This window comes from Tursiops truncatus, chromosome 1 (assembly GCF_011762595.2).
Source record: "Tursiops truncatus isolate mTurTru1 chromosome 1, mTurTru1.mat.Y, whole genome shotgun sequence".
Taxonomy (NCBI): domain Eukaryota; kingdom Metazoa; phylum Chordata; class Mammalia; order Artiodactyla; family Delphinidae; genus Tursiops; species Tursiops truncatus.
In genome coordinates, this window is record NC_047034.1 from 105,105,528 (window position 1) to 105,249,706 (window position 144,179).

At 42.8% G+C, this 144,179-nt stretch overlaps 1 protein-coding gene across 8 annotated transcripts; it reads right to left on the reverse strand.

Moving 5' to 3' along the window:
- Positions 1-1,560: 1,560 nt before the first annotated feature.
- On the reverse strand, positions 1,561-116,977 carry LRRC8D (leucine rich repeat containing 8 VRAC subunit D). 8 transcript variants are annotated; one of them, XM_019919748.3, is made up of 3 exons: positions 116,388-116,977; positions 95,391-95,533; positions 1,561-4,487 (listed from the first exon to the last, which is right to left on the reverse strand). In XM_019919748.3, the coding sequence occupies exon 3, from the start codon at positions 4,483-4,485 to the stop codon at positions 1,918-1,920; it is 2,568 nt and encodes an 855-aa protein (XP_019775307.1). In that variant the 5' UTR covers positions 4,486-4,487; positions 95,391-95,533; positions 116,388-116,977; the 3' UTR covers positions 1,561-1,917. The 8 variants fall into 8 exon arrangements, with proteins under 8 accessions (XP_019775307.1, XP_019775309.1, XP_019775308.1 ...); XM_019919750.3 differs by lacking the exon at positions 116,388-116,977 and adding an exon at positions 115,946-116,365; XM_019919749.3 differs by lacking the exon at positions 116,388-116,977 and adding an exon at positions 115,510-115,749.
- Between the last annotated feature and the right edge of the window lie 27,202 nt (positions 116,978-144,179).

Here is a 144,179-nt window from a genome sequence, read left to right on the forward strand (position 1 = left end):
TAAGTGCAAAGCTTCCCCGAAGCTCCTCTTTAACCAAATGTGCCCCCTCCCAGCTGTTATTCATGCACAGATTCTGTACACCTTCTGTATTACAACTGTAATCAATCATTTGTATTATTTGCCTAATTGACATGATCTCCCACACTTTGTTATAAACCTCCATGCAGCCAGGGGCTGTGACTTATTCCAACAGTTAATCCCCAGTTCCTTGAACTTGCAAGGCACAAAGTAGGTGCATAATCAATACCAGCGAATAAATCAGTGAATGCTGAGAGAAATGGAAGACGTATACCTGGGAGAGAATGTGCTTACACCAAAAATCCGCCTCTGTCCTCCGATTTTCTAAACTTGGGCTTTTATAAGCTAGTCTTCTACCTCAAGTCTTTTAGGAGGAGAGGGAGTGGCCAGGATGCTGGGCTGGGGTCAGCTGCTAACTCAGCCACAGTGGCTGCAGCCTTTCCTATTAGCGATACTACTTCTCGAGGTATTTAGAAGCTCTATGGCAAGCAAAGATCACCACCGCTTCCAACAGGCCAGGAGCCCGAGATCAATCTTGGGGAGGAAAAGCAAGAATGTTGGGTCCATCTTTTCACATTCTCTGCAAAATCCTTCAAGCCACGCTAAGGCGTGACAAGAGACTATCCACTGTTTCACTAAATGAGTCCAGTCTTATATGGAGAGGACACTACTTTGTTACCCAGAGTGCTAGACAGTTCTCTTCTCTTGAAACAACACTCCTGTAGAATGGCCTATGAAATACCTGTCAACCAATACCCACACAGGTGGCATGGAATATTCTGATTTTCTGAGATGGGTTTAGCCACTTTGTAAGTTAGATAAAGAAGGAAAACTATCATCCAAAAAGTATATTCTGCCAGCATTTCCCCGGACATGACCCCTCCTAGCTGCAGACAAACACAGGAAGCACAGCCTGTCACTAAAATGAATAGAGATGTAGTCAGTTTTCCAACTCAATGAACTACAAATCCTATTTTTTCCCCCACAACAGTGGAAAGGGCAAGTAATTTAATGATACTTGCTCTGAATTTGTGTTATCTTCCAAATGGTGATATACTGGAAGGATGTTAGTCATCAAGCCATTACATTTTTATTTTGCCTGTAATTAAATTTATTTTAAAATAATATTTTCTATTTATTGGCAGCTCTATAGTAGTGATAGAAAAATGTATCATATAACCAGAACTCCAGACTATCGAAAGACAGCTATGAGTAAGGAGAGCATTCTTTTATTTTTCTTGTTATTTATTCTTAGAAAACAAACAAACAAACAAAACTCCCTCGACGACCTACACACTTTTACTGCATTCCAGGCCTTTCAGAGTGTAAAATCTATAAAATGGGATTCTCAGAAGCGGTAGCACCAGTTAAATATTATAAGAAGTGCTTATTTGAGGTGCTTGAAATTAAAACAAAAAAGAAATCAGTATTTCAGCGAATCTAAATTTACAAGAGTGGACCTGATGCGCCTTCAGAGGTCTGAGCTAAAGGACTATGGCACCAGTTAAGCAAAGTAAATCAAGACACCTCAAAAAAAGGTGGTATAGTAAGAAAATGTCAATTTAATCATTAACTTTAGCAGGCAAGCAATTTGTAAACATTCAGTAGCGGCAGCATCCAAGTTACAAACAATTTAAAAAGAAACCAAGATTAGTGATTATAATTTTTCCTTCCCTTTCCCCAAAAGAAAAAAGAAAAAGATTTGGAAGTGAATGACTTAACACACTACAAACGTTGAACATTCAGTTATGTCTTCTATCAGCCTTCTATGCATCCTCTCTCTTGTGTCTTTAAAGGTGTATCTACTCCTAAAATGCATTATCTTGCAATAACTGGTACAGGAGCGCTTGCAATCTAGGAAGTTGTTCCTGCACACGGATGTGCACATCTGATCTCAGTTTAAATCCCATTTGCAAAGGGAATATTTATGTCTTGATTCAATGCTTCTTTGACTTCGAGTGGCAGGGTGTCAAAAAGGTGATCTTCCACAACAAGCCCGCTTTTCTTGAGCAGGCGACACTGGCCCAGCTGGGCTGGCAGGCGGTCCAAGCAGTTCCCTTTCAGCTCCAGCTGGGTGAGCTGGGAGAGCTGACCGATCTTCTCTGGGAGGGAAGTGATGCAGTTCTGCCCCAGATTCAAAGTCCTCAACTTAATGCATTTAAACAACTGTTTTGGTAGAACGTCCACTTTGTTCCCCGTGATATGCAAATGCTGCAGGTTCTGAAGTAATCCTATTTCTATTGGGATCATGGAAATGTTGTTGTAGCTTACATCTAAGCATCTGAGTTTCTGTAAACTAAACACTGCCACAGGTAGGGATTCGAGCTTGTTGTTAGAGAAATAAAGTGACTCCAGGTTTTTGACGTGGGTGATGGAGGGTGGAATGGTAACGATTTTATTATGCCACAATTTTAAACAAGTCAGTCGTTTTAAATGCTGGAAACTGATGATTTCTTCAATTGTGCGTATGTTATTTGACTTTAAATCTAGTTCCTGCAAATTAGAGAGGCTGAAAATAGCATGTGGAATTCTCTCTAGCTCACAGTTCTGGAGTTCGAGCTCGGCGACATTCATCATCTTCTTAAGGCTGTTCAGTACCAAGAGTTTAGTGCCGTCATTATGAACGACTAACCTGGTGAGATGTGGAGCCACATCTGTAATGTTGGAGGGGACTTTGGTCAGATTGCTCTTCACGTGGAGAATCTTAAGGTGCCGCAACTCTCGGAGAGATTCAAGTCCTATCATCTTATTGTTTTCAGAGTTCAAGTTGCCTATCAAGTACAGCTCGCGAAGGTTTTTGAGCAGATACACCCAGGCGGGAATTTCTGCCACGTCGGTGAACTTCACGTGAAGGCATCTCAAGTGATCACGGAGAAAGCTAAAAGCAGTCTGTTCCACTTTTGCAGGGCAGTGGCAGAGGTGAAGCTCTTGGAGATTAGTCATCTGAGAAATCTTAGCAGGAATTTTAGCTTCTGGAATCAGCTCGAGTTTTAGCACATCCAGGTCTGTGAGGTCGAAGACAGCATCGGGCACACCTGAGAGCATAAACAGATGGAGCTCCTGCTTGTCCTGGGCGTTGCGTGACACGTGCTGCCTCAGTTTTTCAAATGTCCACTCGTGGTTCAAACTGATTTCCCTCAGTTTATTTTCACTGACTTCTGACAAGAACACCCCGAAACGCTTGGAATACAGCTGGTCATACTGGTCTACCATGTGTAGAAGGAACGCAAAATCATTTTTGACATCTGGAATGTCACTGAAACTGCTCTCTTCTCTGACTTTTTCAAAAGAATATTCCTTCAAAGGTATCCTGAATAACCAGAAGAGAGTGTAGAGGCAGATAAAACCATAAACGCAAATAATGGATATGTAACTGATGAGCAGTTTTTTCAGCATGTATGCCATGTTGTGGGTGCACTCAAACACCTCGTAACCTGTCAGGTGCTCGACTTTGGGCTTGCAGACGTGTTCAAAGCTGATCGCATTGACGAAGTTTGCAGTGTAGCAGAGGATAAAGATGAACTTGGCTGTTTTGATAACTGTTTGGACCACGTAGAGTTTATAGATCAAGTCACTGTCTTCCACGTGAGCACGGAACTTCCTCACTTTCTCAAACAGGGCTTTGGCCTGTTCCCCGTCCTTTTTGTCCAGGATGGTCATGCTGGGGACTTCAATCACGGGCTTTTCAGCTGAGAATTTGAGGCCAGTTTTGCTGATCATTGGGGTGCTGGCGCTGGGGCTCCCTTCATCACTGCTGGTAGATACGTGCTTTGGTAGAGTCTGGGCACCTGTTATTCTCTGCTTGTTTTCCTCCGAGTCTTCGCATGCTGTCTCAGACAACGCTTTAGTAGTCCAAGGAGATTCAAAGCACTTTCCTAATATTGAAACGAAATGTTCTACTTTTGAGCATGTTTTGGGATATTTGAACCAAAAGTTGCTACTGACCATGAGAATAATAGTATGTATAAGAGCAAGGTACGGAAAGTACTTAGAATACCACGGAAGGGCCAGGTGGTAACACATCTGATTAATAAATACATATTGCTGAAAATCCAAGTTTGTTTTTCGGCCTGTTGGGTCTTTCTTTGCCTCCTGATTTGGAACCGTGGAATCTGTGTGAGGATATGTGGCTCTGAGAGGTATGTCAGGTGTCACAGCAGATGCGCCAAAGGAAATCTCATTCGTCATCCGCCCATCTTGGTCTTGGTCTGTGGCTGACTCCATCTTCGGGATGTTGGTGGTAACGTCGGCACTTCCTGGTGGTGTGTGTGCCTTTGAATTTACAGGAGATGGCAATACTGGCAAGCAGACCACCTGATCTTTGGTAAGTTGCATGGTTCCTGCAAAGATGGCTACCATCAACATAACGACAGCCAGGTAATCCATAAACACGTCCCACCATGGTTTCAGGATTCGGTAAGTTGGTTGAATGTCATTAAGTGAAGCAACTTCCGCAAGGGTAAACATTCCTAGAAAACAGGTGAACAAAAGACATTATGACACAGATGCAAGTGAAAACATTAAATGAGAAAATGCTTTCTTTTTCTAGTTTCTTCTTCCAGTTTCTCCAACCAGCCATTCTCCCTTGCGTCGTGCTCCTCCTATGCATCGTTTCCTCTACCTGGAATACTTCCTCCTCATTCCTTCATGAGGCTATCAGGTTTCTGCTGCCTTTCCCAGGAAGCCCTCCCTGATCCCTAGTCTGGGTGAGGTGCTTCTCTGATGTGCTCCCACAGGATTCTGTACCTCTATCCATCACAGCCCTCATCACACTGGCAGAACCAACTGTTCACTTGTCTGATCCCCCATAAGATTGTAAGTTCCACGGGGACAGGGATCATGTCCATTTTCCTTACTGCTATACAGTCAATGCCTGAAACACAGCTGACGCTCAACCAATGAAACACTGTACAGGTTCTTGATCATCACCTTTATCACCATCATCAACATCCAAATTCCTCAAGAACATTTATTCACGGTCTATATATTGTATTGGGCAGAAGAGCATTTTATTAAACTTAATTGCCACCACAAGCAACCTGGACCCAAGCAAGAATAAAAACTCGGGGGCTTCCCTGGTGGTGCAGTGGTTGAGAGTCCGCCTGCCGATGCGGGGGACACGGGTTCGTACCCCGGTCCGGGAAGATCCCACATGCCGCGGAGCGGCTGCGCCCGTGAGCCATGGCCGCTGAGCCTGCGCGTCCGAGCCTGTGCTCCGCAATGGGAGAGGCCACAACAGCGAGAGGCCCGCGTACCGCAAAAAAAAAAAAAAAAAAAAAAGAATAAAAACTCGAAGCCAGTCCTCAACATAAAAAGTTAAAGGACCACACAGCAAAGAAACTGGGATTCTTGTAACCAGGGACATTCTGCAGCTGTCATAGTGTCAATGGTAGTTTTCAAGCACATTGTACTTGGGACAGGTTTTGATTCCAGGAGAGAGAAGAAGAGGCTGATTACTTTCCTAGAGGAGGAAGAAAAGGTAAAAAAGGTGGGGGGCAGAGAACACAGCAGTAGGGTACCGTAATGTCACACTGACCCTGAATGGTCACCAGCTCGGCCCAGCATCTCCCTTCAAGGGCGGTAACACCCGAACAACCAACACCAGCACGCAACGACTCCAGCCTCAGATGGCTTTTCTCTTCCGGCACGCAGTTCACGCTGCCACTCCCCAACAAGGGTTTTGGGCCCCTGCCATTTCCTCCAGCCCATTTCCTTTTTCTTCTTTCTGTTGAACTCTGATGTATTCTTCAAGTCCCAGCTCAAGCACTACCTCTTTCTCAAGCTCCTACCATACTGTCTAAAAATAATCTATTTCCAGTGTTAGTCTCTTCAACTAGCTCTTGAGCTCCTCCTGGGTAGAGACTATGTCTTATTAACCTTTGTATCTACCGTGCCCTATTCTCTCCCCTTAGGAACAGAGAAGGCATTGAGTGATGATGATGATAATGATAGCAGCTATCATTTGTCATCTTCCCTCCATATACCAAGCACCATATCAGGAGCTTTGCATCTGATACAATCCCCTGCTTTTGTACACAGCACATTCCTGAAAATGAATGTATTAAAGTTGAGGTTTGGGGGCTGAGGGAATGGTTCTATTTCCAAAATGCTACACAATCTTATAATATCCACCAGAACTCCTAAAATTAAAAAGATAGGTAGGGCTTCCCGGGTGGCGCAGTGGTTGAGAGTCCGCCTGCCGATGCGGGGGACACGGGTTCGTGCCCCGGTCCGGGAAGATCCCACATGCCGTGGAGCGGCTGGGCCCATGAGCCATGGCCGCTGAGCCTGCGTGTCCGGAGTCTGTGCTCCGCAACGAGAGAAGCCACAACAGTGAGAGGCCCGCGTACCGCAAAAAAAAAAAAAAAAAAAAAGACAAGACAGGTAATACCATGGATGTGAGGTTGTGGAGCAATTAGAACACCTAAACACTGCAGCTGCAAGTGTGAATTCATAGAACTGTGTTGGCAAGTTTTTGCTTTAATATCTACCAAAACTGAATATATGCAAACTCTATTGCCCAGCAATCCCACTGCTAACTATATACCCATGAGAAATACACATACTCATCAAAAGACATGAACAAGAACATTCCCAGCAGCACTCTTTGCAACAGCCCTAAAATGGAAGCTATCCAAATGCCCATTAGCGCTAGAACGGGAAAATGAAATGTGGTATATTTACAAAGTGGAACATCAGGCAGCAACAAGAAGGAATGGTCTGGTTACAAGGGAATATTCAGTTCATAAAACGTGATCTGTACACTTAAGGCTATGTGCCTTTTTTGTATGCATGCTTCAACTTCAATATGGAGTTTCAAAAAGAAATGGTAAAAGAAGCTGTAGCAGAAACAGCTGCCCTAGGAATGTGCTGGGACACGAGACTGAGGCTTTGCCTCACCCCTGTCCCAAGGCACACCCAGGCTGGCTGGGGTCAAAGGCCAGGCGAACCCGTAACCTTCTCCGGCACCCTCCCCTTGCTGTCCATCTTGCCAGCTTGAGAGAAGGGCCTACTCTCCCTGGGGTACAATCTGCCACAGAAAAGAGGGTGCAGGGGTACGAATATACGATGTACAAAAGCTCTGGCTGGTAATAGTTGAACGTATACAGACAGAACACAAGTGGAACACTGCCTGAATTCCATCTAACCTTCACAACATTACTCTAAGTTGCCAAAGTGTTATTACCTCCCATTGACAAGTAAAGAAATAGGCTCATAGGAGTTAAGTTGTGGAAGTCAAATAATTAGCGGTGGAGTCTGGATTTAAAACCTCATTTAAGCCCAAACCACCTGTTCTTTCTACCAAATTCTATCATCTCTTTTCTTTACTTCTCATGTTTGCAGTGCTTTACAGTTTGCAAGCTACTTTTCCATAAAATATCTCAGTTGATTCTCACAATAACCCAGTGAACTAGGCATTACTATTGCCCAAGGATATGAGGAAACCTGAGGCACAAAAATCTTAAATGACCTTCCTGAGCCAATTAAGTGACAGAGCTAACAGAATCTTTCATCTTCAAACCTCCTTCTCTATCACGCTGTCATCCAATGACTGAGCTGTTGGCTAAGGCTTGGCCGTTGAAGGAAAGACCTTCTCACTGTTGTCCTTGGCTTTGAAGAGACAGAGGAGTGAAATTATGTAATCATCACCTTCTCTAAAACAACCTTTTATGACACTGACTCAGAATTCAAGAAAACCACAAGTCAGGCACCATGGAGGAGAAGATAGAAATGGCCCGTCAAGGAGCTCCCAGTCTAATGGGGGATGACAAGCAATAAGTGTGCTATTATGACGTGGTAAGAAAATTGCTGACCTGGTTAATGCAAGGTATAGGAGAGGCACAGGACAGGGAAAACTCACATTTGCCTTTGGTTAGTGGGAGGATTTCACAAAGATCTGGTTTTTCAGATGAGACTGGAAGGATGGGGACTGCCATGGGGTGGTGGGAATATAATTTTGGCAGAAGAAGTAGCAAGTCAATGACATAGACACATGGGAGAAATTATGTTATAGAAACTACAAATAACTCTAATGTCATTCTATTATTAGTCTAGTATGCCCCTCAATAGGTATCACATTTAATGGGTAAGCCAAGAGATGGAAACGAAGGCACAGATGGTTTAAATGCAGTTATAAGGAAGTGCCTGGGCCATAAGGCAGGAAACCAGTACTTTCCTGCAATGTCAGCCACCGACTAGCTCTTATCTCGAACATAGGACTTCAGTTAATGTGTCCGTTCTCCTATTTCACCTATCAAAAACTGGGTGCAGAACTGGGAGTGCTTCAACCACTAACTGAATTAAAGATGCAGTGGCACTTTGAAAATAAAAGTTGCTTTTCGTACATTGTGTATGTGTGTGTGTACAAAGGACGTTAAATACATATTCATATAATATAGTGTATTAAGTCTATTATGATCCTCAGGTGACTTTCTAATCTAAAAGTCAAGTCAATGAGAGAGGAGATCGTACCTAGTTATCTTGAGGCTTGATCTCCTTGAATCAGGACTCAGAATGGCTATAAATGGTTATTAGGGGATTTTTTTTTTTAACCCAAGGAAGGCACATTAATAAGTACTAATTGCGTACATGCTCTGGGCTCTCCTTTATATGTCTGTTGCAAAGAACTTAAAGAATTACATTATAAGGAAGTGGATTTCACATTCCAAGACTTCTCCATGGCACATATGAAAATCAGCTTAATATTCCTGTAAGCAAACATTTCTCATGGAAGCCGAGGAAGCTTTTTGTACTTGAACTGAAAGGGGAATGTTATTGGACTTTGGTTGGACAAAGATGAATCAGAAAATAAAAGAATGGAGCTATATTATTTTATGATATGTGATTCTGTTTCTTATCTTACTGTCATTAATAATGGAATAAACCAATAACCAATCGGTTCAGAACAACCCTGAACCTGACAACCTGTGAATATACTATAAAACACTGAACTGTACACCTTAAATGGGTGAATTGTATGGTATATGAACTATATCCCGGTAAAACTATTAAAATTTAGAAGCTAGACCTCAATCTTTGTTAATTTTATTGCCTAAACTGACTCTCAACTGAAATAGGAAAGTGAAAGTAGATAGGATTATAGCCTAATTGTAGATACTCATGCTAGACTATGTACATTCTAAGTTCAAACATATTTTTAGATGGCTGCTATGTTATTATGATTGAATTGAACTGGCTCTGGAGAAAAGTCTTTAGCATTTTACTTATCCTCTCTAAGCATCCATGCCTCACCTATAAAATCTTGATATCAACACCTCTCAGGGTCATGTGGGTCATGTATTGGAAACACCAGTTCAGGGTCTGACACAAAGTTAAGCCCCCAAAGATGTTCGCTAAATCTGAATGCAGAAAAAGAATTATTAAGGTGAAAGCAAGCCCATCTTAATCAGTCTTTAACTGAAAATGACTGGGCCAATTTCTTGAATTTTGAACTAGCATGTAGCACTATGTTCACAGAACTCATTCTGTAATAAACGATTGACAATAAAACTTTGCATTCAATTTCATTTATTCAAAAACATTTCAATTAAAATTTCTTATATTAGGAGGTGGCATATTATACTAGAAAGAGCACAACTTTGATGCCAAAGAGACCAGGATTCAAATCTTGCCCTTTCTTTCCTGTTTATTAGCAGTATAAACGTGGTAGTGTTTGCTGGAAAACTTACATTAATGAGATTATTATTAGCACACAGAAAAAGTCTAGCATTAAAACAGAAAAATATGATCACCTACTAAAACTTAAAAAACTTGTCCCATCTGCACTAGGTCTTCATGCCCCTATTAAAAGGAAGAAAGTCAATAGGCTTTGAAATGTCATTTAATGAAAAGAGTTTAATGTAAGAAGCAGCAAATAGCTTGATTAATCAATCTAATACATACACTTCCCACCTAGGTATGAGTTCCCTACCCAATCAAATACCAACTTTCATTTTCTTTTTACAGTGTTCTGTGAAAAAACAATCAGCCTTCTTGGTCAAACTGGGAAAATGGGAGAACACCCAAGAGACTGGTGAGGATCAAGTTCTCAAATCTTACACAGAAATAAGTAAAAGGAAAACAAACTAAAGTTCATAAAGAGGTAATAAGCTACACACTCACTACGAATAACCCTTCCTCAACACCCAACATACGCTAGTGCATGGATACACACACACCATACCCAATTCAGGTACCTAAAATTCATATGGTTAAAGAAAATAAATGCTTCACATATAGAATGAGAAGGAATGATTCAGTTTTTTTCCAACAGAGCTCTGTATTACAGGCATTAGATAAGTGTTAACAGTTATGGATTACAATTATACAAGATACTCTATAGTTGATATAATTCTGTATACAAATAAAACAATTAGTGTTACTCCCTCTTAAAGATTATGATAAGAAATTATACTTTTAAAAGTAGTTTTCTTCTAACACTACTTTGGTTTAGATACCTCAAAAATAACTGAAAAAAATATTTAAAGAAAAAAATTCCAGAGTTTTCAGGAAACTTCTTATATAAACCCTATCAAAATCAGATTCCACACTGGGCAAAACCCACCCATTTAACGCCTGAAAGTAGAGGACTATAAAAATTTCAGAACTTGTTAACTATAAAAAGAACTTTACACAAAGTAGACTTTAGTACCTGTTGGAGGTTTTTCTCTAGAGTACTGCTATTCACAGAGAAAATTTACTTCAAAGCTCAAAGCTGAGAAATGTAACTCTAAATACACTTTAGTAGACCTAACGCAAAATATCTTAGGAAATATAACAAATGAGTTAACACACCGTTGTGAACTTCTTTGCTTTTTCTTGTAGCTTTTAATTTTAAAAGTCAAGTCCCATGTTTGAGAGCTAGAAATGAGAGATTATTCAAGGAACAATACGGAAAAGCCTCTAAATCAATGGCTTCCACATTTTGTTCCACACAACATCAGAGTCTCTTCTACAAGTTATCACTAGCGTTCCCCTTAACCACAAACTCTGGCCAACAGAATTTCAGAGATGCTTCAGGACCTACAGGACTCTCGTAATATACCCTCTACTAGAAACTTCATTTTATTCAACAAATATTTATGGAGTATACTCTGTGTGCTGGATACAGATCCTAGAGATAAAAAGGGGAATAATAATAATAAAGTAGCTGTCCTGACTGAGAAAGCAGCCTGGAGTAAATACAAACAGAGAAAAGAGATAATGGGCAAATGGTTGACTAGCCCCTAAAAAGAGAGCCAGCAGCTAACGGATCTTAATAAGGGATCCAGAGAAAGCCATCCCAAGATCAGAACTAAGTGTCTGGTCAAACCTTTACAATCATAATTTCACCCAGTTTACTAGGCAGCCAGTGGGATTTCTAAGGGGAGCTTTATTTGCATTTCGGCTGCTTCTTTCCATCTGTAAGATAGAAACTTAGACCCAAAATGACCATTTTCCTTTTAAGGTCACTCACCTTCAATCTTGCTTCTCTAGAGTATGTCCGGCACATGCCTGAAACTGGGCTAAGGGAAGTGAACTAGGATGGAGCTCCCTGAAACCCTAGCAGCTTTCCATGGTCCTGGGAAGTCTGCCACATTCTCTTCCAGCTGTCTTTGGGACAGAATGCCCCTCTGATGACAAACCCATGGATATCTGCTCTGGATATGGACAGCTGGGAGCCCAGCGGGTTTTATTCCTGGCTTGGTAAAGACTGCTAGAAAGCATGCGAGTACCTTGACCCGGTGCTCTACTTACTAACTCTCAAAACACTTCTTGAAGTTAGGAAAAGATACTCAGACATTGATACAGTGTACCTTGGATAGGCAGCTTATTTAGTTAAAAAAAGCTACTTCGCAGTTTATTAGGGATCTTAGCCATCAGTACTAAAAACGTATGCAGAGTTAGACAATGGTTGCTCATGACCCTTCTGAACTGGGAGCTCCATCAGTCTGGCTAGTTCCCTTTCTCCCTCCACCTGGGTTTGAATCCCTAACCTAAAGGGAGGAGAGTTTCTTCCATCTGCATGTCCCCGGGGCATGGCAGAGGACAGGCACTTAATAAAGGTCTGTAACTGAATGAATCATGCAGCCCTGTAACAGCATTCTAGGAGAGGGCTCAGAAAACACTGAACCTGGGAGCCAAATGCTGCCACTATTAATTACAGTGACACATAAGGTCACTATTAATTATGCCAAAGTCAAAATGACCAGTTCTGACAGGCGTTCTTCACTGTCCAGATGGACAGTAGTACACAATCCTTTGGAACAGGTTATTCTGAAGGTAACTCATTCTGATAGACTATCTGCAGGCAGTTTGGCTCATAATTAAACATTTTACAGGAAAACAAAAAGACAAAGGTAAATTTGTCTTTAAAACCTTCAAAACCTTGACCAGGACAGAAGACTGAGATCTGATTCCTGATGGACAGCAGGTGACAAGCCAGTGTGAACTCTAGGGCAGAGGCAAATGAGCACCAATTAAACACACAGCCAGGTGATGTAAAAGGCCAGAGAGGAAGGAGAGCCAGAGAGGCAAACTCTTCATTATATGAGATAATGAAGCTGCCAGAGCCTCATGCCTTCCTTCTCCTTGTCCGCCGGGGAGTTTGCTGCCCTTCCCCCTGGGCAATGGATGCGGAAGTTCTGATTGCATCTAACTGTGCACATACACACACAGTTACTAGAGTTGATAAACACTTAAATCAGAAAACCGTGTCAAAGTGTTGAGCGAGTGCCCAGAACGGTAAGTGCTTAATAAGATTAGCCACTGTTATTATTCACTGTGTTCAATAAGCTGTTTTATAGAAAGAACCCTATACAAATACACCTTTACTACTAGTTGTGAAACGAAGTTTGTCTTTCATGATTACTGATATAAAGAGCCATGGAATCCAGATGTTCTCCACTTAGCTTTGGCTTTCAAGAAATTTGGCTAAATTTTATATATGTATTATAAACATTAACTCTTAGCCTGAGTCTTCATTTTTTTTTTTTTTTTTTTTTTTGCGGTACGCGGGCCTCTCACTGCTGTGGCCTCTCCCGTTGCGGAGCCCAGGCTCCGGACGCGCAGGCTCAGCGGCCATGGCTCACGGGCGCAGCCGCTCCGCGGCATGTGGGATCTTCCCGGACCGGGGCATGAACCCGTGTCCCCTGCAACGGCAGGCAGACTCTCAACCACTGCACCACCAGGGAAGCCCCTGAGTCATCATTTAATTATTCACTTACTCATCCCTTCATCCATGAAATATACACTGTATACTCAAGTATTAACATGATGCACATTCCTGGAGAAAACTTGGTGAGCAAATTCAGGCCTATTTCCTTTCTCACAGAGAGAAATGTTTCTGTAACTGGATATAGAAAACGGTCAACTGAGAAGAGCTACCAAGAAGAAGAACAGGCAGAGGCAGATTTGCTGTGCAGTGAAAACTCAAGCTTCCTTCCATAGGCCCCTTTCAAGGCCCTGCACCTACTTTTATGTCTCTAACTTGGTGTTCTTTTTCTTAAAGAGGGCTCTTCCCCCAATTTCAGATTCCAGAAAAGCCAGACCTTCCCTGCTTGCCTGGGATTATGAAGGCGGATAACACGGGACTTTCCGCCAGTCAGTAAGACTGAGGAGGAAATCAGGACTGACATGAGGGGTGAAGAAAGAGTGCACAATGGGCTGGACCAGAACGTCCAAAGGCCGTGTGGAGAGAGAGGGAGAGCAGAAAATACTGAGGAACTAAAAGAAGGTCAGTGACCTGGAGCTTGGGGAGTGAGAGGAACGGGTGGTAGGAGATGAGGCCGTGTGAACGTTTCTGATGGCATCAACCTAAGGGCAGTGGGAAGCCACTGATGTGTTTTTAGTGGAGGGGGGAGGTGGGTTAAGTCAGATTTGTGTCTCTGAAAAGATTACTGCAGGCCTAGTGTACAGGTCAGTGAGGGAAGATGTGAGATGAAGAAGGCAGCTACTGCACTGCTCTGGGCAAAGGACGGAGGGAAAGACTAGGCTGTGACTGATGGAGAACTAAGTGAGTAAAATGGGTGGATTTGTGAGCTAACAGGCCAAAGAAATAACAGCAGGACTCAATGGATTGGATGGGGAGGATGAAGGAGAGAAAGGTGTCAAGGTTGACTCCCAGATGTCTTTTAATTCTCTACTTACTGTTCCATACCCTTCTTCTTTTACATCCATTTACATGGTTTTATTGTAACTGAATCTTTTTTCATAAGCCCTTCAAATCCTTTTTTTCCCCTCATACATCTTCCAGAATCCTTTATTCTTTTCTTTTTCTTCAAGTCCTTTTAAAAAGCAGGTAGGTTATATATAATAAATGAAAAGAAATATAAGCCCTCACATACTTGGCCATGAAATCTATAAGCTTAGATAGTTTGAAAAACATTACTTTAGTGTTATCAACATACAGATGATTGACAGCTATCTTTTTGTAATACTTCTGGGGTGAAGCACAATTTTAAAACCCCAAGTAGTCTGCATTCATCTATATTTGGAGAACACATACATACAATGTATTTCACTGAACATTATGTGCAACATAATCAAAAGGGAGCCAGCATGTAACACCGTAAGAATCCTACCTGTGCTCAAAGCCTGTGATTATTCATGCTAATAAAATCTGGTTTCCGGGATAAACGATACAGAACAGTAAAAAAAAAAAAAAATAAAAACCCTTTCTTATACCTTTTAAGGGAGACGGGAAGGCAGCATAGTTTCATTCTTCACTGTGCTTTCTTTAGGTCAATATTAAGATGAGTTTACATTTTATAAGTAAACAATAGCCAAACAGTAGGGTAGCAATGAAGGTGGAGCAAAGGTATAAGGGGTAATAGTATGAGAACAAAACCAAATATTTTAAACGTGTACAAAGATAATCAAGAAATGGTGTCATTTATGCGCAGATAATCTAGAGTCTTTTTCTGAGCTAATAATTTAAAATGGAATTCAATTCTTAACAAGTTGGTAGCATAATGGATAAGAACGTGGCTTAAGGAGATAGCCTGCCTGAGATTTCATCCCATCTCCACCTCTTACCAATTCAACTGTAAAACAGGAACACAAATAATGTCTCACATCACTTGCTGTGTAAACTTGGGCCTTTGTTTTCCTTATCAGTGAAATGGGGATAAAATACCACTGTGACCAGATACCAAATCACCCAGTATAACGTTAAGCACATAGTAGGATGCTCCCACACTAAATACTCTCCAAAATTGGCCCTAGATGTCCAAAAAATTGGGGAAGGTGGGAGACCTTGAGGAAAACCCAGGATTGAAATGTGGTGGCAACAGGGAGGAAAAAGGACCATGAAGGCTTTGAGGGTGAAAAAAAAAATTAATGAAGAAAAGAGAGAAAAGAAAATCAAGAAAACTAAGAGAAGGAGGAGCTGACTTCAAGAGAATAAAGGTGTAAATCAAATACCGCAGAGATAAAGGACAATCAAAACTCTTAAAAATCATGAATGACCTTTGATAACATAATCTCTATTATAGTGTAATTCATTATCAACATTAGAAACCATCTTAGAGTTGACTAAAAATGACCCCAAAGGGTTAGCCTTTTAGAGGAATGCAAACAAGGCCTTATTTTAGAATTAGTCATGATAAATTGGCAAACTTGGTGGAATATCACTTTTGTTCTATTTCAAAGGAGTGTTTATTCATATTCAATTTGCTTAATCTTGTTTCTAAGGACTTAGCACCTATATGTGTAACTCTTGTGAAAATTACAAATGATCTTTAGAAAAGCAGGTCTGATAGGACGTTTAACTGGAAGACTTTCACTAGCTAACATGTGCATGGAATTCATGCTCTTCTCCTCTTCCCCAAATTATAACAAACTAACGGAGCTGTAACAGAGAGCCACAGTCATGATGTTATAATTTATAACATTTGCCCCATTTATAAAGAATTAGTGAAGCTATAAAATGGAACCACAATTGAGCAGTCCACAGTTTGTAAAAAATCCCTAAACCTTTTGAATTGGGAAGGTACATAATTTCTAACTTAGTATGCTGTAAGTTATCTCAGATGAGTTGCTTCTTTGAAGATTACATGAAGATCTTTGACTCTGGAGATTTCGGGATATTTACTTTCTGCTAAAGCACTGCATCTATTTAACTCTGAGAAAACGGCCCAAGGTGACATTTTTGAAAAAATGTGTTAACATGCTTGAGTGCCAATGGTGCCAATGTATTTATTTAAGTACCTACTATTCTAATTGTAGAGATCATTAATGGTGCTTCCCAGCCCAGTTCATGTCGTGGCCCACAGAGAAGAGGACATTTTTACACGCCTTTGGGTAAACTTAAGGGGGTGAACACAGTCAGGCCCGAGGCTTTCAGCTGATGAATGAACTAATATTTCAGCCATCTGGTACTCATTCCTAGAACACTCACTGGGAATTCCAGACTAAAGTATCAGATATTGGATGTAAACTAAGGTCTAAATCGTCTAAGTGACAGAATTTATCCTTCTGAGGTATGATCATTTTTGGAGCAATTAAATCTCATCTTCCTTTCTTTCTCATGAGAGCCAAAACAGTAAAAACAAATCATTATAACCAAGAAACAACTGGCTCATTTGTGTAAACTTTACATGCAACACATGAGAACATAATCATACTGCCTCCTGTCTTGATGGACCAGTCTCACTAGGTAGAGGCTGCCAATGTTAAGACGGAGAGTGGCTGTTCAATCGTTCATCGATTCATTCTCAAACACTATACATTGTGTTAGGTATTAGGGATTTGCAGTTGAAGATAACTTATCTTGCCCATCAGAGACTTCAGAAAACCTTTGTTGTCATGAAGCCGTCAAGTTCATACCATTTACAGTTTCAACAAATATTTGCTTTAGGTGATGTGATAGTTGCTGAGAATATACATAATGTAACAAGATAGATACAGTCCTTGTGCTCCCAGAGCTTAAAGATCTGCCCATGCCTACCTCAGGTATTCTTGAAAAGATGAAGCATGAACCACTACACCATTCTGCCCAGAATTATTTAGGGTAAACAGCCCTAAAAATGACATCAAAGTAAGTATCTGACTGTCAAGAAAACTGTGATAACTGAGACCAGGTATATGCAACATAAGTAGACATATAATTCACCTTCTGAACTGGAAAACTCTTGATAGTGACAAATGCTAAACAAGGTGAGATGCCAGGCTATGGTATAACTGGGACTCTCCCAGGAAAACCAGGAGTTGTTGTCACCCTAAGTATGGGCCACATGGGCTGGAAATATCTGATGCCCTTATGTAAGGCATGTATAAACAAGTCTAGATCTTTTTTAGACAAATAGTCTGTAGATACATCCTAACTTTGCTATTTCACACTGTAGTCAATTCAAAGTAGTTGATGTCTCATGATAGTCTATACTACTTTACGAATGGAGACTGACCTTTTATCACGGTAGCATGTTACATATTACAACTACTTTCTAGTAAGAAATGTAGAATTGAAAAAAAAAGGAAAAGAAATAGACACAAACCACCTAAACAGCATTTCTTACACTTTTCCCCAATAGGATATTGTAGAAAATGATAATATTTGTACTGTACAAAGTGGGAAAACGCTGAAGCTGCTCCCAGGTGGAGTGCTCTGCACTGGGGGCTGAGAGGATCTGTATTTCAGCAAACAGGTACTTATGCTGCTACGTGTGTGCCAAGCCACACCAGCTGAGAAACTGATCCAATATGCAACACATTGACAGGTGACGTTTACTTACACATCTGAGAGTGAAGAATACACGGTGGCAGGATGAATGCTAACACCACTGAGAAAGAATCTGTCAACATTACCTTTCAGAAAATGCTCTGAAGATGGTGACAAAATGCTACCCAAAGTTGTACTAAATGTGAAAATATAAATGGCGAGTGTAGAGGGAAATTCCACGCTATGAGCATTACTCTGTATATATGCTCATGTTTCGGGTGCCACCAATTTTTACCGCAGAGGCATTAGTTGAGGATGAGAGCTACAAACTGCCCTTTTTGTTCATATATTCTTAACCCTGAATAACATATATTTTTTTTTTTTGGAAGGGGAAGGAAAAACAGTAGAAGGTGTTGAATGAATCCTATAACTTACATATTGCGACGGCCGAAAACTTCCAGAGTAGGTCCAGATGAGTTTTTCAAAAAGATCACTCACTTTCTGCCAGTTTGACTTTTTCATCAACATAGTTCTTGCTTTCTGTGATAAAGACAACTAAGTATCTTCCAGAAACCATTCTCCCTTTCTACTTTTTGGTAACAGACACTCCGTTTAGCTGGGTGCACTGCGGCCAACTAGAGATAACATTTTGGAGCCTCATTGCAACCAGCGATGGCCACGTGACGAAGCTGGACAAACAGGCTGTGAGAAGAAGGGACTGTTCACTCCCTGGTAACCTCCACATAGACAAGGCTACTGGACTTGGCCTTCCTTTTCCCCTTTTCCTGCTGGCTAGAAAACAGGGAAGCAGGCACAAGCTCAGGGACCATGTGCTCATGGCAGAGCTGTCCTGCCAGCCCTTGACTGCTCACACCTGGGCTGTTATATGAGAAGGAAATATCTGTCTTATTTAAGCCATTCTACTAGAGGTCTCCGACAGAGCGATTTAGCAGGTGCCACAATTAATACATTTCAAATTACTAAAAAATGCCTCTTAAACAAAAGCATCTAGAAATAGAAAGGTCTGGATAGACTCACTGTGAGTACTCCTTTGTGGTTTCCCAGAACACAAAAGGGTGGGGGATTCTGCAGGAGTAGGGCTCAGGGAACGTGCAACCCTCTCAGATCTAAATTAGAAAGAGACTATAAGGAACCTCTGAAGGGTCTGAACAAAGCGAGTAATGAGATCAGCATTCCAGTTCAGAAAGAATTCTATCCAGAGTATGCAAGGGGGACCAGAGGGAGGAAAGACTGGAGGAAGGGAAATGAGAAGTTTTACTAGTCAAGATGATTTCCAGGTAAACGCAATTTTTCACCGTCAAGAACTAGAATTGGTATAATAAGTTTAAGTAGAGATGTCTAGTAGTCAGCAGACCTGCATCTCAGGACTACTGAGAAGGACCTGGGATGGAATTACATTTTACGACTAATCAGTATATGAAGAGTGAGACCACCCTAGGAGAGTCCACATAGAGAAAAAGGTCAAAGAACCCTGGAGATGACTAACATTTAGGACACAGGTAGAAGAAAAGGATTCAGCAAAGGAGAGGGAGAAGAAAGGGTCAGAGAAGGAAGAAGAGAACTCTGTCCTGGAAGCCAAAGGAGGCAAACACTTCAAGAAGAGACTGGAAGGCAGTAGCACTTATCACAAGCTAGTCAAGGAAGTTAAGGAGTAAAGAAAGTGGCTGCTGGGTCTGGCAGCTGAGAGTCCCCTGAGAATTTGGCCCAAGCTCTCTCCGGGAAGAAGTCAGGCCCACCGTGGGCAAGCAGTAAGTGGGAAAGGGAACGTTCGCTTCTCTTGGCTGGGGAGAAAAACAAAAGGCTGGGAAAACAGCTAGAAGAGGAGGCAGGTTTGATGGAAGGGTCTATTTTTTAGGATGAAAAGGAGCAAGGAGTTAGAAGTTAAAAATAACAGAGTGAGAAAGTACAGAGATGTTTTCATATGTCTGTTTCTCATTTCGAGCATAAAGTTAAACCATACACGGTAAACACATTTCTACTGGGAGCTCTCACCCAAGTAGGTATGCTGTTATGACTACATAAAGGTATCAAGATTAAAGGATTTGTAATTCTATGGAAATTCTTAAACAGAGTTTGGATATATATTGTTTGCTTTTCCCTTCAGCGAGCTGGTAAACATTAACCTTGCTAACCACCATATTATTTAGCCGGTCGTAAAACTTTAAAAGGTCCTTTTCAGAAAAAGTCTAAAGGAAAAAAAAAAGTGCCTTACAAAAATAATTCCAAAACTCATATAACTTTGAAAAGAAAACACAGCCCATGGACATATGACTGAGTAGCTCTGTATACGTTCAAGGATTCCAAACAGTGTCAGGCTTTCTCACCCACTGAAACTCCCTTTGAAGGTCAAGCATTGAAAGAACTCAAGTCAGATTACACTGAAAGGAAGAAGGTGGGAAAAGAAATATTTACTATTCCCTAAGGAGAGTGTCAGTGACCTAAAGCAGCTTCATTTTCTCCTCCTTTCCCTGGCCGCAGTATGCGGGGGGAAAAGACGAGGTGGGGAGACCATCTTTGGGTGGCAACCTCAGGCTGCATCTCACCAGGCAACACTGAGACTTCTGCAAACATACAGGAGGAGACAAGAACACCATCTCTACTGAGTGACCAAACACTCACACACTCAAGCTCATTAAATTGTCACATCCTCCCTGAGAAGTAGTATTACTGTTCTAGTTTTACTGAGAGAAAAACTGAGGTTTAGAAAGTTTGAGTTTGACCAAGAACATGTAGCTAAAATACTGTCGACCAGGATTCAAACCCAGATCTGACTGCCCCTACCAAGCCCATAACTGCCCCCTTCAGCTTATTTGAAATTCGAGATTAGCTCAAATTAAATTAAATCCCACCCCCACCAATTCACAAGTTATTAGAAGGAACTCTTAAGCGAAGGAGACAAAACCGTGGTGTTCAAAGGTTGCCTCACGACACAAGGAGCAAAGTCTGAAACGTGAAATTACAATTTACAGCCCGAGTGCCATTTAATAAGAGTATCACCTAATGTCTTTATTATCACCTCAGTTTTTAAAAGCACTTGCATGGATTCCAACTAATCTGATCCTTACAAACTACTGAGAGACAAAGAAATAGTGTCAACTTCGTTTTTTTGGCCAAAAAAACCATTGCAACAAGGAAATGGCATAGCTGAGATTAGAACTGGAGATTTCCATAGCACCAAGTATACTAGAATGGGCCTCTAATAAGTGTTAGAGTCTCACAATTTTACTTATCTTCAGATGTTAACAAAGTCAGACCAAATATCCAGTATAAGCTTGTCTTTAAGTCATGAAGATTTCCTTTTTATTCTGAATTCATTTAATATAAACTGTAACTGTAATTATAAAAGTGTAAAGAAGTCATTTGGCCAGGCAGTTCCTAAATGCAACATGTACTAATTACCCATTGTGAACAGAGTACTGCCATAGCTATGATTTCAGGACTATTAAAGGAGGGGCCAAGGGCTTAAATTAGAGGTAATATTCTTACTCAGTAAGGGGACTGGCTATATTTCCTACATTCTTAAAATTCTACTTTGCTGAATAAATTTCCTTTAGTGCTTCTGAAATGATGCCCCACTGGCACTCCTATACACATTCTCTTTCTCTTAAATTAGGCAATAAAAAAATTGACATTAGAGAAAATATTTCTACCTATTACTTTTAGTTATGGAGTCATTGGTTACACAATCAAATCCACCAAGTTTCAGCCTGGTAATCTATACCTAATGGCGACTTTCCATGAACTATGGCACGCGAGGAGGTAGTGTGTTTCTTAAATGACTCAGGTCTTTATTCACTAATAATATAACAACAAGCAGAAGAAAAACCAGACCTGAATTGCACAAGCATGATAGTAATACCACTGATATAAATTACAGGCCTCCTCTAAATGACTGTCACCAATCTCACACAGAAGTTCCTGCCCAGTAAAATCTGCGTTAATTGGTTTTCTTTCTGTTGTTGAAAAACAGACAGTGAGCCAGCTCAGGCAGCATCATGGGAATTTCAGACACACACACACACACACACACACACACACACACACACACACACACCCTTACACACACACACACACCCTTTAAAGCCCAAGTGAGTACATCTAGTTTTTAAGGAAATACTAACAAGGAACAGGTTGAGGGTATTTTCCACTGGTTTAAAAACAAAGCATTCTACCCGTTAAAAACAATAAATCTCAGAATTATAGAAACAGGAAGCAGCAGCTGGATTTATCATCCTTCATTTCCTGAGAGTGGTAGTAAGGAACTCCCCCTTGAGACTAAAGCAATGGCGGGGTTAGCCTCCTTCTGCTGGACCCACACGGCCCCCATGCTGCGGCTGCTTGCTCCAGGGCTGGCTGGCCACTTCAAAATCGCCTTGCTCACTGTACCTTACAAAGCTTTCTGTGCCCAGGCCCTACATTTTGAGAAGACAAAAAATGTGACTGGAACGTAAACACACATAGATAACTACCCTGATCCTAGAAGAGCCTAGCTCTCATCTCTCCTAGGCTCACTCCCGGAGGCTTTGGGGGGACACCACCACACTCTGAGTGGCTCTGAGCCTTGGGCCAGGGGCTATGTTGGAAAGAGTAACATAGTGGCTGGGTTCGGGCTTCCTCCAGCCACTTGTGATTGTAGCTGAAAGGACTTAGTCTCTCTCAGCCTCATTCTCTCACGTGTGAAATGGCAATGAGACTCCACCCACTTCACAGGGGTGGGATGAACAGTAAAGGAGACTATGAGTGTGAAAATACTTTGTAAATCACACAATAACAGACTAGAGGAACAGTGATATACATCCTTGCAGGAGGGGTTCTACCAGTTCGAAAGCTTTCACAAATATTATGGTTTCGTTTCATCCTCAAAATGATACATGGAGATAAAGGCGGCAGTGGAAGCGTCCTCATCAACACTATCATTGTTGTTTTAAAAATGAGCTAGTCTAGAGAAACACAATAGGAAAACTGTGTCCTAGCTCCGTAAGTGAGCATCCAAATCATCTGAAAACATTTCTGGCAGCACATGAGTGGTAAGTACTAGACGAGGAGTCACGAAAGCCGTTCACATTTCAGGTCGGCTACTCTTGGGCAAGTCCCTTAACCTCTCCAGGCAACATGATTCATCCATTTGTCACCAGACTAGTGGGAGACAAAAACAAATTAGACCTGGTTCCAGCAATTGAAGAACCCACTTGGAGGCAAGGGTGGGGGATGGAAAGAAGTGACAATATAAACAGATTAACTACAAAACAGTACTTACTTAAAATATAGAGTATGAACAAAGTGCCTCGGGAATCAAAAAGCAGGAAATGACTAACTTTGTCTGGGGGACTCATGGAAGAATTCCTCTCATTTGTAAATTGGGAAAAGAAGGAAATCAGACGACATATTTATCAATGTCCCTCTTGTGGCTAAAACTCTGAGAAAACTAGGCTTAGAGAGATTGTAAGCAACATTAATACACAGCACAACTCCTCTTATACATCCGCTCAGAGCCCACACATCAGTGAAAATAATTTAGGTGGCTTAAGTGCTCAATAACTGTATTCTAGAAAATCCTGAAAAATAAGATTTTTCAGAATATTACCCAAACACAAATCATACTTATAAGTCTGTGGAAGCTTGTGGGAGCTGCGTCTATAGTTAGCCCTACGTGTAGTAATTACGAAACTAGATCCTAGAGCTAGACTGCCTGGGTTAAACTCTTGACTTTACTAGTTATTAGCTGTGCTACTGGGTAAGTTACTTGATTTCAGTTTGCTTCAGTTTTCTCATTGATGAAATGGAAGTGGTGGTAGGAGTAGCGTGCTGGGAGGAGGAGGAAAAGGGAGAATAAAAATAATGATGATGGTGATGATGATGGTAATGGTAATGGTGATGGTGATGGTGATGATGGTGATGGTGATGATGATGGTGGTGAGATGGTGATGATGATGGTGATGGTGACGGTGATGATGGTGGTGATGGTGGTGATGGTGATGATGATGGTGGTGATGATGACGGTGATGACATTGATGATGGCAATGAAAACAGTGATGATGTCACCAGCCTCTTCACTGTTGTGAAGATTATATGAGCTAATACACACAAGTACTTAGAACAGTACTTGGCACAAAATAAGGGCTACTTGAGTTAGCTGCTGTTGTGATTTGCCAAAGTGTATTAATTAGCATTTTTGAATTGCTCCTCTAAAAATACTCTTAAGCCTGAAAGTTTCCAATTTGATTTCAATCCACAATTTTCATATTTTTAGAACTGTATGGAAAATTCAATGAATCAATGATGAAATGTAGGTTGTCTGCTTCAGAAACACACTTAAGCAGAATCCTGGAGAATGCAACATACTAAGTATGATTCTGAATGATATTTTGGAAATTACAGAAAAGCAGAAATAAAGGAGGAGGGAAGCCCATATTTCTACAAAATTTCCTGGTGGCGCAGTGGTTGAGAGTCCGCCTGCTGATGCAGGGGACACGGGTTCGTGCCCCGGTCTGGGAAGATCCCACATGCCGTGGAGCGGCTGGGCCCGTGAGCCATGGCCGCTGAGCCTGCATGTCCGGAGCCTGTGCTCCGCAACGGGAGAGGCCACAACAGTGAGAGGCCCGCGTACTGCAAAAAAAAAAACAAAAAAAACTCAGCAATCAAGGTAATATTAAAGATGCAAACTTAGCCACCCACTGAAAAATATAAGCATTTAAATAACAAAGTTATTTTTTTCTCATTGAGTTCCCACAGAATTTTAGGAAATTATTTGGGTTGTTAACAGTATTTTAGAATTATTATATAGTAACTGTCAGGTGAAATGGATTTTATCCAGGTAAAATTAAACTTCTGTAAATCAAACTGGATGTTTTCGCTGGCAGCATTAGCAACACTCACCAAACCAAAAGATTCTGCCTTTAATATTTAATATATTAAACATCATTCATCCATTGGCTCTCAACCAACATCAATACTTACTGACTCTTGAGGCTTGTGGTTTTTATCTTAGTCAATAATGCTTGGGTTCAGGCCTTAAAATTAATCATTAAAACTGGCTGCTGCAAAAAATGTTCACCAGAACCCCAAAAGCATAAAGAGAGGCAGTATATTTATCATGTCCTTACAATGTTCTGAAAAGCATAGGATAGTTTTTCTCTATACAAAACAGGTTTGCTCTGTTCTAACATATTCGCAGGACATGAAGCAAAGTAATCCAAACTATACTTTACTGAGATTTAAGTATGTGTCAGGCACACTGGGGGAGGGGTTTTACAAAAACAATTTCATTTAATTAAAACAACTCCCTGAGGCAAATTATTTCCCTAATTTTACAGTTTAAAAAAAAAAGCTGAGAAATGTTAGGTAACATCATCCTCATAAAGTTCATGAAGCCACAGAGTTAAAAACTGACAGACCAGGAGGCGAAACTAAACACACACACACTGTTTCGCAGGTTGTCCAGGTAATCATTTTAGAGAAATATAAGGAAGGAAGGCATTCAAATGATTCTTGATGAGGGTATTAGATTAGTCTATTTAATTCTACTAATCAGGAATGCAAATGATATGAAAAATAAACTTATAAGTGCTTTCTGGACATATGGTCAAAAATTTAGAAATAAACTTTACAGAAACAGAAATTTTAGGCACCCCAAAGGTCAAAAGGCCACTCTCTCTCATCTATCGAATCCTTATAATCCTAGAATTAATTAAAAACAAAAAGTATAGGGCTTCCCTGGTGGCGCAGTGGTTGAGAATCCGCCTGCCGATGCAGGGGACATGAGTTCGTGCCCCGGTCCGGGAAGATCCCACATGCCGCGGAGCGGCTAGGCCATTGAGCCATGGCCACTAAGCCTGCGCGTCCACAGGCTCTGCAACGGGAGAGGCCACAACAGTGAGAGGCCCGCGTACCGCAAAAAAAACCCCCAAAACAAAAAAACCCCAAAAAGTATAGTGATATTTTAATAATTTTATAGAAGTGGTTTTTTTTAAGATAGGATTCAACATTCAAATAATTTGTGCCATTTATTAAGTTTCTGGTATATCTGGCGCAATGATTTATAGCTCCAAGATTACCTGGGGGTCACGAACTATTCCAATTAGCAAGTTTCCAGACTGCCCTTTTACTGTTTTTGTAATAAAGTATTAAAATAATGCAGCTAGTCCATGTACCAGGAGAGCTGTTACTTTAGTCTCATACAAACAGTTAATCAATCCTTTTAAGACAGCTTTACTATAAATGTGACTAAAAACAACAGGTTGTTCCAGGAGAAATTATACTCAAAGTCGATCCAATTTTCCCCAAACAACTATTTCTTTGGGTACCTCAAATTCTATTTCTAGAAGAAATAGTAAAGTTCCAGTGGAACTCTTGTCTGACATTGACTAGCTATTGTATCCTAGCAATGGCAATTAAAATCTCTAGGTCTCCAGTTCCTTATGGGTAAAATGAAAGACTGCGTTACATTGTCCTTATTCTAAGATTCAGTTCACACTTAAAATCCAAACTCAATTACATCCTTCAATGAAAGCCATTTGCCTCCCACCCAATACGCCAAGGCTGAGTAAGCCACTCAGAGTAGCTGAGTCCCCATGCTACCTTATTTGCTGTCGTTCAGGTAATCGTTAGGATATCATTATTTGTTTACCCAACAGAATGCAAGTTATTCCAGAGGAAAGACTGTGTCTTATTGATCTTTCTATATCTGTCATTTAACAGTTAGATCCTAATTGCCTGGTATACAAAAGATATGTAGCAAATGTTTTTAAAATAAATTCTTTGAACCACCCTATCAAGTTGTCATTGGGTACTTTGTTTACACCTAGACCACATCCTGAAGATAGACCAAAGTTCCCTCCCATAAAGCATCTGCAGTTTAGAAACAGGGCAATCGCATGTGATGATGAATAATAATACAAGTTTAGTGCATTTTAACTCATAAGTTTGAGCTCTACAGGAAAAAACATTCTCTTGAAGTTTAAGATGTCTAAGATCTTTGATGCTTTAACATTTTGTGACCGCTTTGCAGGGCTTTGCCATTTTTCCTCTTCCATGTTAGGGGTATGAATCTGTATCATGCTTACTGATTCAACTCTTTGGGGGAAGAAGGGATCTCAAAAGGGGAAAGACTGAGCTTCCCTGGTGGCGCAGTGGTTGAGAGTCTGCCTGCTGATACAGGGGACACGGGTTCGTGCCCCGGTCCGGGAAGATCTCACATGCCGTGGAGCGGCTGGGCCCGTGAGCCATGGCCGCTGAGCCTGCGCGTCCGGAGCCTGCGCTCCGCAACGGGAGAGGCCACGACAGTGAGAGGCCCGGGTACCGCCAAAAAAAAAAAGGGGGGGGAAAGACTGATTCAGAAGTGGAAAAGCCTAAAATACGTGAAGACAAGCAAAAGAACAAAGTTTAGGAGAGGTTAATAAAATTTTTTTCATGGGGTGGTGTAAGTTAAGAGTGAGGCTACATCAGGCCAGGGCAGGGAAAAGAAAAGAAGTAAAGATAATGTATTTTTTGGCCTGAGACTGTTTAGCTTTCAAGTTCCCAGACAAAATTTCACGTAGTACTCGTCTGTTCTTTGGTATTTATTTTTCTTGTTCATGCACATCCTGGACGATTAGGACAAATGGGAGTGAAGGCTGCTGGCACTTGTGCATAAAGGCTCAGTGGAAGACAGGAAGTCCAGCACCTGAATGGTGGCCAAGAAGCCCCTTGGGACCCTTTGTGTTCCGAATGTGACCAATCACAGTAGCCTCTCTGCATGAGTAAATGCTGACAGGTTTATACGGAGGAGCTGGAGTTACCTATTCTTTTGTGTTTCTTCTAAAGTAACACCTGAATCAAGATGAGCTGGAGCACATATTATAAATTCAGATTCCTTCTGCTCCACCTGGACCTACCCTTTCTACAGGAGCCCCCATTGATCTGCAAAAGAGTCCTTGGCAGGCTGGAATGCAATGAGCAGTAAAGCAAACCAGTGAAGCTGCGGAGCCCTTGCCAGCCAGGCTGAGCCAAGATGACTCAGCAGGTTAGAGCCGTGACCCTTGCTTTCTGGAGTCATTATTCTGGTTCTTATCCAGTGGCTACTACAAATGCGCACGCATGGATTGGTCTTACACCAGAGCCCATCTGAGAACATCTCGGAGTGGCTACCACAGCTGGGCGCAATGCACGGGCAGGTTTTTCCGCAGAAAGCCAGCCCCAGGTCCTGGTTGACAGCGGGGTTTGGCTGAGGACACCAACAGAAAAATCCTGGTCTACCTTAAATTCTGTAAAACTCTGTTCTTTAAAAAGGGCACAGGGGCTTCCCTGGTGGCGCAGTGGTTGAGAGTCCGCCTGCCAATGCAGGAGACACGGGTTCGTGCCCCAGTCCGGGAAGATTCCACATGCCGCGGAGCGCCAAAAAAAAAAAAAAAACGGGCACAGAAGTTGGGGAAAGCAGAAAAGAACAGCTGGGTGTGATTGTGGGGTTCTGTTCAATTCAGTACTACAAATTCAATTTCAAAACTAGGAAATTAACCATGGTAATGATAATTAATAATAATAATGAATTTCCTTCAGTGATGATAGTGACTTCTTTTTTCTGTCCTTCAGCAGCTGCAATGCGCTTGCTTCTGTTTGAGCCCAGTGTCACCATGCAATATATACTCTGCATCCTGCTTCTATTTAGGGTAAAATTCACCTTTGGGCTAAGTTATATACACCACCAGATGTTTGGAAGGCAGTACTGTTTGTCACTTTATGAAGAGGAACTGTTCCTCTCATCATTTTTTAGTCAAATAAGGATTAATTTTTTTAAAGCCTCAAGTGGCACTTGAAAGAAGTCTCAGACGTTGGAAGGGGGCCAGTTAAAACGCCAAGGAAAAGTGTGGCAGCCACATAAAAGGTGCTCCTAGGGCTTCCCTGGTGGCGCAGTGGTTGAGAGTCTGCCTGCCGATGCAGGGGACACGGGTTCGTGCCCCGGTCCGGGAAGATCCCACATGCCGCGGAGCGGCTGGGCCCATGAGCCATGGCCGCTGAGCCTGCGCGTCCGGAGCCTGTGCTCCGCAACAGGAGAGGCCACAGCAGTGAGAGGCCCGCGTACCGCAAAAAAAGAAAAAAAGAAAAATTGTGCTCCAACTCCACATTTAAAGCTTTAGCAAGAGCAGTGAAGAAAGGCAAAGCAGAGCAATCTCGGGTTCAGTCACAGCTGGACAGATGTCATACCTCCCTTTCTTACTGAGTGTCCCTGGAGAGAAGGGCCAGGACCAATCTACCTTTGGATACCCCACTGCAGGTGTTATGAGAAGACTTTTATTTACTTTTCTCCACCTATCACCTGCAGAGAATTTCCCTCGATAACAGACCTGGCCTCTCTCTCCACCTCCTTCCTCTCTTTGGGATCTGCCTGCCTGCAAAAATGGTGAATGCTGGACTTTTCTCCTACTGGGGAGTAGGAGGTTTTCCCTGCTGGTTGCCAACTTCTGTTGTCCTGCTGTACCAGGGAAAGAGTGGGTAAATCTATCTAATTCAAGGATGAAATTTCAGAAGGCCTGCTTGGCTGCAGACCCAAAGCCACATTCTCCCAAAAGCATTTTCAGTAATAAAGATGGTATTTTGCTGTCCATCCGCCTGACTCCTTTATCTCTCTCAACTGCTTTTCAATTCAAGCTTGGAGGAGGGGTTATCTATGGGCCTCTTCAAATCTCAAGAGTGGGTGGATCTCCTTGTCTTGTGTATCTTACAGTTCTTAGCAACTATTTCTTGAAGCTATACGTGCAAAAAATGCGGTAAGAAGGAAACTAAATAATCTGTTTGGTCTTGTTTGTTCGTGGTCTTATTTGTTCGTGGGTCTTATTTGTTCGGGGTATGTGACCATACCCCATCCTACCAAATGCTGGGGAGGGTAGTCTAAAACGTGATATCCAATTTCTGTGTGAATTCTTAGAGGGAAACAATTCATCTAAAATATATTCAAAAGGGAAACAATCACACCCAAAATATTACTGATGACTTAGCACATGGAAATAGGTTTCTGACCTATGAGAAGCGTTAACCACCTGGAAAGTTTTTTCCAAATGTTTTGCAAGTCAAATGACACAGGTGAAAACTTAACCCTTAGGATGATTTCTTTGCAAATGCTGAAACAAACCTGAAGGGCACCGTGAAATGTCTTCACAAGTTCTTCCCCGTTTTTACAGCCAGATTATTTCACATTATCAATCTTTTATAAAAGGTTATTTAAAACCTCCAAAATGAAGTGTTTCCATGTAAAAGTTCATGTAGCTAGCGTTTGCCTGCATTTGAAAAAGCCAGCCATGGGCAGGAAACATTAACAGCGAGGATACTGAACAGCTAACAAAGTGACTTTAACATGTGTCATCATTTTAATTTATCCTGAGGCTACCCTGTGAGTAAGTGTTATTATCAACCTCAAATAGGGGAGAAAACTGTGTTCAAGAGGTTCAACTCCTTGCCCAAGATTCCTCGGCCAATTAACAGTGGTGGCACTAGGACTCAAACCTAGGTCTTGTGATGAAACAATGTAAGTGCTTTCCACGCAGTCTTGATTAGAACTGGGATGGGGGCGCTGCAGGAGTGGTAAACTGAGATCCAGGTAGAGCACGCCAGCAAAAACACAAAAGTAACCTGGAGCAGACAGAAGAGCAAGCTACCTTACCAAGTTCAGATTCCCCTTTTGTATCCCTGCAGAGTCCTTTTAAGGAAGCAAAGTGAGTGAATTCATTTCTTTTTATTTCCTTCCTTACTTCCTTCCCCTGGGCCGAACCCACAAAGACACAGCCCAGGAGCCAGCCCCGGGGGCAGCTGACATCTCTAAAAACAGTTTCACATCTGGTAAACTATACTGCTCCATTAACTCCAAAGAGAAGTTGAAGGTCCAACTTTCCTGAATTTCCAAGTGGTCAGATGGTCCTTTATAGCCACAATGCACAGCTGAGGCTGGGGACTCCTGAAGGAGCCCAGCTAAGGGTGAAAGGCCTTTGGCTTTCATGGAAGTATGGGGGTGCAAGGTAGAGAGATCTCTCCAGAGTGCTCAGAAAGATATCTCTACTATTAAGTTTTCATCCCGCCTCCTCACTTTAATTCTTTAGACTCTGCCTTCTCTGGTTTGTCCCTGGAGGAACAGCAAGTCTTGAGTCCTGAGTAGGGGGAAGTTGGGTGGTCTCAGGCTAAACTGGGAATTCCATAATGATCATTTTTCTTAGGGGTGAAAACAATGAATAATCGGATGCCCCAAACCACTAGAACCATTAAATAAAGTGACAAGTGGGTGTTAGATACTAGAATTATCAGGAGAATCTTAAAAGTACACGTACTTACGTTTTGGAAGAAATCAATTCAAAGCTAAATATAAAGTTTCTGCGCTCAACTCAAGGCATCAAATTAGCCTTAAGAACTCCATTCAAGGGAAGTAAAATAAACGACACCTTTTCACGAAGCGCGGGTATAACCACACTTAGGAACATCAGCAAACACTCCCCAAAATCAATGTGATAAAGAAGCAGAGGAAATAATGTTTAACTTTCCGAAGAAAACCCTCCTTCTGAAAACAAACCAATGAGCAATGCCAGAATCCTGAAAAGACACATCTCAATGTACGCAACTGTGCTTGCTTGTTCAGTCAGAGAGGTAAGACACCTAACACCACCCTTTTTGGCTAACAATGCCATTTCTCTCACTGGTGAGAACAGTGTCACCCAAGTGGAAATTACGCTTGGCAATGTGATACTGTGTACCTCACTGAAAAGGTGTCCATATCAAATGACTTTTATTTTGATCAAATACTGAGTGAAAAAAAAAGCGATGAGGAGAACCAAGAAGACGGCATTACGGATAAAAGATATCATCTAATATATTTAAGAGGAAGCGCTTTCTGGCATTTCCCCTTGTTTAACAATTCAAACAACTTGCCTCTTGATGGAAAGAAACTCAGAATGAGTTCCTCCTACTTTGTCCGCGCTGTCCCAAGCCCAGCACACCGCCCAGTTCCTCTTCCTCTGAACACATAGTACAATGTAATGGTTTAGAGCAGGGGCTCGGGAATCACACTGCTAGAGTAAGAATCCTGGCCCTGCCATCAGCTATAAGGCCCTTCAGGTGCGTTACTTAACATCCCTTCCTTTCCACATCAGTAAGACAGAAAAAAATAGCACTCATCTCAGAGGCTGTGATGAGGATTTAATGAATCCACACATGTGCTGCATTGAGCACAGTGCCTGGCACACAATCACTCAATACATTTAACTTGATAATGACAGTAACGATGACATGGGCTTAACCAGACTGTGGTGAAAATGAGGGACTGGGGACCACTCAGGGCCTATGCAAAAGCCAAATGTTCCCCTAAGCAACCACACAGAGTCTACCAGGAAAAAGACCTATCATTCTCTGGGCCCAGGGGACTCAGCTTGGCTATTCTTCTCAGTGGCTACAGCAGTTTATCTGAAGGGACAGGTCCAAAGGACCAAAGCCAGGGCAGAAGAGATATGGAGGGACAGAGACAGAGAGCCTGAGTCTGGGAGAAACCAGTTTGGGGCAGTTCTGAGAATGGGTAGCAACCAACAGTCCACAATCATGGGATTCAGAATTTAGAAATAAAGTTAACAGGCCATTCAGATGGGCATATTCTGTTATTATGAAAACTCTCCACCACTTTTCCTTCAAGGACCCTCTGGCAGGGAGTATCTTCCAAAAATTGCTCTGCCTCTGAATTTCTGTAGCACTCCTTCAAATATTTATGTGCACTTGTGGCATTTAATTATTCTGGAGAATAACCTGCGTCTCGATTTGATGGAGAACTTTGGAGGAGGGCATGCGTGTGTCTTATAGCTAGATGTCTCTTCTGGCCTATCTCTGTCCCAGAGCCTAACACCCACCATGGACATGTTTAACCAGAAAGTACACAACAAAATGGAAGACTCTGAGTAAGCCAGGGCTATAGAAATACATGCCACTGTACCAAAATAAGCACACATGGCCAGTACAGAGAAGAGGGCACAGAGCAAAGGAACGCGCTCGCCCCTACCTTTACGAGGCTTCAGTGAAAAGGCTGCGTCCAAGAAGTTTAGAGGTAGAAGATGAAGCCTTCAGCAATCCTAAGTACTGAACAGATTTAATTTAATTTTATTATTATTATTATTTTTGCGGTACGTGGGCCTCTTACTGTTGTGGCCTCTCCTGTCGCGGAGCACAGACTCTGGACACGCAGGCCCAGCGGCCATGGCCCACGGGCCCAGCCGCTCCGCGGCATGTGGGATCCCCCCCCGGACCGGAGCACGAACCCACGTCCCCCGCATCGGCAGGCGGACTCTCAACCACTGCGCCACCATGGAAGCCCTGAATAGATTTTAGTGTTCCTCCAAACAGAAATTAAATTAAAATAACAAACCGTAAAATAAGACTAAGGAAGTCCAGCAAAAGTCTGTGGGTTTTTTTTTTTTTCATGATTGTTTTGAATATCCAATTCTCTTGAAACCATTTTCTCATGGTGACTTTGAATTGCAGGTGCCCTAAACACACGCTTAGTCTATCTGGAAATCTAGTCCTACTTGGGCACCAAAGGATTCCCTCTAGGTACGGAGAGGCTGGCATGAAAGAATGGAGCCAGGCAGGGGCAGGTAGGTAGAGAGGGGAGACTGAAGGAGGCAAAGGCAAGGGGCAAAGATGGGGCGAGCTGGAGACCAGGCAGTGACAGAGTAAGGTTAGGGCCTTTGACTCCTGCCAGCTTAAACCTAGAGAGAACTTCAGAGATGATCTAAACCCAGCCTTCTCCTTTTACAGGGGAGAAACTATAACCCATGGATGGTGACTCACTCAAGGCCAAAACTGCTGGTTTGAGGCCAGGACTGAAATCTGGGTCTCGTGGTGCCTGCTGAGAGCTCTTTCTTCTCAGCACACCTCTGCTTCACACTCCCAGGGCATGCGGGATCAGGGCTCAGACAAACAGCGCAGAACTCAGGCAGCCATGAAAAAGCCCTTGCAGTCTCTCCTACCTCAGCACCATGTGTTGACAGAGTCAACAGAAGAGGCAGGAGAGATTAGGCCCCTGGTTACCACGTTGCTTTTGATGAAGCCATTTGGCCTTCTAATAGGATTCACCGGACTAGAAATGTATGGGGACAGTCTGTTTCTCAGCCAGAAGGAAGTCTGGCTGGATCAGGCTCAGGCTTGACAATTCATGGCATGAAAGCCTACAGCACAAGAAGTATGCACCCCTTACATTCCCGGCCCCCCTCCTGCCTCCATGGGCTGTGGTACATGAAAGGAAATCACCACTGGGCAGCTGGCTTTCTTGATTTCTTGACCCTGAAGAGAGCACAATTGTGGAGAATATACAGGGTGAGGATAAGACACATAACTAACTGTGACAACTACTTTAAGAACAGTCTTGAAGGGATGCCGCTGCAGTTTTGCTGACAGTAAAATCAGGGCAGACACAGGAAATTACCATGAGGCTCAAGAGAAGCTCCTGCGCAGTGTTCTGCGTGGTTCGTGGATGCCTGGTTTGCGGACCATCTCTGGTCCCTAATTCAGACCTCGTGAGCTATAAAGGCTTTCTTTATAAAAGAAGGTCCTCTGCGGGAGACTTTCTGTAAGTACCACTATGCTTCAATGCATACGTTGAGTGTTAAACATATACTACACCTGACCTGGACAAAGTGTTCTTTTTCATCATGGGGTTTTGGTGATGTACATAATCACTCAACCTCATTCCTGTTCCATATCCCAAATGCCTACACAAAATCAGGCAAATGAAGAGGAAAACAGGTGATGACCATTTTAACCTGTATCTCTTGCCTTTCTTCCTTTGAATCCTCTCCAATGCACCCTACTCAATAACAAGTCACTTCTCCCAAGGGAAGGGAAGCAAGCACTGAATAAAACACCTATCAACATTAGCATCACAACTTCCCTTTTCTGTGTTCTCACCTACAAGCCTTTGCTCACTCTGTTCCCTCTTTCTCCAATTCACCTTGTTAACCTCCACTCTGTCCTCCGTTAGCACCTGCGGGAGGCCTTTCCTGAAATCCCTATATCAATAACCCAGTCCTTCTAATCCTTCCTTGATGCTCCTAGAGTATCCTGTGCATTTCTGCCCCTCCACACTCTTTTAACTGTCACCTGGTTTTAAGCCTATCTCCTTCACTAAGCTATAAGGTTTCTCCGGGGCAGGAATCAAAACTTACTCAGGTCGGTTTCCCCAGGGACTAGTACAGCACCTGGCACACAGCAGGAGTGCAACAAATAAGAAGTTGTAAGGCATGATCACACACATTTTTTAAGTGGATTCTTAAAGGGACATTTAGGCAGGAACTATCACTCTCATTTTAGAGACAATGAGGCTCAGAGAGGTTTTAAGCCTCCCCAAGGCCACCCGTTTTTGATACCATCTGGCTCCCAGGCTAGATTTTCACTTGACCACATTATAATCAGTTAACAAGCTCCACATAGGAGATAAAACAGAAAGCACTGATGTTCTGATGTGGGCATATATGTAGTGACCTGCACGACAGGTCACAAAAAGTTTCAAATATGGGTAAAATCACTGTTCTGAAAGCAAGACCCCCAATCAGATTTGCAGATGGAGTTTACGCTAATTCTTTTCTCAAGGACCTTTCCATCCTAAAGCTCTGCAGAAATGTCTGGTGGACGCGACATTAGATACAAAGTTTCCACTGGTTAAAAGGTCATGAAACCAACTGTCTCTGGTTAAACTGCCAACACTGCCTTGGATGTCTTGAAAGAGCTAGACGTGGGACAGCGGCAGCTGTGGCCAAACTAGAAGCGACTGGGATGTGGCTGATTCACCATTAGGGCGCAGAGAAGCAACAACAGGCAGGATGGGCTTGGTTTGGGTCTTTGACCCTTCATGACCCTCTCAGCTCTTGAGGAAAGAGCTCTCCGCTGAGGAAAGCAGCTTTCAGCACTGCTGCCTCTAATAGGTATCTGATGCTGGGCCCTACCCCAGAGGCGCTGGCCCTAGGGTGTGGCCCTCATATCTGCATCTGGAGTGTTTAAACCTCCCTTGCAATTCTAGCATGCAGCCCAAGTTACGGTGACAGGCACAAGTGGAGCATCTTCTGGGTCCTTCCATTGCCATGTATCCATCAAAGTTTAAAACACTTAAGTGAACTGCTGCTCAGTACTCTGGGGGTAGTGAAACCACTTTTTAAGTTACTTAAAATGAACTTTTCTAGAGAGGGAAGCAGGACTTCCCTCTTACTATATCCTTGACTGAGAGATTTTCTAGCCTCTTCTACTCAGGCAGTTCCAATGACAGGAGGAAACTTGCTACCTTTAAAGGCAGTTTGGAATTGTATACTTAGAATATGTGAACGTTATAGTTTATATAACTATAAACTACATCTCAGTAAAGCTGTTTTGCGTGTGTGTGTGTGTGTTTAGGGCACTTTATTTTATTTTGGGAAGGAACAGTGCTTGTTACAAGAAAGTGCTTTTGGATTAACCTGGGTAATTAACCTCGCTTTATGGTACAATATATATCTACTGGCTCTAGCTTTGCTACTGGCGCCACTCAGATGTAGTCTGACTCCTCTTCCACTTGACTTTGGATTCAGAGACAGCAGTGTTCGAATTCATTTACTAGTTAAGTGACCCACAGCAAATGATCTCTCTCTAAGCTTCAATTTCCTGAACTACAGGAAGTGGGAGTATTTCTTTTGTGGCACTGGTGAGGATCAGAAAGCATCTAATGTCTGGATCACTGTAAGATGCTCAATGAAGAATTCTTTCCTTCCCTTCCCCATAAAAGTAGGTGCAGGTCTTCCCCCAAAGTTCTCCTTTTTTAAGCTGAACATCCATGAAGTTTAGCAATCCACAGATTTAGCAATCACAGATAGTGGTTCCTCGTCTGGGTGTGGTTTTTCCATTCTTCACCCTCCCAGCTCTCCTCCGCTGAACTCTTTAAGATTGACAATGTTTGCAGTGGCCTCGCTTCCCTAGCACCAGTGGATTCTGGTACAGTGTATGTGGGATACCGTCAACTGCTTACTGGCTCATGTTAAATGTTTTACAAGTTTTAGGAGCCCAAGATTTTCCCTCCCAATTAACAACTGCCTGTGGGCACTAAACCATATACAGAGGTTCAGTCACATTTCAGAGGCAATGAGTCATCTTTATTTAGCTCCTCAAGGGTAAGTATGAGAATTAGGTGGGAATTCCTTCTGTTATCCGCTGTGCCATCGGAGAGGTGGCCTCCTTTTATTACACCAGAACAGTGCCGTTCCTTTGCTGTAAGCCTCCAGGACCAGGCTCACACCATGCTGCTCCCTACTCCGTCTCTGATCTCTGTCACATTTGCCCCACCCTGTTTTAAATCTGTGATTCTGTCTTGGCAGCATAAAACTGCAGAAATCAAAGAGATGTGGCTAAGGCAGACAGGTTCCAATCATGGCGTTCTCTCTCAGACAAGCTATGTGACTTTGGGCATGCCATTTAATTCTCTGAATATTAGCACCCTCCTCTGTGAAGATGGGAACACAGTGCCTTTCTGCAGGGGTTATGAAAATTACATGATATGTTACAATAAAATGCACAGCCCACTGCCTAGTATATAACAGATACCCAAAAAGTTGAACAGTAATTATTATCATCACTGCCGTGGTATGGCAATTTCCCGTTCTTAGACTGGACTCTGCCCTGAGTGCTAATCTATTTGGTGAGGGTCCTGACCTCTCTGCTTAGTTCCTGTCCTCTCTTGGCCTCCAGGAGAGGTAAAACCTGATCCTCATACAGGAGCTTCCCCCACCCCTGCCCTTCCTCACAGGCTCTCTCTCTCCAAGCCCCAGTGTGTGGACTTCCTATCAGCACCTGCATAAAGCAAGCAGGGAACCAGGAGACCTGGATTTTAGGTCCTGCTTGGCCACTGGCCATGTGACCTTGAGCTAGCCACACAGACCTTTTAGATCTCTGTTTCCCCTTCTAATGATGGCATTAGACAACATGATCTAAGATTACATAGTTCAAACCTGTTCACATCAAAGTAAAAGATGGAAACTAAAATTAAGTGAAAGAGAGTATGAAGAGATACATCTTTACATAAAAGTTTCAAATCAACATATATGCTACATAGAAGATACATGTACTATATAAAAAATTTCTATATAATACACATATTTATATACAGTTTTCTGAGCTTGCTCAGGGCTAGCTCAAGTTGCCTTTGAAATTTAAGCAGATATTTGGGGTAAAATTACCTAGCTGTGAATTTTTCTAAGCTGTTTGCTTATAACGATAGCTTGAAGAAAACATACACGTCTGTCGAGTGGGTGAAGACAAAGAATTTAAAACTCCTGTCAAATAAGAGAAAATAAATGTAAATGCCATCTAACAGACTTCACTGTTTATTCTATGAATACAGTAGGCTCATCTTTTTGGAGTAGTAATGTAAAAGCCCTACACGTGCTCACAGTGTATTTATTTTTAGGTATATGTAATAATTTGGTTTCTCAAACATTTTTACTGTATTATCACACATGCAGTTATTAATTAACTAGCATGCCTATCTGTTCTCAGACAAGCTGGTGTAGGAATCAGTTAACGCTGTTCCCTGAAACACCAGCCTGCGTGCTCACTGAGGACGGGTGGGCAGAGGGGAGGACACATTCGGGTCCTGGGCTGACAGTGAAAGAACATGAGCCTGTAGCAGGGAATATAGCTGCTGCTTTTGTCAACTGCATGGTTCTTTCTGAGCTTGGCAGAACCTTCCCTAACATGTAACCCAGAGCTTCCTCGGCTATAATATAATACACGGAACACCTGGTATCCTGGGGAAAGGTAAAGAGACAAATATTTAAGTGGTTACTTGTGATTGCCTTGATGAAAATACACTTAAGTCACTCACATCCAAATAATGATTAAGTCCAAATTATTTTTCTCTAATTTAGCTTACTTAATATTGTACCGATGATGTACATGAACTTTTTGTTCCTGGTTTACCCTGTTTCTCAATTCACTTTCAGCCCATTTATGCCACCATCCTTAATTATATGAACTACCTCTGAACCCCAAAGAATATGACTCTGTTCAATTTACTGAAAGCATTTCACTTACATCTCTCTAAATTTCTATCTAAAAGAATGTTCAAGATAAGGCAACATCTGAGTTTCCTATGTTCTGAAAGTTAACACTTAGAGATAAACACGACTCAGACATTTTCTACTGCACACTCCACTCATCTTCTAAGCATTTCCCTTCATACTCTTGTGCCATCGGGGTCAAGAATGCTACACAGTTGGCTCACTCTGAGACAAAGAGCAGAAAAGTGAGAGATATCATGGAGATATGGAGCTCTCTGCTCCCAGCATATACTGCTCCGATGAGAGTTATGGGGGAAGGTTTAGCACATTTTAATCTTAAGCCCATTTGGAAAGAATCCATCAAAAACTCAAAACGCCAATTATCTGCAAATACCAAAACACAACACTCCAAACTAAGAAAGTACTCCAGACATACATCCAACAAAATTCTTATTTTCCATTATGCTCTACTGAAAAGACTTAAGAAGACAACTTATATCATCTGATTTACACCACGTCTGCAATCATCAAAAGATCTTCAGTCTAAAAACCAAGTGCATGTTTCCAGGCAGTATTTTACACTAGATATTAATGCATCCAAAACAGTAACTCATTACAGTACAATGGGTTTTCTATTTAGGAAATATCATTTTATCTACCCTGGGGAGAAATGAACACTTGGAAAGTAGGAGCATTCTTACCAACTCGAGCATCCATAATTTCCAACATTTTGTTGTGTTTTTGTTTTCAGATGATACTTTGTTCCTGGGGAAATGTGCAAATTCTCTTCTTGCAATTCTGTTCTAACTTTTTTTCTAGCTATCTGAGCAAACAAGGTCAAATTTTAAGTATAAAATTACAAGATTTCGGGCTTCCCTGGTGATGCAGTGGTTGAGAGTCTGCCTGCCGATGCAGGGCACATGGGTTCATGCCCTGGTCCGGGAGGATCCCACATGCCGTGGAGCGGCTGGGCCCGTGAGCCATGGCTGCTGAGCCTGCGCGTCCGGAGCCTGTGCTCCACAACTGGAGAGGCCACAACAGTGAGAGACCCGCGTACCACAAAAAAAAAAAAAAAAAAATTACACGATTTCTACAAAAAAAAAGCAGTAAATGTACCTGTCAAGTAACTGGAAATTATAACCTTGTTCTAGCTTATTGACTGCCCTTCTGTTCTTTGAGTACACCAAAGTCACACATGCCTCAGGACCTTTGCGCTTGCTCTTCCCTCTGAAGGACTGTTCCTCCTCCAGATGTTCTCATGGCTCCTTTCTTCTTATCATTTAGACCCTAGCTCAACTATCAGTTCTTCACTGAGGACTTTCCTGATTAGTTCCCATTTTACTTTACCATCTTCATAGATTTTATAGCTATTAGAAGTATGTTCTTGTTTACGTTTTTGTTTGCTTTTTTATCCATAAACCAGGAACTCATATTTGGTTCACACTACAGTCCTACAGTTAGAACAGTGTCTGTCATACAGTAGATGTTCAATGAATAAGTGAAAGAAAAAAATTAAATAGATGTCACTGAAAGGTTATAAAAGAACATGTAATTTTAAATCAGCTTTGTCTCATCAAACCTTACCTTTTCGTGCTGTAGTAAGGAACACCAAAGACAGTCTACCTTATTTTCAGAAAAGTCTTCCACTGCACCTAAAGAGTGCTAAAGAATGTCAGGGATGGTATCTCTGTGTAATTGGTCCTACCTTATCTGTTATCAATCATTTGGAAGGAGAAAAGTGCTTAGACTGCACAAAGCTGAAAAGATAGCAAATGCGGTAGAGAACAGAATTAGGTAACAGAAAGATCTCCATGGTTGAAAAGACAGGCTAAACAAACAAGATGATATTTAATAGGGATCAGCCCAAAGCCTTCAACTTCATTTAAAAATTCAAGAGTAGAGTGATGGAGTTCAGGACACCTGGCTTAACGGCAGCAGCACTCATAAAAAAAGGTCCAGTTTTCAATCACTGACTGTGAGCTTCATACGGGGCAACAACACGGCTTGGCTAACAAAGAGCCACTACAAGCATGTGAAACAGAGCAACGTAGCATGGCTAGGGAGGCTGAACCAGGGTTATAAAGGCCCTAAAACCAAGTTATTTCATTCAAATTTCTGAGCACCTATGATGTGACTGGCACGACACACAGAACTGGGGATGCAGGGATAAGAGACCAAAGGTCTAGTGTGGGAGAGAAAAAGCCCAGAATTAGCACAGAGGGTCGGAAGGATGATGGCAGAGGAGCAAATTGTTAAGTGACAGGAACAAAGAGAGCTATTCCGTCCACACAGACAGGCCGGAGAAGGTTCTGCAGAAAAGACAGCACTTGAGGACAAACTGTCTGATTCAGAGGGTATTTTGAAAAAGTGAAATCAAGAGCTTAGCACAGCACCAGCCACACAGCAGTCATAACAACAATGCTAGGCACGACGACTAACCCTACATAATAACTGTTGCGGGCGAGAATCACTGACGGATACTAAAGTATGCAAAAGGATCATGAGAAACAGGATATCTGCATGGTCTCAAAGTGTCTGTAAGATGCTTATTACACAAAGGGGAAAGTAGTAACTTTATAGTGGAGAAACCTGGTAGACACCACCCTTACTAAGAGATCAAAGTTAACATCCCGGGCTTCCCTGGTGGCGCAGTGGTTGAGAGTCCGCCTGCCGATGCAGGGGACACGGGTTTGTGCCCCGGTCCGGGAGGATCCCACATGCCGCGGAGCGGCTGGGCCCGTGAGCCATGGCCGCTGAGCCTGCGCGTCCGGAGCCTGTGCTCCACAACGGGAGAGGCCACAACAGTGAGAGGCCAGCGTGCCGCAAAAAAAAAGTTAACATCCCCAGTGATGAGACATATCAGCATCACGTACCCCCTGGTATGACGTGGACTGGGAAGAACACACCCCTTTTGTGATATTCTAGCCAGCAATGCATAACGCCAATGCAATCATGAGAAAATAGCTGAAAACCCAACTGAAGGACTGCGTACAAAATAACTAGCCAATACACTTGAAAAGTGCCAAGGTCATGAAAGAAAAACTGAGAATCTATCACAGAATGGGGGTGAGGAGTGCCATGTGGGATCTGGTGTTAGATCCTGAAACAGAAAAAGAAAATTAATAGAAAAACTGGCAACATTCAAATAAGCTCTGCAGGTTAATTGTACTGTATGAGTGTTAATTTCCTGGCTTCTACAATTGTTCAGTGTTCTGTAAGACATTGTTATTAGGGGAAGCTGGGTACAGGGTATTTGAGAACTTTCTGTATTACTTTTGCTTAAGTCTAAAAGTATTTCAAAATAAAATGTTAAGAAAAAGTGGATTTACCTGAGCCAGGAGCCAGAGATTCTGCCAGGAGATTAAAGGAGTGAGGAGAGGCTGCCTCAGACCTGAATTCTGAATATTGGGACTCCTAGGCCAAACTACGTCACAGGAAGATTGAACGGGATGATAGAGTGTACACAGAGCCTGGGGCTAGAAATAACAAAAAGTTGGCTCTGACCAGGAAAGTGTAGCGAGAACCACTCTGGATTAAAGTGGTATGTGAGGAAGAGTTGACTCAGCTCCAACATAAAGAACATCAATCAACACACGGTTTGTAATGGGGAGGCCCCAAGGCTCCTGGGGTGTGGCGTTCAAGAACTCTTGCAATGCTTTTGCAGTCCTGGTACCTTTCTCTTTCACTAAGTAAACCCTTTATTTTAAAATAGTTTTAGATTTACAGAAAAGTTGCGAGGCTATTAACAAGAGTTAGAATATACCTCACGCTTGGTTTCCCCTATTATTAATATCTTACATTAGTATTTCATTTGTCACAACTAATGAACCAACATCGGTATGTTATGATTCATTAAAGGTTATGATTTTTGCAGATTTCCTGCTTTTTACGTAATGTCCTTTTTCTGTTCCAGGATACCACATTAGATAGTCCTGTCTCCTTAGCCTCCTCTTGGTTGTACCTGTTGCTTAGACTTGCGTCGTTTTTGATGACCTTGACAGTTTTGAGGAGTACTGGTCTGGGATTTGTAGAATATCCCTCAATTGGGATTTGTGTCGCCTTTTTCTCATAATTAGACTGGAATTAAGGGTTTGGGGGAGGAACATCCCGGAGGTAAGGTGCCATCTTCATTGTGTCATATCAAGGAGAAATGCTACCACGACTTGTCACTGTGCTGTTATCAACTGTGACCAGCTGGCTGAGGCGCTATTTGTCAGTTCTCCCCCATTTCCATACCGTACTATTTGGTGGAAATCACTATGTAAACCCCACACTTGGGGAGTGGCAACTATGATCCACCTCCTTGAGGGTGAAGTATCTGCATAAATCATCTGTATATTTTCTGCACAGATGTCTCTGTTCTCCCTCATTTATATATTTATTCAATCATTTACTTATATCAGCACGGACTCATGAGTATTTATTTATAATCTGGGTTATAATTCATTACTAGTTTATTTTGTTGCTCAAATTGTTTTAGCTTTTACCACTGGAGCTGTTTCAGTTAACTCCTGTGCACCTTTGACAAACTTCCATCATTGTGGGGTTTTGTAAGCAACTCCCTCACTTTCCAGCACAATAAAATGCTCCAGGTTCATTTTGTTGACTCCCTGCCCCAGCCCTAGAATCAGCCATTCTACAAGGGGTTCTGGCTCCTTTTATTAGAGACAGATATTAGAAACCAAGATCTGGGTGCTAGGTGTGCTCATTGCTACTGGAGTGTTGTTGCTTCCAAGCCCTCCCAGCTGACAAACGTGTGTTTACTAACCCATGTATACATACTTATCTATAAATATCCCCATATATATACATTTATATGTATGTTTAGCTTAATAGTCTATTATATGAATCCATACTGATGTCTCCAACTGTAATCCGTTTCCACATGGATCATTCCTTCCCTTGCTTATCTGTCACCTCCCATTCCACAGTGAGAACCTGGCTCCTGCTACCCACTGTCCACTTACTTATTTAATTCCAGTATACATAGAGTGGTTTCAGATTCATTAACCTGTACCCTCACCCTCATAGGAAATTCTTCAACTAGAGTTGATAAAGTGCTTACGAGCAGCTCCTTTGCCTTCTGTCTTATTGTGTCCACTCATTTCCAAAGTGATGTAGGTCAGTAACCTTTCCATCTACTCCCTTCAGAGACCTCATTTCATACATTTGTAACACAGCCGGATTGTTCTGTCGTAGTCCGAATTCCATCCTGAGACCCTCCCCCCTTAAATGTCACGTATCCCTTGGGTTTCTTCTTTCTGTCTCCTCCTAAGGCATCAGGCCATTATCTCAGGGTATGGTCAGTCCACTCATCTCTAAGAATTCTCTCTCCCTCTTCACTTATGGCTCCTAATCTGTCATTAGCCAAAAAACTAAATAGATGAGTTTTATTAGCATTAGAAATAATGTAAGAATAAGCCAGTAATGAATGAGAGCCTGAGATGTTCATCTATGCCAATCTACGGGGAAGCCTCGAATGCCAGTGCACAGGGCTCTCTGTCCTATCCCTGTCCTGACCCACATTTTAAATCAGAAAAAGTTTCGATTGCACAAAACTGAAGAGGATAGCAAATGGGACAGAAAAAGAACTAGCAATAAAAACATACCAACAGTCTGAAAGGCCAAAACAAAGTAGGTTAGATTTAGCAGGGATCAAGTTAAATAATTTAATTCAAAAAATTCAAGAGCACGCATCAGGGTAAGAGAACTGGCTTAATAGCTACTGCATCTATGAGAAAGACTTCCATGTTTTCATAGATAGGGGGCTGAATATGAGCAAAGATGAGACTTGGCCACAAACATTACCAGAAGAACAATAATCAGGACAGGGGAGGGGATGGTCCCACTAATCTTTGCACTTGTCAGATCACATCTGCCATTCTGTGTCCTGTCAAACTGACACAACTATTAGGTGAACCAGGGTTGCAAAGGGTCTGGAAAAACTAACCCAACAGGCACTTAGTGAGCGCCATGATTTATTCAAGGTGTTATAAAAATGTGCTAGTATCCAGGGGTGATAACAATGAAAATAACCAGCTTATCATATCCCAAGCATTGATCTAACCACTTTTCCTATATTAAGTAATTTACCCAGATGACTTACTTTGCTTCTTGGTAACTTGTCCAGGTATCTGAGGCTTCCAGATTTCTGCCCACATGAACAATCTCCATATTCAACAGGTTGTGTTTAATCCCTTACTCTCTCATATTTTACTCCACGTTTCCCCTCATTTTTCTTCTTTAAAAAATTTTAAATAATTAAACACCAAATTGGTACACACCTGTCATTATTTGGCATAACCTTTTAAAAGTGACTTTTTGATTATAAAGTTAATAACACTCAACAAAGAGAAACTGGAGGATATAGACACAGAGAGAGGGAAGTAAAAGAAATGAAACACATCAGATAATTTTCTGACCATTGTATAGTCTGTGGTGTTCCCCTCCACTTTCTGCTATGAATACATGTGTGGTTTTCATTTTACACTGAAGTTATCATACTGCATATGCATATTTGTATTTGACCTGGTCAACCTGATAAAGCATTTTCCCCTTTTACTAAATGAGCTGTGTTACTGTCAATTTATGGGCTGTGAATATACCATATGTTCTGAGATAAAAACCAAGGAAAATGTTTCCTCCTCTGCCCCATTTAAAATCACTTATTACCAAGTGATTGCTTTAAGGTTTCTAAAAAGATGTCCTTGTCCTTGTAAATGAATGTCGCCTCTTAATTGTTACTGTGATTTAAGGAGCACTTATCTTATTGGATAAGGAGAAATTTTACTGAGTGAGCTAAACTACGAGAGCTACCAGATCCTTCCCCCACTCCTTACATCCGTAAGAAGAAACTTGGACAAAAAAGAAAATCCTAACTGTGGCTGCTATCTCTTAGGCAGTTACAAATTACTACCTGACCTGCACCTCTTGAGAAGGGTGCTTCCTGTCTTAAGGCATCTCCCTCACTCTTCACAGATTAAATGAATTGGCAAAAAGAGAAAATATCTTTGGATACTTAAGTTCCTATCACCTGCCATGGATGAGGCACTGGACTCCAGAAGAAGATGGGAAAAAAGAATTTCAAAGATCAATGAAATTCATCATGGATGAGGTGTGACGTGGGGACAGATTCTCTCAGTAATATCCCGCTCAGCCTCTCCTTACAGAGATAAAGGCAGTGAGGTAAAGTATCTCAACAAACCAGAATAATTTCAATTGTGAAGACTAAGCAAAATAGTATTTGTCTCTATGTCCAAGAAACATCTGGTTATGCGTAAAGAAAAATGATGGAAAGCAACCTGGGGAGTGACCTTACATGTTTCTTTGCCTGTTCTGCCTCCATAGCCTGTGGTCAGAAGCTATGGTTTGAGTTGCTGAGAGTCCCGGCAGAGACAGACACCCTGCACTGGACTCTGCACACAAGGTCTTCACTGATGCTTAAGCAGGATGTGTTTATTCCATCTAAGTGTTTATTCCACCTAAGTAAAGGGTTAAAGAGAGACAGTAAATACCAGCAATAGCAAGATAAGGATTCTCTGAGGAGTTTAGAAAAATGTTTCTTAGTGCACACAAACCAGAAACTTAGTGCCTTTTTGCCATTTCCAAATCCCCTAACTCAAAAACACCTTCCTCTGCAGTTTAATACTCTTGTACTATCCTTACTAGGATGTAGTGATGCCATTAGGAAGGCCCTGTATCCCAACACTGTCAGAAAATTAATTATCAAGGCAGAAATAAAACGGAAAGCTGAGGGATGTGTGTTAAGACATGAAATTCCTCACCATTTTTTAGATGAAAGGTGTGTTTCTGGGCCCTCACGTGTCTTTCATGACTAATGACACATGTACACATACAGGCATGTTTTAAAATACAGACAATGCCGTATGCAGCTTTTTAGGCAGGAGCCACGGCCTGAGCAAAGGCACAGCGGTAGGTCTGAGTTCACTGTATGTCTAAGGTTAAACTGGCTGGCCTGACTGCAGCAAAGAATTCATGCTGCATGGTCATACAGAATAAAGACAAATGTTAAGGTTTAGCTAGATTTCTGAGGACACTGAACTCCAAACAGAGTTTGGTTTTATTTCGTAGGCGACAGAGAGACAAGACAGTACAGATTCACAGTTAACATGCAACTGAGCTTTAGAAAGCATAGTCACACCATGATACATGAGGTACATGGTGAGGACATCATGGCTGGGGGTGGGGGAGACTGAGAGGCACCAGAGATTGGCTGGGAGGCTGTTGCCATCATTTAGCTGGAGAGGAGGTCAAGCAAGGTATCAACAGGACCCCAGGCAGAAAGAGCACATGGAATATCTCAAAAGGAGAAACGCAGGTGGGAACTGTTGACAGTCTGAATAGAGAGAACAAAGGTGAGGGACATTCAGTGACGCCAAGCTCTAACAGTATATGAGCTCAACAAGCGATCTTTGGTATTAATTATCAGTCTCCGCACCTCTGTGGTTCCGGCTGTGTCTACAAGTTTTATAAAGCTAATTTCTTTCCACTGTTATACCAACGCTGAGAGGAATTATCATTCTGATTTACCATGAGGAAGCTGGGATTTAGCGACATTCAGTAGTTTGGCATTTGAACCCATGTTTGTCTAACTCCATGGCTCTTATTCATACTATTGCTTCCCCTGTCAAGGCCTGAAAAAAAAAAACAGAAGCAGCCCGTTCTTCACCATAAATTCTTACCTAAATTCATACAGTCCCTTATATACCCAATACCTATCCTCGTTTTCTTTAGTTTACAGTAGAACATCATGTATATGATTCTGACATTTGGATGTGAATATACATGGCACTCGGGAGCTCTAATGTGCTGAACAGATGTTAGGTATTATTTTTATTATTATGTGGGTGTTTTCCTTCAGTGACTAATGTCAGGAAATAGAAATGGTTCCATTACACAGAGTCTACCTTGTCTACGGCCCACTCTAAAGATGAACTTATTAAGGCTTACTATGAGATCATTTTCCTTTATAGCAAGATATATAGAACAGACAAGAGTCTGTGTTCACGCGTTTGGGATTCTTGCAGAAAGGCCCGCCTGCAATTTTTGGTACACACTGTAGCACGACCAGCTGCTGTTCAGACAGCATGCTCTACTTTCTCCAACAATGACAAGGGAAAAATGGTTAGGATGAACACACTCTAAACTAGCTGGTGTGTTTTCCTAAAAACTTTACCTACAAAGTAGTAGTAATAATGAGTAAGCAAGCAATGGATCAAAGTAGCCACACGCTACCAGGCCCGGGTGCCCTTCTTGAACCTGATGCTGGCAGAGCGTGGCTGGCTGGGCTTTCAGAGAGCATCCAGGGTTTCTAAATTCCCTTACGTCTCCACTGACAGATTCATAGACTGCCAGTGCTGAACAGGATCTGAAGGGCTATTTGACAAAGGAGGTAGTTAAGGCCCCAAGAGATGAATGCTCAGCGTTCCGCATCTTCTGCCCAATCGTCAGTATTCCAATTGCAGCACTGGTGCAACAAGTCAGGTGTTGTAGAACATACAAGGGGCGGCGGGGGCGGGGTAGCATGAGCTCTTCTGGTTTTCCTCTCCTGTCCCCCTACCCAGCTGAAACCCCATGGTGAGCCATTTTAACAGTGGCCTCAAAGGCCCAGAATCCGCAGCCCCGGCCAGCTCCTCCAGGAGCACCCCTCTCCAGCAGGGGCTTTGCTGAGGGTGTCCAGCACCTGTGCTGACTAGGTCCCCAAAGGGCATGCTCTCCATCTCACTATCTCAGAGTGACCCTGCACCTCAGAAAACCTTCCCCTTCTCCTACTGGTCCTTTTCTCCTAAACTTCAGTCATGCTTGGGTCTCCCCACCTCCCCATTAAAAAAAATAAAACTCATATCTCAGTGAAACTAGGAAAAAAAACCCTATTTTGATCCTGTAACCCCTCCAATCTACCCATGACACTGCCATCAAAGGTAATTTCTGAAGGTACCCTCTGGAACAACCCTTTGAAGAACTCTGCTGCTTACCAGCCGAAGTCTAAACTCACCTGACTGGCGGTCAAAGCCCCTCCCTTTCTCACGTCTCCACATTTTCCCACATGCCCTGTGCTCATCGCCAAACAGAACTCCCTGTGGTTTCCTGGGCTTAATGAGTGGCTCGGGCCATTTCTGGTGCTTGGAATGTCTCGGGCCACCTCCTCTCTTCTCATGCGGAACTGCCATCTATTGTCTCAGGCCTGGTGCGAATGTCACTTTTTTCTGAAAGAACTATTATGGCAACAAGTTAATTTCTGTCTTGCAACACACACTTCGTTGTTCATTAATTCAACCAACATTTATTCAGCACTTGGGCACCAGGTACTCTGCTGGGAATACAAAGACACCTGGAGCCTGAGATACAAAGGACCAAATAGGGAAAAATTTAAATAGCGGTATAGGCTTCTGGAAGTAGGATACTGTGGCTTCTCTTCTCCTGAGTCGATGGTATACTGCCTGAGGGCAGGGGCTGAGCCCTTTTCTTCAGCATCTTCCTCATCACTGAGTGCCACGTGTGGACACACAGAACTCTCGAGCCACCTCAATTACAGAATAAACGTAAATGTACTGGTATTTGTCTCCTTACCCTTGAGCAGACTGACGTTAATTTTTTTACATTCCCAACAGCCAGCCCAGTGTCTGGCATCAGCAGTCACTCAGTAAGTCCGAGGGATAGATGAATGAAAGGAAAGAAGGAAGCAAGAAGCAAACCACCATGACAGCAAGAATGTCTGCCTTGCTGACCTTTGTGTCCCTGGGGCTCAGTACCCAGTTTGGCACATCATGGGAACATAACAAACGTTGAGCAGATAACCACAGCCACTGTCCTTGAAGGACTTGTCTTTCAACCAACTGTCAGGTTTCTAGTCTCTCCCAGCGCACAGCCGGAGGAAATGCTGTGGGCAGGCTTAGGACAAGAAACAAAAGTCCTGTTTCCAACTCCGATGGGAGTGAGGCCTTAGCCTCGCTTCACCCTCCTGGCAGAACTTAGGTACCCGACCCTCGCGAGACATCACTCCACCATCTAGGCAAGGCGTGGACTGAGACTCACGAACAGCTCATAGAAAGGCTTAAAGTGACCAAGGCCAATGCCATCATTTAGCTCACGGGCCAGGGGTACCCTCTGACTGGCCTTGCTGCTCTGGGCAAGGCTCATTGGGCCAATGACCAACTTTGCTCAGTTATCAATTTGGAAATGAAAAGCAGAAGCTAAAAATAAAGTTCAGTGAAAACTGTTCAAGGTTAATGGGATGGAAACCACAAAGAATTCAGGCTCGAGGGCAAGGCCCCTGGCTCTGGGAGATAGCACACAATCAGCAGGAGGCCGGTGGCCCTCGGTAACCTCGCCTGGCCCCTTCTCAGAACTGCTCTAGTGCTGGGGGCCTGCGGCACACAACCTGGTACTCCATTTGTCTTCACCCCACGTGCCTTCAAATTCTTTCTTGAATAAGGTGAGGTATAGATGCAGTTTTGTGTATATCAATTTTATTTCCCTGACAGGAATACCCTCAAGGGAAAATGTGGTGGTCTGGAGCTCTAAATACAAGTTGCCACTGTGTTTAGTTAACAACAACACAAGAAGTAGTCAGCATTTATAAATTGGGAGATTGCACAGCAAAATCCTATTTTTTTTAACTGAAAGGTCTAACAGCCTGGGATCCACACACCCGGGGCAATAACAACTAGAGCTGAACTGCCCCCTTTCAGAAGGACCACGTGCCTGCCCTTTCCCACAGTCACCACCCACTCCTTATTTTTTGATATTTTTACCTGCCTGGCCTTGTGAATACCTAAGCTTGGAAACCATATTTATTGAGTCAACCCAAGCTTAGCCCTGAGCACCATCCCTGACTACACTCTTTCCCTCACTCCCCACATCGAATCAATCAGAAAGTTCTACTTCTCTTTTAAACATTTCTGAAATTCTGAATTTTCCAAATGATTCCCTCTGATATTCACTCTAATCATCTGTTAATCCCGCTGGGACTAAATTCCATGGACCCTCTACTTTTTCACTGTCACTCAGCTCCTCATGTCCTCTCTCCACATGCCTACTACTATTATAAACCCTTCCTTCCTTCCTCACTTCCACCTCTGCTCCCCTCACCCCTCTCTCTTCATCCTGCTCATCTGACAAACCACAGCTCTTGTTATAAATCTTAATCTCTGCTCATTCTGCACCTGTACCCGGGCTGCTGAACGTGGCTGGAGAAAGACATACTCACGGAGACCAACAGGATCTATTTTAAATTCATGACCACTGTTCTCAGGTGGGTCCTTAGGTTAGCCTTGGCAATCCTACTATATTTCCCTAGTCTATCACTCTTCCCCTGTCCTAGATGACTATTCCATACACTGCCTTCTCTTTAGAAATCTCCTCCCCACTCGCAGCTACAAAACCACGCACTTTGTATCTCACCAAGAAAACAGAAGTGACAGAAGACTTTCCACACACTCCCACTTCCACTTGCCTCAACCTTCCTGCATTTAGGCCCACACTCTCTGTCCTTCTGTTTCTGTGGAGGAACTATCTACCCCTATTTACAGCAACTCCTACATCTGCATCCTAGATCCCACCTTCTCTAATTTCCAAACCGTCATTCCTAAAGCAGCTGTCTCTTCCTCTCCTTCGTCACCCAACTTCCCCTCGCCACTGGGTCCTACCTGTCGGCAAGCTGCACGCTAGGATTTGCCCACCTTTAAAAAAAACCCCTCCTTTGGGACTTCCCTGGTGGTCCAGTGGTTAAGAATCGGTCTTGCAGTGCAGGGGATGCTGCTTCGATCCCTGGTCAGGGAACTGAGATCCCACATGATGCAAGACAACTAAGCCCGTGCCGCAGCTAATGAGCCTGGGTACTCTAGAGCCCACGCACCGCAACTAAGACCTGATACAGCAAATAAACAGATAAACATTACAAAACAAACAAACAAAAAACCCTCCTTCACTCCACATCCTTCTCTGGGTTCTGTTTTACTCCTCTGCTCCCCTTTGTAGGAAAACTCCCCAAAAGAGATGTCTACAGTCATTCCTACTCTCTGTAAAACCCATCTCATCAGGCTTTCATGCCCCCTTCCACTCCACCAGAATCGCCAGGCCAGCTCCCCGGCCCCGCGAGCTGGTCCTCACGCACCAAGCATTCTTCTGCCTTGAAGCCTCGGCCCAGGTTGGCCTTCCGCTTGGCTCACTCCTGCCCCAGCTGTAGCCACACGGCTCCTGGCATCACTCCCTCCAGGCTTCCCCGACCTCCGCCCTCTCACACACACATCTTGACACTGCTTAGCCCTCTTCCTGGGTTTTATTTTTCTCCATAGCCCTTACTGCCCCATGACATATTCTAAATTGAGCTGCTACCCATCTCTCTCCCCTCTCACTGACTGGCTTTCTCATTATTAAGTTCTGAATATGACTGTGTGTGCAGGCTTTTATTCTCTATGACCTGGGGATATTCTGAGATCACAGAACACTCCTTGGGTTATGCAGAGCCTGATAATTCAAAGTACATAACGTGCCCTCTTCAGCAGTCTCCTTTCTGCAGGGAAACATGTCTGCAACTCTCGGATGGGTGCCTGGGAAGGCTGCTAGGAAGCACCTGACGTGTGTCATCCCAACACGGTAAACAGCTATAACTCACTGCCAAGTCTTCAGACATCCTGATGGGATGGGTTACACATAAACTCGCCACTTACATACACATAAAAGTATGTATTGAGCATAAAACTTGATTCAATCAGATGGTTGTCAACAATGTTTTCAAGATTATTTCATAATCCTTCAGAGGCTAAAGTTACTTGGCATACAATTTTTATAGGCATAAAATTGCTTTTGTCCAAATCACTCAAAGCTGTGGTCAGTGTAATATATTCAAAGTAATGTTTGGTTAAAAAGATGCCATCATTTCTTCATCAATTGTCCAGGGAGGGGATAAGTAAAACGAGTACACATTGTACTTTGAAAAACTATCCCATCAAATGGTTCCGCTGTTATTTTTAACATTAGAAAGACAAGAAGAGCCATTTTGGAAATCTCACCAAAGGAAATATGCCAAAACCTAGGAAAAACTATAGGTACGTGATAATCAGCATTACAGATGATAGCATTTTGCGTTACAGTAAAGCGCTGCAAACAACCTGATTTTCCAACCATGGTGATATACAGTCATACAACAGCGACGGCTCTATATTAATATGAAAAAAAGGTCTCTCAAATGCTCTATATACCACAACTTTACTTTTTTAGAAACACTGAAAGGAAAGACATGGAGATGTTAAGAGTGATGGTGTGAAGGTATTTTTTTTTCTTTTCTCTAAGTTCCCCAAATTTATCATTTTGCTTTTTAAATGTTACTAAATTTTAAAATTAAGAAAATATAGACAATTTTGACACACATGCATTAACACAGAAAAGCTCGATGGCACCAGTCATTTTGTGAACTACTGGATCTCGAGACTTGAGTCCACATCCTGTTCCAAGTCCCCGCTCATTCCTAACTTCCTCGTTAAATAGTTTCAGACAATCTTCTCTACTTGATAGTGCTGTTTTAATTTCTAAGTAGTTTAGATTTCTATAAAAGTTCAACTTAAAAATATACAACAGAAAATATACACAGAAGAGACACCTTAAAATGTTACCTCTTTCAACAGACAGAATTATATACAAATACCTATCAATATCACTTTTTAAATGAAATAGTTATTTCCTTTATTGCCCATCATGTTTTTAATTATTAAGGAATGATACACTCATTTTATAAATGCAAAGACTGAGAGACAAAGTGAGCAGTTATTGTCTCACTAAAAATTCCATAGTATATCTAGAATTTTATACAAGAAGTTGCAATAATTTTGTCAAACTAACATAAATTCAACCATTTATGCAACAAATATTTAGATGTCTCAAATGTAAGGTGCCTAGTGTGCTATAGAAATGTATAAATATACAGTTCTAGTCCTCAAGGAGCTTATGGTCTGGAAATAATGATGTGCACACCTGCCAACGTCACTAGGTGACTAAAATTGGGATATAACTCCATCTTATTCACCCATGTGTTCTTAACGCCTGGCAAACTGTGTCACCATTATCAGGTGCTCGATAAATGTTGGCTGAATAGACCACTGAATGAAAAATGTCAAAAGAGATTATAAAGAGCAATAAAGGAAGAAGAAACCCACTTGGACCAGCAGGACTAGGGATAGAAATGGAGGTAGAAATGAGAAGAGGCCTACGATAGGCAGGTGAGAAGGTGAGATTTAACGTTGGAAGAACTGGAGCCAGTAGTAAGAACCTGCTTTTCATTCTCTGGGACATGGAGTGCCACTGAGTATCTTCAAACAGGGAAGTAACACGATACATATTATACTTGAAAAAAGTAATCTGATCTTCTACATTTTGGGTAGTGTGGCTAGTGTGGAACTCGGTTCAGAGGCTATCACAATAGTCCATGCGAGGAGAAATAAGGTACTAAACCCAGGAGGCTGAGGAGGATAGAAAGGAAATAGATTTAGGGTAAGTGGCTAACTGGGCAAGAGCTGTTGCTTTAAATACCATTTTCTATTTAGATTCAACTGATACTGAGCTCTTCCTATACACCTATGACACCTAGACTGGCACTGTCACATACTCAAGGGGCAGTACTTTTGCCCCTCATGCTACGGATGAAGAGACTAAGTCTCCACAGGACACTCGGCAAGTAAGTGGTAGGAAAAACACATCAAACCCAGGTCTCTTAACTACAGTGTTCTTCCTGGTTTATGACAATGTTCAACCTAATGAGATCTCTGTGTATTATAATCTGGAAGTGGAATCTACAGCTCGTCACTCCAATGCCAATATCATTTGCAGGGAACACTTTGCCTCTGACGGTCCTAGACGTGACTCTGGAGAGTCATTTCATTTGGATTAGATAACGTGACCCAATATACCTTTCCCATTTCTTATCCAGTTCCCTGTCCCCACACACCCCACATTCAGCTACTCAACATCTCCTCCTTCACACATCCTGAATACATTCTCTCCTTACCCCTAAGCAACTTCCTCACCTGTAGAATGAGGGTAACAGTACCAAACCACATAGAGACATGCAAAGCATATAGAATAATGTCTCACATATAGCAGATACCAAATAAATGTTAATTAATTACACCTGCCTGCTCCAAACTTATTTGTCTTTTAAAGTTCAGCCTACATCAACTCCCTGGATTGCTCCAGGAAGAGTTAATGGCTCCCTCTTCACTTTTTGTGATTTAAAGATTTTTCATAGTCTCACTTATGAAATTTATGTCCTGGCTAAAGTACACATGCCTATTTCTCCAATTAGAATGCAAAGGCGGTGTTTCATTTATATTTCTGTCCTCAATGAGGCTAGCGTAGTGTGATGCGTATAGTCAGTCCCAAATAAATAACTGCTGAATTCACTCATGTATACTCTCATTAGTCAATCGCTAATTAATTTTAAAATAAATTTGCAGGGAAGATGATTACACAACACACATAATTAGAACAAATATATCTATTAGTGCCACATTCAGTTAGTCTCATTCACCTATGACTTAGGAAAAGAAATAATTCCTTGAACATAACACTATAAATGAAGTAACATCATGGGTTTAATGAAGAAATCTGTTTTTGTCATAGTATCTTCGAAGTATACAACATCACAGCATATGATACCATCTCATCCAGTTTCCTATCCATGTCCACATCCTAACAGAATCATCTAGACTGAGCATGTCCAAGGTCTGTTAATAGCAAGACTGCTGGCCAGCTCTAGTGCTTAACAAATGTTTCCTTATATTGAGCTTAAGTCAATCTTCTTATAACTTCTACTCATTAATTCTAGCTCTGCAATTTATATTAAGAAGGTTTCTACCCTAAGGAAATCTATAATTGGAACCACAGTATTCTTGACTGCAAGCTGCATCCCCTCTCTACAGTTCAAACAAAAGGAGAGGAAAAACTATTGAATTTATAGCAGGAGAAAAGTTTTTATTGCTTATTTTCTTTCAGCCGAAGTGCTGAGAATGGGTGTCAATAAGCTGGAGATCAATGCACTAAAGAGCAGTAGACAAAGTCTAGCAGGTAAACAAGGTGGTCAAGTACAGAGCAGTGAGGTACACAGAAGTGCACGTAAAAGCAGGGCCTGCAGTCAGACAGCCGTGCTTATTGGACAACCTAACACCTCATGGGCTACATCCCATCAGCCTTCGATACTTCCACATCTTCCCACCCTGCGATGACCACAGTTTCAGGCTGTACGTGGTTTCAAACTAGAGGATATTAATAGTTGAGCATTTTCTCATTCTTTCTGCTCTATGTCCGACGAGCCCACGAAAACTCTCAGCAGGTTCAATACATCTCAGATACATTCAAACACAACCTAGAATTTGAAACTAAAAAACAAACAGAATACCATGGCCCAAAGGATGGGATCACTACTTGCATAACGACACAGCCCCTGCCATCTGGGTGTAGCTTTCTTCTTATATTATTTGCTTATCGAGGGGTGTTGCAACATGGTCTCACAGATCAAAAGGGCAGCCTTGGAGAGCAACCGTTGAAGCACATAAAATCTGCTGAGCACTCTGTCGTTCCATCCTTGGAGAACAGATCTAAGGACTAAAAAGGACTGTTACATCATTACTGCCTCATGAAATCTAAAAGTAGATTTTCAAGAGGCCACGTTCATTGGCTTCTGAGAAGTTTTACAAAGTGATATTGTTTAGTCATAGCAAGTATATAGCACTGGATTATAAGTAAATAATACTGAAGATGAGAAAGGTAACAAACGATCACGCAATTTAAAAGCCTACAGCGCAACACATATACATGGAATCTAAAAAAAAAAATGGTTCTGATGAACCTAGGGGCAGGACAGGAATAAAGACGCAGATGTAGAGAATGGACTTGAGGACACGGGGAGGGGGAAGGGTAAGCTGGGATGAAGTGAGCGAGTGGCATGGACATACATACACTACCAAACATAAAACAGATAGCTAGTGGGAAGCAGCTGCATAGCACAGGGAGATCAGCTCGGTGCTTTGTGACCACCTAGATGGGTGGGATAGGGAGGGTGGGAGGGAGACGCAAGAGGGAAGGGATATGAGGATATACGTATAGCTGATTCACTTTGTTATACAGCAGAAACTAACAAAACACTGTAAAGCAACTATACTCCAATAAAGATGTTAAAAAAACCCTATAGCACTATCATTCTGAATACTTTTCTCACTTTTGGATTTCTGCTACTGTTATCATTTACAAAAACGCAATTCCCACCTCCCAGTGTGTTCCTGCCAGCCCTGCACACGCTTCTATAAAAGGGAAGATATCACGCTTACTCATGTTAGCAGACTCTGACACGTCTCAAGATAAAATGGAACCATACTTCCTTTCAACTATTACTAGGATTTCTTCAGCTTGGGAACAAGCACCAACACTATGAAACGTCCTGCTTCTAATTACATATACCCAGTTTACTGGTGAAGAGATTCTGCAAAATAATGTGGCCATCTATCAGTGTTTGCAGTGACCATCAGTAAAACTCAGACAATGCCATGTCACATATGTCACATGCTCGGTCACATGCTGGACCCAACTGGGTTAATTGTAGTGAAAACCACATGGAAGGCTATGAAGTATAGCTAGTCTCCAAGTTAAGAACAGACTACACTAGCCAGATTAGTGTACACTAGTCATGTTATCCTGGAACTCAAAATCCACTTTCCTTAGAAGAAAAAAAAAAAAAAAGGAGAGGGGGTAAATAATAAGAATTACTTTCCTAGACTAAGCTATAAAAAATTTATGAAATAATGGTAAGAGCAGTAAACACTTATAATGTTTTTACTATATACAAGGCACTGTTAAAGCACTTCACAACAATCTTATAAGGTAGGTACTATCACTCTCCATTTACAAATGATGAAACTGAGGCAGAGAGAAGCTAAGTAACTTGACCAAGGTCAAAAAGCTGGTAAGTGGCAGAGGGGAATCCTGACACAGGTAACACTTACAAATCACAATGGGATAAAATGAACAGTTCTTCTAAAATGCAGTCGTTCTGCATGTTCCTTTCTCCAGGGTCCCTCTTGCCAGGGGCCTGAAGTAAACACTGGTCAGTATCTAAGACATCCCACAGCCAACTCCAGTCTGAAACCTTTGCACTGGTCCTGCACAACCTGTTACAGTAGCCATTAGCCAAACACGGCTACTTAAATTTTTGAAATTAAATTAAAACTAAATAAAATGAAAATTTCCGTTACTTGATCACAGGACCCACTCTTCAAGTTCCAGTGGCGACCCGACTGGAGAGCAGATAAAATATTTCTATCTTTCTAGGAAGTTCTACTGGATATTTGGCTGCCTGACAAACTTTTTCCATAAAGAGCCAAACAGTAAATATTTTAGGTTTTGCAGGCTGTATGGTCTTTGTAGCAATCACTCAACTCCACCAGTGTAGTGCAAAGCAGTCATAGACAAAACATAAACAAATAAACATGGCTATGTTTCCAAAAAGTAGGCAGCTGTCCCACGGGCCACAGTTTACCAACCCTCATTCTAGGTGACTAGAGTTTCCATGTATATTTCCCCCTAGTTTTGGATCTGCGACTTCTCTTCCTTAACCAGTGGAAAAGAGAACTGTAGCAGGATTATAGACTCTCCCTGTGCTCTCTGTGCAGAGAAACATGCGCCACGTAACTCTCTCATTTCATCTCTTTCCCCTCACAAGGTGCAAGTGCACATACTCCAACCTAAAAGTTCTTAAGAAGCTGAAAATCAGATGGGGGGGGGGGCCCATCCGCAAAGGTCTACTTAGTAGGTTTAAGGTGGAGCCCAGAAACCGGCATGTTAAATGAGCCTCCACGGTTGTTTTAATCCTGGCGGTCTGTGGACCACAGTATGAAAAACACTGCTAGCCTTTCAAACACTAGGTGGGAGAAGGGAATGAAGAGTTAGCTGGTAAATTCCCCTCTAGTAGGTGTAATCCCAAACCACACAGAGAAAGCTATCACTTAACCCCAGCAGTTCCCAGAAATGTCCAAGAGTCACTTAGGCAGATTAGAGGGCAAAGGAGGCCTCAAATGGCTCCAGCAGGAAAGAGCTCAGGGCAGAAGAAGCCTGGGGAAGACAGGTATCTGCCTGGCTTGGAAGGCAGGGGACAAAGAAGCTTTTCAAAAGGACCTCAGGAGCCGACATGCTCTATCACGCTCCCAGCCGGTGGAGACCCACCCTGTCTGGTGTTCCTGGAGCCCAGAGGCAACGCAAGGAATCTTCAAGAGCCTATCTTTCTTTATCTTTTCTTCCTTTATAAATGGATTCATTCACTATTAGCTGTGACCATGCACAATTTCCTCAACATCTTGGTGCCTGTTTCCTCACAAAATGAAACAAAGCGTACAAAGGGGTCTTGTGAAAATCAAATGAATTAACATTTGCAAAGCAATCAGAACGCTGCTTGGCACAGAGTAAGCGCTTTATAAGTGCTTGCGAAAGAAATAAAAATGCCATTTAACATTTAATAATCACTTCCTATGTGTCAGGTATAGTGTCAGATGTAAAGATACAAAAATAAAGGGCACCTCAGAGGGGACGGACGTGAAAACGTTGTCTGATGCCATGTTTATACGGCACACAGTGCTGTGCGCACTTAAAAGATAAAGTTCCACAGCTCTGCCGCACTGCTGTACGTGCAGTTCATATACCGCACTGTGCACCTTGGTTAAGATGGCACATTCATGTTACGTGTTTTTTACCACAATAGTAAAATCATCACAAATGAATATTAAGGAGAGGATGTGAGGAGACAGGGGAAAGGAAGTTGACTGCGGTAGTTTGGGACTGGGCAGAAGCAGGAGGGATGCACTGGGGATGTAACGGAAGACCCAGTTTCTAAGTGGAAGACTGGATTCCATGCGCTGGGGACGGAGCCCAGACACGCACCAAGGAGCTGGGCCAGTGATCTGAGATGGTGTTTATCGTGCATTATTAAACCTCCAGCGACTGTGAAAAAAAAACACCAACACCCCCCCCAAAAATGAAAAACAATTTAATATCATTTATCGTGACATGTGATATATATATATAACTATAGTTAATAATACACTATTGCATGTTTGAAACTTGCTGAGAAAATATCGTAGAAGTTCTCATCATAAGAAAGAAGACTGTAACTATGTGTGGTGATGTTAACTAGACTTGAGGTGATCATTTTGAATATATACAAATATTGAATCATTATGTTTCATACCTGAAACTAATATAATGTTATATGTCAACTATATCTCAATATAAACAATATTATCAATCAGAAAATCGGAGGCCTCCCATTTTTCTTCCAGGACAAAACGATTTCAGAAATACTCTTTAGTAATGGCTTTCACTGCAGATTTATGTGGTTGGAATGTTTTGTGACACATGATAGTATCTTCCTAGAAATGAGAATTTGTCATCTTCCTGAAAAATAAAAATCTTATTACTATTCTAACCAACCAACCAACCATAACAACAAAAACCTAAATGTCAAGAGTGTGTCCGGTGGCCCAGAAGGCCCCAGGCCACCTGCCCACCTGCCTGCACCTCCTCTGAACTGTGTCCTCTCTCTGCCCCATAGTTCACTCGGCTCAGCCAGGGTGCCCTTCTCCAACCACACAGCTGCTATGTGGCATCTACGTCTGTGTTTCCTCTAAGCAGAATGTTCCTGATGTCCCACCCTCCAGGTCTCTGCTCAAGTGTCACCTAATCAGAAAGGCCCTCCGTAACCACCAACACCACCTTCTCCCGTTACTCTGTTTTCTTATCATGCCTGATTTCTCTTATTAGCACTTATTACAGGAGAGCTAATAGATTTCCATAGAATGTCTACTTATTAGTCCCATTTACTCTATGGTCTCTGGGAGGATCCGGACTTTGTTATACTCACTACTTTACTCCAGCTCCCAAAACAGCGTGTGGTGTTCAGCAAATGATCAGAAACTCTTTATGACATGAAATAATAAGAATATGAAGAACACTTAATGGACCCTTATTATATTATGGTATTTTTGTAAAAGCCAGGTGGTCAAACGTTTTGAAGCCTCTCACTTTTAATCACAAGCATATTTTAAAACTTATAATCTAGTAAACTCCCCCCACATTAAACAAATCAAATAGCAATATCTAACTGTCAAAAGGACATTTGAATTTTGAATCAAATCCAAAAGATTCTACCTGGTTACTTAACATATAAAGTAACATTGGTTTATAGCTTCATCTAGGTATTTTGTTTAACTTCCTAATGATCTGACGGGATAAAGATGGGATAGATATTTCCCCCACTTAATAATGGGAAAATAGCCAAGAGAAGTTGCTTTGTTACACACACCCAGATCAGCAACAGAGCTGGAAACAGAGACACCTTTTCCTTCTCACAGACTCTCCTGAGTGATTAGGACCAAATGATTCAAATTCCGCTTATGAGATAACCCTATCATGGAAACTACTGAAATGACAGTCATGGCAAAGTCTCAGTAGAACCAAGAATTAAATGGATATATGAATAAACACCCTCATTAAACAATTCAGCCCGCCTCCTCTTCTACCAACCTCTGAACATCTTCAGCCTATTTCTTAAGGCATTATCCTTACATTTATCTATGAACATCATAGATACTCTAAATGCCACCTTTTGGCTATAAGTCATGTTAAACATCTACATTCAGATTACTGCATACTTTGTCACTACTAGACGATACTGACATCCCACGTCAGTACATACTGAATGGTGAGGAGGCCGGGTCTGCAAACGAATGGTAATATGTAGATATATGGCCCCAGTCCTGAGCAAGGATGTTTTTCCAGGTGATAAAGTCACTGCAGTATAACAACAACCCTCATTACTCTTGACCTGAGGCACATCCAAGTACGAAACCTCTTCTCAATAAACAACAGCAAAAAAAGAGTTTCGCACTTCTGAAGGAACAATGAAGGAAAACAGATTTATCGCTTAGGGGGCAGATGGTCCAATTCCATCTTGTTACAGATGAGAAAACTGAGACCCAAATAAAAGATTTGTCTAAAGCCGTACAGCTAGTTTTTGAAAGAGCCACAGCTAGAACCCTAGCCTCCTGCCTCCCAGTCCAGAGTTCTACATTACAAGCTTGATAATCCACACAAATTGGACTTTTTCCTCCCAGTTTTTCCCTTTAATGATCTTTTAGGTTTTGAGCAGAGGAAAATTAGTCATGAAACAAAGTGCCCCCAGACTGTTTGATCATTAAGTGCCCCATAAATATTTGAGTGAACTGAACCAAATCTGGATATGACTTATCCCCACAAGATGCAGAATGTTTAATACTTAAGGCCATCCTATTTGTGATTTCTGGTTTCCATAGTGATAAATAACATTTACTGCTACATGTGGCCTGGCTTACATCTATGAACAAGCATTTCCTGATGAATGGCAACTCCCACAAGATATAATTTCCCAGATATTTTAGACAGCTGATGAAGGAAAAACATTCCCCATAGAAAAGATTAATAACGGATTGGGTCATTCAGCATTGAAAGGCACTCTAAGTTTGCTATGATACAGCTGATACTCTGCCCTTATAAACTGGTTTTAGGAACATAAGGGTAAACATTTGGGCTTTATTAGCAAACTTAACAGAGAGGATTATAAAGAACCACACCATAAATTTGATTCAATAGTTTTCAATCCTACACAACGACAAAGATGTATTTCTATTTTAATTCTTCAATCATGAGTTTCAGTCTTACAGAGGACCCTGTGACACCCCCGTTCTACTATAACCAGCATATTTGGAACGCAACAATGCTGTTATTCCATTCTGGATATGAACATGGGGTGATACACAAAGGAAAAGCCATGGAAAGAAGCCATGAGCTTCAATAACCACCTAGTCCTTCACTGCCTTCAGCTGCCTTTTATGAGAGGTAGTTCTGTAAGAACCAAGCTTATCAAAAATGTTCCAGGTGTTAGGTCATTACAAATATAAGAAAAAAATAAAAAGGGTATATACGTAATGACACTTTCAGAAATATTTTTGTTCTCCTAGCATCATCTTCCCAGAAGGCTGTAATATAGAAACCAATTTTAATTTCTTATTTTTCAACTTTGTGTTGACAGCTTTGAGGGGTTGTTGAGTTAGAGGGAAGGGGTCAAATATTTTTCAAAGAGGACAGCCGGTTGAATTAGTATTTTGATGTTCCCTGGGTCTCTATGATCTCTCCCCTGTGCGATTACAGTAGCCTGTACACACAGTTTCTAAGAACATTTCAACAAAATTGCCTTTGGTGAGAATAAGACAACTGTTCACAGTATGGACAGAATAAGTAAATCTTCTGCACTAGAAGCCTCATTTCAATATGGCTTAAAAAACCATCTTTATTCATCTCAGGTCACAAACTATTCCCACCTAACATTCCCAAGATTCTCTCCCAATTTCAACCCTACACTAATCCTCTCCCAACCTGTGGAAATTAAATACAGATACTGTTCAGTTTCTCCAAAGGACAGCACAGAGGTCCTTCAACATCAATTGGATATATTTCTCACAATATGGCCATCCTTACGGAAATTCTCTTGGAAATGTGGAATGAAGAAACCAAAGCTGGGAAAAGGAGAACAGACTGCTAGGGTGTTTGGTACAGAATACGATTGGGTTGATTCACGTCTTGACTCTTCTGTAACAAACAACTGAACAAAGTTCTGGTCACTACAGTAGAAGGACCCCCATAAAGAATAGAGAAAGGTGACTAACTGCCTCTGGGCAGTTTCAGACTTCATGTCTTGGCAATGAGTGATTTGGCCTGGAAGGGATATGCAACATCTCTGCAAGCAGCTAACAGAATGCTCTCTATGTTCTGCTTCCAGATAATAAGCTGTCCATCGTGCACTCTGGGCAACTCCATTCAACCAGTGCTTACCATGAAAGTACCATATAGTTAGCACCATACTGGTTGCTGTCAGTGGTAACTTACATTTCAACTAGCGTACCTGTCGCAAAAGAACTTTCATTTAAATTGAAGACAATATATTCTCAGGAAAGTGATTAAGTACAGACCTAAGCCATATTCTAACTTATAAAATATAAATTTTAAATTCTACAAGAGATTGCCAGGTACTAAGGAAGAGATCATTCAAGGAACTGAGCTAGGTAAACAGAGGTATAATGGCCCCAAAGACAAAAGAAGGTAAAAGCTACAGATGCCCAAAAGCAAAACTGGAGAAATATGAGATAGCATCTGAAAGCAATAAGCAAATATATATATATATATATATATATATATATATAAAATACCTCATACTACTTTTCAGCTGAGTTTTACTTCAGAAAAGAGCCACTGAAGTTATCGAAATAAATCTGTCCACCATCCATACCAAACCACAGGTAACCAGGTATTATGGGTTTTCAACATGTTCCAACTGCAAATCACCAGAAAGTTTTAAAATGAAGTTAACTGACATAAATCATTAACTCTCAAGATGATAAAGTATCTTGTTAGTATTCCTGTAAGTAGCAGAAAGAACTGAGTGTTAATGAAAAACTGGAACTCCAGTGCTATCAGAGACCTAAAGATAATTATGCCCTATGTAAATTAATATAAATGCAAATAGTCTAAGAACTCTAAGCTTTGAATTCTATTCATATATATTTTAAGTCTAAGCGTAAACATATTTTTTAGGAGTAGTTTAAGAGGATCTCTCCTGAATATCTTACCCCCAAAGACTGTTAGGTACAGGCACTTAGAAGAAAAGTGTGTTTGTGTGTTTTTAATTAATCATTAATGAGGCTCTAAATACCAATTTAACCTTAGGTAATCATCTACTCACTTTCTTTAACAAAGTACAAAATAGAAACTTTGTTACATTGTATCACCCATGAAACTGTGACATTTAACCCTAGATATACATAAGATAATTTGACTCTGTAAACATAAAACAGTTGCAAGAGAAGACTGAAGATATTCATCATACTAAATGCTTGGGGTCTGTACCTTCTGCAGGAGCAAAAAAAAAAAAAAACTTTTCTTCACTAGCATTTTATCTGTAAACAGCTTACATAACTTTGCAACCTTGAGGCACTAAACACGGGAAGCAACTTCATCATCTATCACTACAATGCAATATTACTAAATATCTCATCTCAGAAACATATTTTGAAGTAGAATTATTAAAGTTCAATTTTATGCCTAAATTGAAGGTATGAGTCTAAATTTAATTGTTCCAAGAATAACACACCATGACTACCACTGGTTCACTCAAAACTGATCTAACTGAACAAATATTCATAAGGCTGAATTGGGAGGGGTACCTAGTTCCACCCTGTCACTGCTCCCTACAGGGTCTGTTTCCCTTAAACTAAAGCTTTATCTTGAGGAATCCTGTAGCTAAGGAAGGGATGGATGTTGGGACCTACAACTGGGAAAACACCTGCATTATCAGATTGAATTCCGTTGGCGAGGAGCAGAGTCTAAAATGTCTCTCACCAGCTCAGTAAAAAAAAATGCTGTTTCCTGAGTTTCCCTTCTAAATCCTACTGAAAAGAAAATTTTGCAAAAACATAGGAAAACTTTAGTAAAAGCACTAACAGTTAACTACATGCTTTTCTTGCCTTAAACGACTATCTGATACCAGGAGAAATGTTAATGTTCATCAATTTTCTAGAAAAACTAAAAGGCAGGCAAATACAATCGAACTTCTTTTATCTTCTAATTAAGTTGACTAAAGTACCCAAGATCAAGAGAACCCCAAAGGTTCTCAGACCATCGAGAGTAGGGCCTTGAACCTAAGTCTACCACTGGCTTTGATACTCCTCACCTCATCTCTCACCCAGTCCTACAACTCTGCATCAATACGGCACCTTGCCCATGTATTCTAAGCTAGAATTCTTGAAGCATCTTCAAGTCCTCTATCTCTCAACTCTTGCATCCCCAAGGTTACCAAGTCCTAATGGTTTCACCTTAGAAATCTTTCACATTGGTCCTCTTCCCCACTGCCAAATCTAAGCTTTAATCCAAACTCCCTACCACCCATCTCCACCTACTCCAGCCTATAATCCACAATGCCACCAGTTACATTTCTTTAGAAAAGAAAAAGAACATCTAATCATTACCCTCCCAGGTTAAAATCGCCTGCTAGTTCTAGGATCAAGTCCAAACTTCCTAAGTGCACACGAAACTGCAATACCTGCTTCAGGTGCAGCCATGGCCACACCCCCTGTGAGGTTCCTGCCACACTCAACTGCACCTGCAGTGAGCAGGCCAGGGGAGCGATGACAAAATCTCCACCCAAATAAAATGGCATCAATATGTACATAAAATTCGCGTTCTACATCTTCCCAATTCCTGCTGCAAAGACTCAGTGGGACGAGGAAGACTTTTCTGTACGGAGTTCAGTGGTTGAGAGCATTGGCTAGAAGCCTAGAATCCTCCTGGCCTGTCTCTTTAGGGCTGGTGTGATACTGGGCAAGTTCCTTAACGATGCTGAGCCTAAATTTCTTTCTCTACAATACGGGAATAAGAGTAGGACAGACCTCATTCAAGTGCTGTGTCGATCAAGTGGCACAATGACATTATGTGGTTTTAGTACAGCGCCTGGCATATCCTGGACACTCAACAATTGGCTCTTTATTACTGCAAGAACTGATTTGCCTTATGTAAGGGGGGAAATAAGGTGAGATATATTGACATAAATAAACCTCACTGGCATCACTGAATTCATAAATGCCTTTCGTGTGTGTGTGGTGGTAGTCATGGGAGATATTAGGCACATATTTTTGAAGGAATCTGTGCAATCTGAGGAGGTCTGGTAGCATTGATGAATTGTATCTACAGATGCTTTACTTCACAGCCCCATTTTATATAATGTAAAGCTTCTAATTCTCGTATCTTATGATTCTAAACTCTTGGTTTGTCTGCTACACTCAAGGATACAACTTCTCCAAAACAAATAATAAGTAATTTGTGATAAACACCAAACAAGATACTGGGGAATATAAAGATGGCTACTGTATTTTCCCACCATTTGAAGGCCATTCTTTGGCTTGGTTGTGTTGGTAGCTTAGCACTTTGAAAGGCAATCTCTTACACGTGGGCCCATTTTCCACCTTTTCTTCCTTCCTTTGCTTATTATGGACAAGGACTCCATATGTAGGTCCCTGAAAATGTGAGGGCTCAACTGCTTCTACTTAAATTCTGACCTGCCAATAGTCAGCCCACAATGAGGGCAGTTGTTTTCTCTCAATCTTCCAATCCCCAAAAGTGTACTTCCTTCTTAAATTGTAACCCCAGGAGTCTAGGAAAACTTTAAGAAAAAAAATTGGTTTAACTAAATGTCTTCACATGAAAAGATGTTCTACATCATTAATCATAGGAGAAATGCAAATAAAGATCACAATGAGATACAACTTCACACCGACTAAGATGGCTATAATCAAAAAGACAGAAAATAGTAAGTGTTGGCCAGAATGTGGAGAACTTGAAGCTTCATATGTGGCTGACGGAAATGTAAAATGGTGCAGCCACTTTGGAAAACAGTTGGGCAGTTCCTCAAAATGTTAAATACAGAATTACCATAGGACCCATCAATTCTGCTCCTAGGTATACACCAAGAAAAATGAAAACGTATGTCCACACATAAACCTGTACACAAATATTCATAACACTATATACAACAGCCCCAAAGTGGAAAACAATGCAAATGGCCATCAACAAATGAGAATGGATAAATAAAATGAAGTATATCTAGTTTCAGTTCTGCAAGATGAAAAAGTTCTGGGTATCTGTTTCACAACAATGTGAGTATAACACTACTGAACAATACACTTAAAATCTGTTGGCATTATCTATTCAATGGAATATTTGGCAAAGAAAAAAGAAATGAAATACTGACACATTACAACGTGGCTGACCTTTAAAACATTATGCTTAGTGAAAGAAGCCAGTCATGAAGGACCTCATATTATATGATACTATTTAAATGTCCAGAAGACGCAAATCTACAGAGACAGAAAGTAGACTGGTAGTTGCCAGGGGCTAGGGGGATTGGGGAGAATGGGAATCACTTGTAATGGATACAGGGTTTCTTTTGGGGTGATGAACTATTCTAAAATTGATTGTGGTGATGGTTTGCTCAACTCTGTGAATGTACTTACCACCACTGAACAGTACGCTTTCATTGGGCCAAATGTATGTATATGAATGTTATCTCAGTAAAGCCATTAAAATTACACATGCAAAAAAAGTAAGTGACTTCTAGGTCCTTAGGCTAAAGCCATGTGTAATAAAACGGCTACAACTTTGGGGTCTACATCAGCAAAATTCGCACCAATTTTTCCTTTTACTGTTAAGTGTAAGGATCTGATATATTTGAAATCCTCATTGCCTTCCCTACCCCCTCTGCTATGTTCTTACTATACTCTCTCCTCAACAGGTGCTCCATGCTCCTGAGGGATAGGGCTTCAGAGTTACCTAGGGAACCACAAATAGCCAGAAAGAGACTCCAACAGAGAGCCTCTAAGGCCTTAGAGAGACCGGAAAACAAGGCTTCTCCATCCTCTCACCAAAAAGGGGCTTGGTAAGATGCAGGGACAGGCCAGCCGGCTAGAGAGAGGTAGAGAACCAAGGGAATGACCCACATAAACCAGAACATCTCCACAAACACAACGATCTGGCTCTGGTTTGTACATGGCCTGCTGTGAACGCTGTAAGCAAATATTCTCAAATGGGGGTCTCACAGATACAGACCCACAGATACACTCAAGAATCTGTGACTTCTCCAAAATCATCTTTCAGTCCTGTGTTTTCATTTCAGGGTTCACCTGAAAGAAACTGATATAACTTCACACTGGATCATCTGAACCAACCCTTTACCAACACAGTGCCCAGGTATGCATTTATGATTACAGTGGCACTGGGTGACCCTTACCAGCAACGCTTACAGAGTGCGGGCAGGCACACACATGACAATGATAAAGGTCAATTTAAGACACTTACTTATTGATCATCGAGTAAGACTTTGATTTCGTGACACCATGGAATGACAGGCAGTGGAGTACTGTACTATATTAATTGCTACAGGCTAGTAAGGAAAGGACAGAGGCAGACTGGACACAGTTGATGACATCATACCAAATGAAGGTCAAAAGACATTAAGGCATCATAATAATGTCTTCACAATGGCACGAAGGTATTATAACAAAGGTTTTGTTTTAGTGGTTCAAAAATTTACAAAGAGGAGGCAATGATAAGAAAAGGAGTTATGTTCAGAACAATGTAAATGAGTCATTTCTACTATCTACTGACTTCCTCCAGCAGTCTGACACTTGGCTGTATGCTGAAACTGTGAAAATCTTCCACATCTGTAAGAACTAAAATTCACAAACATTATATTCCTGTTTCTGATTCTAGCAATCATTGAATTAGATGTATGTTTGATGCTGATTTCAGTACCTCTGGAATGCTAGCCTTATCTTTGAATGTACAAGACACTGACTGTACTAGCAAGGAAACTGGAAATCATTAAAATCATTAGAATTGTAATTCAAGGACTGCTCACTGGCACAGCTGCTATCTGATGGTCCTGAGATGACAGCAAGCAAGGCCTTCAAGTCCATAATGTGCTTCTGAATAACACATTTATTGCCAACAGGTATTTTTTGCACTACTATTATCAAAATCAAAAGACTCTTATGCATTAAGTATATATTAGGACCCGAGGCAACAACTTTATAGTAATTTAAAAAAATCGACATAGGTGATTCAGTCTCAGCAAAAAATGCATTCATCAAGTTTAATTTAAATTTTAATGGTTTAAAATATTGTTTGCATTTATCGGTGATTTTAAAAATGTTTTAATAGTGGTACAAAAGCTATAAGCATAAGAAGTATATATTTTACTTCATGTTTGTACATATTTAGTACAATTAAGCTAAGCTAATTTAAGCCAACGGAAGGAGTTGGCTGAAATGCATGTGTGGGCTGTTTGACAAATGCTACTATAAATAATAATATGGGGGTGATGTGGAACATGTTCATTCATTCAAAAAACATTCAAAATCCTACTGGGTGCTAGGTACTAGGATACAGTGTGGAACAAGACAGACATGTCTATGCCTTCAGGGGGCTTAGAATCTATTAGAAAAGGCACACGAATGTAACAAGTGAAACGCCAGAGAGGTAGAAGGTACTACAGAAACAAATGGCAAGGGGACTTCATTTAGTTCAGGGGGTAAAAAGGACTCCCTGAAGGATATGACATTTAAGTTAAGAAAAAAGGGAAGAAATAGGAGTTAGCTAGACAAAAGTGAAGCAGCAGAGGGGGAAAGAGCATTCTTGACATCAGACACACCCTTAAGGCTTGTCGTCATGAAAGCACAGCAGATTAGAGGAACAGAAAGAAATTCTGTGAGGCTGCAAGGGGAGTGTGAGTCTGGAGTATGCTGTGGGGTGAGGCAGGGCAATAGCTGTAGATTCCAGATAGAGGCAGGGACTTCCTCTTGCAAGGTCTTGAAGACTCCTCCTGGGGTCTGGCTTTTAACTCCTTAGGCAGGAGTTCTGAGGGCAATAAGTCACTGGAGGGTTTTACACAGGTCAATGACATTGAGCTTTGTTTTACAAAAACCCCTCGGACTTCAGCGTGTACAGAGCACTGGAGGTCAAGGTCAGAGAGGGCAGCTGGAGGCCGCTTCAGCAGGCCAGGCGAGACAGGACGGTGGCCTCACAGGAGTTCTGCACTGCCGCAGCACACTGGAGAGTTTTAAGACATAATGGATAAAATGTAAGAATTTAAGTTTAAGATAGAATTGAGAAAACTTGGCAATTCACTGCAGGTTGGAGTTAAATGAGAAGGCTATATCATGGAAAATGGCCAAGTGGGAATGGTGGATGGTGTCTTTCACCAGAAGGAGGAAGAATTGCAAATCCTTGTAAGCTGAGGACCACCTGCATTCAAAGGCTGCTTTGTACAAGCTGTTTGAAAAAGTATTTTTGTTTTTCTTGCAATTTCATACCTCTGCATCTATTATGAATAGTTTAACAAAATACTACGGACTTGCATAATCACTCACACCCAGAGGCGGCAATATTCAAAACAAGTCTGTGTTCTTTTTGGAAAGTCTTGGTTCAAAGACAAAAATCTGAGAACAGACACATCTTTTGATCCTTACTATTGACAAGGTGCTTCAATGTAAACCCAAGCACTACTTAAGACCTTTCTTTGATGGGACAATAGGCAACATAGGTACTTAGGTTTAAGAGGCTCCCACTCTGCACTTAATGCCTTAGAAACATGGATTTAAATATCAACAGAACTGGGAATTCAAGCTCAAGTGACCAATGCACCTGGCAGAATTTAACCCAGCATTAAACCTCTCCATGCAAATTCACAATCTGCTAAGAACAAACAACTCTCTGGGAAAAGTTTTCCCATGACCCACACCCTCATGAACATTTTTAATATTTCAAAAATGCTTAGAAACCGGAACAAAGCAGTTTAAAAATCTCAAAGGGTCAGAGCAACTAGAGTTAGCTTAAGAATGCATTATACATGAAAGACACCAAGGCTCTATAAACAGGGCATCTTCTTCACACCAAAGCACAAGAAAACAAAGGAAGAACTAAACTAACACAGACCACAGAAAATATCACATGAAAGGAAATTCATGTCTGGCATAGCCTACAAGAGAAAAATCTCAAATAAACAGGCTTGGCTTCTGTGGGCTCCCTAAAAGAAAGGAGTAGAAAGAGGAGAATCATTTTTATTATCATGAAAGTGAGAGACAGACCTTTATTAATGTGCCACTTTATTAGGATTACTAAGGAAGCAAATAGAAGCAGAGGCTCTTGGGCCACTCTCCCCTGCCTGTCTCCACACAACTTGGCCCATTATCCATTCACGGCACTGCACAATCTACCTTCTGGGTCTGCCTCTACTTCTTTCCCCAGGGGCCGTAGATGGGAAGACTACTGACATGGGTGATCATTTATTTAATCAACACTCATGTCATTCTTATTATGTGTCAGGCACTATTCTAATGCCTCACAAATAAAAACCCACTTAATCCTAACTACTGCACGAGGCAGGCACTATGACTATTCTTGTTTTATGCACAGGGAACTGAGGCATGGAAACTTTGGCTATAAAATTTACCCAAAGTCAAACAGTGCTAGCAAGTGATACAGCTGAGATTTGAACCCACTTTTTTTTTTTTTTGCAGTACGCGGGCCTCTCACTGTTGTGGCCTCTCCCGTTGCGGAGCACAGGCTCCGGACGCGCAGGCTCAGCGGCTATCGCTCACGGGCCCAGCCGCTCCGCGGCATGTGGGATCTTCCCTGACCGGGGCGCGAATCCGTGTCCCCTGCAGCGGCAGGCGGACTCTCAACCACTGCGCCACCAGGGAAGCCCTGAGCCCACTTTTAATCATCAGAGCTATAAAGAATATTTTAATTTTCTCCATTATTTCTTATATTTTCATACTTTCTAACAATGAGGATTTACTACTTCTATAATGAAAAACTAAAAGACCACTTTTACTTTGAAATACCAAACCAAAAAACATAAATAAATAAAAACAAGGCCTCGAATGCCTCACGTATGATATCATACCTCCTTTGTTGGTAGCCAAGAGGCTAGGCCAGATGATCCTCTTTGGATCATTTGCCATGAGATCTTCAATTCTACGCCCTGTTCCCCGTTACACAGGCAGTAAGGGGAGCAGAAAATGTAGACAAGGCAGAGATGATGAACATATGGTCCGAAAAACTGTCCTGGCATCTAGTTCTAGCTTACAAATTGTAGAATCTGGAAGCCCTGTAAGCTTCAGTTTTCTGATCTGACAACTGCGTATAGATAATTATACCTGTCTCCTCGAGTTAACTCATGTAAACTACTTAAAAACATAAATGTGCCTGGCACAGAGTAAGAGATCATAAAACGGTCAAACACAGGAAAACTAAACTGTCTAAAGATTTGCCTATGTAGATTATTCCTGGGCCAAAGCAATCCAATAAACCAAAGATTTCACAAAATCATCGAACATGAACAAAAGAAAGAATCTGAGTAAGAACATAGGAAGTTTCGCATCACTGCATTACTCAGCAATCAGGGCTAACAGAGTAGAGACCATCTTTGAGCCACAGGGAGATGACTCCAGGCCCAGAGGCAGCAGTCATGGTACTGCAGTGGAAGGTAAGAAAATAGCTACGGTGGTAGGGGCCACATCTCCCTGCTGTGCCTTTTTTAAATACAAAGTTATGTTTCAAGGAACAAGAAACTTCATGCCTCTGATTCTCCATTTCACTATTTATAAAAGAAAATCATTGAATTGTGTGGCCCCAAAGATGCCTTCCAGCTCTAATAACCTGTACTTCTTTAATGGTATAACCAGATCCTCTTAGTCAAGATGTACTAATGAGTTTCCATCACATTTCTAAGGGCTATCACTCCGTCAAGCAAGTGGGGCTTCAAATAGCATGTAGTAAATAAATTTTTTTATGTTGCCCCCTTAGTACCCACAACAATTCCCTCAAGTTATGTTAAGCGCTCCTGTTAAAAAGAATGCTTCTGGGGCTTCCCTAGTGGTGCAGCGGTTGGGAGTCCGCCTGCCGCTGCAGGGGACGCGGGTTCGTGCCCCGGTCCGGGAGGATCCCACATGCCGCTGAGCGGCTGGGCCCGTGAGCCATGGCCGCTGAGCCTGCGCGTCCGGAGCCTGTGCTCTGATATTCTTCTTCTCTCTCAAATATAATATTCACAATTAGGAGCCCGACCCCAAAACAGAGACTTAAATAGAGGAAACATTAAATGCTACCAACACAGCTTTTTACTTTCATAACCTGTTGTATAAAAATGTTTTTCTCTATCCATATCCAGCTCCACTTAGTGCTTTCATGACCACCCACTGTGAAGCTGGAAGCGCCATAGTAAAAGCACACAGGAAAGCCAACGCAGCAATGCATCTTGGCCTTTTTAAGGTTCGGTGCTGTTCCTCGTGCCAAATCCAAAGGACACAGAGGATCACCAGCTGTTCATCGATTTGCCCAGGAATCAGACACTGATGGTAAAGCTACCGACGGAGCTCAGGGCATCCCTAGGCCGTAGGGCACAGGCAGAGAACCGGAGAGAAAATAAAGACTGTAAAAGAATGAATGTGAGGGCAGAAGAAGAACAGAAAAGGGGCAGAGAGTGAAAAGCTACAGAATCAGAAAGAATAACTACACCAAGTGCTTTAGATCTACTGATCTAAATTCACATGATAAGCCTCACATCATTTTATCCTCATTTTAAGGATGAGCAAACTGAGGCTTAGAGAATCTAGATTACTTTCCTAGGGTTGCACAGCCAATACACAGCAGAGTTGGTACTTGAACAAAGTTTTTTCCAGCACAAAGCTTGTGACTGAATATGTGTACTTTGTGACCTCAGAGGGCATCTCTGGGCCTGCTCCCATGGGAGGTTTCAGGTCTCTCTACACCCTTGGTCAAGCATGGACAGCCTCTGTGCCCTCGGTGCTGGGACCTGGACAGTGCCAGGCAGTTGAGCCCAGCTCTGCCTGGCTTTAAAGGAGATCTGTTCCCCATATTAAGCTGAAGTCTGTCTCCCAGCAACTTCCACCTGCCTTTATCCCAGGAGATCATCACATCTGCAGCAAATGACGTTTCCTGTCAAAGCCCCTATGGATAACAACTAAACGGAGGAATGGAAACTGTTAGAAAGTTTTCAAGGAAAATATCCTATAAAAATTTTTTTTTAAATCTCAAAAAATCCTCTAAATTTTCTTTTTTTAAAAATAGCACTTGTAAGGTAAGGGTAACAAGCTTTGGAATTAGTAAACTTAACTACAGAGAAGGTTGAGTGTGGGCTTGTCTTTGGTTAGTTATTTCACAGAGGACGATGTACATCTATTTCTATTAAGAAAGAAATCAGTTGCCTTAAGTTTTAGCATAAAGTATTTACTTTAAAATATGATTAGTCTGAAAGAGATCAGAGTGCAGAGGTTATTTCTTCTAGAAAAGCTGAAAATGTACACTCCCTTAATCTTGGAATGGTTCAGATAAAAGCCTGCCTTAGGGCTTCCCTGGTGGCACAGTGGTTGAGAGTCCGCCTGCCAATGCAGGGGAGGCGGGTTTGCGCCCCGGTCCGGGAGGATCCCGCGTGCTGCGGAGCGGCTGGGCCCGTGAGCCATGGCTGCTGGGCCTGCGCGTCCGGAGCCTGTGTTCCGCAGCGGGAGAGGCCACAGCGGTGAGAGGCCCGCGTACCGCAAAAAAAAAAAAAAAAAAAGCCTGCCTTAAGTAGGACATTTGTAAGCTTTTTTTCCCAGCTCTGATGAAAGCTTACGTAGGAATGAACAGCTCATCTAATGTGTGACCTACTACTTAAACTTACTGCTTGGCTTTTAGGTTCCATCCACAAAGTGGGAATACTACTTGGTAAAGTGTATTTTAAAACTGTTGTAAAAATGTTGCTTTTCGGTCTAAGTGTTACTGCCTCCTGAAACATAAGAATTACTCATCTAGAATTAAACACTAAAAAAAAGGGCAGGGAACTTTATTTTAGCAAATACATAAAATACTTCATATATTATGTTTTATTCATTATATGTATTTATAAAATGTGTATCAATTTGGCAATTACATAAGGATTATTTTAACGCTCAGTATTTTTATAGGTTACTGCCAAAATCATTTCTGCAATTTTTAAATTTTCACTTCACTGTTTACAACCACTTCCTGAAAGCATAAAATTGGAGTTGGCCTCTTTGTCAATGCACTGTTCTAATATCTAGATCTCATACTGGGTCTTTGTGGCAGGACTGATCACAAGCTCATACTTCTTTCAAAGAGCAAATGATTAAGGAAACACATAGAGGAATCATCATGAAATAAAAGGATGAAAAGGTAGCTCAAAATTAGTGCCTCTTGGCTTTTTCCTAAGAGTAGTCATTAAAGCATATGGTTTACATTTATAAAAGCAAAGATGACCTATTATACTATCAGCTCTTTTGGGGTGAAAGCTCAGGGCTGCAGATAATCCTCCTTCCCTGTATTTAAATAATGAGAGGATTATTTCTTTCCTCCATTCACAATTCTCACCCCCAGACCATTTCTCACTTAAGTAATTTTCACAGCTGAGGAACAAAAAGGCAGAGAGCAGGTTACAATGTAGACTTTGACAAGTTAAAACCAGAGTAAAAGGACCAGCAGCAGCAGGTCAAAGGCACCAAGCCAACAGAGATAATGCTTAAATAAATGCACTAACGTAGTAACAAGCCCTGGACTTTTCATCATTGTTTCTCCACTAATATCTCCATGTATCAAGTCTCTCATTCAGAAATGAGTTTAAAAAAACAGATTACTTACCTTACTCCCCACATCTACTGAACAGTCTACTAATATGGTTTATAATGCAAATATAAAAATTCAATACCTTTTCCAACTTATCTTAGTAAGCATCCCAGAGACTTGATTTCTGACCTCTACTTCTTGTAAAATATCTAACACCAGAATATTATCAAGAAAGCTTGTTAAATTTTACTTATAATTCCTTAAATAGCAATATTTATATTTTTGCATTCCCTTCAAAATTTGTATCTATTTTAACATAGTTGCAATAATAAATATATTGTGAATGAATTCTTTTTTACACTTATTTCATAACTTTTCTAATTTTTTTGTATATATCAAAATGTATAATTCTATTAGCTTTAAACAGAATATGACTGCTACTTCATTTCTAAACTTAAATAAAATTTCCTGACACGTATAATAAGATACATTAAAATGGAGAACTATATAGGTTTTCACTTGGAAGCAGAGAAAAAAGAGTTTGCTTTTTTTAGACTCTCTTCTTTCAGAAGACACAAAAAGCTTCACTTGTCTTTTGTTTACTTGAATGCAGCAGTTAGGCAGCAAAAGATAATAGTCCCAATTATACAGGCTAACAAACTGCAGTATTTACAAAATTTATGACTTTCTTGAAAACACCCAGCAGGTGACTTGGTACTAAAAACCATTTTTTAAAAAAATCTACATTTCATCTGTTTGCACTGAGCCATGCAACTTTCCTAAACCTTAACTGGGTTTGGTTTACATGCACAAGTAAATTCAGAGGATATAATTAACAATGCAAGAACAGGAGTGATAATTTTCTCTAAAACTTCACAAGGGGGACTGAATTCCCCCAAATCCAGACAGAACAACAGCCTCACACTAGTTACAATATCTTCACCTATTACCATAGGTACCAGCCCTAAACACTCCCCTCCCCACCCTGCCCAAAAAGAGAACGGGTTTCATACTAGCAAACCATAAGAACTATTACAAGTTTTACATGGAAAGCTATACTTTAAACTAGTTTTCGAGTGTTCTTATTCTGCTTATTATTTTTTGAAAGACGGTTAAGAGGCATAGAGACATTCCATGTAGAGGAAAACTTAATTATGCAGAAATAGAGGGTTTTGGTCTACTCTGTATTAGATGGAAAACTTTTTTATGTCAAACCACAGGGTGAATTGATGCTAAGTCATTCAGAAGGTTCATTCTCATTGTACAGGCACAGATGGTAGAGGACAAGAATTGACAATCTTCCCAGGGCAAGGTGAGAAGCAGCGAAGCCCCTTCCTATTTCCTACCTGTGGAGTGCTGGTGTAGTGGGACAATATGCTTACCTCAAGCTAGAATCAGAGAAAGGGTATAAATTTCAGAACCATGGGAGATTTTCAGCTTGTTCTGCTCTGATTTGCCTTTTCCTTTTCTTCAAAATGAAAAGAGCCTTGTTGTTTCTGATTATAAAAGCAATACTTGTTTGTTATTTTAAAAAATCAGATAATACATAAAACTATTAAAAAAAAAGTAAAAATCATCTACAATCCTAACACTCAGACATAAAACTACTCTTAATGTCTTGGTATATATCGTTCCAAATTTTTTTCTATGCATACACACACAGATGTTTTGTTTTTGTTGTTGTTGCTGTTTAAGAAAGTGAGAGATCAATTGTGACCTCCAGGGCCAGGATTAAAAAATTCTGTAAAGGAAATAAATGCTAAGAGAGGAGACAAAATAGAACCATATAAAATGTGCACTTAAAACCACAGAAGGCAGAAAAAGAAGGGGAAAAAAGAAACAAAGAACAAATGCAACAAATAGAAAACAGTTGGACAAACATTGTAGATATTAACCCAACTATATCAATTATCAAATGTGAATCATTTAAATACACCAATTAAAAGACACAGATTGTCAGAGAAGATTTAAAAAAGACCCCATATTTGTTATCTAAAAGAGACCCACTGTAAATATAAAAGACTTAGGTTAAAAATAAAGAGACTGAGAAAGAAACTGAGATCATGGGCTGTCTACTACTTTGAGATGTTTTTCTATCTTTTCTTGAAAGACAAAGAAAAAAAACTAGTCTATTGAGAAAGTCTATAAAGTTCTCAATGTAAACATAATTTCCCCAATACATATAAACACTGTTAAACATTTCAAAATGTTGACCTATGTTATATTTAAGAAATATCAAATTGTATATTCTTTGAGCCTACAAATTAATGACAGATGAATAACACATATTTTCTCCCTAATCTTTCTGATAGCTCAGAAACAAAAATCTGGCAACCATAACACAACTGATTGCCTTTCTTTAAAATGGGCTCCCACTCCTCATTTCTGGAAGTAGAGAAGCAAAAATCTGGCAACCATAACACAACTGATTGCCTTTCTTTAAAATGGGCTCCCACTCCTCGTTTCTGGAAGTAGAGAAATAACAAATGCCCCTATTCCTGCCTGGGAATTCATATACTATTATTATTATGATTATCATAGCAGATTCCTTCTTCAGTGTAGTTCCATGGTCAGCATGAGCTGCTAAACTTTTCTTACTAGCCAAGCTATGAAATAATTCACTAACCTAGCAAGTTCAAGTTTAGACGCTATATGGATATATAGAAACTCAGTTGGTTTTTCTCCATTCTAAGTTTAATGCCGAAGGACACTTTCCATGGTTGCATGTCTAACATGTCCATACTGATCAAACACATCTTGGAAATAGACTCTCCTAGACATATTTAGGTTACACAATTTCACATATGTCAAAGGTATGTTTCTAAATTGTATATACACATCCTGGTTCCTTGTGTTTCAAAAAAAAAAGTATTAGACTTGATTTTCCAAGGTTAGAAAAAAAGACTGCAAATTTCCCATTGTGTGATGATGCTGGAATCTTTGATCTCTACTACTCTGAGTTCACAGTCAGGCTACTTAGTTTATTTTGAGAAAGCAAATCCTTCCTGTTGTTTCTCAGGAAATGGAAGAACACATTTATAGACTACGCTTTATTTTTGTGTTTAAATGGTTTTAATTTTTTAAGTATGTCTCACTTTGAAGAATATTTAGTTATGTGGAGATATTAACACTTTCTGAAAGAAATTAGAGCAGGGGGGTGGAGAGAATATTCTCAGACTTAAGCTAACTAAAAAGGCGAATTTTCAAAAAATGTCTCACACGAACTGTTACACCCTGTTTCTTCCTGTGAAGAATTTTCCAAGCATTAAGTTGTGCAATAGCTTAATGAAGACAAAAGGAAATGCCCAAGTTTCTCTCAAATATGTAACAGCATAGAGAAATATTAAAGGTTTAATTTTAAAAAGAGTGTCCTATCACCTGCTTAGGCGTGTTAAACCACTACAGTAATCTCTGAGTCACTCACCAGATCTGGATTCCCCTTTAATGCTAGGGTCACACACCCTCCTGGGCTTTAAGATGCCATCCCTGCTCTTAACAGGAGACAGAAACAGTTAATGGCTTTGAAGAATCAACTTTCCAGGGGAAGAACATAGCTAACTGAGAAGAGTGATGAAATGCTTCAAACTGTTTCTGATTTCTCTACAGGCAAAGAAAAGCAAGGTGTAATGAAGGAGATGGGAAGGAGAAAGGACATTTACGGTAAGATGCTACAAATAACGCTTAACCTTCTTCAACTGTTGAATTCTCTCCCACATGGCACACTTTTAACTAAGAGGGAGAAATAAACCCAGTGAAAATAAAATGCAGTCGTATAGGGAAAGAAACAATGTAGATGATGAAGGCAAAGACTATGACCACCCTTACGAAATGATGTCTCAGGGAGCCGTGGCACACAGTAAACCCACCCTGTCTGCCCCTTGCCAAACTCCCATTATAGCCCCATGCTCTGTTCCCCCTTTCCTGACTTGCTACCTCTCTCCCATGGCCAGGTGCAGCCCAGTGGCAGAGACCTGGACACAGTCACCTGACGGCTGTCCTAGTCTCACATTGTCAATACTCACTGGCGTTAGAGCTGTTATCAGGACTCATGAATGATAAACGACAGGAATCTAACTACTCTTATTCTTTTGTCCATTCATTTTTGTCCAATGACGTACAAGTCTCACAGAAGTCCTAAGAGTTACAAGAGACTTGGGGGACATGAAGAGTAACTTCCTCCAGTGAAAGATGAGGAAACTGAGGCTCAGAGAGATTAGCTGACTTCCCTAAACCCATTCTCTGTTACTGGAAGAACTAAGACTAGAACACAGGTCCCTAAGTTCAATTTTTGTTCCCTCTATCTTATTTCCCTCCACACCCTGCCCCGGACCCAACATCCTGAAGCTTCCTTAAATCACCATCTAAACTTAACATTTCAGGCAAGGGCTGTGTGTTTTAGTTTAAAAGGTCATTCATGGGCAGAGCTGGTACTCCCGGCTCGGGGTCTCTTCCCTCCGCTGTCACGGAACTGCCCCGGAGCCCGAGAGGAGGGCGGCCGCACTGAGGCTGCCGGCTCTGGAGGGGCCCCGGCGGCTGAAGCCGCGACAGTCGTGCGGACGGTGGGTTGGAATCATTGAACCGGAGAAAGGGAAATCTCTCCCAGCAGCCTCAGAAGCAGCGGATTAAAGCTCCACAATCAATCTGATTTACCCTGCATCTGTGGAATACATGAATAGACAACGAATCATTCCAAATTGAGGAGGTGGATTTTGAGAGCAAGAGTTATGATTTTCTCCCCTTTTCCTCTTTTTGTGAGTGTGTATGTGTATGCTTCTGTGTGAGATTTTGTCTGTACAGCTTTGCTTCCACCATTTGCCACAGGGTTCTATCTGTCCTGTTTTTTTTGCTTTGTTAAAAAAAAACTTTTTTCTTAATAATTTTTATTTTAATAACTTTATTTTATCTTCTCTCTTTTTCTTTCCTTCCTTCCTTCCTACCTTCCTTTATTCCTTTCTTTCTTTCTCCTTTTTCTACCTTTTATTCTGAGCCGTGTGGATGGAAGGCTCTTGGTGATCCAGCCAGGAGTCAGTGCTGTGCCTCTGAGGTGGGAGAGCCAACTTCAGGACACTGGTCCACAAGAGACCTCCCAGCTCCACATAACACGAAACAACGAAAATCTCCCAGAGATCTCCCTCTCAACACCAGCACCCAGCTTCACTCAACGACCAGGAAGCTACATTGCTGGACACCCCATGCCAAACAACTAGCAAGACATGAACACAACCGCACCCATTAGCAGAGAGGCTGCCTAAAGTCATAATAAGTCCACAGACACCCCAAAACACACCACCAGACGTGGACCTGCACACCAGAAAGACAAGATCCACCCTCACCACCAGAACACAGGCACTAGTCCCCTCCACCAGGAAGCCTACACAACACACTGGAACAACTTTAGCCACTGGGGACACACAAAAAACAATGGGAACTACGAACCTGCAGCCTGCAAAAAGGAGACCCCAAACACAGTAAGATAAGTAAAATGAGAAGACAGAAAAACACACAGCAGATGAAGGAGCAAGATAAAAACCCACCAGACCTAACAAATGAAGAGGAAATAGGCAGTCTACCTGAAAAAGAATTCAGAACACTGATAGTAAAGATGATCCAAAATCTTGGAAATAGAATAGACAAAATGCAAGAAACATTTAATAAGGACCTAGAAGAACTAAAGATGAAACAAGCAATGATGAACAACACAATAAATGAAATTAAAACTACTCTAGAAGGGATCAATAGCAGAATAACTGAGGCAGAAGAATGGATAAGTGACCTGGAAGATAAAATAGTGGAAATAACTACTGCAGAGCAGAATAAAGAAAAAAGAATGAAAAGAACTGAGGACAGTCTCAGAGACCTCTGGGACAACATTAAACGCACCAACATTCGAATTATAGGAGTTCCAGAAGAAGAAGAGAAAAAGAAAGGGACTGAGAAAATATTTGAAGAGATTATAGTTGAAAACTTCCCTAATATGGGAAAGGAAATAGTTAATTAAGTCCAGGAAGCACAGAGAGTCCCATACAGGATAAATCGAAGGAGAAATACACCAAGACACATATTAATCAAACTGTCAAAAATTAAATACAAAGAAAACATATTAAAAGCATCAAGGGAAAAACAGCAAATAACACACAAGGGAATCCCCATAAGGTTACCAGCTGATCTTTCAGCAGAAACTCTGCAAGCCAGAAGGGAGTGGCAGGACATATTAAAGTGATGAAGGAGAAAAACTTGCAACCAAAATTACTCTACCCAGCAAGGATCTCATTCAGATTTGATGGAGAAACTAAAACCATTACAGACAAGCAAAAGCTGAGAGAGTACAGCACCACCAAACCAGCTTTACAACAAATGCTAAAGGAACTTCTCTAGGCAAGAAACACAAGAGAAGGAAAAGACCTACAATAACAAACCCAAAACAATTAAGAAAATGGGAATAGGAATATACATATCGATAATTACCTTAAATGTAAATGGATTAAATGCTCCCACCAAAAGACACAGATTGGCTGAATGGATACAAAAACAAGACCCATACATATGCTGTCTACAAGAGACCCACTTCAACCTAGAGACACATAAAAACTGAAAGTAAGGGGATGGAAAAAGATATTCCATGCAAATGGAAATCAGAAGAAAGCTGGAGTAGCAATTCTCATATCAGACAAAATAGACTTTAAAATAAAGACTATTAGAAGAGACAAAGAAGGACACTACATAATGATCAACAGATCAATCCAAGAAGAAAATATAACAATTGTAAATATTTATGTACCCAACATAGGAGAACCTCAATACATAAGGCAAACACTAACAGCCATAAAAGGGGAAATCAACAGTAACACATTCATAGTAGGGGACTTTAACCCCCCACTTTCACCAATGGACAGATCATCCAAAATGAAGATAAATAAGGAAACAGAAGCTTTAAATGATACGTTAAACAAGATGGACTGGATATTTATAGGACATTCCATCCAAAAACAACAGAATACACATTTTTCTCAAGTGCTCATGGAACATTCTCCAGGATAGATCATATCTTGGGTCACAAATCAAGCCTTGGTAAATTTAAGAAAATTGAAATTGTATCAAGTATCTTTTCCGACCACAACGCTATGAGACTAGATATCAATTACAGGAAAAGATCTGTAAAATACAAACACATGGAGGCTAAACAATACACTACTTAATAACCAAGTGATCACTGAAGAAATCAAAGAGGAAATTAAAAAATACCTAGAAACAAATGACAATGGAGACATGATGACCCAAAACCTATGGGATGCAGCAAAAGCAGTTCTAAGAGGGAAGTTTATAGCAATACAATCGTACCTTAAGAAACAGGAAACATCTCGAATAAACAACCTAACCTTGCACCTAAAGCAATTAGAGAAAGAAGAACAAATACCCCCAAAGTTAGCAGAAGGAAAAAAATCATAAAAATCAGAAGAAATAAATGAAAAAGAAATGAAGGAAACAATAGCAATGATCAATAAAACTAAAAACTGGTTCTTTGAGAAGATAAACAAAATTGATAAACCATTAGCCAGACTCATCAAGAAAAAAAGGGAGAAGACTCAAATCAATAGAATAGAAATGAAAAAGGAGAGGTAACAACTGACACTGCAGAAATACAAAAGATCATGAGAGATTATTACAAGCAACTCTATGCCAATAAAATGGACAACCTGGAAGAAATGGGCAAATTCTTAGAAATGCACAACCTGCCAAGACTGAACCAGGAAGAAAGAGAAAATATGAACAGACCAATCACAAGCACTGAAATTGAAACTGTGATTAAAAATCTTCCAACAAACGAAAGCCCAGGACCAGATGGCTTCACAGGAGAATTCTATCAAACATTTAGAGAAGAGCAAACACCTATCCTTCTCAAACTCTTCCAAAATATAGTAGAGGGAGGAACACTCCCAAAATCATTCTACGAGGCCACCATCACCCTGATATCAAAACCAGACAAGGATGTCACAAAGAAAGAAAACTACAACCCAATATCACTGATGAACATAGATACAAAAATCCTCAACAAAATACTAGCAAACAGAATCCAACAGCACATTAAGAGGATCATACACCATGATCAAGTGGGGCTTATTCCAGGAATGCAAGGATTCCTCAATATACACAAATCAATCAATGTGATACAACATATTAACAAATTGAAGGAGAAGAACCATATGGTTACCTCAATAGATGCAGAGAAAGCTTTCGACAAAATTCAACACCCATTTATGATAAAAACCCTGCAGAAAGTAGGCATAGAGGGAACTTTCCTCAACATAATAAATGCCATATGTGACAAACCCACAGCCAACATCATCCTCAATGGTGAAAAACTGAAAGCATTTCCACTAAGATCAGGAACAAGACAAGGTTGCCCACTCTCACCACTCTTATTCAACATAGTTTTGGAAGTTTTAGCCACAGCAATTAGAGAAGAAAAGGAAATAAAAGGAATCCAAATCGGAAAACAAGAAGTAAAGCTGTCACTGTTTGCAGATGACATGATACTATACATAGAGAATGCTAAAGATGCTACCAGAAAACTACTAGAGCTAATCAATGAATTGGGTAAAGTAGCAGGATACAAAATTAATGCACAGACATCTCTGGCATTCCTATACACTAATGATGAAAAATCCGAAAGTGAAATCGAGAAAACACTCCCATTTACCACTGCAGCAAAAAGAATAAAATATCTAGGAATAAACCTACCTAAGGAGACAAAAGACCTGTATGCAGAAAATTATAAGACACTGATGAAAGAAATTAAAGATGATACAAATAGATGGAGAGATATACCATGTTCTTGGATTGGAAGAATCAACATTGTGAAAATGACTCTACTACCCACAGCAATCTACAGATTCAATGCAATCCCTATCAAACTACCACTGGCATTTTTCACAGAACTAGAACAAAAACTTTCACAATTTGTATGGAAACACAAAAGACCCCGAATAGCCAAAGCAATCTTGAGAACGAAAAACGGAGCTGGAGGAATCAGGCTCCCTGACTTCAGACTATACTACAAAGCTACAGTAATCAAGACAGTATGGTACTGGCACAAAAACAGAAAGATAGATCAATGGAACAGGATAGAAAGCCCAGAGATAAACACACACATATGGTCACCTTATCTTTGATAAAGGAGGCAGGAATGTACAGTGGAGAAAGAACAGCCTCTTCAATAAGTGGTGCTGGGAAAACTGGACAGGTACATGTAAAAGTATGAGATTAGAACACTCCCTAACACCATACGCAAAAATAAACTCAAAATGGATTAAAGACCTAAATGTAAGGCCAGAAACTATCAAACTCTCAGAGGAAAACATAGGCAGAACACTCTATGACATAAATCACAGCAAGATCTTCTTTGACCCACCTCCTAGAGAAATGGAAATAAAAACAAAAATAAACAAATGGGACCTAATGAAACTTCAAAGCTTTTGCACAGCAAAGGAAACCATAAACAAGACAAAAAGACAACCCTCAGAATGGGAGAAAAATTTGCAAATGAAGCAACTGACAAAGGATTAATTTCCAAAATTTATAGGCAGCTCATGCAGCTCAATAACAAAAAACCAAACAACCCAATCCAAAAATGGGCAGAAGACCTAAATAGACATTTCTCCAAAGAAGATATACAGTCTGCCAACAAACACATGAAAGAATGCTCAACATCATTAATCATTAGAGAAATGCAAATCAAAACTACAATGAGATATCATCTCACACCAGTCAGAATGGCCATCATCAAAAGATCTAGAAACAACAAATGGTGGAGAGGGTGTGGAGAAAAGGGAACACTCTTGCACTGCTGGTGGGAATGTAAATTGGTGCAGCCACTATGGAGAACAGTATGGAGGTTCCTTAAAAAACTACAAATAGAACTACCATATGACCCAGCAATCCCACTACTGGGCATATACCCTGAGAAAACCAAAATTCAAAAAGAGTCATGTACCGAAATGTTCATTGCAGCTCTATTTACAATAGCCCGGAGATGGAAACAACCTAAGTGCCCATCATCGGATGAATGGATAAAGAAGATGTGGCACATATATACAATGGAATATTACTCAGCCATAAAAAGAAATGAAACTGAGCTATTTGTAATGAGGTGGATGGACCTAGAGTCTGTCATACAGAGTGAAGTAAGTCAGAAAGAGAAAGACAAATACCGTATGCTAACACATATATATGGAATTTAAGGGAAAAAAAATGTCCTGAAGAACCTAGGGGTAAGACGGGAATAAAGACACAGACCTACCAGAAAATGGACTTGAGGATATGGGGAGGGGGAAGGGTAAGCTGTGACAAAGGGAGAGAGTGGCATGGACATATATATACTACCAAACTAAAATAGATAGCTAGTGGGAAGCAGCCACATAGCACAGGGAGATCAGCTCGGTGCTTTGTGACCACCTAGAGGGGTGGGATAGCGAGGGTGGGAGGGAGGGAGTCGCAAGAGGGAAGAGATATGGGAACATATGTATATGTATAACTGATTCACTTTGTTAGAAAGCAGAAACTAACACACCATCGTAAAGCAATTATACTCCAATAAAGATGTAAAAAAAAAAAAAAAAAAGGTCATTCATGGTATTCATCTTCCTCTATCAACCAGAAAAACATACAAACAAAAAAAACACCACCACCAGCATCTAATCCTCACTGACAAAAGCCCAGCTGGGCCCTCAATGATACAGGACTATTACTTATCCTAAATCAGTGAGCTCCTTTACCCAAGTTAACTGTGAACTCACTTTCGACTGTCTTCTCAAGGTCCCCTCGCTCTCAGCAGAATTCATTTGCTCCTACCTCATGGAGAAAACCCAAGCCATCAGGAAGGAACCTTCTCAACTTCCTCGCAGCCTCCACTTGCGTACTCATCCACAGTCGCAAGTGTCTTTCCCTCCTCCTCTCCTGTCTCAAAGGAATGAACGTCCCTATTTCCTTCCCGAGACAAGCCTGAACTCCAGACCCTGGCCACCCTATCTTTTCTGGAAACTTACTCCCTTAGTTATTCTCTCTTCTACCTTCAGTCACTTCCCCTCCACTACTCTCAACTAAAATATAAGCTCTAGTTACCATGATACACAAAAAATATTCCTCCATGGACAAATGTGTACACACACACACACGCGCACTCCACTTAGTGCCCCTGCTTCTCAACTCCTATTCTATTCATCCATGACAACCTAGATTTAGACTTCAGAACACTCTACCAACTAAATACCTAATCACCAAATTCATCTCCCATTTTTAATCTTTACCTGAACTTCCTGTGGCCTTGGACACACCTGACAGTTTTCCCTATGTAACACCTGGGCGATTTGGCAAGTTGCTTACCTGAGCTTTAGATAGTTTATCTGTAAAGGACAATAACAATAATTATTTCAGGGGGTATTGTAAAAATTCTCTGACATAATATACGGAAACAACACCCAAAACCCTGGTGCTTAATATTATCATCTGTATTTGTGGATTTCCCTGGTCCTCTTTCTCTCTCCCCTTCTTCTGTCTGTTGTCGTCGGTCCTTGGGCCATCCCTGGGAATTTCAACTATCTGCATGGCTGGAACCACCAGTTCCAGTCCCTCCACAATACAGGTCTCCAACCCTGACTTCTCTCCTGGGGTCTGGATCTCTCAAGATCAGCTGAGTGCCCACAGGCACCCCAACTTTACTTCAAACTGAACTCACTATTGTCTCTCTAAACTTGCTCCTCTGCTGTTTTCCATCCCGATGAATGACACCCTCAGACAGTGAATCTTCCCAACGAGAAACATCAAGAGTCACCTTTCTTCTTCTCCCCTCTTACTCCCCCTCCCACTTTCCACCAAATCAGCAAACAATTCTTTCTCCTAAGTGATTCTCTAATCCATCCTCTCCTCTCCTTTCCTGCCATCATCACCTTAGGTCTGGTCCTCATTATGTCTACCTCGATTATTTCAACAGCCACTGGGCTTCTCCCTGCTTTCTTTTCACATACCTTAAGACAGTGACTTAAGCATTTATTTCACCTTTGATGATTCCGCAATGCTGCCAGGAAAAAGTCGACACTTCCAGAAATAGCAATGTACGACCCTAGACAAGACTGGACCAAGAATCTGAACCAAGATGCACCTCCTGCTCTCCTCGCTTCTGCACCACGACCCCTCTGCTCCAGTCCCACATACGTGGGGCTCCTTACCGGGCTCTGAACCTGGGCTGTTTCTTCTTCCTTTTTTTTTTTTTCCTGTTCAGCCTGATAAATAATCCTATCCCTCCAATATTTAGCACTAAAATCACCTCCAGCATGAATTCTTTCCTCACAAACAAGAAAGAACAAAGCACTCCCTCCTTTGTGCCCCACTCTCTATTATTATTTATTACAAGGTATTGCTGTAAAGTGTTCCACATTCTAAGTTCCAGTTAATGATTTGTGTGTCTATCTTCTAAGGTCAGGCACTGTGTCATACTCACATTGTATCTTCAGAATTTAGCACAATGACTGGTGTACAGCAGATAGGAGGAGAGATAAGGGAACTAAGATTTAATAGTTTGGAACTCAGCAAATGTCTGTTGAATGAATGAAGTAGTATAGCTGTCAATTACATTAGAATAATTGAAGAAGAGAGGAGCTGGTAAGACACGTGGACCTGACAGCTGGTGAGATGATCACAGAGGAACCTGAATGAGAAATGGAAAATGTCCACACTGATGAAGTCGTCTCCTGAAGATGTGAGGTCGGTCAGGTCAGAGGCTGGGGCTGTTGTCATTAAATGCAGGTGAATAGCTCCTATTTAAAGCACAATAGGAGAACAATTCCAACAGCCCAAGGACATTGGTCTTATAAGCAGGTTTTGGACTCTAGAACATTCTACATTATCATTTTATCAGACTTTATGCAAGCTTAGTACCTTTCAGTAGTCCCTCTACTATATCCATAAAGCACCTTAAGAACGGCAGACAAAAAAGACATGTAAATGCCTGCTTATCAAATAAAGCAACCTAGCATTTGGTGTGACATACAATGGAGACTGGAGAGAGAACGATACCCCCCGAGCTGGGAACAGAGTGAAGCAAAGTAAAACTTGGAGAAAACCCGAGCTGAAACTGGCAGTGTTTTCCCAATAAAAAACATCTATAATTAACAGGCTTTCAAGAGTACTCGGCCATATATTACGGCATCACACCTCATAAAACATTCATTCAAAAGCCGTATCAGGAATGCATATCCCAGCTCTACGAGCACGCGCAGATCACTGAAGAAGAGAGGACTTTGAAGTGAAACACCCACTGCCCTACATAGATGAAAGGGAGCCGTGATTGCTAAAAAAAAGAAATAATAATAAAATCGAGAAGAAAGTGTCATGTCAGGAATGTTAGGGTTACGTTATAAATAAATAATATTCCTGAAGGAGTAAACACATTTCTCGAAAATACATTTGCAGATGTAAAGGGCTAGCACATACAAATAAGGGCAAGACAGCCACCCAAAATAATCTCAAATAGTTTTGAACTTTTAAATTTATATCAGTCATGATAATAAGATCAAGTCATATAAGTGTACGGGTAAGATAAGGCATATTTCAAAGCCCTAGTAACTTAAAAAAGTGAATCAACGACCCAGGAACACACAAATAAGCCATCTGAACAAAACAGAGATCTCAGAAGGAGATCTGCGTAAATGTACACTTATATGCTAGAGGTGGCACCAAAAATCTGTGGAGAAAGAGTGGATTATTTGGTAAATAGTGTTGAAGAAACTGGCTCACAAGATGAACAGTTTTTAAAAAATAAAAATGAATTTACACCTCATATCTTAAACTTCGAATCGTTTAAAAACCCAAGAGTAAACCTATAAAGCTAAGAAAGTGAAGAGAGACTATAATATGAGCCTAGAATAGGGAAGCATTTCTTAAATGACTCAAAATGCACAGACCACAATAATGTTAAAAACTGGTGGGTTCACCTACATTAAAATTAAAGATTTTGTTGTTGTTGTTACTGAAAGGCACCACACACAAACTTATCAGACAAGTGACATACTGGGAGAAAGTATCCACCATATCCACAGCTAACAAGGCATTAACTTCTAGAATATACAAGGAACTCCACATGAATTCTTTCAAGGAACTTTTTACAAGAAAAGGGGAAGAGGCCCAATTCACAGAAACGGGAAATTAAGTATGTGAAGAGACGCTCAACCTCACTTATAAATCAAAACAAGGCAAAATTCAACCATGAGCCACAGTGAACATCTAACGGATAGCAAAAATCAGGAAATTTGTTAATAAGAAAAGAAACCATCGTGTAGAATTGGTGGAGCTATAAAACTGACAACATCTGTGCAGTTCCTCGTAAAATCAGTATGCTATGTCCTAAGATCCAGCAATACTGCTTGTGGACGATACTGCCTCAAGAAGCTCTTACCAGCAGATTCAATACACTCATGACTCTAAGTATACATTCCTTGGTGGGGAAAAGAGCATACACACTGCATGGAAGCCAAAAATACTTATAAAAATGTTGACCCTTTCATGTCCCTATTCCTAAAGTCGGCATGTTCTGTACGATTTTAACTGAACCTCTGCTGAAAAGGTAGGTAAGACTAAACAAAATGTTCTCGTTTCTCTTCACAGGTGAGGTTAAGGACAGAGAAAGAAGCAGATGTGATGACAGAAATGTTTGAGCCTGGGGACTGACAAACCTGGATCCGAGGCCAGGCCTCAGCTTGTCCATGTGACCTGGATAAACTACAATCTCCACTTGCCTTAGTTTCTTTACCTATACAAGAGGGATATTACCCACGCTGCACACCACCAGGAAGATTACAGATAACCCATATAAAGCATTCAATAAATAGAAAGTGATTTTTTTTTTTTAACCAGAAAAAAGAGCATCATGCACTAACCCTAACAGATTTTGGTGCCTTGCCTAATCTGCCTTCAACAGAATACCAAAACCTCAGCAATGGGCATGGAAATCAGAGAGACAGATTCAATATGAACCTATATGCCAGCTTTTTCCACTACAGAACAGGGTAAATAATCTCTCTCCTTCTATACACTTATTGAAAACTGTAAAAGTTAAGATTGGCAAGGCTCTTTTAGCTTCTGCGAAATGAATATAAGGCTGCAGATGGTGGCAGTTATGACAGTGGTGACCCTGGGACTGGTGTCGGAGTCTTGACTCGACAAACATAATAAGGAAGCACCGTAGGCAGAATGTCGGGAGAATGCTCTTAGAAGAACTCCAGTTATCCGTGACTGAGTAACTACAGGACCTCAAAGCTGACCATGAAAACAATTAACCCAGAAACAGGATCAGATCCAAAGTCAGGACTTTACACATTACCTATTTAATGTACAACGAAGATGAAAAATTCCACTTGGGAATCTTTATAACCTGACGGCTAACATAACGTACATCACCATTTCTGCATCTGCAGCCTGGAGCAGTTGTTTTACTTCAGTCCTGAGTCCCAACCTGTGGACTTCAGGATCCTGGCAGAAGTCGGTAGACTGAACCCCTGTCCCACTCATACATGTACTACTATTTTACAAAGACGGGAAGATGCTGTGGTGATTCTTTATAATATATATCCAGTTAAGTAATATTAAAGAGTGACTTTGTCACTAAATATTACCAATCATCACAAATGAGAAGTAAAACTCTGAACAAGTCAAAATCTTTGAAATCCTTTAGTAGTATAGTTTCCTGATTTTTGTAAGGGTTGAGAGCCACTGCTTTAAAGTTCACAATTTCCAATTGAAGATAGTTTTTATTTTATAACAGACATGAAGGAAAAGAGAGAGGGTTGTGAAAAACTGAAAATCCTAATGCACGTTTATCTCCATTCCTAGTCCTCTCTTGGCCATAAACTTCTCCTTGGCATTTCACATCAAAGCCAGCTACCCTTTCATTCTTAGTTCACAAGCCACTGCAATTGTTTAGAACAGACAGAAGTGGCAGTGCATTGTGTATTAAGAAAATATGCAGATATCATTCCATTCCTTACTTATAGAAGAAAAGATCACTCAGGGGCTTCCCTGGTGGCGCAGTGGTTGAGAGTCCGCCTGCAGATGCAGGGGACACGGGTTCGTGTCCCAGGTCCGGGAGGATCCCACGTGCCGCGGAGCAGCTGGGCCCGTGAGCCGTGGCCGCTGGGCCTGCGCGTCCGGGGCCTGCGCTCCGCAACGAGAGAGGCCACAACAGCGAGAGGCCCGCGTACCGCAAAAAAAAAAAAAAAAACACTCAGTTTATCTCCCTTTCCTCCCCCCTCCCTCTCCCCCACCTTCTCCCCCTTCTCCTGATGCTTTGACACAATTCTACAAGGTGGAAGTTATAGATCACTACAGATACTTCAATGGTTGAAGACAAAATAAATATTTTATCCAGCATATCCCACTGAAAATATACTCTAAATTTTAATTTATATTCTTCTCGGTGTAACATAAAAATCCTAGCTAAAGAGAGCCTCAACATGAAATGTTGCAAAAATAAGAAAAATAAACTTATTTCCATCTGGGGAGTATTACAAAACTATTTAATATATAAAGTGTGTATGGATTTGCCCATGTCTTTTATAATATAAGCTTTTCAGTAAGTTATCCTGAACTGGGGTGAGGAAGTTGGGGGGCTATGTACAGTGGTCATACAGTATGTAGGGTAGTGGAGTATGAAGAGAGCTATATACATCATTTATTAATTTTTTAATTTATTATTTCTTTTCTGGGATGTAAACTATGTCCTAGGGGTAAACCAGAAATGTTGTTCTTTACTCTAAGAAGTTAAAATATGCTAATATGACCTTTCAAAAAGATACTGTTCACTAAGACCTGACATAAAATATGTGTAAATTAAAATATGCCATTAGAATGTTGGCAGCAGAAAACAAATCACAACGATGCAAACACAGCTAAATCTAGTAACTAACACAGAGGAAGTGTAAATTTCAAACATGGAAACAACAACAATAAAACCCCCTAATAGCTCTGGGTAGAGAGGAATGGGAAAAGATCTGGAGATTTAGGTGAAGTTAATCTCGAGTCAGTGTTTAGCAGCTCTCTTTTAGAAAAGCAAAAGGCCATCTGAATCAGCGTTGCCATTTCTTCCTTAAGCGGCCACTTTCCAGATTACAAGAGAGCCAAGCACTATAAAGCAGAAGACTCTTGTTCAAGTCCCAGCACGTCCATTTACTAGTATGACCACTAACAAGTCACATTTTATCAGCCTCAGTTTCCTCGCTCCATCAAATAGAATAAATGAATCCTATTCCAGACTGTTAAACAGAGTAATAAATTATACAGGAGATATAGAAAATGCGCAATGAGGATCTAAAGGCCATTTATTATGATTCCTGGGTTATTATTTAATTAGTATCAAATTCCACTAGGGTGGGAATAAATCCTGTTCCTAAATAGGGGACAAGTTTGGGAGGTCACAAAGGCTGTTCTATTTTATCTTGAAACAGAATGACAGATGTTGAGGAAAGTCCTCAGGTGAATTGATGAATCAGAGGGCCAGGAGTATACCTGGGTATAAAAATAGAGGCAAAATACTATGGTTGTACAGGTCTTTCAAGAGTCTCTCTTAATGACTTGTTTTCACTTTTAATCTCATGATGTATTTGGCAAGAAGAGGCATAAACACAAGCTTCTCACAATTAAATTCAAACTTAAGAAGTCCACATCTATCTAGAAAAAGATAAAATTAATTGCTCAGCGCTCATAGTGTATCTTGGCTACTTAATGCTAACACGATGCCAATTACTGATAATATCACAATGCTCAAAGCACCTGCATTTTAAAAGAGATTAAAGTTCTGAAGGCTACTGGCATAATGGGATCTTATAATTTAAATTACCTCCATGCTGCTAATAAGAAAAAGAAAGAGGGGGAGGGGAAAGTACAAATGTACCAGGCTGAGTAACTACAAAAGATTTTCCTCTCAAAGCAAAATTAATTATGTAGTAAATAATATTTCACTACAAAAAACATCAGCATTAGAGTGATATAGTCGGCATAGGACATCACAAATTTAAATTCTACAACCAACCCTGCTTCCCGAGAAAGCCTGACCACCCAATAAGGTGAAGGGGCTAAGTGCACATAGTACTGTGATTTTGCACTTTCCCTCCCTGCTACAGAAAGAGGCTCTTCTTTGCAGAATCTCACTTTCCTCCCCTCTAGTCATTTGTATGGATCCCTTCTTCCAAAAGAAAGAGACAGAAGATACTACTGGCTTTAACTTCATTCAAACATTTAAATTGAGGCTACAATCTTCCCATCAAACTGCCTCTCACCTCCTCTCAACCATCACACCTCCTTTAGTGTCCCTCCACAAGACTGGAGTTCAACCAGGTAGACAAATAAAGGTGGGGAAACAAGACCGGGCTTTCACTGGGGGAAAAGTCCATCTGATTTAGTCCGCAGAGGAGCTGCCAGGGAAATGAAGAAGCAAAAACTCTGCGCATAAAACCAACCTTTCCTCTAGCATTTTGTTCTCCACCTATGCGCTTCTGAGATGGAGTAAGACAAGCAATGTGAAACTGTAACCTACCCAGTGAATTTGAGAAAAGTCGTTCTCAATTTTACTCTGATGAAAAATGGCATTTAATGAATAAAGATGTCAGGCTTCTACCTTTAAAAGTACCTCTGTCTCAGCAAGAGAGGCTGGCTAAGAATCCCCAACTGGAATTAACAAGCCAGACATCAGACTAAACATCTCAGAACTAGCTGCCCCTCATTCCCGGTCACTACTTTTCCAGTGTGTGTCTGCATCACGAACTCCCTCAGTTCCTGACAGCCTGGCTCTTCCAAAATGGAAAGCAAAGAGCCTGGACTCCTCTGTTTCACCGGCGGAAGAGCTGGTGAGATTTCTTAGCCCGGACACCAAGCCTCTTGCTCCCCTTTCCACCTTACAAATCACCCTCAACTCATCCTCTTTCTCCCCCAGGTCCCCACCCCTCCCACTCACATTACTCTTAATAACACCCAAGCCACCCATTTCTGTAGATAACCCCTGGCCTGGAGAACAAAGTGAAGAACAAAGAGCCGCTGCTTCAGGCGGCAGGAGGACAAGAGGCGAGGGTGGAGAGGGCAGCTGAGGACTGGGAAGCCTCCCGGGCACAAGCAGCCCAGCCTGGAAAGCTCCTGCCTAGGGTGGGTGAGGAAGCGGGGCAGGTCCCATGGGCGCCGCGTGCTGCCACGCGCCTTATCGCCGGGGTCCAACACACCCGGGTAGCAAAGCCACGGAGTTTGGAGAGATCCTCCTGGACAGAAAGCAGCCAGGGGGGCGCAACCTAGAAAAGGCACGGCGAGTGAGGCTGCAGCGCGGGAGCTGCAGATCCGCTGAGTGACTGAGTGACAGCCCAGCGCCCGGCCCGCGGGCTCGCAACCCAGCCCCGCACCTGGACCAGGCGGCCACCCTGCTCCCTCAGGGCGCTCTCCTCTCCGGGGACTGGCTTCCGGCGGGCTCCGCGAGCTGGAACCGGCGCGACTTCACTCTTCCATCCTGGGACCCGGCGGCACGTTACAGACAGCCCTGCACTTCCTGTTTGAAACACAGGGGAGAGAAAGACCGAGAGAGATCCGAGTGCCGGCCAAGCGGAGGGAGGGACGCAGGCCGGCGAGGAGGGCGGACGAGGGGGCTGCGGGTTGCATAACCACCGCCGCCCGCCTCGCACGGTCCGCGGCACCCAGCGCTCTCCCGGAGGGCGACCCGCCACCCCGGCGGCCCGCGAGGTGGCTGCCCGCGGCCCGGCCTCCCCCTGCCGGCGGCCTCGCCTGCGGCGCACTGGCAGCCCTTCCGTTTCCAGCCCCCGCCTAGGTTTCCCCCTCCCCGCGCGGACCTAAGTCAACTACAAGCTGTCCGCCTGCCTCAGTGTTCCTCCTTTCCTCTCCTCTCCGCCCCCGGAAAAAAAAAAAAATCGGCCGGAGGGGAAGGTATAAAGACAAGCTGAGCCTTTCCAGGGGAGAGGAAGCTGGATTTACGCACAATTTTAAACTTAGCCACATCCCAGTATATCCACTACAGCTCAGCTGCCGAAAGAGCTTCTGGATGGGAAATTACTTCTCTTGCGCCTGGCTGACTCAAAAGGGAGAGCGTTCATGCAGCAGCCACGAACTGCCAAAAAAAATAAAAGATAAAAAAGTATTCCGGGCTCCTAGGCTGTGTACTGGGATCCTTACCGGCACAGAGCCCTAATATTTATACATAAACCAATTCCACACAAAAGATCATCATATAGTGCATTCTTCCAGAAAACAATTAAGTATTTCTCTGGGCGTATGAATCACAGAGCAGTTCCAAAGTTCTGCGTTTGTCCATTTTGTCACCCTCTGACTTGGGTGAATTTCGGGGTAGTGTTTAAAAGATAGTGAACAGGTGGTTTAAGAATTTGCCATAGGCAGAGTGTACCAGCTCCAGGCGTCCGCTTATGCATTCAGTGCCCAGTTTCTGGGCTTTCAGGTGTGGACAGATTCACCGGTACCCTACGTGCCCTTGCACACGAATCTATCAGGTTGCAAGGCACCTACAGCACTGTCTCTGATAAACAGCTCCTTTTATCATCAAGGTGATAGCTTAAATAAAAGTTATTCCTGTTTCAAAACTCAACATGGAGAACAGAATATAAAGGATGATTATTCTACATAAAAACTTAAATTTTGACTGAAAGAAAGAAACTGATGGACATTAAGCTCCTGCTAAGCGTTAGCATCTCATTTTAATCTCCCTTTAGTCTTAATATTTCCCAACAGATCTGCAAAAGTCCTATTCTCATATTCCCAATTGAGGAAGCAGGGTCAGAGAAGTTAAGTAACTGTCCTGATGTCTTAGCTAGAAAGTGGTCAAATGGAGAATTGAATAAGAGTTCTTTCCTAAGTGTAAAATCTGGGCCATTTCCTCTAAGCTCTGCTTATTCTCAAAACAATAGTGAATTCTCAGAGAAAAATCAAGCCCATCGACCATCTGTGATCCATTCCTTCATCTCCAAACGAGCCTGCAATTCCATGCTATCACTCTGTTGAACTAGCTAGGCTCCTTACCCACCTGAATAATATGTACCTTGATTACTCGAGCAGAGGACACCGTGCTCTTTCCCATTATCTACCACTGGCTCTGTCTGCCTTTTCAGAATTACTCGGTGGCAAAAGTTCAAAAGGTTCTAGGATAGCCACTCATATGCCAAGGTACAAAGTCTATCCAGTTCAGAACCTAATCTGCTGACTAATGTTTGTTCCCTGAATTCTCTTCCAACTGGGCCCTTTTAAGAGGAAGGCAACAAACAAACAAAAACCACACCACACAAAACAAAACATGCATGGACTCCACTCTTAGTGAAACTTGAAATTCTCTCACTTTCCATCTCCTTCTGCTTTGGCACTTAGTTCGCACTCACCTGTCAATAGCATGCTGCCACGAGCCTCCTGACAAGCCAAGAAACAGAGCATGTATTAAGAGGTGATTAAGAAGCTTGGCAATGAGACCCCAGACACTTGAGCGGAGAGTGAGGGAGAAAGTGAGTGCTTTTGTCTTGTCTGCTGATGAGCTATGTCTCACTCGCCCTTCCCCACCACCTCACTCAGCAGCACAGACTCTGGAGCTGTAGGGCACGCAGGTGAAGGGCAAGGACAGTTCAAGTGTGCCGGTAGGGGCTGGGCAGGGGCAGATGCACTCCCGTCCTTCAGGTTCGCACAGTGGCATGCGGGCTTATTACTAAAAACCTCCTGAGGGATCTTAGCATGCTTTTAGGGTCCAGGTCTGCCTCTGCTGCCATCATTTGCCTTCTCTCAGTCCCTTGCTTACCCTGGACCTGTCCACTCTTCATTTCTTTTCACCAACCTAATGCTTCTTCCCAAAGCACTGCCACTGCTTTCCCACAAAGTACCTGGTGGGAGGGAGGGAGGAAGGAAGGAGGGCACTGAACTCAAAACTTCTCTCAATTCTCTCATTAAAAAAAAAAAAGTCAATAATTACCATGTTTTGGATACAATTCTATTTCAAAATACCTTTTGGTATCCCTGCCTTCATTTCTGTTACTCATAAATCCAAGAGCCTAAACCTCTAAAGAAAAATGAAATTCTTGAGACAAAGCAAAGGAAACATGCTTAAATTAAGCTGCCTGGATCCCAAAGTTCATAGTTTGGATAATACAACATCCTAAGATTGCATCCATTCCTGACAAGTATATAACCTAACAATCACAAGACCAAAGCATCATATCGTACTTTCTCACAGCTCAGCTATTCTCCTGCCCCTTCTGTATTTCATGGAAAGTGTTTCTTCCTTGCCACCGTTAGGCAGAAAAAAATATTAAAATAACAACCTCATAAAAAGAGAAAAAAATGCTCCCAGGTAGGCACAAATGACTCCACAAAAAATAAAACTGATTTTGGAAGAATACTGGAGGTTAATTTTGCAAGTCTCCACTCCCTAAGTACCACAGTCTGTGGACCAACACAGCAAAGTGTGAAAGCCATTTTAGAGGCTCCAAATTAAGTGACAAAAGATAGCTTTCCTGAGGACTAATGGGTGTGGAGAAAGAGATGATAAACTCATATCCCAAAACGATGCTCCTTATCTTTCTTCATCTTAAAAGAGAAAGACCTTACTTTGGTGATTAAAAATGTCTGCCACACGATTTCTCTGTGTGAGGAATCTTGGCCATTATTACAGCTGGATTTTCTGCAAACAAAAAATGAAAAATGACAACAAGCCATCTGGTTACCTAAGAGACTGTCTCTCTGTAACAGCAGCCTTCACAGCGGCATCCCTGTCTCTGTCTTCACTTCCAGGGTAGCACATGCAACAGGCTTTTCTGTGAAGGAGGTCTCTGGCACTCACACTCATCTCCCGGCCTCTGCAAAACCTGGGCCGTGGCTTTCAAGGAAAATGTCTTCAGAGCCAACTGGCTGGCTTGATTGGCATTTACCCACGGACGGTTATTAGCCATTTTCAAGGAGCCAGAGTGTCATTTCCCATGGCAAAAATGTAGCAAGGGGATGCAAATCACCTTTTTAAAAAAGTCTGCCTGCAAGGTGGTTTAGGCTCCCTCCTAGGCACAAGAGTCTCCTGGTTTCAAGCAAGTTGAGAAGGAAAGCACTACTCAGAACACCTGCAGCATTACTTGGAAGACCCAGCTACACGTCAGAAACACAGGCTTGGGTGGCAACAGGCGTGAGCTGGTATGTCCCTGAGCTCAGTGCTTCAAAGCACACACATCTTGAGCAGAATTAGTAACATTTACATAGGACCCACACATGCCCTGCCTCACTGGATTCTCAGAACTGCCTTTGCAAGGAGGTCTCATTACCACTGTGCGAGAAGTGGAGCTCATAGGTGTTGTTCTCAAAGCAGTAGGTAATGGAGCTAAAATTCACCCTGGGTCTGTTCTTCCTCTGGATTGAGAAGAAATGAGTAGGTGCATTTTGGCTGTGGATTTACTATTCTGTGCTACACATCTTTTACTCAGAAGAATCTCTCTCAACTATATCACGTGATTTCATCAACTTCCCAAGTTGTTTGAAAGAGTAAACTATAAACATGTATTTTCCAACGGGCCAACTGATTCTTAGCAATATGTCAATATAGATTAGGTTAAACATGATCTTAGGTTGCAGCTGAAAAGTATTTAATAAAATAATAAATAAGACAGATCCACAGGTCGATCAAACTGTGATGGACAAAATCTTTTTTTTTTTTTTTGGTCTGAGTTGGGTCTTTTGCTGCACGCGGGCTTTTCTCTAGTTGTAGTGAGCGGGGGCTACTCTTCCTTGTGGTGCGCGGGCTTCTCACTGCCGTGGCTTCTCTTGTTGTGGAGCATGGGCTCTAGGGCGCGTGGGCTTCAGCAGTTGTGGCGCCACGGCTCAGTTGTGGCTCGCGGGCTCTAGAGCACAGGCTCAGTACTTGTGGCACATGGACTTACAGTTGCTCCACTGTGTGTGGGATCTTCCTGGACCAGGGCTCGAACCCGTGTCCCCTGCATTGGCAGGCAGATTCTTAACCACTGCACCACCAGGGAAGTCCCAATGGACAAAACCTTAATACATTTTTTCCAAGTTTCCCCTCTCATTCTTCAGTTAGTATGCAAATATACATGTAAAGTGAGCCATGACGGCTGATGTACTGTGATTCAGTGAACATAAATATGAAAGATTAGCAGGAAACCATATAAGCTTGACTAAATGCAAATACTTGTACATAAGTTAAGAGTATTCAAACTGTTCCTGGCACAGACTGCTAACATGAACAGCCTTGGGTTATTTACTGACTGTTGATCATGATGTGTATGGTGTAGACTAAACACTGTCCTATAAGACATTTTTCTTTGGAAGGCGTGTTTTGTCTGTTCATTGTCTGCAGTGGGTATTTCTGCCTCATTAAAAAGAAAATTTAAAAATTCTCTTTGGGCATCCGTTTAAAAATAATACATTAAAAACCCAACAACTTAAAATGATTTAACAGGTCCAATAAATATAATGTTTATTACTAAGAAAATAATGTTCTTAAAAAGATTTTTTAAATATATAAATATCTACAATTACACACTGGGAAGTAGCAATATAAGAGTTGATAGGGAACAAGTCATATTGTCTACTGAGTATATCAATTCGCAACCACCTATTATAACGGAATCTTCAAGAAGAAAAGCAATTTACAAATAATTTAAGGTGGCAAAGCTGGACAGTTTGATCTTCATCTCCTTTCCTTTGCCTGCAGTGGAGTGACTAAGGCAAATAGCATGAAAGAGAAACAAAGTGCCTGGAAAACCCAGAAACGTTATTATAAACTTTTGAAAGATTATTCATCAATTTTTAAACTAAACCTAGCTAAACAAATTCCAACCACTTTACATGTATTGACTCAATTATTCTGGACAACTCTATGAAGCAAGAACTACCATTACTTCCATATTACAGACCAGGAAACAGACAAGAGCTATTAAGTAATTTGCCTAAAGTAATACTACTAGCAAATACCAGAACTTGGGCAGCCTGGTTGGCCACAGAATCTACTTTTAACCAACACATTTTACTACCAGTGGGGTACCATTGGCTTGGGCTTGCTTTCTCCAGAATGAAAGTTCATGGGGAATAGTCCCATGCTAAGGCAGAAGGAGAGAAGTGAAAGGTCAGGGGTTTTCCTTTCTACAGCAAGAATGGAACCACCGGTTGTACACGGTCAGGGATGCAGTGCCTGCTACATGTTGCTGAATAAATGAATATTTAAAAGAAAGGAAAAGATATCTGCCGAACAGCCAACTCAGGAAGAAGGGCTGCTTCCTTACCTTGACCAGAATCCTGGATTGCAAGGCTCCAGGATTGCCCGCCTCCAGCACAACTGAATTAGCAAGGGAAGGGAATGCACTGAACTCCACGTGCTTTGATCTTGACAAAGCATTTGATAGTGCCCCATACAATCAGGATGGCCAAATCAACTGAAACTTACGTGGCTACAAGAACCACACAGGAGTTAAGCAGGCTGGAAAGAAAAACACTGGATACATCTACCAGTGTGGTGAAGAAAAGAACCACAAGGAACAGTATTCAATCTGTATTCAAGTAACTTAGAAATTATTCACACTGTTATAATCAAATTTGCACATAACATTAATCTGGGAGGGGTGAAAAGGGCAAATGAGGGCAAGCCAAATGACTTAGTTAAATTAACAGAGAGGTGAGGAAAAACAGGAAGTTTGGTTTCATTTCTGTTCTCCCTTTAATTTTCAGGGAGGGGCTGAGGATGCCCACTGGGTAGTAACCGCCTCTAGACCTGAAATGCCAAGACTGAACTAAAGGTAAAGTAAGCAATAGCAAACTGGATATGTTTAAGATTTTAGGACCTTCGGTCTGAACTTCAAAAAGCATGATCCTATTATTCCACACACCATCAGTAAAGTTCCACGGGAAATAATATTCCTTTCAACAAGAAGACTTTGTTAGCAAAACTCAAAGAAATGAAGGGGCTCAAAGGCTGAATTTAGAGGTCAGATGAAAAAGTCAGTGGTGTATGTATAATCTGGCCCCACTACAAATATGCTGCTCAGGCAGAAGGTCATGAGAATGGTTTGTAAACATACGGCAGGATAAAGAACAGCGGAGAAGGAAGAGAGAAGAGAGCAAAAACTTGGACTAACATTATTTTTTTAAGCATAAATTATAATTTCTAATTTTTTTTAATGTTGAGAAATTGCTTCTCCCTTGGTAGAACTGTTTGCTCTCCCAGCAAAATTTATACTTTAAAAGTCAGTCGTTGATTTAGAACTCAAGAAACGGAAGCAGGAGGGGTCTGCAACATTTGGAAAAAAAAAAATGGCCTAACTTCATGCTAGGTCCCAGGAAATGTACAAGTGAGCATCATACCACTCAACTCCTAAGAGACTGAAGAGCTGAACTATTAGCTGTGTAGCCACCATGCCCCAGGCAGCGGACTCCACAGCTGATGAGAGATTGTCCACGAAGGGACAGTCACGAAGGAAATGCTGCATGTTCCATTTCCTTCGAAATAAACAAACAAAAAAAGCGGGTGGGGCAGGGTAGGGGACTTAGCACAAAGGCATAAAGTTTAGAGCCATAGTGCATTCTATTGTAGATGAATGGGAAAATTTATGTGAAAATGATGGTGCTCTGAGATTATTTAATATCTATACGGAATAATAAGCAAACGATGAAACCTAAATAGACAGATCTTCCCCAAGGTTTGATTCCTGGCCGCCTCCTATGGTTTATAAATCATCCACACGATGGCAAACTCACAATTGGCCTCAGAATGTCTACAGGCCCTACTCCCTTATCTGACTGCACTCAGAATCACCTGCAGGCTTTTAAACAGAATGTCTGGGGCAGGGGGTGGGTGGGTGCTGCTGGTGGGCATGGGGTGTTCCCAGAATCTGTATGTTTAAGGACTCCCAGGTGACCCTATGCTGCAGTCTGGTTGGGGAACCTTTGCTGCACACGTTCTACTCCTTTCTAGACACTGCCACCAGAATCAGTCACATCAGAGACTAAATGATTCCCCTTCTCAAGAACGTTTAATGGAATAACCTTCAAAGGCAATGGAATGGAGTCTAAATTCCTTAGCAGGACACTTGAGACCCTCTGTGATCTGTTCCCAAACTACTTTTCTGCCCTCCTTCCCTCCCACATCCCTCACTCTGTCACAGCACCATTCCCAGAACACATCACACGCTTCTTTTATGTCTTGGGCACTTGCTGCCCCAATGTTCCCTCAGCGCTGCTCAAGTTATTTTTCTCTGTGAAACCTTCTCTGATCTTTCCAATCAAAATCAGTCTCTCCTTCCTCTCAACAAATGTTCAAAAAAATTAGCTCATGCAGGAATTACAGCATATACCGCGTGCTGAGCTGAATTACACCAAACTGCGTAGGTGGTGGTCTCCCCCTGAAAGCAGGGGCATGTAACACACTCATTTTTCATACTGTGAATGAGAGACAGACCTAGGCTCAAAGTTTAGCTCTTCCGGTTACTTACTAGCACTGTAACCCTTGGTAGGTTATTTAAATACTATGAGCCTCAATTTTATAATCTTTGAAATGGGACACACACAAAATGATTCCTACCTTCATGACTAATTTGAGGATAAAACAGGAAAAGTGGCCCAATGCGGACCACCTAAAATGCACCAAAATGACAGCTGTTGTAAATATCATTTATCAATTTTTGTTTCCTATCCTACCAGAATGCATTGCAGACATAGTAAGAGTTCCAGAAGTATTTGCCTCCACTCAAAAACAAACAAACAAACAAAAGCATTTGCTTTCAAAGTAATAAGCAGTGATTTCTTAAAGCCCTTTCTCCTTGCCCGATTTTGTTCTGTTATGAAGGGCATTTCATAATATTTCTATTGAGAAGTCATCTTTCCTTCAAAAATCCTTCAAAAATCAATGTACAAAATTCTAAAGAACAAGCCCTGTCTGTCCCTCCTCCTCCAGCTTGGCTTTCTGCTTTGAACTACAGTAACTGCACTGCCCAGAGAATTGCCCGCTTCACCCTCACAACAAACAGCACTTTGTAGGCAAACTGGAGGCGAGCCCAAAGCAGGAGGGGGCACCAAGGAAAAGGAGTTTGGGCCAGAAACTGAGCGGACACCCACATTATCATCCACACTGTACCACAGGTAAGGAGAGAACAGGAAAGGAAAGCAGCTCAGATCAACGCAAACCTTCCCACCAATTCCCAAGCCTCCAGCTCACCACTCACCCAACGGGAAAGACTCCCGAGGCTCACAGAGCGCACGCGGGTCCCCAGCTGCCTAACACACACGGCCATTGTTGTCAATAAAACATCGTCCTATGTAATAGCTTCTTATCCTCACCAAACCAATCCTATTGCCGTTATCACCCCACCCCCTCCACCAATTACAGGGGATGAAACCCAAGTCGGGAAGTCCAAGGCCACACAGTCAGTAGCGATCAGAAGAGTGCCAGGACTAAACTCAAGTCATCTAAGCTCCAAGCCCTTGGCCCTTCCCACGGACTTTTATGAAGTGTGAAAAGCAATTTTTAAAACTTTCTCAGAAGCTCACCAAATCCACTAGCTGTAAAGGTAAGAGTTTCTGTCCTCTTAAAAACAAATCTGGTGCCAAGAGTGAGGGCTGTCACAGCAAGGAGGCCCCACCTGCAGCCCTTAGAATGATCAGTCCGGTATCTTAGGACAGTGTTCCAGGAAGACCCTTTAGTTTCTGTTCCTAGACGGAAACTGTCTCCTGACAATTCTGTTTGTTCATGTGGTTTGGGGAGGAGGTATTAGGGAAGGAGTATAATTTTCTTTTTTTTAAAATCAAACCCTGCTCCTGAGTTTAAAGCTGAGGTGATATGGAAAGCAAAAAAAGTTTGTACAGCCTATGTGCAATCCTTGTCGTGAGAAGAGTACAAGAGGCCATAACGCAGTCCTCAAAAGCACAGATTCTGAAGCCATGACTGCCTCGGTTCCAATCACAGCTCTGTCGCTTCCAGCTCTGTGGCCTTGAGTCCCCTGGCTGCTCACAGAGATGGGGAAGTGCAGCCAGACAGGGCAACTGGGCCTTGTTGTTCTCTGCTACAAATGGGCTGTTGTGAGGAACACATGACCTAATATATATAAAGTGCTCCAAGCAGTGCCAGGCATGTGTAAGTACTACGCAAGTGTTTCCTATTATTATTTCCAGAATAGATTACTCTCTACAATTGTGTTCTTTTTCAAGTGTATTTTAGAAGGCTGAAGAAGACTTCTTGCACAATTTGTTAATCCATAACGCCCCAAACCAGCACAACGATTATTTACAAATTTCACTTCCTGATAGGATCTTCCAGGATTTCCATCTGTGGACTAGAGTCCCCAGAAGAACAAACAGTGGAATTCGAAGAATCTTCCTCCTTCCCAGCAACAGTGCAAGTAAATCTGTACCCATTCTCTCCATACTACAAAGGGGCTTCCACGCTGAGAAACTAAATAAAACAAAACGAAGAACTTATAGCATTGAACTAACTAACATAGGGGAACATCTGTAAAATTTGCTTTATATTCTGAAAACAACCAAAGCGTTAAAAATGTAAAGTTATACCAGCTGAGAAAGACATGGTTCAGGTCACAGAGGGACGGCAATCCTAAGGACTGGGATAAAACCTGCTGATGAATCAAAAGGTTTATTTCCCAGAAAATGCTGGAATTCCAAGAACAATGTGCTACCCCTGGGATGATTAAGAGAAAAATGGTTTTAAAAATCCCCTCTCAGGCTAAAAGTCTAGACTCAGCTAGTAACAGAGCTGCTAGAGTATCACCTCTCCTCTCCTTCGGAGAGGGCGTATGTACAACAACAGATTAGACTTAAACAATGGAAGGATTTTCCCCAGGACAGCAGATAAAACTAAAGACAGGAGCACTAGAAGGAAGGGTCACAACACAGGTCTGGGGTCATGGCCTGCCCGGGGGCACCCAGCCAGGAAGAGGGGCTAAAACTCAGCCTGCACTGACCTCCAATCAGCGTGCCTGGCGGGGCAGGTGCAGCCCTGCGGCCACTGACTTCACACGAAGGGACCATGGGGGCTACACCAGTGGCACTGAGCACACCAGCCCCCCGCAAGCCAAACAAGCTGGAGTCCAGAGCCATCCGGGAGCGGCGGGGCTATCGCCGCTCAGACAATGCTGTGGTTTACGGGGTGGGGGAAGAGTGCTTGTCTGTACCGTGGAAACGTTTTCAGCTTTCCTGGTTTACTTTGTGACGCCAGCTGTCCTGTCGTCGCCTCTTCCTTTCCTCACTCTATATTCTCCTGACCTAAATCCTTTCTTTTCCTTTTCACTCCAATTCTCCTTTTCAAGAAGCCACCACACAAGTTGACGTAGGAACGGCAAAACAACAGCCCTCTGCCCAACCAGAGCTTCTGCGCTATTTCTGAATATTTATCACATCACAATGTTCCCTTCTCATGTAAGGACTCCTCTTTCATCTCCCTCTCCTCCCTATAACCCCCAAATCAATGTTAAGATATAACGGAGTATTCCTCTTCACCTATCTTCTGGGGGGGACGATCCTTCTTGCCCTCCAAGCGGCTCTGACCCTTTGTTCTCTACCAAGGGGCCCACCTGCCTCCCCCCCACCCCCGCCCCCGTATCTTCTCCTACCTGCTGCATTCCCATACTCCGCGTATTTCTCTCTGAGTCTGTCACTCCTCAGGCAGGACAACCCCTTCAAATGTAACCACTCTGGATGTAACAAACCAAATTTAAAGGGCAGAAATTGTTACCATTACAAGTATGGGGATTTGGGTTTGTTTTGTTCTGCTTTCTGTATGTGTGTGTGTGTTGTGTGTGTTTTGTGTGTGTGTGTGTGTGTGCGTGTGTGTGTGGTACATAAAACGATGACATCATTTTGCTTTGTTTCCACTTTTTAAAAGTGTATTATGCTTTTATTTAAATCATATGCTTCCATTTACCTGGCCACTAAAGGGCTATCTATCTCTAAGGGCCTAAGCTCACAGGCTGTATCCAGCCCACAAAGCTATTTTGTTTGGTCTGCAGGAAGTTCTTTTTAAAACGTCGTGTTAGCCAATCTTTTAAAATCAAGAGATTTTTAAGTAATCCAGATTTCTGGCTTACAGTGAAAAAATCAGAAGATCTGTCAAGACTGGCCCACATTCCCATATGGCAACAGTTGGCTGCTGAACAGATCTGCTCAACAGGCCCCTTTTAGACAGGACCTGCAGTTGCTGGTTCAGCCCAGGTTCACCCCCCCACTCCCTCCTGATCACCCTACCCTGAGGTTGAGTACCAGCTGTCATAAATTATCCCATGTGAGGCCCGCTTCGGGCAGTGTTTGGGATATGCCTGAGACCATAGCTAGCATCTAACTCTCTCTGGTTAGAGCACAAATTACCGATGTAATTATAAAGTTTCTGCTTCGTACAGAATTTTCCAGGTACAAATAATTCATAAAGAAAAGAACTTAGAACTAAACAAAAAGGAAAATGTCCCATAATAGATAAATACTAGAAAAGAACTAAGTTGAAAGAGAAAGCCTCTGGGTGTGTGTGCATGCGTACGTGCGTGCATGTGCGTGCGTGTGTGTAGGAAGGGGATTCATTTGTGCAAGCTGTGTAACACTGCAGACCATTTCCCAATTTGTACTTGGTTATTGGCTAAATGTTAATATGAACAATAGAACCATTAAAGTAGAAACTCTAACAGAGTGAATTCACTCCACTGAAATAATTATATTGGAGCATAATCAATCTATGAACAAGACAGACTACATATCACACAGATATCTGGATATTTCTTGATTCATCATCATTAACTCAGAGGATATGGGTAATGATTACTTGTCTTTAACTGCATATATTTGTGATAGCATTTATTCAGCAAACATTGGGATAAAACACCTTAACAAATATTAGCTACATCTTTATATATTTATGTACAGTAGTGTTGTAGGGTCAGACCTAATTAGGAGGAGGGCACTCAGTGCGTGCTATTACAAGTGGCATTCTATCACCAATATTGATGATAAAAGAGAATAGGGCTAGAAAAAGCACCAAAATAAGTGATTTTACATTACCCTCTCAATTCTAGAATCAACTTTCACTCAAGTGGTTTTACCGACAGGTTGACGTTTTCTAAAACCACTGTGCGCTGATGAGAACTCTGGCCTGGAAGCCTGCAGAGCTGGGTGCCCCTATAGCTCTCCTCAGCTGTGTACCCACGCTTCAGATCTGGTCCGTAAATGAGGAGCATGAACTAGACAAGCTGTAAGGTCTCTTTACACATCAAAATTAGATTCTCTTTCTTTAAAAGAAATATTAATAATATTATAAAATGAATACAAAGAAATCTAAGATAAACGAGAAGAGTGCAGTACATTAAGAGAATGAGTTTTGAAATAAACAAAACTAGCTTCAAATTCCACCTCCACCACTTCGTGATTTTTTTTTTGCAAATCACATAACCTCTCAAGCCTCAGTTACCTCATCTCTAAAGTGGGAATAAGTCCACCTTCCACTCAGGATTGTTTTGCAGATTAAATGAGAATGCATGTAAATTCCAGGGCATAGGTCTGGACAATCTGTAAATGCCTAAGAAATGATCATTGTTATTAGCTATGGGTATTCCATAAATCGCTCAATTACTTCTTGACCAGTTCAGTTTTAAAAAAAAACACTAGTTATATCTGATAATAAACTAATTTTAAAAGCTTATTTCAGTAGGGTGCCATTGCAAGAATCATGGGGGTCATTTTCCAAAGACTTTTAATATTCAAATAATTCTCAGAACTGGCTTGGGAACAAGAGAATTTGACAGACGGCACTTCATTCCCAGTGTGATGGGCATGAATCTGTCCCGTCTCCACTGAGTGAGCTCTGCAGAGGCAGCTTCCTGGTGGCTGACAGCCTTCAGAGAGAACGGCTGCCTTGCACTTCCTTCCTTCTCCCTGCTTTGTAGAATTCATTGCAGTACTGGTGATCTTTTGATGCTGAGATTTAGCAATGGGATTTATGGGTTGCTGGGGAAGTGAAACCTTCTCTGGCAAAGCTCCTATTACCAGCAAGCAGAGAAGGAAAGTAAAAGGTTTTTTAAGGAATTAAATGTTCATGGGATTTCCCTGGTGGTGCGGTGGTTAAGAATCCGCTTGCCAATGCAGGGGACACGGGTTTGAGTCCTGGTCCAGGAAGATCCCACATGCTGCGGAGCAACTAAGCCAGTGCGCCACAACTACTGGGCCTGCGCTCTAGAGCCCGCGAGCCACAACTACTGAGCCCGCGTGCCACAACTACTGAAGCCCACGCGCCTAGAGGCCATGCTCCGCAACAGGAGAAGCCACCGCAATGAGAAGCCCGCACACCACAACAGACCCAACACAGCCAAAAATAAATAAATAAATTAATTAATTTTAAAAAAATGTTCATAATAGAATCTAACATCGATATGTGTGATCCTTCCCCAATAGCAGGTGTCAAGAGGAGGACATGGACATCCTGAACACCTCAGGGAAGTAGTAATTCCCAGACTTTTGATTGATACCACAGACTAGTAAAATTTCAAAAGAAGACTGTTATAAAACTACCAGGTTTTAGGTGACCGAGAAATGATACCAAAAGCAAACCATCACCATCCTTCTATAAAAGGAAAAAAAAAAATTAACCCCTCAAAATAAGAGAGCCCAAGATTTTAAAAAAAAATCCTTTAAATTGAACAAACTTAATACTAAAATTAAACACAAAAAGCCTGCTGCAGTCTTTATTCTTATTTTTCCATAGGCTGGTGTAACTGTCACTATGGATCCACTCTGGAAACGACTGCTCAAGAACGGACTGCAGGTTGAGCCCCTCATGCCATCCAATCCAGGACACAGCATCTCATGGAGGCACCAAGGGCCACACAGTGGACATCTGCTGTCTTGGTCATCATCTTCCAAGGACACAGATGTATCCTTAGAGCTCCTCGTCTTAACTACCAATTGTGGGCCTGTCAGCCACAAATGTTTCAACTTTCTGAAGGTTTTTCCAGTCAATACCAGCCTTTCTGTACAACTATGCAAGATGGTGGTTCTCAGTCTTGGCTGCACACCAGAACCACTTGGGAGCGAAGAGGGCTCTTTTCAAAATGAAACTCCACTCCCAGAGACTCTGACTCAATAGGTATGGGGAAAGGTCTGCACTCATGTAACTTTAAAACCTTCCCCAGGCTGATTGTGATGCCAGCCAGGGCTAAGAAAAACTGGTACCCTATTTTTTTTTTTGCGTTTATCCTGAATTTATATCTTATAAAGCTTTAAGGAATGCACCTCTTCATGCATTCCTTCAGGTGTCAAATACCAATGCAGGGCCTGCCATGTGTGGGGCACTAGGAAATCAGTGGAGCACAAGACAGATACATCCTTGCCTTCACCACACTGACAGAGTACTGGAGCAGGCAGACAAGGAAGCAGGCGATTGAAACAGCACATTCAGGCTTGCTAGGATTAGGGAAACCATCCAGGTTTCCTTTGTCCCTAATCTAGTGGTTTCATGGGCTTCAGAGACATCTCCTCCCAGCTGTCTTCTTCCTGATACTAGAAACTCTAATATTTACATCAGAAAAGCAGATGGGCAAGGCTCTGTCCTCATGGAGCTTCCATTCTGGCAAGACTGTCTACCCTTTCTAGGTACCGTTACGTTGCTCACTCCAGCTCTGGTGTCTTGCCTGAAGTCAGGTGTCCATGCTTTGAACAAAGCACGGTAGAAACTCAATTAAGACTGTGTTTTCTGTTTTGTTGCCAAAATCTTTTGATGAAGCTTAGTATTTCCTGTCCTTTTTAATCTGCAACAACAAGCTGGGACAACACTGTGCAAGTATTTTCTAAGCCCTTTCCTGGATTTTCCCACCAAAACATCATCCTGTGACAGCTCCCTAATTCCCTCCTTAATACCTGACTTCACATTTGCCCACAAAGAAACTCACCTGCAAATCTTCTGATGACTAACATATCCCAGCACAGTTTTCCTGGAGTAAATCCCCATTGCTTAGCTATTTCATAATTCAGAAGAGCTTACTGTCATCTGTAAACCTATAAATTCCATTGGGTACTCCTTTTGGATCAATTATGTAAGTAAGACCTAAGGGACCCCACTGTTTACACACCTCCAAGCAGAGATGTCTTTAGCCTTAGATTTAATTTGTGGTCTTTAAGGGAGGTGGATTCAAATGCCTGCTCTGTCACTACATCAGCTCCACAGGCCTCAATTTCCTCATCTATCTAATTCAAACATTGATCACTCCCATCTGTAAAATTCTCTCCTCCTACTCAAAAATGATACACTGAATCCTCAATCCCAAGGTGACTTCAACTTTGATACAGCCTTTGAAAGTGTAAAAGGACAGTCTCCAAGGGTTTTCAAATATTTCCCTCCTCAAGAAATCTCATAAATTCACAAAAATCCCTTCTTCTCATAGGAATATCCTTCATCTCCAGAGGATACAGACAGGTTTCCCATGTGGGCTAGCACAGAAGTGAGAGCAAGCAGACTGGACCATCTGGACCGGCAACACACCTGCAACGAACTGGGGCACAATGGACGTTCCTAACAAAGAGGTTACACATTTTGGCTATGAGATCTGGAATTTTGTTCTAGCACTCTCTACACTGTTGGATGGCGACCACCTGAATCAAGTAATTTATTTAAATCTAGTTTGCTGGATAGATCTAGAACATTTGGAGAACTTGGCACTAAGTTACCTAGGACTTCTGACCTGTCCGCTTCAAAAGACATCCAAGAATGGTAATTTCCTAATGTCTTCTCAGTGAAGACACGTGAAATCTGATAAGTGCGATATTACACCACCCACAAGCTAAAGCTTAGTACTGGGAGAAAGGCCCATCTCTAATCCCCAACACCCCCCACCTTCCCCAAATGTAAAGCTCTCACTAATGAAGTATTTCAGGCACACTAGCAAAAAAAAAGAAGAAAAAAAAACACTTAGCCTGAGTGGGAACAAACTTTATCCATGGTTTTTGCCAATACCAGTTATTACCCAGTTTACCTCTTCACAAATTTCAAAAGCAACTCGGATTTGGCAAGCTTCAGATTTGCACAGAACATTAGCAATGCTCTTCCAGATGTCTAAACAGAATTACAAAGACCCCAGAGGAGTACCGATTTCAGAAGCTTGCAACAGCCTGAAATAATTTCGAAAGGGCACCTCAGGTGCAAACATTAGCAAGAGCCTAACTCAGTGTAGCTTGGCCATGAACACAAATTTCTCAGACGCCCCTAAACTTGGGGCTAATCAACCCCCGGAATTCACCTCCATCACCCAGCACGCCCAGCTCTCAAACAGGACCAGCAGTGCCAAACAAAGTACTGGGTTTCATGAAGTATTAACATACGTGACTACAAAGCTTTTGACAAAGTCGTCCTCCACTCCTCTCTCATGTGATTACGAGGCAGAACTAAGATTTTAAAATCCCGAAAGGCCTGAAGACTGGACCAAAATAAATAGGATAGAACTGAACAGGGACAAAAACAAACCAAAAACACGTCCATTCAACTTCACACACACACACACACACACACACACACACACACACACACACACACCCACCCACCCACCCACCCACCCAAATCTGCATGATGAATACAGGATGCAGCAGTTCATACAACAAATATCTGGGAGTTCTGACTGTCCAGAATCCTGTACATGAGTCTGTGATGGGCAGTTTTGTAAGCTTAAGCTGCAGAAAGTAGATGCTTGTGCCTTGGTCTCAGGAAATAGCTGTCCTACTGTACTCTTTGTGAACCAGATCAGGTCTCAGTTACCATATTCAATTCCAGTTCGCCATAACTTTCCATGAGAGATGTGGACAAACTGAGAAGACAGAAACCATGTCCCATGCAGGACTGTGAAAAGAATTGGGACTATTTTGCTTTGAGAGAAGTTAGTCAGCTGGAGGGCCAGGAGGGGGACGTCATTCTGTCTTTGCCCATTCGATGGGCTGTCCTGGGGAAGTGGGTAGTTCCAGAGGACAAGAATCAACAGAACAAAGTTTCGGGGAGGCAGTCTTCAGCTCAAATAATAATCATACACACAGTCCAAAGATATGATGACATGTCTTCATAAGTACAGAGGTCCCTGTTCCTGCTGGTGTTTAAACAAGTCTTATACTTGTGGTGCCTCACAAGTATAAGAAATTACTAAAGTAAAGAAGTTGGACCAAGACTTCTCTAAAATACCAATTTCAATTCTGTGATTCTCCACTGACCCAATATTATACTGCCCTGCTAGCTCATCTGCCACGATCTCTCAAAAATGCCTTTTTCTCTGATTAGAATATGCCCAGATCCTAACCACTTCTGGCCTAAGCATAGCACAAGTCTCCTAGATTGGCTTCCCAACCTCAACATCCTTCCTCCCATGTCAAAACCACCTCCTTCGAGGCCTATTCTGAGATGTAACTTCACTTCACAGCAGCCTTTACCTCCCCTGTCTAGGCAGGGTTCCTCAACCATGGCACTGCTGACGTTTCAGAAGGGATAATTCTTTGTCATGGGGGATACCCTGCACATTGCAGGATGTTTAGCAGGCTCCATGGCCTCTACTCACTAGATGTCAGTAGCACCTGCCTCCTAGCTAGGACAAGCAAAAATAAAACCGTGCCCAGATTATTCCCAAATGTCTGCTGGGAGGCAAAGTCACCCCCTGTGGAGACCCACTCTTGAGGCAAATGATTAACACCACTGACTTGTGGTTCAAGTTTTCCACTAACTAGATCCCCTCTACCTCCCTTCATGTTCTCTGCTCCAGCCAGGCAAACCTATTTTTGACCCATGACACACCTCAACGCTTCCCCTAATACGTGCTCCTTCCCTCTTCCCCAACACACACAGCACTCCCGGCTGGCTCCAATCACCCTTTCCTCTCGGTATTCCTTGGCCTCCTAGACAAATGCAATCCCTTGCTTCTGGTGGTGTCCTCACGTGGGCGGTCTTACTTGCCCTCTATTCGTACGTACAAGAATCCTCTTCTTCCTGGTTAAGGCATCACAGCACCCACTCTGGTTCTCTGCTTCTTGCTGGTACTTAATAAATATTGGCTGGCATTTCTCAGAATGTCAACATCAGCTCCAATGATACATGAAAAATATGTGAAATCCCTTACCAACTGCCATTTCAAGTACATATGTAATCATGAGCACAGTTTTGACAAAACTTTGACTTTTTCATAGCTAGTACCAATTCACCTACAGTACTGAGACTGAACCAAGTCCGATCTCCAAAATACAGCTACCAAAATAATTCAGCTATTGGGACCTTACAAACACAGCACACTTTAAAAAAAATTAATCAAAAAAAGTTCTGCTCAATATAAAAATTAAGAAAAAAAAGGTCAAGCTTTGACCAAGTTTTTTAAATTCTGTAAACCTTGGCAGAAAGAAAAGGATACAAATATGGCTCAATACTTTAACTGTTGCATCATACACCATTCCACATGGTCATGAAGAGACTGGAGGGCTGGGTCATGTAAGGACAGTTTCCTCTCCAACCTTGTAATGTGTTAGGTTTTAATCAACAAAGTACACACTCACACACCCTCAATAAAAATGAGACAAATCTAAGATAAAATGTTCAAATATATAAATAAACCATGCCGACTTAAGATTCTGGATTGCTTTTTCCCCAGCTCTATGGATTACCTAATCATTTCATGGGAGGCTCCCTTACTAACCTATAGAGACCAACAACTTCGCCGGAACCCTAGTTTACCTAATTTTCATCTCAGGATCTTTCCTATCTTGTTCTTGTATTTTAACAGGGTTTTAGTCACTTGATGTCGAATACAGGAAAAGAGACAACTCTCACCATGTCCTAGCTGATGGGAGGTGTCTGGTCAGTATTAATGGGCTGTAAAAATAAATGCTGCCTGAAGACCCCATTTACTGGGAATGGTGCAGGGTTCTTCCCACAGGTCTGTACCATGCAGAGGCCCCAGAAGCTCTGGCGGGGAAGGTCTGAATCACTGTCATTCTTGGCACTTGGAAGCGCCCTTCGGTTGCTTATGAAGTAAACAGCCCTAACCAGTACTGCAGACGGGAATTCCCTGCCTGCCTGCCCGCCCAGACTCTTCCAACGTCTGGCACAGAACACATAATAGGTGCTCAATAAATGCAGCCTGTCTAGAATTTTATTATCAAAGCTGCTAAGGAAAGTTTCCATAAGTCAGCTCTCTCTTTACTCCTGAATCTCTCAAAATACGTCCTCAAAGCTTTCCTTGCCCAACACGAAATATTTTTTTCAAAGTCAAAGAGAAAGAAAGGAGGAAATCTGCAAAACAGAAAGAGCCACACAGGAGTCCAAGTGGCTCAAGTTGGGCCCCACAGTCGGCTAAGGACTCCCCGATACCCATTCCCCATCCCCTGCGCCTCCTGAGTGCTCCCACACTCTCACCTTTGCACTATTTCTTTTCTGAAACCCTACGTCCCCACCTTCTGCCACATACACCCCCAACTGCGTATCCAAATGGGGCCGCACACCCCTCCTTTCCCTCTCCAGCAGGAACCTACCTCTCCTCCCCTCGACCTGCGGCAGCTCTTCTTTACCGTGGCTGGCTTTGTAAGAAACCAAAAAAACTCATTTCTTTATCCATAAGGGATACCCCAAATGAAGGGGAGAGAAAGAGGAAGGCCCCTATCAACCCTCCAGTAAGCGGAGGTGATGATTCCCTGAGCAACCACCCCCAAGCCTCCTCCTTGCCAAACCACTGAACGGGATTTGAGCAGAAGTCCGGCTCCCAAGTGCCCACGCTTCCAAACAAGCTAGAAGCGGATTATACCGGTACCCAACCCGGAGATGGCCCGGGGCGAGCTGGGTGCACCTGCGGGCCCCCGGCTCCCTCCCTCTCGCGCTGAGGGCGGGGCGAGCCCTCACTTCCCAGCCCAGCCCACCCGGCGCGGGAAGGAGGCGGAGGGGAAGCGTTTCTGGAGAAGTTGAAGGGCTCACCTTCTGGGCAGTGGGCCAGCGAGGCCAGACACCAAACACCCACCTCCGGGAAGAATCAGTGGAGCCGTAACCGGGTCTCCCCGCCCTTCCGATGGGGCGGAGGGAGGCGAGAGAAGGGAGCGCGCGTGGGGGGAGCCGAAGGGAGGCGGTCGCAGGCACTGTGCTCTCGCGGGGCCCACTCGGCTGCCGCGGCGCCCGCCGCTCAAACTGCCGAAAGCAGAACGATCTTCGGGCCCCAGCGGGCCGAGGCGGGCGCCCGGCCCCGCCCGCCTCCCCCGTCCCCGGGCTCCTGGCCCCCCGGCAGCGAGGTCCCAGCCGCAGCCTCCTCTCGGGCCGCGGCGCCGCGGGGCAGGTCGCCGGCGCCGGGGTGGCGCGCGTCGGCTCCGGCACGGCTCCCACCGGCGCAGCCCCCAGCCCCTGCCCCGGAGAGGCGCGCACCAACCTTGGGGGGCAGCTTGGCCGCCTAGCCCCGGCTTAGGCGGAGGCGGGAGGTGGCGGCATCACCTGCGGCGTGCGGTGGCTGCTCCCGGACGTGCCGGGGCGGCGGAGGCGCGCGGCGCCCAGGACCCTGCTTTCGCGGCCCCGCCCGCGGCTGCCACCTCGAAGCGCGGCGGAGGAGCCGGGGCACCACGGGCGGCGGCAGCGGCGGCGACGAGAGCAGCAGCACATGACTCTGTAGCGGGGGGAATTAAACAAAGCGTAACATGGACTCCGGGCCCGTGCAGGCGCTGCAGCTCCGGGACCAACCGCAGCCAGCGAGCGCCGCGACTGGCTCGGCCGCAGCCAATGGGGCGGGCTCGGGCCTCCATGTGATGGCGAGCTCTCTCCCCCGCCGGCTCTCCCGCGTCTGCCGGAGGTCGGGGCGCTTCCGCCGCCGGGCGTGCTGGCCGGAGGGGCGGCGTGGCGAGTTCGGTGGCCCGGGGTCTGACGCTGGCGGCGGGAGGCTGCTGGACTGCGCGCAGGTGCAGCCGGCGGGGAGGGGCAGCCGCCGTAGCTCGCAGTCGCCCCATCGCTCAGCTGTAAAACGCCCCCCTGGACAGGGCGCGGGGCCCGGCGGCCAGTGTCGCCAGGCGGGCGCGAGGCCACCTCAGGAAGCTTCATCCCCCCTGGGGCTATCCTGTCAACTCAAGCTCTGATAGTAAGACGGGGGTGGGGTGGGGGATGCGGTGAAATGGTGGGGGGAAATTTGAGTAAAAGTCGTTTCGGCGGCTTCCAACCCTACGGTGAACGCGCTTTCCTAGGATTTGGGGCACACACAACTTTATCTTGGCACGAATAGCGTCCCACCCTCATTTGTTCAGTGTCTGCTATTAAACATACAACGAGAGAGTCAGTTCTTGTTTTATTCTGAGTCTACTCCCCCCCCCCCATTCTTTTATGCCAAAAATGTCTTGTATCTGAAGCAGGCAGACGAAAGGTTGTCCTCCGCTAAGAAGTGTTTCCCAACATGATAGTTTTCCCTCTTGTTTTTGTGGTAAGATCAAAGAATATTTGCAGTCTTTTTCGTGGTTGGGGAAACGTAGGGGTCAAGAAATAACGTCAGGAGGGATGTTTGGAATTGTTGGTTTTTAACATGACAAATGGTTCCAGCCCAGTACTTCAATATCTCCTTTCATCTGAATCCACCCGTTTCTGTGAACAATGGGAAATCTCATCTCTCTTCTCCCAAGATCTCTCCATGTCAGTGAATGTTCAGTCAGCATTTACTAAGCATCTAAATGTTGCTCATAAGCGTGCTGCACAAAATGTTACAGGTACTCAGGAAAGTGTGAGTTCAGATTTAATGAGGCAGTAAAGAGAGTGGTTTTCTAGGGTTTCAGGAAAGACTTCAGAGAGAAGGGGGTAGGACTGACCCTTGGAGAGTGAGCACTTGTTCCTCAGGCACTGGAAGTAAAGTAGAGCAGCACTGAGGAGGAGAATGAACAGAGGTCGAGGACACACTCACGGGACAGTCCTAGACTACTCACAAGATGACACTAGATTTCGAGCCCTTTTGACATCCTCTTGCTTTCTCACTTTCCCTGCCCTGTCCCTTGTGCCAGCAGCCTCTCCTGTTCCACACACCCAGCCAAGGAGGTGTGTAGGCAGGAGCTGCGGCAGGTGATCTAATTACAGTACCAGATTCGCTGATCTGGGAGGTTAGAGCTGTTTTCAAACTGTTAACGTCTAGTGGTGTGATGTTTGGATTGAAAACACCTCACTACTATAATTAATTTGGAATGTTTTGCTGTTAGTAAAAACACTGTTCTGTGTTTTGATCTTCCCTGAGTTTTAAACTATGATTCTAGATTTGAGAGAAATGTGATTTCCGGAGTGGGATAACTTGAGAAAAGAAAAAAGTAATACTCAGAAAACAGTCAAATGTAGAGAAAGAGGTACATATTCTTATAAATGAATGCAAATTGGGTAAATCCCTTTGGAGGACAATTTAGCAATTTGGGATGAAATTAATATGTGAGGTTCTTTTGACCAGGCAATTCCACATCTAGGAATTTATACTTTGGACATATGTGTGCAAAAATTATGTATTTCAGAAATATTTACACACATGTAGAAAAATATAAGTACAGGTATGTTTATTACAACATTGTTTATAACAGAGGAAACATATAACGGTGTATAAGTCTAATAACAAAATCCCAGTAGGGAACTGGTTAAGAAAATTTAACTTGTTTTATAAAAATAAGAGGCCTATTTGTACTAACATGAAAGAATGTCCAAAATCTGTAAGTGAAAAAAGCAAGTTGCCGAACAATATGAATAGTATGATCCCATTTTATTTGCATATTTTGTCAAAAATACACATGTTATAAAATGTATGCTTAGAGGAAATCTGGAAGCATATATAACAAGCAGTTAACAGTGGTTATCTCTGGATGTGGGATTACTAGGGCCGTTTGCTTTCCATTACAAATTTCTGTATGTTTGAATTGCTTTTATGTTGAGCACCTATTACTTTGATAATAAGAAAAGTAGTAAAAAGGGGGTCCCCTGGTGGTGCAGTGGTTGAGAGTCTGCCTGCCGATGCAGGGGACGCGGGTTCATGCCCCGGTCCGGGAGGATCCCACATGCCGCGGAGCGGCTGGGCCCGTGAGCCATGGCCGCTGAGTCTGCGCGTCCAGAGCCTGTGCTCTGCAACAGGAGAGGCCACAACAGTGAGAGGCCCGCGTACAGCAAAAAAAAAAAAAAGAAAGAAAGAAAGAAAAAAAAAAGAAAAGTAGTAAAAAAAAAAAAATTTAAGATAAAATTGCTAAGAGCTATACCAATGACAAATAATGAAGATCACTCTGAGGGTCTAGGAAGCAAAAAAAAGGTCAGCTTCCCCTATTCCCCAAGGAAAACAAACAGGTAGGAGGCAGTAAAGAATGATAACTGATTTGACATTGGATTCAAAATGAAGAAATATGATAGAAGAGGCATCTGAGACTACTCTAGGCCTGTCTACAGGGATCCGGTGAGGGAAACACAATAAGGCTTCAAGGAAGTTCTAGTCAGCAGAGACTTGAGAATATTTACTGTCCTTTGTTGAGTTATGGTCACAAATCGGCAACTATTCCAGCACTTGTTAAATCTGTATCACACTAATAATGACAACAGCTAACACAGTGCTTGTGATAGGCCAGGCACTGCCCTAAGTACTGTACATGTGTCTGCTTTTAGTCCTTGCGGCAACCCTATGAGAGAAATACTACTACTATCCTCATTTTTTAGAGATGCCTGGAGAGGTTATATAAGCAATCGGAGATCACACAGCCTTTAAATGGCAGAGCTAGACTTTTAAGCCCGGCAGCCTGGCTCTAGAGGTCCAAACACTCACAATACTGAGGACCATATAAGATAAAGACCTTTATACATGCATCTCTTTCTACCAAGTATTGTGATTCTAAGTTGATTTGTGTTTACCTAAACTGTAGCACTTGGCATGCACTAAGGCACTCAATAACACTTTACGAAAATAATAAATTTATTTATTTTTGACTGTGTTGGGTCTTCGTTGCTGACGCGGGCTTTCTCTAGTTGCGGCGAGTGGGGCCTACTCTTTGTTGTGGTGCGCGGGCTTCTCATTGCGGTGGCTTTTCTTGTTGCAGAGCACGGGCTCTAGGTGCGCGGGCTTCAGTAGTTGTGGCACACGGGCATCAGTAGTTGTGGCTCGAGGGCTCTAGAACGCGGGCTCAGTAGTTGTGGTGCACGGGCTTAGTTGCTCCACGGACCAGGACTCAAACCCGTGTCCCATGCATTGGCAGGCGGATTCTTAACCACTGCACCACCAGGGAAGTCCCAGTAATACTTATTGAATAAGTGAATGAATAATTGACTCTCCTACTAGAGAAGAATCTGAGCTCCTTGGAGGAGTGATTTTGCATTGTTCCTGTGTTTGTCACCCAGTAGCGTGCCCAACATGTGGTAAGCGATACGAATTTCAGTAATCTGTAAACATGTTTTTGAAAAGTTGTGCAGAAATCAAGCTTTGTAAGTTGATCCCAAATACATCCCAAATATCCGAAAGGGTAGCTTATGAGTAATATCATGATGAATTCCTCGTAGAGTGAAGAATAGCCCTGGGGGACAGAGCTAAATCTGGTTGCACCTGTATAACCATACACAAATAAATGTGTGGCAGTAACGCCGATGAGCTGAAGAGCTACAGGATTTCAAATTATATGAGCCTCTCTCTCTTTCTCTCACCTCTCTAGGTTATTGAAATGGAGATAATAGCACCTATCTCCAGATATTGTGAGACCAAGGATTCAATCACATATGGAAATGTCTTAGCCAAGTGCCTAGAACATAGCTATTGTTAAGTAAATGCTACCTACTATAAGTGTATCCACATATTACAAGTGTGACAGATTTCTTAGTCTATGGTTATTCTGTAAATACTGCAGCTTACATAACATGCAACACCTCGGGGCTCACATATACATAAGGCTTAGAAATTACATAGTCGCAGTTCAACCTAAGCACATGGTAAGCAGTACTCTTATCTTTCTTCTCCTGTGCTACCTCCCACTGTTCTCTTCTATCTCTTTACGTGGGTTAAAACCATTTCACTTCTTGGACCTATTTAAACTCTCAACCTTGGAGGTAGGAAGCAAATTGTCTGCCTTCTTCACAGCTAAGGAGACTGAAATGCTGGAGACCAGACTAGAAATGAACAGGTGGAGGGTGGAGAACAGTGTGGAGAAAAGGAACCGAGCGGGGTGCGTAAGGTAACTCTCGATGCGTCCTGACGTAACATAAGGTCCAAAGGGAAAGGAGAATTGCCAGACTGCTATAGTTAGAAATAATGTGGTGAAATTGAAACTAGAAAAACTAAGGGTAAATGTGTTAATCAACCACAATGAGAAGAAAGAAATGGACCTATACCTTCTAAAATGGACTCATAGGGAGATCAGATCAGGGTTGCCTGACTGGTAAGCCAGAGCTTCTTTATTGGTAACCCTATTCCCTTCACTGGGGAGTTTTTTTTTTTAGAAAACATAAAGAAATTCCAAAGCCAACCAACTACTTGAGAGTCTGTACCCATATCCTCTGCCTTCCTGCCTGCTACTACTAAGGATGAACTTATCCATTTTCTTATCGAAAGCCAGCCCCTTCACTTTTGCACCAGATCTCATTCAATCTCAAATGATAACTCTAGCAATTGACCCCTGTCCCCTATAGATTGACTTTCCCCTCTCTACTGGATGACTGCCATCACCATTTTTTTAAATGTTATTCTCCCATCATTAGGAATAAAATTTTTCTTGACCCTGCTTTCCCCAGTCCACTTCTTCTCTTTCCCTTGCATCTAAACATCTCAAAAGAATTGTTTATACTTATTATCTCCAATTCAGTTCTTTCCATTTTCTCTTCAACTCCATCTAATAGGGATTTTACTCCCATTGCATCACTGAAATTGATCTTTTTTTTAAAATTAATTAATTTATTTATTTTTGGCTGCATTGGGTCTTCGTTGCTGTGCGCGGGCTTCCTCTAGTTGCGGTGAGCGGGGGCTACTCTTCATTGCAGTGCTCGGGTTTCTCATTGCGGTAGCTTCTCTTGTTGCAGAGCACCGGCTCTAGGCACGCGGGCTTCAGTAGTTGTGGCTCACGTGCTTTAGAGCGCAGGCTCAGTAGTCGTGGCGCACGGACTTACTTGCTCCGAGGCATGTGGGATCTTCCCGGACCAGGGCTCAAACCCGTGTCCCCTGCATTGGCAGGTGGATTCTTAACCACTGGACCACCAGGGAAGTCCCTGAAATTGGTCTTGCAAGGACACTGTCATCTCTTTTTGTTGTAAATACAATGATCAATTCTTGGCCCTTAATTCACCTCTCAGTGGCATTGAACACATTGACTACTCCCTCCTCTTTGGTAAGCTGTCTTCTCCCTTCCAAGACACCGCACTCCCTCCCTCCAAGGAGCTCATCCAGTCTTAGAGCTTTGGATTCCCTCTCTATGCCAACAACTCCACATTTACATCTCCAGCATAGTTCTCTCTCCTGAGCACCAAATTGCATTTCTAACTGCTTACTTGTTTTTCCCATTAGACCTCTAATAGATACCTCAAAATTGAGTTCAAAACCAAACGGATTTCCCCCAGAAACCTGTGCAACCCACACAGATTTCCCACTCTTAGTAAATGGCAAGTCCACCTTTCCACTTGCTTGGGCTAAAAGCCTTGGAATCATCCTTGTCTCTTCTCTCAGAACCTACGTCAAAACTGTAATAAATCCTATTGGCTCTACCTTCCAAATACACACCCTCCAATGCTATACCTAGGTTCCATCCACTGTCATCTCTCCCCTGGACTAACTCACGAGCCACTTCACTAGTCTATGTGCTTCCATTTCACGCTTTTGTCCCATCCCTCCCTTACAGTGTATTCTCAACAGCAGACAAAGTAATCCTTTTAACATGTAAGTCCATTCATCTCATTCCTTTGTCCAAGCCCTGTGATAGCTTCGCATTTTACTCAGACTAAAGCCCAAATCCTTACATTGGTTTGCAAGGTCCTTACCTGATCTGTATCCCCTAAGCACAACCATATCTAAAATTGAAACACCCTTCCTACTCCCATTCCTCTTACCTTGCTTTATTATTTTCCTCTGAGCACTCATCATTTACTTATTTTATATAGATATATATACAGTTTAATATCTATCTCTCCCTGCTAGAAAATAAGCCCTTTTTTAAATAATAAACTTTTTTATTTTAAAATTTTTATTTGGCTGTGCTGCACGGCATGCAGGATCTTAGTTCCCCGACAAGGGATCGAACTGGTGCCCCCTGCAGTGGAAGCTTGGAGTCCTAACCACTGAGCCACCAGGGAAGTCCCTAGAATATAAGCCCTTTAAAGACAGGAAATTTTATCTATCTTGCTCATTAATGTATCCCAGGTATTTAGAATAGTGTCTGACACATAGTAGGCCCTCAATAATTATGTTTTAATAAATGAATGGATTTATTACAGATTTTTAATCAATACAAATAAGGAAATTTTTTCCTAGGAAGAGATTTTTTCATATCATGCTGTTCTCTAAGTAGTTGTTAATTGAGAAAAGGCATTCATATTCAGTCTCCAAGTCTTTTATTAAAACAGTACCTGGTAGTTTGTGTGGCAAAAGCAGAAACTTAGTAGAAAATATTACCTTTTTGTTAGTTCTCTAGCAAACAGGAAAACAAGCTGATCTGAGTTAACAAAAACTTGGTAGTTTGTGTGGCAAAAGAAGAAACTTAGTAGAAAATATTACCTTTTTGTTAGTTCTCTAGCAAACAGGAAAACAAGCTGATCTGAGTTAACAAAACAATTGCAAAATAATAATTCCAAAGTCCTAAATTATATTCTTACTAAGGAAAATATTTAAGCAAAGTAACACAGTAGTGAAAAGAGTAAGTTAGAGAAGATTAAACATTCACTTCCTCGTAACGTATTACTTTAAAACTGTCATGTTGTGTAGTAAAGTGGCTATGTCATCTAGTCTGGCTAAAAGAAAAGGTTTAAATGAAATAAAAGAACATAGATGTGACATAGAATAGCAAGTGGGGACCTTAATTACAGTTTTGGCAGTTGAAAGTTGAAATGACACAAATCCTAAGAAAAAGCACTGTGAAAAGGAATCGGGCTAGACTTTAAAACAAAACAAAACAAAACAGAGCCAGCTCCCAGAGCAAACTGATTTATACGGTCGTTTGAAAAGAGGAAGGAAGAGTGATTGCCATTTCCAAATGGTGAGATGAATGTTTAAAAATCCACACGGAACCCACGCCACCGCCCCCGTTTGGGATGTCTCCTTAGAGCTTTGTCTGTGGGAAGGGAAGATGAGCACAGCCGGAAACCTGACCTGTCAAGATGAGGCTGAGCAGGGCTTGGGCTGGAGAGAGGAATGTGAACACAGGAAGAGAAAAGCCAGCCTGGAGGGTTTTCTTACTCAAGGATGAAATGCTAGCATTCTGGGTTTGAAAGATTATTATGTCTAATTACTGTCTGAAACTTTATCTGATAGCTCTTTAAAACAGTGTGGCCCGTGGGAGTTCCCTGGTGGCCCAGTGGTTAGGACTCCCAGCTTTCACTGCCAAGGGACCGGGTTCAATCCCTGGTTGGGGAACTAAGATCCCACAAGCCGCACAGCACTGCCAAAAAAAACCCCAGAACAAAACACCAAAAAACAAAACAAACAAACAAAAAAGCAGTGTGGCCTGGAGATGACTTGAAAATAAAGTTGAGGGTGGAGAGTAGTCATGGAACTAAAAGTCTGCTTTGTCCTAGGGTGAGCGGCTCCCTGGCATAGGCAGTGGGGACACAGAGGAGGAGGTAACCATCCTGGCTCCTGTTTCTGATCACTCTCCAGCCCAGGCAGGGCACCGGAGCCAAAGGGCAGCTAAGTCTCAATCTAAATCTGAGTTCCTGAGACCAGGTGACCAGGGGCCTCCCATTCCCTGACATCCCCTGGAAGTTCATCTCCAGCGTGCTAATGGATACTTCCTCTTGCCACTTCCCTCCCTGATTTTTGCCTCATCTCCTAAAATCTCTACTCTTTTCTCTCTTTCTCACTCAGTAAGAGTTCTGTGAGTAACCATGTTCGTCCCCCTTCTCTTTTTGTGATACCTGGGTGACAACCTGGGCACCCACGGCCTGCAGATGTGTTTTAGCTGCAGAGTGTTTTCTAAAAATCTTTTGCAATTAGCTGCCAATATTTAATAATCAGGAAACGTCACATAAATATCCAGATTTCCAGCCCTTTTAACAACCAGAACGTCTGGCAAACCTTGAGTATTCCTGCACAGCAAGCTCGTGCTGGGGCTGAGCCGCTGCTGCCCCCTTTCAGCTGCTTCTCACTCTGCAGTTCACAAGCACCCAGGCGACTCCTGATGGTCTGGAGGGGGCGGGGGTAGGGGTGCCTGCTGCCCTTTATTATTTTGTGCGTGTTGTTTTATCTGTAACAGGGAGCGTTCTCTGTACCACGTCTTAACGTTTCCTCCAAAAGTGCTTCACGTTCCCTATACATGACCTACCTTTAAACTACCTATCTGGCTCCTCTAGTCTCTTGAGGCTGTGATCCTTAGTTTACATTATCTGGCTATACGCCCAGGGTTTCAACAAGGAAACCTCAAAATAGAATTCAAGAATGAGGCGGTGGCACGCCTTAAGCCCCAAACAATCCGAGACAGTATATAATCATCGGGTGGCTAGACTGAGGACACACTTCCAACCAGGGCTCTGATATTCATACCTTATAAATCACTATAAAGAATTTTTACAGGAAACGTGGTTCTCAAGCAATTCTGTGAGGTATGGATCGCTGTCTCCCTTTGTACAAATGCAAAAACCGAGGCACAGAAAAGTAAAGGGATTTTCCCATAACCACACAGCTCATAAACGCTGGACGCAGGAACCCAGCCCAGATTTTTGAGGCCAAGTTCAGTGCTCTTTATAGCTACCGCATCATAGCTGCTGCATATTGACCTTGAAAGTCAGTGTGCTGTGATTCTGAGAAATCTTTAGAATGCTCTTTACCATCAACTCAATAACATGTTTCAATGCCTCACAGCTCAGCTAGTGAGGAGAAATCTTGGAATCATCTTTGACCCACACCCCTCCAGCTCCCATATCTATCCAGGTAAATGGTCCTGTCTATTTTGCTTTTAAAATAACTATTCTACCCAAATGTTTCTCTCCATTCCCTCTGCATAAACCCCAACCCAAATCCATTGACTCATTCTTGAATTAATGTAATGGCCTCCAGCCGAGGCCCTTACCCAGCATGCTCTTCTCCCCCCCAAACCCCAATCTATATTTACAAGCAAAGTAGATGGCTTTGTGATACAACTTTCTGGTGCCATTGCTTGCCTCAGAAACTTACAGTGGTTTCCTATGCATTAGCTATAAACCACTGGGTCTGATGTTCAAGGTCCATCCTATGGCAGCTGTGATATTGTTTCCAATGTCTACTGTTCTCCTCTGCGGGAGATTTATACTTTCCCAAACAGCAACCTCAGTCTTGGCCGCATGACTTGCTTTGCCAATGAAACGTGAGTGAAAGTGACATGGACCATTTCTTTTTAAAGGAAGAGCTCTAAGAGCTGTTATGGCTTTTCACCACCTCTCTTTTCCCTCTTCATGGGGAATTTTTTTTTTTAATTACTACTCTTTATTTTATTTATTTATTTTGGCTGCGTTTGGGTCTTCGTTGCTGCACACGGGCTTTCTCTAGTTGCGGCGAGCAGGGACTACTCTTTGTTGCAGTTGCGGGCTTCTCATCACGGTGTCTTCTCTTGTTGCGTATCATGGGCTCTAGGCACCTGGGCTTCAGTAGTTGTGGCTCGCGGGCTCTAAAGCTAGGCTTAGTAGTTGTGGCGCACGGGCTTAGTTGCTCCGTGACATGTGGGATCTTCCCAGAGCAGGGCTCGAACCCGTGTCCCCTGCATTGGCAGGCAGTTTCTTTCTTTCTTTTTTTTTTTTAATAAATTTATTTATTTGGCTGTGTTGGGTCTTCGTTTCTGTGCAAGGGCTTTCTCTAGTTGCGGCGAGCGGGGGCCACTCTTCATCGCGGTGCGCGGGCCTCTCACTATCGCGTCCTCTCTTGTTGCGGAGCACAGGCTCCAGACGCGCAGGCTCAGTAGCTGTGGCTTACGGGCCCAGTTGCTCCGTGGCATGTGGGATCTTCCCAGACCAGGGCTCGAACCCGTGTCCCCTGCACTGGCAGGCAGATTCTCAACCACTGCGCCACCAGGGAATCCCGGCAGGCAGATTCTTAACCACTGTGCCACCAGTCCCCTCCTGGGTAATATTAATGTGCCCCATTAGAGCTGCTCCTTCAGCCCGGACCTTGGACTAAAGAAAATATGGTACAGAGATACAGCCAGCATGAGGGCTGAGCCTATGCTATGCAATTCAATGCAGACTTATAGGACGACTCCTGTTCATATAACATGTTCACATAACACGATCAAGAAATCAACCTCTGCTGTTGTAGCCACTGAGAGTCTTAAGTTGTTTATCATAGGGTAGCCAGAGAAAGAATACGGCACAGCCTCCAGAAGCAGTCTGTTTTCTTGACTCCACACACTGTGCTCCTTTCCCAGGGCTCTTACTGGGGTATCTGTTGTCCGTAGCTTTTCTAGTCCTCACTGAATTAGAGCCACTTAACTTGAACCTATCATTTTCCTTGGTATCAACTTAGTCCCAAAAGATGTGCTTAAGATAGAGATTGCTGGCTCTGCCCAAGTTCTCTAGAGTAGGGCAATAGGAAATCAGAACCTTGTAGATATTCTGTTAGTATGCACAATAGAATGATCATACAGTCTGACCCTTAATACCAAGTGGTTATTTATCTATTTACTTATTTTATTTTTGGCTGAGTTGCGTCTTTGTTGCTGCGCGCAGGCTTTTTCTAGTTGCGGTGAGCGGGGGCTACTCTCCGTTGCAGTGTGTGGGCTTCTCGTTGCAGTGGCTTCTCTTGTTGCGGAGCATGGGCTCTAGGCCTGAGGCCTTCAATAGCTGTGGCTTGCGGGCTCTAGAGCACAGGCTTAGTAGTTGTGGCACGCGGGCTTAGTTGCTCTGCGGCATGTGGGGTCTTCCTGGACCAGGGCTCGAACCCGTGCTCCCTGTATTGGCAGGTGGATTCTTAACCACTGCGCCACCAGGGAAGCCCTTCTGAATCAGACCCAGTCATGCCTTCCTCATGAAGCCTCTCACTTTTCAGGATACCTGGATAGATGTTGAGAAAGGGTCCAGGGAGACATAATACAGCAATGTGGTACCAGGGGCCTGGTTAAACACTAAAGTAACTGTCTCACGAGTGCTCTAGCCACAGGCTGCACCAAGGAGGCAAGGGGATCTTCAGAAGTTTTCAGAAGCAAATTAGGATCAGAAGCCAGGGACACAGAACTGGGCATCAGAAAGCCAACAGTGGCATTAAGCTATAGACAGCAAGCAGAATCATTGGCCAGAAAAGGATAAAAGAAAGGTGAGAGCAAGTATGAAGTGAGGATTAGCAACTGAGACACCAGTTCTGCAAATACTGGGTTTGAGGCAGAACCTCTCTTCGTGTGGAGCCTAGAGGGTGTGGCAGGGTGAGGCAGTTCCTCCTTCAAGGATCTTCCGTAACCACATTAGTCCTCATAGAAAACCCTCTAATGCCAAGAAAAGGGTGAACACTAGCCACTGGACCAAACCCTCCAGGTCTGCCCTGGCTTATGAGTGAGGGTTCTGAGATCCTCCCAAGGAGGACACCTGCTGGGTGTCAGTCTCAGCAAGGGCAGCCAGGAAGGAGGAGAGAAGTCACAGGCTAGGAGTTGGTGAGAGGGGATTGGGGTTGGATTTGCAGAGAATTCAAGGGCAAAAGCAGGAAGTAGGGTGGAGGCTGGGGAGACGAGAAAGGGGCTGGACTGTTCAGAAAATAAGCAAAGTAGAACAAGGTCTGAGCGCTAAGTGGGGTCAGGAACAACCCAGAAAAGGGATTCTGACAGCTATTTGACTTTTAAGCATTGGTTTGGGGTAATTCTCCTGGGCAGGGAGTAGAACTTAAATATCAAGCTCTGACACCCCCCTCCTACTGCTCTGAACCATTGACTGTAAGATGTAATCATAGATTGTTTCACGTTTCCCCTGCTGTTTCACGTGTGTTTCTCTGACTCTCCCAACCAGGATCTAGACTCTGTCTTCTGATTCTTCAGTCTCTCCCCTTGTCTTGCGCAATTGTTACTAACTTATGAATTAATGCCCACCGTCAATCCTTTTTATTCTGTGTTCTTCTTGCCATTGCCAAACATGCATTCATTCAACAAGAATTTATTTTTATACATTATAAATAATAACAACATTTACTGAGTACTTATTAGCTGTGAGTCAAACATTGTGCTCATACACATACATCAATGAAACCTTTTCCGGATCCCTGAAGAGCTCACAGTCTGGTGGGGGAGAGACAGAAATAAAAACAGAAAGATTTTACCCTGTCTAGTATATCAAGGGAGACTTCATAGTAGAGGTGATCATTTTGCCGGGTCCCAAAGGATGGATAAGAGTTCTCCTGGTAGACAGGGCAGGGAGACTTCCATGGGCACAGGGAACAGTATGAACACCGACACAGAGGTTGATTCTTCATCTCCACTCTATCCTGTAGCCATAGAACAAGGGATAAGGCCTCTTCTACACCTAAATTCAAGTCTTGAATAAGAACAAATACGCAATTTCTTTTTATACTATGCATGAAGTGAATACTGTGGCTTTGTTCTTTCATCTCACTAGCAAACATGCAAGTAAAGCCCTCAGCCAATTGCTTTTTTGATGGGGCTGTTGAGTTTTGAAAATTGCTCATCGAGAGTCTAAACACAAGATTCTTTGCCCTTTTCATTATGAGCACTAGACTTGAGTGGCAACGCAGAAGAGCTACTCTTCTCATCTTGTCTGCTTTTGATTAATTAACTGATGTTGTGTGCAGCATGAATAAATACTCCACATTCACTCTGACCACAAAAAAATTCTGTTTTGCAATAATAAATTTAAAAGTGATTCCTGTTATCTACAAATTTCTCCTTTATTTCTCAGCAACCTAAAAATCTTTTCATTTAGCTAACATGGTCCAACCGTACTTTATCCAGCTCTGAGTGAGCATTTTTATCTTCTGAGATATTAGGGAATGCTTGAAATAACATGGATTCTAAAGACTGGTACATTGTAACACTAACACAGTTCAGAGAGGGTGGACTATTTATCCAAAGAGGAAGTTTTTTTCTCTGCTGAAGTCAAGTATTTCCCTCTCTTATCCCCAAGCCTTCAACACACCAGTAGCAGTTACGGACTCAACTTACGTGCCTCTCACAGCATGTGGAAACTTCTGGCCAGGGAGCACTTACTGTGAGTCCACTAGGTAAAGCCACGGCTGAGCCCCAATTAAGAATGCCAGTGCCGTGACTGGGAAGGTCGTCAGTGGACTTCGGAACCACCGCATGGCTAGGTGTGAGCAGCCAGGAGGTGGGAGCTGTTCTTTCATGCCTGGAGAGCTCTCCATGATACTTGAACTCGAAAGTCCAGGGAGCAAATGGCCATGCTCTGACTGCTTTGATCCCGCTGTGGGTAGTACTTTCATTTGTGAGTAAGTTGTAATCTTGCCCTGCAGAACAGCTGAGAACCTTTTTTCTGGAATCAGCTTTGACCCAGATGGACTCTTGGGTTTAGGTGGATGGACAGCTAAGATGTGTATTGCCGTGGTATCTTATGCTCTGCGAGAACACTCGGGCTCTTTTTTGTTTGTTTTTTGTTGTTTTAGTTGTTGTTGGTGCTGGTGATGTGGAGTGTGTGTGTGTGTGTGTGTGTGTAAAATTAGTTCTACATGTTAATGAACAGATATCTGAAATCTCACTGTGTTTCCTATCCTTCGTCCTGCTGGCCTGTTAGAAGCACAGGGTCACGCAGGCAAGAGGTGCTCAAAGCTGCTTGAGGCAGCAGGACTTGCATCCCTCAGGAACTCTGCCTTCCTTCCCTGAGCCTGCCCTCTGCAGCCCTGAGTTCTTTTCCTGAACCCCTCACCTAAATCTCCACTTTCTTTTAAGTTCACGATAAACCCTGTGTGGCATGTTTGTGATGTCGTGCAGAGGCCGCTGTCCAAAAATAAGCTCTTGTATTGAGGAGAGGAGAGGCTGGTTTCAAGAGGCATGCCAGCCCGCCACGGTGTTCAGCAGCGCTTATTGGTTAATGTCTGCAAATTTTCTTTTTCGACAAAAAGCTAAATGGGGCTCGTTAAGCTCCTCTTGGTGTAATTTTTTTTAAAAAGAAAGGACAGGTTAAAAATAGCCTACGAACAAGTCTTAGGGGCCATGAAAGCTTTGGTTCTTAGGAAGAACTGGTGATGAGGTCCAGGGAGGGTGTTCACACTTGAAATTCAAATTTCTGCAGCGGCTGTGGGACCCACACAGGAAGGGAAGGCTGGAGCTGAGTGAGGGAGGCCTCGGGGGCAGGGCACCGGTTCCAAGAATAGACTCACACTTAGATTCAACTCAGTTTTGCTTTTTCAAGCACCTATTAACATACAAGCTACCAAATAGTAATAACAAAATTTCCTGACTCATGCCTGCCTAGGAGGTCAGGATCCTGGTACAGTTTCAAGAGAGAGTTGGGACTGGAAAATCTGAAGGCCTGCCCCATTGTGAGGTACCAGCACTGTGAAGAAGACAGCTGTCCTGACTCATCAAGGGCTGACAAGGCCTAGCCTTGCCTGCTGTGTGCTGAGAGAAAGAAATATAGCCGGAAGTGGGGTTTTAGTCACTGTCCCTCACTAATGAGCCCCGGTGCTGATAGTTAAGTGAGGAGGCTTCCAGGGGCAGCACATTCTATTCTGACACCTCCCTCCCCAGGTTCTACTGTTGGTGAAAGCAAGGCCAAGGAGAGCTTTGCAGATGAAAATTAGTCATCAGTGAGCACTCTGTAGCCCACGAGCTTTAACAAGGGCTTGTGTGTGCCGGCTTCTAGACCCAGCACTTGCAGGGTTGTGGATCCCTGGCCTTCGGAGCACCTGAGCCTGAGATGCTCTCTCCTGATCATGCCTCCCGGCTCTCGGCCGTGGTGCCCACCGCCTGGTTCCCCAGGACTGAGGACTTCTCTAGCCTGTACCAATTTCTTTTAATAATATTTTTTGATTGAAGTATAGTTGATTTACAATGTTGTGTTAATTTCTGCTGTACAGCAAAGTGATTCGGTTACACATATATATTATTCTTTTTCATATTCTTTTCCGTTATGGCTTATCACAGGATTTTGAATATAGTTCCCTGTGCTGTACAGTAGGACCTGTCATTGACTTGTACCAACGTTAAATGGATCCATGAACACAAGAGCCCTTCCTGCTTCTCATTGCCTCCTGGACGGACACGGAGGGAAAAGGGGGGATGGCAAAGAATGACTCATTCTGTAGGAGGGAGGGAAGAGCTCTAGCCTCTCTTAAGGTTAGGTCACTGCTGGTCCCCACTTTCAGCAGGCCACAGGCGAAACACATGGGGTTGACTTAGAAGATCTTTAAGGTGTTGTCCGGTGATGACTTCTGGGGCTTGAGCTCGGTGCCCTGTTGTCTCTGCTGGAGAACAATGAAAAGATGGCATTCAGAAGGTGCGTAAGGGGCTTCCCTGGTGGCGCAGTGGTTGAGAGTCCGGCCTGCCGATGCAGGGAACACGGGTTCGTGCCCCGGTCCTGGAAGATCCCACATGCCGCGGAGCGGCTGGGCCCGTGAGCCATGGCCGCTGAGCCTGCACGTCCGGAGCCTGTGCTCCGCCACGGGAGAGGCCACAACAGTGAGAGGCCCGCATACCGCAAAAAAAAAAAAAGAGAAAAAAGAAAGAAGGTGGGTAAGGCTGAGACCAATGGAAACAGAGACAGCCACTAGGCAGGTGCATGGTAGAGGGGGCATGTACCAGATTGGGACCCTGACTGGGTGACCCGTGAGGCCCCTGTAACCCTAAGATGCTATGGTTCCCGAGGAATGGGGTTGGGGGATGGCTCCTGAGTCTGGAGTTGTAGCAGCCCTGGTGGCCAGTTGGCTCCTTTCCTTCCTCCAGTTTGTGCCACGGACTCAGGAACCCAGGGCTCCTCCCTATCTGCTGAACCGTCCACATAGTAACTCACCCCAGAGGCAATAATTCTGTGGGCCCAGCCTTCTTGAGTGTAATAAGAATATTGGAAGCCTTCTGCTGAAGGCTTATCATCTGCCAAGAACCACACCAGGATTGTTCCTACATTATTATCTCGTTTATTCGTCAGCCAGTCCCAGGTTCAACTCCCAGCTGTGCCATGTGTTACCAGGGGTCACTTTAGGCAAATTACTTAAATAAATTAATGCATGAAAAGAGGGTTAAATAAGTTAATGCATGAAAGGAGCTTAGCAGAGTGCCTGGCACAGTACTCAGTAATGTTAAGCATTGCTATTATATGCCAGGAGTGTCATTATTATTATCAGATCTATTTTATACATGCAGCCAATGCTCTCCAACCTGGGTTCACTGGACTTTAAAGCTTGGTTTTTTCCCCCCCATTATGCCTCATTGCTTTTTAAGGCTTCCCTCTTTTTTTAAATCAATCAATTAATTAATTAATTTTTGGCTGCGTTGGGTCTTCATTGCTGCGTGTGGATTTTCTCTAGTTGCGGCAAGCGGGGTCTACTCTTCATTGCGGTGCACGAGCTTCTCATTGTGGTGGCTTCTCTTGTTGCGGAGCATGGGCTCTAGGAGCATGGGTTTCAGTAGTTGTGGCATGTGGGCTCAGTAGTTGTGGTGCACGGGCTTAGTTGCTCCACGGCATGTGGGATCTTCCCGGACCAGGGCTCGAACCTGTGTCCCCTGCACTGGCAGGTGGATTCTTAACCACTGCACCACCAGGGAAACCCAAGGCTTCTCTTAAATGATGTGGCAATTATAAGACTCAGAATCATTTGAACTCTCCTGAGAGTGGAATAGTGTCATTTCTCATTTCCTATTAAATAGCTAAACACACTGACATATAGATCACAAGATGGTTTCACTTTAAAAATCACACTTGCAGGTTCAGGGGCTGTGTCTCACACATTTTTGTTTCGCCAGTGTCTAGCAGAGTGCCTGTCACATCGAAGGCACTGATTACATATGTATCGAGTTGAACTGACTTGGATCCAGAGGGAAAATGAAGCTGGTGAAGTAACTAGGGATTCACATCACCCCTTGGCCATCCCCTGGGTGCCCCATTTGGCCCCAAAGGTCGTTGTTGCCTTACTTCCCAGCCTACTGTGAATTAAGGGGCTTTTTTTTTTTTAAGTTTCTCCTATGTTTCTTTCTTCTTAGTCATTCTTCTCAGTTTATTCATTCACCTATTCTAAGTAATCGTTAAGTGTCTAGGATGTATCAGGCTCTGTGCTTGGTGCTGAGATATAATAATGGGCAAGAAAACCAAAGTTCCTCCCCTCACAAAGGGATCCAGCAAGTATTTAGTAGGTGAGGTTGGAATAAAGTCAGTAAGGAAATACAGAATGTCGTGTACGTGAAACAGAAAGTTGTGTGTCCCGTGTCCCATGCTCTGGTGGGAGAGCTGTGGGCTGCCCTGGGAGAGTGTGGCAGGAGTGCCTCACATTGACTCATGGGATCAGTTCACAAGGGTCAGTGGGAACTGAGTATTGAAGGGGAGTGGGTGCTACACAGGTAAGGGAAATAGGGGGAAGTTGTGTTTTCAGCAGAGAGAAGTGCTAGGAACCTGCTAACCCAATAGGGACCTAGTGGGTACGAAAGGGGGGAATAGAGCCTTTACTCTTGAGAAACAAAATGTGTAGAAATGGGGCAACCTGGGAAAATGTTTAAAGTAATAGCAACAAATGGAAAATCACATCAGATGATGAATATATGGGTGTGAATTCATCCGGAAGAATGCAGTAAGAGGTATTGTGTCAAAGTGAAATTCACAGACTACCTGCATCAGGGTTACTTGGGATGCTAGTTAGCTACGCAAGGACATTATCTCAGACCTCAGGAATCACCATGTCTGAGGTAAGGGCCGGGTCTCTGCAAGTTCAGCAAGCACCATGGTGCCTATTAAGGTTTGAGAATGACTGTGAACCAGTATCTGCTGAGCACTTCCTAGGCCTCAACAAGCACCAACATTCAGGATCAGAGAGGAGTGGTCTAAGGTCCGGAGGAGATGGCCACACAGACCCTGGGGCATGAAGGCATGGTGGTCTCAGAGGTGGATAAAGAAAAGGGAGGCTGTTTCCAGTAGATGAGGTTGGAATAAAGTCACTAGGGAGTCCAAAAAGATGTGTGGGGGGGACAGCAAAAATACTGGACTGGCTGGAATGGAAGGGCAAGATTGTAGAATAACAAAGATTTAGCTAAACAATTTCTAAGGAATTCTGCAAATGAAAGACATTTAATTAAACAATAGGACATTATCATTAAATGGTCTTCAGCAGGAAACGCCCCACTGCGGTGGAAATGCTTCTGCAAGGATGGTTAATAGTAAAATACTTTTGCATTTATGACTTTGGACATCTCACTTACTTTCACTGAAACTCGATTTCTTCATCTATAAAGTAGAGATAGTAATACCTACCTTTCAGGGTTGTGAGGATTGAATGGTATGTATGTGACAAATCAATCCTATTCTGGACCAAGGCTATATTGAAACAATAACAAAAACTAAAACCAAACACACACAACTCTTATTAATCCATTGTTGTCGCTTATGATGTCTGATCCCATGATAATTACTGTACCTGTTCACTGTTTATTTCCTCTCTTCTTGTGTGTTGTATGCTTGTCTCTAGCTGCTCAGGGCTTTCTGGGAATCCATATAGCTAGCCTTCTCGTGGTGCGCCCTCTAGTGCTGAATTCTGTAATGACAGTCTTAGAACTGAGGATAAAGTCTTCTAATCTTACAATAAAGTGTTCCTTAAAGCTAATATAACCTACATAAAAATACATCTTTAGCAGGATGCTTCGCACTGACGCCAAAGTAAAATTACTTTGTAATTTTATGGCTGTAATATCAACGACCGATTAAGGATTTTCTGCTCAAAACAAAATCTCTTAGCAAATACTGCGAAGTTGAAGATAGAACCAAAGATACAAAATTTCTCCATCCTGAGGCTTCCCCTTCATGCTTCCAAAGCAACGGAAAAACCTTTCCTTCAAATACGTCTTCTACTGATTATTTTACTTAAAAAGTTTCCTTTTTTGAAAGAGTGGAAATATCACTAACTTGGGGACATCAGCAGTCTGACGTGTCATGCCGATTCTGTTATTGGCTAACTGGGTGACCTTGGCTAAGCAACTCTCCTTCTCTGGATCTTAGCTTCTGCAAATGTAAAATGAGAGATGTAGACTCCACTATCCCTCAGGGCTCTCCTAGCATGTGGCTCTTTGCTTATGTAGAGAGGCTGTGCAGGGAGTGGATATCGCGCAGGCTAGGAGACAGAGACTTACGTTCTATCCCTGTTCCAGGATTTACCAGCTCTAGGACCTGGGCCAACCATTTAACCTGTCTGGACCTCTTTACCACACTGGACCCTGTTGCTCCCAGAGCTGGCACCAGTTTGCCCAGCACTGAAAAGCAAAATGTTAGGACTAGTGGCAGGACAGATACTCCTTATCATGGGGTCCTTGGCCCAGACTGTGGTCACCATATTGTGTCCTTTAACAAAACAAAGACAAAACTGGAATCCCAGTGAAAGACTATAAGCCCACCGCCAGGACAAAAAGCTGTGGGCTCTGGCAGGTACTTCTGGGGCCAAGTGATGATGCTTAATTTTTTTTTTTTTTTTGCGGTACGCGGGCCTCTCACTGTTGTGGCCTACTCCCGTTGCGGAGCAGAGGCTCCGAATGCGCAGGCTCAGCGGCCATGGCTCACGGGCCCAGCCGCTCCGCGGCATGTGGGATCTTCCCAGACCGGGGCACGAACCCGTGTCCCCTGCATCGGCAGGTGGACTCTCAACCACTGCGCCACCAGGGAAGCCCAACTTTTTTATTTTTTTAAACATCTTTATCAGAGTATAATTGCTTTACAGTGGTGTGTTAGTTTCTGCTTTATAACAAAGGATGATGCTTTAAATAGGCTTGTTCTCTGATTTCTCCAGCCATCTTGGGTAGAGGAGATTTATGTAAACCACCTAGGAAAATGCCTCGTGGGAGCTAGCTGGCCTTATTTGTCAACAGTATTCAGAGGGCTGAAGGGAGAGGCGCCTTCCACATCAACGAGGCAGCTTCATGTCAGCATTATTTCCCTGAATTTTGAAAAACAGCTTCTGTCTTCAGGCTGTGTGACTGAAAGGGAGAAGCCAGGTTGCAAAACAATTCTGATAAGAGAGGCTCCGTGCCTCCCTCCACTTCCTCTGGGGCACAATCGCCTCCCTGGAGGAGTCCCAGGAAGGCAGCGGGGAGCACGTGGGCAGACAGGTGCGGAGAGTCTGCTAGTGCTGAGGGGGCTGGCTCGTTCCTCCCACATTGCTCTTGTTTTAAAAATTGAGACTCCTGCCAGCAATATATTTAGCATGATGTGCATAGCCACGCAGCTGTAAAGTTGACACCCCGTGGGATGAGGAAGCGGAAAAGCCATGGCTAGGCTTTCCCCCAGTGCCTTCCCTTCACAAAGGAAATCAGGGCTTCTTTGCACACTGCCCCAGATAAGTCAATTGAAGTGGGCACGTCTGCTTTCTGCAACGCTCCTCGCTTTGTTTGCAGTATCCCAGGAGATGGGTTGGAGAGAATGGGGAAAGGAGATTGTCACTGAAAGGGCCCTCGTTCTGCATTTCTAAGTCCCTTGCTCATATGATTAGGAAATCAAACACTTTATAACAATTCAGTGCCTACCAAAGTCTTATTTCTCAAAAATAAGAAAGAAGCCCCTTCATTAAAGAGTCCATCTTTTCTGCAGAGACAGACTGAAATCAGAAAACCTAGATTAAAGCCCACCTCAGTCACTTATTAGCTGTGCAAGCTGGGGCAAATCCTCAAGGGCTATAAATAAGGAAAATATATCCTATCTTCACCATTGAGCTCAGAGAGTGGTTATAAGAATGAAAATTAAAACGTGAGGGCTTCCCTGGTGGCACAGTGGTTGAGAGTCCGCCTGCCGATGCAGGGGACACGGGTTCGTGCCCCGGTCCGGGAAGATCCCACATGCTGCGGAGCGGCTGGGCCCGTGAGCCATGGCCGCTGAGCCTGCGTGTCCAGAGCCTGTGCTCCACAATGGGAGAGGCCACAGCAGTGAGAGGCCCACGTACTGCAAAAAAAAACAAACAAAAAAAACCCCAAAAAACTCTGATAAGGTTTACACAAAAGGATCTGGCAACTGGAAGGGATATTTAGGTATGCCTGCCTGGCCCCTGGTTCATACTCAAAAAATACCTGTGGAATTGGCTGCTAGAGGGAGATATGTGGGATGTCAGGCATGAAGCAAGCAACACTGATGGGGGGAGGTATTTGGGGCTTTGTCTTGGCTTACTCCCTTCAGTCCTTTATTTAGTCTGTCCACACATGAAAATGGCTTCAACTCCCTTCAGCCGTACTATCCCCACCAAACAGCTATCCACAAATGGTACACAGTGGACCTGATTCTCCAATCCCATCGCAGCAGCCTGGGCCCATCCACATGTGACTGACCATGTGCCCCATGGCTCGTTTGTAATGCCACTCAACATCTATTTTCATATACGAGGAGGCCAGTGCAACAGCCTCCTATAGACCTAAAGGAAAAGAATATCCAGGTGCATATAATCACCTCACTGGGTCCCTTCTAGGCCACAGCTGGATTACGTTTACCGAACTCGAGTAGAGCTGCTCAGATGTGCATGGAAACACCTGGGGAGCTTGCACAATGTGAATCTGATCCAGACGGTCTGGAGCGGGAACTGCCAATCAGCCCTCAGGGGGTGCTGGTGCTGGTAGCCCTCAGAGCAGACTTGGACTGTCGAGGACGTAGAGGACTATCAAGGACAGAATCATCTCTGCCTCACAACCCTGTTTGCTGCGGTTGACCCACAGTTGTAAGCCTACCCTCTTGAATTCAACCCCAATAAGACGTGGGGCTTCCTCTCCTCCAGCTCAGTGGCCGGTGCCCTCTGTCATGGGCAGGTGTTCTCTTGCCCATGGACTCTTTCTCATATGGGCTGCTCTGAGACTCTTTGGAGACCCAGTTCCTGGGTTCTCTCACTTGCACTTTCTGAATTCCATGACCTACTCACAGATTGGCTCCTTGAAGCTCCCCTTTTAGCCTCTGTTCTTGGGAGTTGAACTCTGTTGGAATTCCTTTAGGAATGGCCCTTTGGGGCAAAATCTCTTTAAGGAGGTTCCAGGTCAGCTCACAATGCACACTCCCAAACTGCACTTCTCTTTCAAGGTAAACATGCACCTTTGCCCTGTTGTCCGTGGAGTGAACTTGCTGCCCAGACGGCACCCTCTGCACTGTTGCCACAGGCAGCCTCCCTCAGACGCCTGCCCTTCCTTTTAGATTTCTCAGGCCTGGGGCGGTTACCCGTCCACGCCCCACCTCCAGGGACACATTTCAATTGCTTCAGAAGGTCTCCCTGAAGCCCGCCATCTCTTCTGCATTGTGGGGATTTGGGGTGAACCACACACCATCCACTGACCAAATCCTCCTCCTGCACTTCCCAGCTTTGCTCTCAGACCCCCCCCCCCCCAGCCTCTCTCAGGCTGAGGCTGGGTAGTCAGCTAAGGTCTCAAACCAGTCTGGAGCTAGCAACCCACTCTGGAAAAGGGGAGCACTTGCCACCTACTCTCCTGTGTCCTCAAAGGCCAGCCCAGGACTCTCTGCGACTGTGGCCTTTGATACTCTGACAGTCATGGAAGGAGGGTTTGGGACCCCAAAGCGTTGTTTTTGACAGAATAAAATGCAGTCCTTGCTCCCTAAGCTCCATAGGTGTTTGAAAATTATCTGTTCAAGTTCTTCTCCAAGCTATTTGACATAGCTTGACTGGGTCACTCCACTCACTTCCCAGCTTGGGAGAAGCTGAGGGAGCCCTGGTGGGGGGGGGCAGTGGGCAGCATCTCTGAAAGTTAGACTATAAGAGCCCCAAGGGCAGGGACTCATCTGTCCCCTTCATGGTGCCAGTGCCCTGTCTGGCACATACGGGTGCTCATGGAATATCTGGGGAATGAATGACTGGTCACTAGGAATGTTGGTGGCCAGGTCAACCCATTTCTCTGTGATGATGGTCCTTCCTGGGTCCTGGATTTTTTAGAGCAGTTCCTAATTAAAATATGTCCAAATTTGGGATTTGGAAATTATGGTGACTATTTCAGGAAGGGACATGTTCAGCTTGGATCCTCTTTGAGCCCTCCTATGAAGGTACCACTCCACCCCCCTGGAAGGCAGTGTAGCCCAGGAAGCCCTGGGCCTTAGACAGCAGGAGGGGCTCTGGGGACATTCAGAAGTTGGTCTCTACTGGACACAGTGGCTGAATGGGTGTTGAGTGAAACAGAGGGCGGAGTCCATGACTATTATAATTATTTTGTAAACTGTACCAGGTATTAGTCCCAATGCATTTTGATGGCTTTTGAAATGATTAATGAAAGAACCGGCTTCTACATTTATAAATTTATTTCACCAAAATATCAGGAAAAATCTAAAAGTGAATTGTATGACTTGATGCCAATTTGCCTCTTTTGTCTGGGGTCTGGGATAATGAATGCTTGGTGAGATTACCTATTTCCCCCCTCACCCCCAGAAATCACGCATCCAAAATTCATTAAGAAGAGATGTGTTGGGCTTCCCTGGTGGCGCAGTGGTTGAGAGTCTGCCTGCCGATGCAGGGGACACGGGTTCGTGCCCCGGTCCGGGAAGATCCCACGTGCTGCGGAGCCGCTGGGCCTGTGAGCCATGGCCGCTGAGCCTGCGCGTCCGGAGCCTGTGCTCCGCAGTGAGAGAGGCCACAGCAGTGAGAGGCCTGCGTATCGCAAAAAAAAAGAAGAGATGTGTTTATAGGCATCACCGACTCTAACCCTGTAAAAAACTAGGGAGAATTAACTAATTTCCATGGAATTAACCTACTCACCAGGGGAGATTGGCCGACTGTTCTAGCATACTGTAACACCTACCAAGCCCTTTATAGGTAACATACCTATCGTATCCAGCTATTTCTATCAGCTATTTGTGCTGCAAACCCAAAATTTAGTGGCTCAAAACAGCGAGCGTTTATTATCTCAGTTTCCATAGGTCGCAAACTGGGAGTGACTTACCAAGGGGGTTCTGGCACATGTCATGTCTTATGAGGCAGACCTGATGACTACCAGGGCTGCGGTTACCTGGAGGTCTAACTGAGGCTGGAGGATTTACTTGCATGCTCACCTCGGTTGCCAGCTGGCTACTGACTGGAGGCCCTTTGTAATGATTAAAATGTAATATTTACAGTTTTATTATATTTGTAGATAATTTTATCCCACTAGGTACTTCTCTTTCCTAAAGTCTAGAATTACTGTCATAGGGGAGACTGTGACATTTTTTAACATTAAAAAAGAATTTTTGTACTGAAGTTCCTGGCACATAATAGATGCTCGCTAAATATTTGTTTGACCGGATTAAATCAAATGTAGGGCACCACCGAATAAGATGATCAGTTTGGTCTCTGCCCACTCTAAAATCTTATGAATTCTTTACTTTAACTCTGAGGCAATTTACCAGTTTGAGTTTTACTGTAACCAATCACCCCTACATAATTAAAACCGGCTCTGGCCCACCGCATCATTTCCTAAATACTGGGAGACTTTCTGTTTCACATACACATAATGGCACTGCCCTCTTAGTATTCATATCTTCAAAATCCCTTACTGGAAATAATCTTCCCCTTTTGTATAAATGAAGTAGGTGGAATTTACACTCTACCCTTTGAAGGTTTTGCATTATAAATTCATTCAGGAACACGGATTATGTATGCTTGTGAGGGTAAAATTAGGAGACAATGTGGCACATCCCCAGAAGGGGGGTGGGGATTTCCAAGGTTCTTCACAAACCCCCCAACCTTTATTATTTTATGCTGTATAAGGTTATTAAGTTCTAAAATTTTTTATCAAAAGTATGAAACAAAATATGTTGCTGGTAGGGTAAAGAAGCTTCTGGTGCTCCCCTCACCCATCTGAGATCAGTCCCAGGAGGAGGGATGTTTCTATAGAATGGTCACGTTCCTGTCCAACTTGCAGAGATATTCTTGAGCCACGTTTTCGAAGGCTCAGGGCATGGGAGGCGGAGCTTAAGTAAGACTTCCGTCTTTGGGGATGGTTTTCCTCCGGAGGGGAAAAGAAGAAGGAGGTGTTGTGGCTGCTTCATATCATTCTCTGTTGTTTCTTCCCTCTCCGTCTTTCCCCTCTGTCTGGGTAAGTCAGAAGGGCAGGGCTGAGTTCATCTGCGGGCTGGGGCTGGCTGCCCGGAACGGCTCGGTTCCGGCATTGGTACCCACGCAGGCTCACAGCTTTCTGCTTCTTGGCCCTCTTTCCTGATTGTCGTGGCTTAGTTTTGCCCTACCGCCCAGTGCTGGGATGAAGGGGCTGAGGCTCGGGTGGTGCCTAGACTAGGAGGGTCAAATAGGCTGTGGGACCAGTTTTATTTCTAGGCTCTGGGCCACTTGACCTGGCTCCGCCCAGCCTGTTAGCGGAGTACAAAGCCGAGTTTCCAAGCCATGTACGTGTCGGCCTCCAGAACTTCTCACAGGGTTAGCAGCAAGCGGAGGATGAGATTGAAGTGTTCTGATCTTCTCTCCAGGCCGTCTGTTTTTGTTTACAACAATATGTCATGTTATTTAAGAGGAGAATTTTAGGTAGAGAACATGGGAAATGGACATTAATTCAGACTGTTCTGACTTTGCGTTTATAATACAGGAGGTTGTTCTGAAATGTAACAAACCACAAATTTAAAGTTAGAACACTGGGGTTCAAACCCCACTACATCCTATTGGCTAAGATATTTAGGCTCTGTTTTCTTGGAAGTGTGTGTGTTATATATACAACTTATAGGAGAGTTAGGAGTGAATGGGCTATCATATATATGTTACACAAATAGTAGTAGATGCTTGGTAAACACTTCTTGAATTTCTGTGATAGTTCAAATACATTTTACTGAATTTAAAATTTTGAGATTATTTCTTCTGAGTGTTTTCAAAGACTTACTTGCTAAATTCATAGCATTCTTTTATTTTCAAAGCAAGGGATAAAAAACTTATGCTTCTCAATATGCAGTCTATTTTGGGAATCAGCAATTACTTCTTTTTTTTTTTTCTTGCGGTATGCGGGCCTCTCACCGCTGAGGCCTCTCCCCTTGCGGAGCACAGGCTCCGGACGCGCAGACCCAGTGGCTATACTCCGGACGCGCAGGCCCAGTGGCCATGGCCCACGGGCCCAGCCGCTCCGCGGCATGTGGGATCTTCCCGGACCGGGGCACGAGCCCGCGTCGCCTGCATCGGCAGACGGACTCTCAACCACTGTGCCACCAGGGAGGTCCCAGCAATTACTTCTTATATTCAAAGACTTGTATGGTTCTGACACACTACTATTTTGAACTATAGCTTTTGTCATTTAATTAGTCTCATTTAATTTATTACATTATGTTGATGCTAATTATGCATATTTTACCTAAAAGGATTAAAAACACTTCACAAAAATATTTCCCACATTTTGTGCTTTCATTCTACAAATAGATATTAGTGATTTTAACCTAGTTTTCTCTATTATTCTCATTGAGGGACATTTTCTTTTTTTTCTTTTTCTTTTTTTTTTTTTTTTTTGCGGTTCGCGGGCCTCTCACTGTTGTGGCCTCTCCCGTTGCAGAGCACAGGCTCCGGACGCGCAGGCTCAGCGGCCATGGCTCACGGGCCCAGCCGCTCCGCGGCATGTGGGATCTTCCCGGACCGGGGCACGAACCCGTGTCCCCTGCATCGGCAGGCGGACTCTCAACCACTGCTCCACCAGGGAAGCCCGAGGGACATTTTCTTACACATAATCAACTTAGTATGTAGCCAAGTTTTAAAATAAACAATTGAGAATTTTATTTTGTTCTTGCAGCAATGTAATGGCAACACCACAGGCAAAATGAGTCAGATTCAGTGATTTGTCCAAGGGCACACAGTTAATAAGTGGGAGAAAGTTAGTAGCCAAATCTGGGCAGCCTGACCTTAAAGCCTGAACTCTGACCAGCACACTACCCAGTCTCCTAATTGATGTCTTAGCCACAGTGATCACCATGAATCCGAAGTGTCTTCAGAAGCCCCGGCTTCAACTACTCTGTCTCTTTAGTTCAT

Coding starts and splice junctions, on each gene's coding strand:
- LRRC8D (XM_019919747.3), bottom strand. CDS start 4,485: ATGTTTACCCTTGCGGAAGTTGCTTCACTTAATGACATTCAACCAACT.